Source organism: Mugil cephalus, chromosome 22, assembly GCF_022458985.1.
Source record: "Mugil cephalus isolate CIBA_MC_2020 chromosome 22, CIBA_Mcephalus_1.1, whole genome shotgun sequence".
NCBI classification, from domain to species: domain Eukaryota; kingdom Metazoa; phylum Chordata; class Actinopteri; order Mugiliformes; family Mugilidae; genus Mugil; species Mugil cephalus.
In genome coordinates, this window is record NC_061791.1 from 572,501 (window position 1) to 676,543 (window position 104,043).

Consider the following 104,043-nt stretch of genomic DNA (forward strand, 5'->3'; position numbering starts at 1 on the left):
TTTCAGAGGCCGTACAGCGCCACCATGTGTCGACTCTGAGTCCGTTGACCTCTGGTCCAGAAATGTGTTTTCCAGCCGCGTCAACGTATGAATAAATATATAGTGAGAGCGCAGGAGTCTCTTAAATCCTCACATTTTCTAATGCTCTTCACCCTTAATACCCTCAGAGAGAGAGGGGGAGGGGGAGGGAGGGAGGGAGAGTGAGGGGGGGTGATCTGTCTGGGGATTTGGACAGCTGTCAATTAAAATCCCTCGACACAATCCACCCCCCCTCCCCCCATCACACCAACATCCCTCTGCTCAACGGCACTTCATCACTGGTGCTGTCCTCCCCTTTACCTCCCCCCTCCCTCCCCCGCCTCCCCCCTCCCCGCCTCACACCCAGGAGTCTGACATGCATGTGTTTGCAGGCCGAGGCTGTTGTTGTTATTATTCCTCTCCGGCTCTAATCCCCCCCCCCCCCACCCCCCCCACATCCTCCTGCAGCCTTTGTTGAGTTATTGTAGATTTGACTCGGTGGTTAATATCCTGTGTAGCTGCTGTGAACAAGCACAGATTTGCTTTTTGTATCTGGTGATCTGGGCTCTGGGGGCTTTTCAACGCATGCAGACGCCCCGAGGTGGGTCGGGTGGAGGAGGGGGGGGGGGAGGTAGGTCCTCCCAGGCCTCTCGCAGCCAGGATGGAGGTGGGAGGATGGAGGAGGGAGGATGGAGGAGGGAGGAGGGAGGATGGAGGTGGGAGGATGGAGGATGGAGGATGGAGGAGGGAGGAGCGATGGGATAACCCGGCTCCACGTTAGAGCTGGAGGTGTGATTCGTGCCCAGCGGAGGCTGATGATTGGTCCTCGCCGTTAGTTTCCAGTTCAACGCTCATTAAGAGCAAACACACACACACACACAAACAAACACACACACACACACACACACACACACACACACACACACACACTATATGTACTTCAGTACTTTTGAGGACATTCACATGACTGCTAAGAAAACCTCACGTCACATACACATGGTTTTCAATCCTTTAACATCTAAAAGACTTTTTATTTTTTTCTTATGTTCTCTATAAAAAGCTGATAAATCGTCCCGTGGGTAGAAATGGTTTTGGTCATTTGTTTTTTTCCAGAATGCCTGGAAGTTATTTACAAGTTAGTCCGTGTTGTAAGTGTAAGAAGCAGCGTCTCTGCTTTCACAAACCATTGGAAGTTTTCACAGACTGGGCCTGATTCTAACCATGATTCATCACGTTAGGGAACAAATCTGCATTTTTATCAAACTACTTTTAAACACACACTTTAAACTTTAAACTAGAACAAACGCTTAATAATAAAAAGTGTGATTTCATGTAAATTTTACACAATAATTTAAAAGGTGTTTTTAGCGGAGCAGCATTAGTTTTCATTCATTCCTCGTACTTTGGTTCTGATGTTTCTTTAGATGATTGAACAGATTAGTTGTGTTACGCTGAGGGACGGACACACAACTCTACTGCACTGTCTGATTACAACTTGTTCTTGTTTCACGTCACTCACCCTGAATCCAAAAGCTCCTCCCCCGACGTGATGACCAGCTCCCCTGGTGGCCGGAGGCTTAATGACGCCTCGACCTCACGCTCGCCCCCTGGTGGTTGGCTGAGTGCTGGTTGAGAAACGGATTGATAACATGCAGCATTTTAAATGTAAGTATTTCAACATCAGGTTAATTTAACTGTAGTAGCTAAAATCATGATCACGATTAAAATTAGATTAAATTGCAGCACAAACTGTGATAGAGCTTCACTGATCCAAACAAACCAGATCAGAGTCCAGATGCGAACACATGATGAGTCCTGGTCCCATTAAAGAGCTGAACTCATCCATTCATCCACTGGTAGAAACTGAATAAACGTCTGTTCATCAGTGACGAGACTTTAAAAAGATTCTGGAGCTGAGGAACCAAACTAAAGGAGGATGTTCATGTGTTAAGCTGATGACCTTTGAACTCCTCTTCCTCTTTACATGATGTTAAACCGTTAGCATTTAGCTGCTGCTAACTGCTAGCTCCGCTGTTCAAGTAGATCCTGAGAACTAGATGAAGGGTTGATTTTCATATTAAATAAGTTTTGAATCAGGAAAGAAAAGAATCGTCGCTGTGTGCTTGTGTTTTTATTTCATTACATTTCTTTGTTTTCATGTGAGGTTCCTGAATCGAATTGATTCAGATTCATTTAGAGAAATTAATTTGCTTCGTTTTAAATGAGATTTTAATCAAACTAAGCAACAGAATCTAAAGTGTGGTTGTAGTTTTTATTTCATCCTGCAGAGGGCACTAACACGTCCTGTAGCATCAACACCACAAAAACCTGTAGATTAGCGCTGAGCATCGCTAACGCTTCAGTGAATCCTGATTTGGTTTGTAGCATCTCCTGCATCTGGTTTCTCATCTTTCATTGTCTTTGTTTATCTCTTCTCTTTTTAAATCCAACCAGATTTCTGGACACGTATATTTAAAAACCTGATGGAAGGAGTTTTATATCCATGTAAATGTCATCAAGCCAGAAACAGACAAACAACGTTTTCTGATTCAAAGTCTTTCACAGTCGGAGCTAAAGTCAAATCACCGTCTGCCTCTAGAATAGAACGACATGAAGAAGCTCTCGTTCCAAAAACGTCCTCAGTGTCCAGCTTTAAAAAACAGAGAGGACGTCACAAACACTGGGGGGGGGGGGGGGGGGGGGGATTAGACGGAGGCCCATTTTACACCGACACCAACTCAACGCTGACGACCAGCTCAACAAACCAGGAAGTGTTCAGATTAATTATTATTATTTTTATTTTGGTTTCAGGAGCAGAACTCGTTTCAGTTCCAGTCCTGAATCTGAACGTGGACGTGGACGTGGACTCAGAGCGGTCGGGTTGCGGTTGAACTTTGCCTCCCTCCTACACATCAGCATCTGTTCAGACAAATCTCACCAATCACCGCTTCACTGATGTCAAACAACAACGAAAAAACAGCCGTCCTCTCCTCCGCTCCTCATCCAAATACATAGATGGCGTTTTAAATCCCCGCCCCGGCTATATTTCACAGCCCTGATTTACAAATCCATTTAGCAGCATCTGCAGCCGTTCCTGCACATAATCTGAGTGCATGTTTTTTAAGCTGCGGGAGGAAACTGTTACTTTAAATGAGTGGCACGCATGACGTGGTGTCCCTGATGTTCCTGCTTGCACATGTCCTCTCTGTGTGTTATTATGCAGGCATCTGCTGTCAAGACTTCTTAAACTCATCGCCGCCGTTCCTCCCGCTCTCCCCTCCACGCCACTCGCTGCATGCAGCCGCCCTGAGCGCACACACAAACACACACACACACACACACATAAAACAAACACACACATGTGGGAGTGCGTGAGGAGGCGACCACGGCGAGGACACGCGGATCTGGTCGCTGACGCCGCCTCAGGTGTTGCAGAGTCTGACTCAGGCCTACTGTCAGCCCAGCGGCGCCTTCGTCTCCTCACAAATCTGACGTTTCACTGCTACTGTACCGACGCTAACGCACACCGCTACACACCCAGGAACAGAAACCACTTCTTAAACAGACCAGTTAGCAGGGACGGCGTCATTAAGGTTTTATCTGATACTGGTGCTTTAGAAACAAATGAAACATAGAAAGTTCGTCCAAAAAACTGAGCCTTTAGATTTTTAAGGCATTTTATGACGTGTCGTGGGGTCTGCTAATGCTAATGCTAATGCTATGTGTGGTCAGGTGTTGAGTCTAATTCCAGGTGTTTCCTCCTTGTTGCATCTTTAGAGGTGAAGTGACAAACGTTTGGTCTCAGACGTGTTGAAGCTTCACTTCCATCCATGTAAAAAGTCAGTAGCACCAGAATGAAGCGTTCAGATCTAAGTCACATGGCGCCGTCGCAGCCCCGTTAGTTACAGCTTCTTCTTTGAGCTGCTACTACCTGGTTCTGGTGTCCAGCTTTAGTTTCTAATCACTGAGACATGTTGATCTACGTGTGTTTTCATAGAACCACTGACTCATAGTTTGTTCTAAAATATGCATCATCTCCTCAAATCAGTCCAGTTTAACCAGGTCCTCTACAGTCATCAGCCAGATGAGTCACCACCTTCCTGACTCAACATTATTTATACCAGAGTGACTTCACCACTGTACCTAATAAACTGGACACGGAGGGTAATTTAGTGTCGTTTATCAATACAAACACAAAAGAAGCGACAAACCTTCAGCTGAGAGCTCTGCTTCCACACTACAGGAACAAGAATTCACCAAAACCAAATACCAATGAACCATTTTAGCATGTTAAAATGCTAAACCAACATATTGCTACCTAGCTGTATACCAACACTTTTTAAAGAAACTTCTGCTTGTGTGCAGCTCTTCTCTTTAAATCTAATCAGAATCGGAGTTTCTGTCGTGTTGTGGGTCTCAGGTTTCTAACCAGAGGATTCAGGACTTGTTGTGTATTTAACAACATGATGCAAAGAGTTTATGAATCTCGTAAAAACGCAGCCCTACTGAGAAACTAGTGAGTTTTCTGTGTTTTAGAGTTCAGAGTTGACTCTTTGAGGACGTCCTCCTCGCTACAGTCACGCTTCTTGTTCTTTCCTCTCCAGTCTGAAGTGCAGCAGACACGCTGTTGTGTGTTGTTTTGCAGCTCTTCACAAAGGCCTGTTGTTATCAGCTGCAGCAGCAGCAGCTCTGAACGGTGTCTCTGTAATTAGAGAGCTAATTTGTGAGCTGCCGTCGTTATGGATGCTGGTTGTTAGTGGTTACCTGTTGTTATGGTTACCGTTTCCCTCTGTAACTGGCAACAAGACCTGAAGTACCACAGAGTGAGACTCATCTCTCCGTCTCCCACTCGCACATCAGGACTTCCAGCAGGTCACTGTCAACCGGTCGACACGTTTAAATACGAGGAAGAAGCTTTAAAAGAACAACCTGAGCTGTCAGCGAGTCACTCTGACTGCAGTGATCTAATTAATCTGAGCTCATTAATGCCATCATGTAATAACCACCCGTACAGGCACCACACAGCGTCCCCTTTCACCGCCCTCCGGCCTCCGAGTCCAGACTGAAATGAGTCAACAGCCACAGGAAGCGTGGCTCAGACCGTTCATGTTCCTGGGAGGATGAATCCTGCTCGCTGGCTTTTAGCTGTTCTTTCTGCAGCAACGTCAGGTTAATGGAACATCGTTCATGTTCACTGGAGAATGAGCTGTGCCGTCTCCAAATTAAATGCTTTTTAAGACCTCAAATATAATCTAAGACCCAAAAATACCATAACTGTTTCTTTGGAATACACTTATTGTTTCCTACAGTGGAAATGAAAACTTAACGCTTCCCATTTTGCCTTAACTCTGACGTCCTCGTTGGATTTAAATGAACTGAGCCCACAGGACCTCCTCTGGCTTTTGGTTTACTGGAGGAGAAAGGAATCTGTTGTAGCCGAGTGAGAAGCGTCGTCTGACTCTGAACTTGTAACGTTGTGCTGCAAACACTACAGGGATTAGCCTGGTCCCGCTATGGCTTTTCTCCTTTCATGTGCGACTCAATGGCCCCATGGTTCCTAAAGAGAAAGTCAACAATTTGCCTCATAATTCACTTTCAACTGGAGCCAAACATATAAATAGGGAATAAGTCCCCTACAGTAAAAAACTAATTTACCAGATACACACTATTAGATGGTTGATGCTTGGCCACTGGACTTTCCCATCGGCACCTGCTAAAAGATGAATACCTACAGCAAATTTACGGTAAATGTAAGACCTTAATTTCTCAGATTTAAATTTAAGATATTTTAAGGACCCGTGATTTGACGATTGAAAGTAGAAGTGATGCTGTGGAAAGCACGCAGAGGCTGAAGTGTGGTTACAGTAAATGATTTTCCAGTCAGCTTTCAGGCCTGACGATGGATTCAGGAAATATATTTAAAACCTCGACGCAAGGATTTTATATAAAATAACAGATTGATTTGAGCCCAACTGAAAATGTTCGTCCTAATCCAAGATTATTGAGCAGTATCATCGAACTTAAACACATATCAAGACTTTTTAAAGAGACGTGGTTGATAGTTTGCCATTTATCAGCCTTTCACGTCTCTTTCTCCTGAATGAACCACAGAAGATAAAATATCTGCATCAAACACAGGATCCGACTGAAGCGTTTGGACGTGGATGTAATAAATATTCCGACGTTTCCCGTCCTCTGACGTCTGCACCTCTCAGCATCGAGCCGTCGCTCCACGTTTCCAGAGCCGCCGTCATCCGCGTGACAAATATTCTAAAGTGTATTGTAAAAACACGCTAATGGCGGTATCCAGTGCGTGAAATCGCAGCATTGCCAGTGGCCAGTCACACACCGAGATGGATGATGGCGAGTTATTATTCATGGCTGCTGTAGTCTGAGGACAGTGCATTAATCCAGGGGCGGGGAGATGCACATAGTTCTTATCATGATGAGGCTGGAGCATTAGATAAGGAAAAGGATAAATATAGTGCTCGTGCTTTGTTTTCCTAATCCACCCACAGGGCTAAGAAACTAACCTTTTAAATAGGTCACCTTCTCTGCTTTTAGAAACAAACACACCGCCTGGCTCCACACTGCCTGTGTGTGCGCTCGCTGCAGAGCCAGTTCAAGTTGTGGATGTTCAGTCTGTACATTTTGAACCGTCCGTGGTTTAACAGGCTCAGTGATGGATCTGGAGCCAGGAGGACGTCCAGGGTCCAGATCCAGCTCCAGCTCCAGCTGAGGCCAGATGTGTTTCATAAATGAATGAATGTGATGCTACGGGGCAGCAAGGTCCTGGTTCCAGTCTTCACTGAGAGGACGGATGGAGGAAGGACGTCCTTCACACCTGGACACATGTTGTTGGACAACTGATTATGACGGTTTATTTCCAGGCTGTGTAAAAACACATTAATACAAATTCCTTCCTCTGTTCGGTAAATGAGCAGTGATGCTGAGGAAAGCATGAAGACCCTGAAGTGTTCTGGTTTCAGGCTGGACAGGACAGTAACTCCAGACTTCTTTCACACGATTCATTCATGGAATCTTTCAAGCTGTGAAGCCAAATCTGAGTCAAGTGTCCAGTTAGTTTTGAGAAAAGCTTCATATTCTCTAACGTCTGCGTCATGTTTCTTCGTATTTAAAGTATTTTCTCTTCCCAGCGTCCGGCCTGAGCTTTGTCTGAGATAATTATTATTACTGATTATCAGTCAGAATCACATGCGTGTCCTCACATTAAACACCTTTATTTGTTAATTCTTCCTTAGATATATTTAAATTAAAGTTAATTAAAAGCCCCCGTTTAGCTCCAGTAAACTTCTAATGTAGAAACGACGAAACACAAACCAGCGTTTAATAACTGCTGCTGTTTGTACACGACGTAAACGTTTGAGGATTTAGGATTTTTTCTGTTAAGTCTGAGGTTTGAGTTGTTTGTTGCCTGTTTATTACTTTAAATAAAAAAGCACAAAACAAAAGAAATGATTCAAGTGTTTAAATGAAAAGGAGCAGACGAGCTGAGAGGCAGTTTGGTCCAAACAGGAAGTGAGTTCTGTTAGAAAAATAAAAACCATTTGTGATTTCATAACTAATGTGGAGCCGAGAGGAGAGAGTGTGTGAAGAAAGACTCTGTCCATTTCCTTTAAAGGCAGCGGGACGGGGGCGCGTTAGAGAGCAGAGTGTGTCCCGGGGCCGAGCCTGCAGCCACGGAGGACGAAGCCGACTCGGACACAAAGACACCAAAGAGCTCCTGCATGAAAGCCACGTCCACGGATGTCTTCATGTGGAAAGACGTCCTTTATGCTCCGACTGGACGGAGATGGATGGACGTGCATTAAGGGTTTTAAAAGCAGCTACAGGAGATGCTAAGCTAAGCTACACGTTGGCTTCAGTCAAAGGCTCGAACGTCTCAGCTAAAGGTCAAATTTGGACAATGACAAGAAAAATAAAGAAATATTTTTATTCTTGTTAAAATATGGTCTTTATTCTAGTCTATATATATATACATAAATATATATATAAATATATAAAAATTATATAAAAATATATAAATACACATACTGTATATATTTAATTTATCCTTTCTTATTAGAGGAAGTGACTCTAGCAACAAACAAAATGGCCAGTGCGCGCACCACCACCACAGAGCGCGTCACCGGCCCCAGATAAAGAGAGAGAGGGATGACAGCTTGTCTTCCATCCACATTTTCAGAGGCAGCTAAACGGTTGAGCATCACTTTAGAGGAGAGGAGTAATCACTCCATCCTGCTGTCTCATCCGGGTCCTCTCCTCCTTTTAATACTGACTTCATCCCGAGCAGCAGCAGCTTGAAGCCTTAAAAACAAGAAGAAGAGGAGGAGGAGGAGGAGGAGGAAGAGGAGCTGGGTCCAGCGCTCCGTCTCCACCTGCTGCAGTTTACAGTTTGATTTTCATGTTTTCTCTGGTTCTTTCTCGGTCCTCGGGCACCAGGAGGATGTTTGCGCTCCGACTCAACAAGTCGCTCTTCTTCTTCCCGCATTAACTGTTGATGGCTGCGGAATGGAGATAGCCTTGGTGAGCTTTGAGAACGGCGGCGCTAAAGGGAGCGCAGGAGGTGGAGGTGGAGGGAACAATGCCGAGGAGAGCTGCCGGAACGCGCTGGACGTCCCTCAGCCGGGCTTGGTCCGCGGTGGACTGGGAGAGGACTGCGCTAAGGAGCTGAACACCCGGGGGAGTCCTCAGCCTCAGCCTCAGCCTCAGCAGCAGAGCTCCTGGAAGATCAACGACATGAACAACACGTTCAGCTGCAGCGAGAACGCCATGGATGCGCTTTTACGCGCGGACCACAGTCCACACCTGTTCGACGAGGACATGCTGGACATGGACATGGACACGGAGAGCAACGAGAGGGTGCTCATCAACATAGCCGGACTCCGGTACGAGACCCAGCTGGGCACCCTCAACCAGTTCCCGGACACTCTGCTGGGAGACCCCGCCAAGAGGATTAAATACTTCGACCCGCTCCGGAACGAGTACTTCTTCGACCGCAACAGACCGAGTTTCGACGGGATCCTGTACTTCTATCAGTCCGGGGGGAAGATCCGGAGACCCGTCAACGTGTCCATCGACGTGTTCGCAGATGAGATCAGGTTCTATCAGCTGGGGGAGGAGGCCATGGAGAGGTTCCGAGAGGACGAGGGCTTCATAAAGGAGGAGGAGAAGCCGCTGCCCCAGAACGAGTTCCAGAAGCAGGTCTGGCTCATATTCGAGTACCCGGAGAGCTCGAGCCCTGCGCGGGGCATCGCCATCGTGTCCGTGATCGTCATCACCATCTCCATCATCACCTTCTGCCTGGAGACGCTGCCGGAGTTCAGGGACGAGCGGGAGCTGCCGGTGACCAGCCGGCTGGACAACAGCACCGCGCCCCGGCCCTCCCTCACCTTCACCGACCCCTTCTTCATCATCGAGACCACCTGCGTCATCTGGTTCACCTTCGAGCTCATCGTGCGCTTCTTCGCGTGCCCCAGCAAGTCGGAGTTCTCCAAGACCATCATGAACATCATCGACATCATGTCCATCATGCCTTACTTCATCACAGTGGGCACGGAGCTGGCGGAGCAGCAGGGCCAGGAGCACCAGAACGGCCAGCAGGCCATGTCCCTGGCCATCCTCCGGGTCATCCGCCTGGTCCGGGTCTTCCGCATCTTCAAGCTCTCCAGACACTCCAAGGGGCTGCAGATCCTGGGGCAGACCCTGAAGGCCAGCATGAGGGAGCTGGGACTGCTCATCTTCTTCCTCTTCATCGGAGTCATCCTCTTCTCCAGCGCCGTCTTCTTCGCGGAGGCGGACGAGCCGGAGTCTCACTTCTCCAGCATCCCGGACGCCTTCTGGTGGGCCGTGGTCACCATGACCACCGTGGGCTACGGGGACATGAGGCCGGTGACGGTCGGGGGGAAGATCGTGGGCTCGCTGTGCGCCATCGCCGGCGTCCTCACCATCGCGCTGCCGGTGCCGGTCATCGTCTCCAACTTCAACTACTTCTACCACCGGGAGACGGACCAGGACCAGTCCTCCCTGAAGGACGAGCCCAACAGCGGCCGCGACAGTCCCGAGCCCAAGCGCAAGGGCAGCAAGTCGTCGAACAAGTCGCAGGAGGCGGAGAACAACGAGGCGGGCGGTTCGGCGGAGAAGGCGAACATGAAGGCGAACAGCAGCATGGACTTCAAGAGATCCCTTTACGCGTTCTGCCTGGACACGCGGGAGACGGACCTGTAGCCCGGCCCGGGCCAGGCCGCGCTCCAAAGCCCCCAGCTGCGCAGAATAAACCCCCGTTAATGGGCTCTTAAGTCTTTGCACATGGCAGTTGGAGGATCAACACATAGCAATCCTGAAAAGTTTTAAGAGCGACGGGGTTTGATTTATAAAAAGCACATTTAATCCCCTCATCTGGAGCAGAGAGGAGCATGTGATGCAACACGGAGGCCCTTTAACGAAGCACCTGAAACACCACGAAGAAGCTTCTGCTGCAGATAATCACGGAGGAGGAGTAATTAGTGGACGGGGAGGATTAACAGCAGCATCAGACTGTTGTACATAAAGAAGGAAGGAGTTCAAGTAGAGCCACAAAAGAAAAAAGCCAAAATCTGTCCTCCTGTCATGATGTTTACGCTGAACACCTGTACATATCTCCACAGGCCTGCTCTCTGCGGATCTGCTCTTAGTGTAGATTATTTACAGAAAATACATATATATATAAATGAAATCATATCTAGAGAGAAATCTATTTTTGAGCTGCAGACACCTGTTTTATCTCCACTCAGGTTCTGTCCAGAGGTGATTCATAGACAGGAGTAACTCTCAGAGGACCTCAGCCTTGTTTCTGATCCTTCTAAAGAACAGTTAGATTTTTTTAAACTTATTTATTTTAAAACAATAAAGGAAAAAGGACAAAACATGGGAGTACGTCAACGTGAGGGAACGACAGCCAAGAACAGAAGAGAAGTCAGATGATCCGGAGAGACGGAGCAGCGTCCACATCAGGTCAGTCTGTGTTCAGACGTTTCAAACCAGATTCTGTCTTTTCATTCTGGATTTTGTGCTGACAAAATCCAGAATGTTTTATTTGAAACCAAACCAACGTCCCTCTCTCTTATGATTTATTTTAGATTTTTATGGTTGAAATAAAATAATAAATAATATTTCTGCATATTTCTGAGATATTCACAAGTATTAACATGATTAATCTGCAAACAACTGCTCAGAAAAACATGGATATTGAGATTTTATTTATTTATTTTTAAATGTGGCAAAAAGTAGGAAATTCTCCAACTGAAGAGAGTTTATCTTAAACATATATACAGTGATTCATTGATAATCTGTTTAGTTGCAGATGAAGCTTTTTAACATTTTCTTTAGATATTTATTGGCATTAAAGTGCTTCCATACGTCCATACTCCAGGATAAACTGTTCTCTTTGGAGGTTTGTTACTGTTTGAACTTGAAACTTGAAATATTTTGCTTCTGGTTTAATTGGAACTTGTTTTATCGTGTAGATGTGGAACATAAATCTCAGTAAAAGGTCGTGAATGAGCCGATGGACTAAATGACGCCACTTGCCGCTTACGTAACACGAACCAAAATATGTGAGCGAGCGACGGAGTGAAGACGAGTAAAAGGCAGAGTCGTCGCTCGGTTTGGCCCAAGCGAACGCTTCACTCTGTGGAATTCATTTCTATTTATTTCAGTTTGGGTAGAAGCTGCAGACAGATGGAGTCTACAGGCTGTCACACTGACAGTTATCTGGGAGCAGCTTCCTCCACTTTTGTCCTCAGAGACCCTGAAGCGCTTAGAGGTGGACGGGGGCGTCTTAAAGGACCAAACGAGCACAGAGGGTTTAGTCAAACACACCGTTGTGGCCTTTGTCTCTAGCTGCGTCCGTTACACAAAATAAACGGTTGTGAAATATTGACGCGTGTTTCCGTTGAAAGGTATTAATTTCTAGGGGAAACTGAGACGATAGTTCATGTTTCTTTAGCTCCACCTTTAGAAGAATCTCCACATTCACTCAGCACAAAGACGAGGCGACGTTTATACTGAACCTGACGCTGATCTGATCCAACAGGACCCTAGAACGATCCGTTGTTTCAGAACCAAGAACGGGTTGTTCAGTCAGAATCAGTTCCCAGCAGAGACACTTTCTTTCAGATTGTTTTTGGTGTAAAGTCTCAGGGATCCTCTCAGAATCCTGTAGCAGAAAATAGAGACTGAGTTAGAAATGAGTTTGTTTAAACAGTTAAATGTTCAAGACAAAAGGTCAAAGCGCCGTCTCAGACCTGAGGTTTAAATAACATAGAAGGTGAAGACAATTAGTCCCATACACCAACCAAATATATCAGAGACAGTATGAATGTGGAGGTAGAACAGCTCCTCTGAAGTGAGGCCAAAGCTCCACCCCCTCCATGTTAGTGGGCGGGGCTTGGGCCAAACTCAAACACTAAAATAGTCAAATCATTTGTTTTTTCAAGGATGGTTTCTGTCATTTCAGGTCGTTAATATGATGTCGATGAATGACAAGTGTCATTTTTTTCTATAAGTTTCGTTTTAGTTTGTGGCGTCCATATTTATATACGTCTCTGGTGGAGACGTGCCGTCCATATTTGAAGTAGAGACGGAACAGTGTCCAGGAACTAGACTAGTGACGACTGGGTTTTAATTGAGCCGTTGAACTGTAGCTGGTAATAATAATAATATCTCCTCTAGTAAATCCAGTTTATCTCCGTCCTCCAGGTGAATCACCACATTTCTGACATTTCTACATCAGCTCAACATTACTGAGATTAGAACGCATTCACAGGTGTACCTAATGAAGTGGACAGGGAGTCTATGTCATGGTTCAGATTTGTAACCCCTCTAATCGTGTCTGAGAGTCTTCTGCTGATTTGTGTGAGTGATCCAGGTCGTCTCTGCCTGAATCCGGTTAGATTACGTAACGTTTTTCTTTTGCTTGCTGCTGTACACAGACTCCACTACCGTGACCACAGTTACAAAAAAAAAACATTCAGCATCATCTCTGTTCTGTTGAGCTTGTGTCAATGAGCAGGAAGCTGCAGGACAAAAATCTGTCCTGCAGATCCATGTGGCCTCACCTACGCCAGCAGAGCAGCATCTGGACGCAGTCGACCAAAAGCCAATGTACATGTTAGCCCGCATCTTTTATTATATTCATGTGATTTCACTGGGTAATTACAGCCTCCGTCACGTCTCCGGAGTGCTCCTGGTTACACGTTTAAGACAGACCTTTATTCGTCAGCCCAAAAAGTTAAAATAGAAACAGTCCCGTGAGTGACCTGCATCGAGGTTTAACATCTGGAACCACAACGGAGAAGATTTCCCAACTCATTCTTCTTTTACAAAAACCTTTTTAATAACACTATCTCACCCTTGAGTAAAAAGTGAAAGGGTGGCAGATGGAAAAGATTATGTATGTTAATAGTGGCTGAAGGCAATGTGAGCCGAAGCCAAATGTTCACAATCTCAACCCACAAATAAGAACAAACTGTGAATGTGAGACCAGACCCGACATCTCATTAAGAACTAAAACATTTACTGAAATATTCTGTGACAATTCCATCATTTAAGCTCAAATACGTGGAAAAATATTACCCAGGTTCATAAACCTTAAAGTTATACTTTAGCCTGAGGCTCAGATTATTCTTTTAAAGTTTGTTCAGATTTTAACAAACACAAAAAAAGTCAAAGATGATTAAAGTTTCGCTAAATAACGAAGAAAAACAAACGACGAGATGAGCTGTGCTAATAGTTTCCCTTTGTTTCCAGTGTTTGTGCTAAGCTAGGCTAAAAACACATCACGACAACAGTTGAGAAATGATGCATTAAAGGAACGTTCGGTGAATAAATGAACCACATAAAGAACAAAGGTCTCCTGAACGTTCTTGTCCACATCCCAACCCGGTCCCTGCTGTCTGGCTTTTATCAGACTAAACTGCTCAGCGGCTGCTGTTATCTGCTGGACGCATCAATTAGCTAGATATAAACGGGGCTATCCACGAAGCACTGGGACGCCGTCCAATCGTCATAAATTCTGGCAGAGCCGCCGTGTAATCTGACGACGAGCTGCAGATCCCAATTAGGGGAATCCGTCTGCTGCTGGCAACCGAGCCAACGCTGGACAGGAGGAGGCTTTAACTCGTTTCATTTGTTTCCAGTCTTCATGCTAAGCTAGGCTAAGTGTGGGACAGTACAGAGAACACTAACAGCTCTGTTTGGAAGATTTCAACCAACAGCAACACGTTTATTACTGTGTGGTTTGTTTGGTGAAACATTTAAAAGTTGGATTTTTTTATTAATTTTTTTTTTTTCAGTTGATCAATTTACAGTGGTTCCAAATTGTTTCTTCCTTGTTGCGCTAAGCTAGGCTAAGTGCATGTTGGAATTCATTGTAACATTATCTAAATATTACAGCAGTAGCCATCTAAACTAATGCCTCAAAAGCGCCCTCTATTGGTGACACCAGGCTACAAAGTCAGTGTTGTGACGTTTGGGTGGATGGAGAGGTCAGTAAAACCTAGGACAAGAGGAGCTTGTCATCTGTTTCAGTTATAGCTATGTTCACACTAACAGTTATTACAGCTAAATGCTACTATTAGCTACACGAAGCATCAATGTTACAGATGCTACATATCAACGTTGAGTTTAATTCAACTTCTATGATGATTCAATGACGGTGATAAATTAGCATTAGCCTGAAGGTTGTTGTCATAACCGGCAACAGGTATTTGTGTTAGATTTCCAAGCAGTTTTCTACCAAACATAAGCTTCACCGGGTCAACGTGTCGGTGTTGACCCGGTCTGTCACAGGAAGATGATTCGTAATCAAAGCTCAGATGGTTGTAGGTGATTTTTCCAGAGATTTTGAAGAACTAAAACCAATCAGAGGCCTGGAAGAGGCTACAGGTTTCCTTAGGGTACAGGTGAGAGGTTACCCTGACTGTAACCTCCTGAGACCAGAACTTTTGTTTACTGAACATTTTTAATCTAACGTATCTAGAATTAGTTGAACCCAAGGAATATAAAAACTAAGCATCGCCTTTGAAAAAGAAGTAGTTTTTCAGAAAAAAATAAAGTCCTCATATGTGGACACAGGGATTATTTCAGTGTATAACAATAACGTCACCGATGTGTCACAATTCTAAAACTACTTATTTCAATCCCTAAACATGAGTGAGCAAAACCAGAGCTGCAAACAATGAAGTCCCAATGTCCTCAAATGAGTCCCTGCTAATCAGTGACGCTGTAGCTCGTTGCTATTGATATAATTTGTTAAATGTGTGCGTCATGTCAAACTAGAACATGTAATAAACATAAATAAAGACACAACTGTAAAATTTGGAGGACGGAGGGTCTCAGGAGGATAGAGAGTTTTCCTTCGTGGTTTTCACTGACCTCTAACTCCTCTGCGCTGGAATGACGTCAGGATCTGAGTCTTTAAAACTTTAAGCGCTGCCCTTAAAGAACTTCTAAAATGTCCTCATCACAGCCGTCACGATGACTGACGCCTCATTTCAGAGAGGCGCTAGAAGACGAATTCATAACGAATACGAATGACACGTCTCCAACGCTCATATAAATAAACAGACATAAGTCGCGGAGCATTTACGTGGATTCATTATCAGGTTTCTATTTATGTCTTGGTCGAGGCATTTAATCCGTTGGGGTGTCTGATGCTTTGCGTGACAAGGGAGCAACACAAGAAATATTGCCGGGCGCTGCAGCACGACTAATTAAACCGCTGCTGCTGCTCTCAGCCATCAGCCACGATTAGCGCCATTAAAACGTCGCTGTCAGAAGGAAACATGCGACGCTGGAGCTCGACTGGAGACGACCACGGAGGCTTCTGGCTCCGATTCACCGCTCCAATATGAAATGATCATCGTTAGCCTCCATCCTCACTCGGCTCTGCACTGGAAGCACGAGAGACAATGCAGCGAGGAGGTTACGCAACACAACACACACTGATATATAAATATATTTATATAGATAAACACAGACTGGCAGTCCTCAGCTGTGACCTCCAGAGCTGCTTGAAAAAACTAGGAGAGCTGTTAGAGAGCAAAGATGAGGCTGAGCTCATCCCGGCCAAAAAGGAGCAACGATGGACTCCAGAGGAAACGAAGCTCTACATGTTCAGGACGTTCGTCCAGAGAGTTCGAAGCTTAGAGTTCGAAGAGATGCAGCTGAGAAAGTAAAAATGTAACATTTGTAAATGTAAGAAGAAGGAACAGTTCTGGTGAGAAGGTGGTTACCAGACTCTGATCTGATCCCAACCAGGAGACCAGGGGAACTTTCCTCCTCCGATAAATAGATTCTCCAGAGAATCCTGTGAGTGACGATGATCCGAGGAACCACACGTCATCATCTAGAGTCAAGAAACTTTCTGGAAATGTTCTGGATCCTCACGTCTTAAAGTCATGATTCCTGCTGTGTCTCTTCTGGCTCTAATAATAATAATGATAATAATTACTACGGTAGTTGATTAATGTGCTGTAAACCAGTGCTTCACAGCCGCTTTTGATCATTCTCTACTTTGAACAGGGGTGAATAAAAATAAAAATCCTGACAAATTACACATGTTTAAATTTATTGAACTAAGCCAAAGTAATACTTCACAACAAATCAAAAGTCAATAACACCAAAAAAGTAGATCACTTGAATCAATAAAGTCAAAAGAAACACTGCAATAAAGCAACAGCAGCCAAAGTACATCCATTCATGAGGCAGGTGAGTCAGTGAATGTTTCCTGCATTAGTGGATTCAATGAGTCTGTTTTCACCGCACTTTTTTTATTTTTTCCAAAACAGGGCGACAAGCTTCACCCTGAAACTCTTAAATCACACTCAGTGTTGAGTTGGGATCCGAGAAGCATCTCACAGAGACAGATGTGGTAAAAGGTTGGAGAATGTGGACTGGTCTCTGACCAATGAGCCGGTCATGTCCAGGCTTTAAGAAAAGTCAATGAAAGAAAACAAAACATGCTCTGAAAAACTTCTGTCAAGGAAAAACCTAAACTAAAAATCACTCCAGGAGGAAAAACTCAAAACACCGAAGCCAAAACCAAAGGAAAAACTATTACTATGAAAACTTACGAACAAAAACGCACTCTCAGGAGGAAACGGGACAAAAACCAAATAACGATCGTGACCAAGGCTCGAGGACAAAGACGAACACTCACACAAAGGACCAGGGAGACGCAGACTGTTTGAACTGATGGAGGTGATGGGGAACAGGTGGAAGTAATCGGGAATCAGGGAAGATCAGACCAGTGACACATGAGGAAAGACAAGTGACCTGAAACAGGAGAGATACCCTTCAAAATAAAACAGGAAGTGACGAGACAAAACATGGAGACAGGACAAAAACCCAACATGACGTCATCGCGGTGACACAACCCAGACGTCCCTGAGCCTGGATCCAGAGACGTGTCATGTCTCCATTCCCACCAGTGGACGCACCGGTGTAGATCAACGCAACCTCGACATGAAACACCTGAACGTCTCATTAAGAGTCAAACTCCACCAAGAACCTGGAAACAGAGTTACTTATTATCTAGTCTGTGAGTAAAGATAAACGCTGCTTTAATACATGAGAAGCAACTGTGTAGAAATGTCACAATATTATTTAGTCAAATACTCAACATGTAGAAATCTTGTGTTTTCCTCAGACATCAGCTGCCGTGTCCGTCCTCTCCATCGTATTAATCTCTGCTGCAGACGCTTTAAGCCTCTGGTTGCATAAGAACCAATCTCTGCTTGGTTCACTCTCAGGTAGAGGAAAGACTGAATTCACCTGAAACTGAATCCAAGCTTCTGCCTCAGGTGTAACGGTCTCAAATATCGTGTAGGAACGTTTATCTGGTTCCGTTAGGAACTGATTCAGCTCCTGCAACGATCTGCTGGACCAATCAGATCCTTCACAACTCATGAACTTTGATATTACTAACAATTATCTTCAAACACTCCAGAAATAATGGACTTTTTCCATCATAGAAATTGATCAAGAGAATTTTCAAAAACTTCTTGTGGTTAAAATCCTTTAGAGGGAACTGATCCACTATCCACTCGGTAACGATGAGTCCAGATAAGAGCTCTAAGCCATGGGACTATATGTTTTTATGCTCCTGATCTCGGACAGAATCACGTTTAAACACGAGTCTACAAACTATATGTCATGGAAATAAAAATACAGAGATTTACAGACTCCTGATCTTCACTGTCCTCAAGCATCAGCGTAAAAACAACCTTTAAACTACTGAACCAGCAGCGACTCATCTAAAAACAGACTGAATCCACCACCGCTCTGCAGAAAGAAAAAAAAAATGTCAGATCAAGATGGCAACGTGAAGTAGGTTATTTAAAACCTGGGCTGCACCCGGTCATTAGCCGGAGCCGTGAGCGTAGAAGAGAGCACACGAGTAAATAGAAAATGATTGCCTCATTGGCGTGTGATAATTAAGGGTTTTCAGCCGAGCTGCTCAGCTGGCTCGGGGTCTGTGACATGGAAATGTAAGACTCAGATGAGCTTACGTAACCTAATTGTTTAGCCTCGGAGAAGAACTTCCAAATGGAAAGCATGGCGAGGGCCTGAATTAATCAAATATATGTAAACTCTAGCGAGAACGCTAATTAATCCCTCTCGGTGCTCACGCCCTCCGCTGCCAGCGCCTTCCTGGCTAAATTCTTCATCAAACCAACCGGAGGGGGGGGGGGGGGGGGGGGGGGGTATAATTGCAACAATTCACAAAAACACATCCACGATAACGTCACCTCTACTTTCATAGCACACGCCAACTCATCCAACAAATCTCTGCTCTGATGAATGTAGAAAACGCAGATAATCGTGTTGGTAATTATCCTCAGAGGAAGCCAGAAATAGAAATAATTTACATTTAGTTAAAGCTGTCGAGGAAAGATGAAGCAACGCTGCACAGGTTGTTAAGGTTCCCTTAACCTTTACGCTCTCCTCGCACATTTTTATTTATGTGTTTGGTGATTATTTTGACTGTGTTGCAACTTGGAGCAGGAATTTTTGCTGGAACTTTTCATTTTAAGCCTTTTTTTTTGACTGTTTTGACTCGTCTCATTTACATCCTCGTGATGTGTTCTGCAGCCTCTGGGCACCTTTGTGGCAAAAATAATAAGCATTTAAATGGCAGCCTGGTTATATGATTATATGAAGTATTAATAGTTTAAAAAATACACACAAACGAGTTATTTTCCATAACATAAACAGTAGGATGGATTTCTACCAGTCCCATTGACTTCCATTGAAACTACATTTTTTAATCTTTTTGTCATTCCAGTATCAAACCATGTATTCTGTAACGTCAGCACTTCATTTAGAAGACAAATATTCCATTTGACGTTTTCACTGCATCATTTTCCTGTTGTAGGTTGATGCATGAATTCTTGTAAATTTGTCATTTAGATTATGGAGCCGTGTGACAACCAGGGCTACGCAGGCATGTGTGCAGAAGAAAAGATATTGATGCATGATGATTTTATGGCACTTTGTGTGTGTGTGTGTGTGTGTGTGTGTGTGTGTGTGTGTGTGTCCAGAGGGAGTAAATTTGACACAAGGTTAAAAAAGCTTGACCTTATTGCGCCTGCTGCATTTTATCTTTCAGAAACAGAAATCCAAGAAAGAAAACGTTTAAAGCTTCAAATACATTTGATATATTTAACGGATGAACGTTTCATTATGTAGCACAACCAGCTAATAAAAAGACTTGATTGCACATAAGCAGCAGACCTGGTCCTATCAGTGCAGATTATATTTTAGTTGGTTGTGTTTCTGCAAGCGACAAGAAAAAAAAAAAGAAAAAAAAAAAAGAATGAAATAAGCAGAAAAGAAGCAAACAGCAGCATCAGAGGAAGGTTATCTAACCGGACCAACGCTTCCACATGAGAGGCTGCCGCCATCACTTCTGCATCATCTGCTTTAAGTGCAGCAGCGTAACTGCACCTACACCAACGCCGATCAAACCTCCACACCTCCAGCGTTTGTCCAGTGGCGCGTTGTCGTTGGAAAACAGAGGCTAGTGTTGTGTTTAATGCAGTTACGTAAGAGACAGAGAGAGAGAGAAACTCCTACATCCACAAAATGTCACAGATGAATTCATGAGGCTCATTTCTGGCTGCTTTTAACCTTCAGCTGTTTTCCTGTGATTCGTTTCCTTAAGATGAGAACGGTTAAAATAGCTGTAGCTTGGTTTGGTTCAGGAGCTTCACTTAGTGGCGTCTGGAGAGACAAAGACTTCTTGTACTTTTTTATGTCTTTGTTTTTTTCCGTCAAGGTCATGTTTTCTGTTATGCTCGTTTCTCTTCTTCTCTCATTTCTGACATTGTCTTTGTGATCACTTGCTTCCCTCTGATGTGTCTCATTGTTCATCCTCTAGTCGTGTCTTCGTCTTTCACTTTCCTTCTCAAAGTCTTCCAGTGTTTCAGTCTTTAGTCTAAAGGATCTGTTCATATATAAACTGGACGTCTTTGTCTCTGTAGACGACCAGTTGGCCGCTAGTTGACGTCCAAGGCTCTGGTTGCCATGGTAACCCTCTTGTACATATTCTCCAGTGAAACAAACACAACATATAAACCTTGATTAGTTATGTTTGGAGCAGAATCGACTCCGTCTCCATGATGAAGCACGGAGGTAACAGCATCATGTTGTGGAGCTGCTTTAGTGAAGGTGGAGGGCGGAGCTAGCTCTTCTTCCACTGGAAACAAAAATACTGCTAGTGTTGTTACGAGAGGAAAACTGCACTGCATTAGGAAAGTTTGCTCTGGAGGCGGCCATCTTGTTTTGACCGTTATTATGTGACGACGTTCAGACGTCTCCTCTGAGGTGAAAAGTTTTTTGGAGAATTTGGCTTCAGCAACTGTTTGATGCCACAATGTTCTGCAGTTAGCTGAGATAATGTAGCTAATGCTATTAGCAGGGCAACTGAGCTAGCCTGAGCTTGGAGAATTAGACACAAATATATTAAAGAAACTATAACAAATTTGAAAGAATATACAAAGAATATGTAGAGGAAAATAGAAATATAGAGACGTTCTGTACGTACAGTGTGGATGGTTAAAATTGCTAAAGCTGCGTTAAATGCTAACGTCATCTGGACTGTTGTAACTTAAACCAACTTTAAAGGAAAAGCTAGGGCTAAATAGTTAGCTACGGTAAAGATTGATGTTCCTTGGACTACTGTTGTAGCTCAAGCTAAAGTCAAGCTAGCTGCTGTAGCACCAGGCAGTTGTTCTCTAGTGGACGTCCCGACTCTTCTTCTTCTTCTTCGTCTTACTCCAGCTGCTATCATCATGGTGGAGCTGGAGGCAGGAACCAACATGGTGGACGATGTTTTTGAGTCGCATGTCAATCAACTGGATCAGTCGCTCCCATTGGTCCAGATCAGAATGTTAAGTCGCTAAAATCAAGTCAATACTGAATGAAAAGAGTTTTATCAGAAACTTAAAGCAGACGGAGAGGATGAGACGGCGTTTTAATAAAACACTGTGGTTCTAGGGAAACTATTCTGGCAGGAGAACAATGTTCCGAGAGGAACTTGGCGTCGGTTTCAGTGATAAACAGTCGATGCTTTTCTGTTTCACTTTGACCTAAAACACTGAAACGTTTTTCATGTGTTTAAACCCACGTGCATCATTTTAAAATAGTTCATAAACAAAGCTGCCTCCTAGAAATATGTTAACACACAACAAGATGGTTAATTAATATTCACGACTGCTGAGGACTCATCAACTCTGAATGGTTCTGGTTTCAGCTTTATTTACTACAGCAGCAGTAAAGAGTCACTGTGTTTGTCCTGTTAATGAACTCAGAGACACAGATAGAAGTCAGATAATATAGAAACAGACTGTTTAAGATTCTTTATGAAGATGAAGCTAGAGTCAGTGCAGTAACCAGTGCCATTCAATACTTTCTGTACAAATGTCAATGGATATTTATTCTATTTTATCTTATTATTGGTCTTTTACACAGCCCACTCTTTATTCTTGTTATCTTGTTATTCTGTGGGACAAATAAAGGTTTTCTGTTCTAATTCTAATTCTAATTAGATTAATATAAAATAACAATGATAATAATAATAATAATAATAATAATAATAATAACTGGTTTAAGAAAAAAACAGGAGCAGTGTGATGTTGAGAACTCCTCACCAAGCAGTGGACAAACCCAACGCTGGTAATTTGATTTTGTTTATTTGCACATTTAAGATAGAAAACATTAAAAATGGCAAGTAAATAAATAAATAAATAAGTAAATAAATAAATAAATGTATCAGCAGCTTCGTATTCTGCAGGACGTTGCTGTAGTTTGAGGCTCAGATCAGATTCATGCTCTGAGTTTACGTCCGATGACCGATGATTCTAGATGGATGCGTTCCTGTTATGATGACCTGGATCCACGGCCGTCAGTAATGGACGGTAATGGACCCCCCCTTCCTGAATTTGCTGCTATTTTTAGGAGCTTAAAGAGGGAAAATCCTGTTTCATTATCCACAGACGAGGTGGCACAACTGCGTCACATAACGTCTTAGTTGTTGGTGGTTTTGGGCCGACGGGGGCACGTTCGCCTCCATGTGCCACATCAGTCATGCATGAACACACAGATTTAATTACTCAGTGATAATATTCACCATGTCTAACCCCAGATATAAATAGACGACGTGCTGTTTGTAGTAATCAGAGCGGAGCTGCTGTTGGTGTTGCAGCGCACCAACAGAAAGCGATGATCACATGATTCCGGGCAACCAATCAGGGCAGAGCTCGCTTTGGCTAATGCTAACGACGCGGCCTTTGATAAAAAACCCCGGGGCCAAACCGCTGTGGACGCTGGTCACAGATGTGTCAGAGCGTTTTAGGTTTTATTTCCTCCTGGTGTCAAACAAACAGTTATGTGAACAATGAAGTTAATAAAGTTAATTAAAAAAAACTCAACAGTGATAATAAACAATCAGGTTGCACGCCTAGCATTAGCATTAGCATTCCTAGCGTCCCATCTGTGTAAACACAGAATATTATGAATCCTGGAACCGACTAATTCTTTCTTACAGCTGCATGAGAACCACAGTGCTACAGCCACATCAGCTGTTCATGCTATGTTAGCTTAGCTTAGCTAGAAACTTAGTATTAGGACTCCTAGCATCACATTAGCAGCTAGCTACTGATCCCATCTGTGTTAACACAGAGAATATTATAAATGCATGAACCGACTCTTTTATTATCTTTTATTCTGAAATCACTACGATAAACAATCTTACATCCACATCAGCTGTTCATGCTACGCGAGCTTAGCTTAGCATATCAGAACTATTGTTTGTCCCAGCTATTAGCTAAGAGATAAGACGGTTGTAATCGCAGTGAGTGATTCATTTATTGTATTGGAACAAATCTCATTAATCTACACTGGTGCACTTTTAACTACGTGGTTTTGTTGTTGATCTCGTTAATGGTCAAATAAAACATCAAATAATAATGATAATCATTTTTCAGAGGTTTCAGACCAGATTTTGTGAAGTGCCTTGAGAGATTTTTATATAAATGTCTCCTGTTATTTCTTGCTGTGCTCTGTAAACCTCATCATGTCGACTATCTTCAGCTTTTCTGATGGAATTAGTTCACGGGTGTGTTGATCTGCAGCAGCTGAACGTCGCTCTGCAGCTCTTCTCCTTCACACTTCCCTCTCAGAGAGGATGAAGTGTGAAGTCGTGGGCCGAGTCGACGCCGCTCGCTGTTCCTTCATTCATGTCAGGCCGTTAAATAACCCGAGAACGAGCCAGCGTTACTGAACAGGAACGTTTGAGAAACCAACCCAACGCCGATGCTGAACTAAGACAGACATTATTTTTATTAATATAACATTATACTTATTAATTATTAATACTCTGGTTTAAAGTCAAACAAGCAGAAACGAAGCAGCACTGTAGTCAATCGGAGAAGCTACATTATGAAATTATGTCACATGCTAATATTTAATTTTAACGTAACTGAGCATCACTGTGGTTTTGTTAGCATTCTAGCAGCTGCTCTCTAGTCGACGTCTCCATGGTGAAGCATGGAGGTAACAGCATCATGTTGTGAAGCTGCTTTAGTGAAGATGGAGGGAATCATGAATATGTCTAGTGTGTGGGGGGAGCTAGCTCTTCTTCTTCTTCTTCTTCTTCTTCTTCCTCCAAGCTGCTATCATCATGTTAGACCATGTTGGCAGGAACCAAAATGGTGGACGCCAGTGTTTTTTTTTTTTTAAATCAAAGTTAACGTCAGTAGAGGCTCCACAGGTCGATGACTCGTTCTTTATTTTCTCTGTGGAACGCGCGGTTCAAGCTTTGCCGTAAATTTGTCGCTGAGCCTTAAACCTGTTGACGCAAAACGAACGCAGGAGACCAGGATGTTACTCACGGTTTATGGGCCACAACAAACCGTCCACGATGATTTCAACCCAGAGGAGATATTAAGACGATGGGATTTAGAGTTTTACCCTCATTCTGTGAACTGATGCTGCGCCACCGAAAACACATCCAGCCCCATTTGGATTATCATCACCTTCATCATCATCATCATCGTCATCGTCATCATCACTATTATGCTGCTGTGATGTCGGGGGGGGGGGGGACACTTTCCTCAGTCTTATCTCAGTCTCTGTTCATTTCGTTAAATCGTAAAGACTGAAACCGTCCCAGTGGTTTTTATGTGACACCAGAACAAAGCTTTTAAAGGCGGCTGCTCTCCTCGGGGCGGTGGTGGTGGGGGGGTCATTTATTTGATTATTGTGAAGACGTGAGAAGACATGATGTATTTAAGTGAAACCACTGCTCGTACCGGCGGAGGCGAGTCTGGTTTCAGGTGTTTTCTCTCTGTGAATACATCTACATGCGTAATGGACCCTGACAGCTTCCTGCCACCATCAGATTTCCCATAATTCCTGGCTGGATTTTACGGAGGCTGGGTGTGAAAGCAGATTTGGATACGGTCAATTTATGCATCCAGATTTGAGATTCCTCTGTCTGTGTTTTTTTTTTTTTTTGGCTCAGGTTAATTCCTGCAGCGCTGGCGTCCGTCCTGCTGGGATTTACAGCGTCTGATATTAATACATAAAGCCGAAGGCGGAGAGATCCGCCGGACATCTTCACGGCTGGAGGTCAGCGAGGGTCTGCAGGGAAATAAAAAATAAACCTGACAGCCACACCTCCGGCCTCACGACACGTTTATCACACAAATAATCTTCACGTTAAAGCTGCAGACGTTCGTTTTATTCATGAACCGTCGCTGATACAAGACACTGATTCATTCCAGTGCACAAACACATTACTGGTCACTAATTTAAATAAATACTGAAATAAACGAGATACGTCCTGGAGCCGTAAGCAGCAAAGTTCACACAAATTAACAAACAACTAAAATGCAAAATATTGATATGAATAAATGTATAAATTGACTCGACATTTAATATGTTTAGAATATGTAAATAAATACAACAACTAAATAATAATAATAATAAAGATTTATGAAATGTTGAATTTAAATTAGAATTTAAGAATGCAATGAATATTACATTTAATTAAATATGGAATATATTTTTTATATTTGTTTGCATTTTTTCAAAATATTTTCCTTTGTTTTAGCAAAAGTCAGAATAACATGAGAGTCATGAAGTCAATGCATGTACGGAGCCACAAAGGCAACAAAATTAAACGTGTGCATAAATACATAAATATATATATATAAGTATATAATTGATTGTAGAGTAATTAGTGAATTAAATGCCTTCTAATCTTTTAGTAAAACAAATTATCGCTCGCTAACCTAAAAGAATAAAAATATTTGCTTTACTTTTTATGAGTCAGATTTTATTTGAGAAGCATCATTTCATACAAATGCAGTTTGAGCTGGAGGACGAGGCCGAGGTCAGGAAGCTCAAACTCAGCTGTTTCATCTTTATTATGGGACGCAGTTACCGTGGCAACCAGGGATGACTGCACATTAGTGACACAAACATGATAAAAAATAAATAAATAAATAAATAAAAACCTCTGTGGGTTTCTGAGGCAACAGCAGAGTAAAGAATAAAATAAATGAGAGTCGACCCCTCAGGTCGATGAGAGGCTGCACATCCACGGCCGTGAATGAGTGCGTCCACTCGGGCTAATGTTCCCGGAGAGTGACGGCAGACATGCAGGACTCGTCCTCATCTCCGCTCAGCGTGCATACATGCAAACATCCACGGAAACCAGAGCTCTGTGCATTTAATCTGCTTTGCATCGTCAAACACACTCGGGCTTAAAATAGTCCAGAGGGGAATCAGAGCGCTGGAGCGAGAGGAGACGGAGAGAGAGAGCACAAATGTCACTGTTTTCATCTTAATGGAAAATGTGCAGAGGTCAAGCTTCGTGTGAGTGAAGGGGAACGGGAAGATTTTTAATTCAGGATTCATAGAATCAAAAAGAAAAAAAAAAGAAATCATCCTCAGGTTCCAGTGAATCTGAGAGAACATTAAAAAAGATTCTGGGTATTTTCCAGTTTGGTGGAGGAAAGTAACAACACAACAGAGCAGCTTCTCCTCAAACTCTGAACCATCAGACGCTCCCACCAGAAAACCTGCAGCGCCCCCCAGTGGACATGTGGAGAGTAACAAGCACTCTCAGTCTGTTAATACGTTTGTTCTCTGAGACACAGTTTAAAATCATTTAACTCCTGGAAATTTTTTTTTTTTTTTTTAAGGTTCACACATAACTAAAAATTTTTTTATTTATTTGGATGATAAAGATTTTGAACAATTAATTCACATATTTCCTTTTATTTTTAGACACATTTTAATATCAGCACTTCTTGGTTTCCATTATTCTTAGACACTTTTATTTCAAAATATTGTGAACATTTAGTAGGTTTTAATGTTACAATAAAAATAAGTCTGGACAAAACTTATGTTAATTAGAAAATTCAGTAAAAGTTGGAACTAATTTAGGAAAATTGACTCCAAACACCAGGTGGCGCTGAAGAATAAACTGAGAAGTATTTCTGTGTCCTCATCTGAAAATGTACACTGAAAGAAAAAAAAAAAAAAACTCATAAGATTTACTTAGAAAAATATGTTGTACATATTTGCATGCAAATAATTTAAGTAAAATTTAATGCTGCAATATCAACACTCACTTGCAGGTATCACGTAAATTTTACGTACCATAAAACATAACAGTTGTGAAGATATTAAGTAACATTTACTTAATTACATCTAAGTTTTAAGTTATATTTATTTAAACAAATTAAATAAAGTCTACTTGTTTTTCATAGGCAGAAACATCATGTTACTCAAAAATTATCTACATTTTATATATTTGCTGTTATGAAGTAATTTAGTAGATTTAAAATAACTGTGACGAAAAAAGTCGTTATTAAAATTAGTGCAGACTGAAAATATAGACAATTTATCACGAGTATCGATACTAAAACGGACACATTTGGAATCGAAAGTATCGGTCGGCGCGTCACGAAGTCGCTGTGGGCTTCACGCTGCGCGGCACAGCCATGCTACTAGCCATGCTACTAGCCATGCTACTAGCCGTGCTAACTAGCTTCATGTCATAAAAGAAAAGAAAGACGGTCAGCGAAGTCTCTTTGTATTCGCAAGCTGGTGCTTATTTATCATCACACATTTAAAACAGATCAGTAATAACTTACCTGCAGAATGACGTCGTTCCTGCTGTACCTTTCTCTGTGATCCAGCATGTAACGTACGGAGAGCCAGTCCTACTGTGCGCATGCGTCGTGCATGCGTTTCAAAACGCCACTTTCAGAGTAAAGTTTGTAGTTCTAGGTTTATGTACATACAACTATTAAACATTTAAATAGTATGAGGAAACCTAAGTAAAACTTCCCCCATAATTCACGTATTACGTTAAAAAAAATTTTAATTTTACTTAAGAAACTCTAGTTCTTACTGAATCTTAAAAATACAAGGTAGAAATCATGACAGTTAATCTAACAGAGTTTACGTCACCACAAAGTCACTTTTAGCAGAGTATTAGCATGAAAGAGTCCGTAAGATCGAGACAGGCTATAAAACTAGTTATTTACTAGTTATCTTTTGTCTTTTTAAAAAAGAATGAAACTCTGAAATAGAAGAAGGTTTTGATTCTTGTTATTTTATCTATATCTGTATATTTTGAGACATGTTCCATCTTTTAAATATTGATAAAATAGATATTTCTGGTTCCTTCTTTGTGATGAAAACTGATTTTAAATCTCTGGTGACGTGAAGTCGCTGCTTCTATAAACTTCAACCTCTGCAGCTCATTTAACATTTTAATTATTTTTATACCCAGTGATTTCAGCCGGAAAAAAAACAAGTGAATCTAGTAATTCTTTTAAATAATGTTTGAATATAATTAACTGCATTTAACACAGTTCCAGACAGACGTTCGTCTTTAGGCCCAAAAACCAATGAAGCTAAAGTTTTCTAAGATGTGTTTGAGACAAAGACAAAGACAATTACAATAACCGAACGTCTGCCTGAAACCGTTGTAAACTGCTGTAAAACAGAATGTCTATGACTCAGAGTAGAGTAGTTGTTAGAAATCAAATCTAACGCCTCCAGAAGCCGTGAGTCGTCGTCTTAACGTCTGTCCGCTAACATCAGGACTGATGTTCGTTGGGTTTGTTGAAGCCGCTGAAGCTGAATTTCTCCCGCTGAATGAGACTGGATCCAGTTACAGCAGCTCCTCCGGTTTCTCCTTTTAAAGGATGAACATAGAGGAGTTATCTCCTCCTGAACATATTATAGATGTAACTGGAAGGTTTTTATTGTCCCTGAAGAGCAGTTCAGGTGCATCAGACAAGACCCAAACCAGACGACACAGAAAGACACAAATGCACAAAAGAAACAGTTCAATGCACAGAACAAGAGGTCAGGTTGTGCAAGAGCATAGTTTATAAAACACATTCAGAAAGAAAACATTAATAGGGTTTGAGATGCATAAATAAAAATACAAAGATAAAGAAACTAAAGAGTCGACCAGTCTGTATGTGATGGTTTACAGACGCACAATGACCTGGAGCTCCTGCACCCTGAGAGGACTGGTTGTTGGCTTTAGCCTCTGTGGTGCGTTCAGGTGCAACTTTCTGGTCCAGACACAGAGGAAGTCGTTGTTGTAGTCGGTTCATTGCGTCTGTACCGTCACATGTTCAACATCTGGATTCTGCACATAGTTTTACTCGTCACTGTGAGTAAACGTCAGCTCTTAAAATCCTCAGAGACGTGATTTGAGATGTGTTCACGGACCCCTCAGTCGCCCCCACGCTGCTCTGACGTCTTAACTCTGAATTTGGGTTGAGTGGGATGAGATTAAACGTCACTTTAGCCTTTTTTATTTAAACCTTTAAACCTTGCTACAGATGTTCAGCTCCGATACGAGGGCCGTGTTGGTTCAGCAGCTGTCCCGGTGTCCCGGCGGCGGCGGGCGTTCACACCTCACGGCCTCCTCGCTTCGTGGAGGGAAAGCGAAGGAGGAAAGTTCTGCAGCTGGATTTGGCTGATGCATATGCTGCGGTGGATTACACTGATCCAACTTAATGCTTAAGACCGTGCAATCATTCATAACTACAGGAGCTGCTGAGGGCAGAGCCACAGATGCTCCCAGCACCATCTGCTGCTGCCGGGGGGATTAACTTGGAGGAAGATGGTGCAAGGAGGGGGTGGTGGGAGACGTCGACACCCTGAACAGAATCACTCTCACTTCACACTCTGGGAAATCTGTATTTAGTGACCTGGAAACGTCCAATTACACCTCAAAGTTTATCTTCAGAGGGTTCAAATGTTCTTAAAACTCCTCGTTTCTATTTTATTACAATCAGAGTCAGTTTTAAAGAAAAAAAACAGCTCATTACCAGATTTCCCAGGATGCATTGCTGGAGACATAAAAGCCCGATCATGAAAACAGTCATGTGATTCTAGCTAGAAGGAGCTACTGTTAGCTTGGAGGCTAAGAAATGTGGCCGTTCCTAAACATTCATCTGGTTCTTCTGGAGAACCACTGGTGTTCTTGGGCTCCTTGTCTTCCTCCATGACCCAGTTTCTCTTCACATTCAGCTCATGGACTCATGTCCTGACATTTTCTTTCAGAGTTCACTGGTAGAATTCACAGTTCATTGGTCCATCAATGATGAGCAGATGCAGCAGAACAGGCCCAAACCAGGACATTAGCGCCCCCATGTGTCCTGGAGGGATGAGGTTCTGATGCTGGAATGCAGTGTTGGTTCATCTCCAAACATTTAAACCAAACTATTCTACTCTGGTCTCATCTGTCCACTAAACATTGTCCCACATGTTCTTTGTGGACAGAGAGCAGTGTCTTTGGTTGTTGAGTGGATTCATCAACATGAACATCAGCCAATGTGAGAGAGGCCTTTAGCTGCTTAGAAGTTCCCCTGGGTTCCTCTGGTTCCTCTCCCACTATGATGGAGTGGTGTTTGTTGGTGGATCACTCCTGTGGAGGGGAACAGTCGTCTTCAATCTGTCTGACTCTCTGTGGATTATTTGTGGCTTCCAGACTCTTTACAGATGGTTGTGGAACCTTTTCCAGCCTGATGAGCAACAACAACTCTTTTTCTGAGCTCCTCACAAAGCTCCTTTGATCTGTTGTCATCACACACTCCAACACAAGAGAATAGAAACTAAACCAGGACCCGAGTCTCGTCACATTGATGGAGACACTTCTGAACTCATAGGTTCATGAGGTTTTATCTAGAGGAGCTCCTCTCTGATCTGGAACACTGGCTCATACTTCATGTGTTTGGATTCTCTTCGTCTACTTTCAGGATTTGCATCAAGATTTGTTGATGTTTTGAGTCTTTTTTTTTTCTTTTTTTAAAGTATCTTCTGCCAAGATACTTATTAGATGTTGCCATAAAAATACTGAAGGAACCATAAAAGTTTTATTTTTAAGCTGAACCTGCAGACAAACTAAATTAAACTGATGTAAGTTTGGATGAAACTCTGACTCTGGTTTTGTGTTTGCCTCCACAGAGTTGAAGCCCCGCCCTCCAACCATCAGGAGTCAATCCCTCATCAGGAAACAACAAAATCAGCATCTACAACCCTTTTTCTGAACTCTGTGCCTTCAACTAAGACTCACCAGTGAAGCTTTTCTTCTAGTTTTTCTTTGGATCAGGACTCTGGGAGGAAGCTGCTTGATGAAGGGGGGCTGGGGGTCGTGCTGCCGTCTCTCTGGAAGAAAAAACAAAAAGAAAGAACAAAAAAAAAAACAAAGAAAAATACAACAACTAATCTGATCATGTTAGCGTCCTAACGTGTTCCTTTTTTAATTTCTACAAATCGTGTCAGTGATTTACTTCGTCTCAGAAGAAATCCCTTCGCTGTGCAATATCAGTCACATTTCTGTGGAGTCGTCGCGTGGACTTTGGATGAACTTTTTGGTTTATTTTTGTAACGATGTTTTCCTGATTTCTATTTTTCTAAAGCGGTGTAGGACAGAGGAGGAGACGAACTCTTTTTAACGGAGACGAGATGTTTGCTTGTTGGTGAAGAAGTTTAGTTTTCCTCCAATAAACCCCCTCCCTGCGTGGACCAGGGCCAAAGCCATAGCCTATCTCAGATAACACACAGCGAGATGCATTCAGGGTCTCTCAGTCTGGGACGGCCACCACAGCCTCGTCGCGCCGGCTTGTCTCAGCTGTTGGATTTATCGAGCGACGCTGCGTTCAGGGGCTTGAATCCCGAGTATTTAATATTCTCTACCTTAGTGTGGCCTGTTCTTCTCGCTGTTCTTTTTGTACTTCCTCCTACATATCAGTCGAGCAACTATAGGTGGCATGATTACGTACGTGTGTGAGAAAAAAAAAACGAGTGAGTGTGTGTTTTTTTCCTGAATGACGAGTAAAATACTGTAAATTCTCAAATAAACGACAAAATGATGATGAAGAAATGAAGAAGATTAGCATCTTGAACAAACCAAAACAACTAAGTTTCTTCAGCCATTCTTATGATTTGATTTGTTTTTTACCTCCATTAGAAACTGACGAACCCCATAAATAGTTCAGAGTTTTGGTTTAACTCTAACATTTCAGTATCAAAAGGACATTTTTAGTCATTTTGACCATAAAAAGGTGATAAAATGTCCTGAGAGTATAAGTGCTTTAACCCATTTTGTCAGAATACCTGAACCTTTCAATACCTGTCAGTTTAGTAAAGTAAAAACCTTCTGGGAGAGACACAAGTGAATTTACCGTAATGACACCATAATGGCCGTAAAAGAGAAACGTCTCAGCTTTCAGAAACTGTTGGAATTGTTGTGACGTAACTATGGTAATCCACAGTGGTCCTGCACAAACATGCTGCTAGCAACACAATTGGTTTGAAAGTGGTTCAGAAAGTGTTGTCATGTGACTGTAGAAAAACAGGAGAACAGAACAGTAGAAACTCTTAGTTTAGTCTTAGTTAGCCCCAATGCTAATGTTGCTAGCAGTAGATCGTTACCCTGGAACCAGACAAACTTCTGTAGTGGAAAGTTTATCTGGAGTCTCTCTGTTGGGAAACCAATTAGATTTTCAGAATCATACATGTCATCTGAGTTAGCTAGACAATTGTTCACCAACCAATCAGAGAAATTTAAACTATCGGTTGAAACATGACATCCAAATCATTATTTATCAAATAAAGTCTTTTATCGTCCATTTTAACCTTTCAACCAGCTCTGAAATCATCCATCTGAAAGACTGGTGCAGCTTACCCCGCTAATCGTTTCATATTGTGCCTTGTTAGCCACCTGCTAATGTTAGCTTCACAAACTAGTTAGAAAAGAGGAAATGCAAGTGTTGATGTTCATTCGTGGCTCATAGAAACTAAATGAGATGTGGCTGACTAAATTAAAACCTTCTGGAATTAATCTGTTTTCACAAAACAGTTATTTTAGTAACCCCTCCCACCCATTTCACACGATTACAGGAAATGTTGAGTTCAAAGGCAACTAAGATATAAAAAAGAAACTAGTTTAGTCGTCTCTGTTTGAGAGTTTACAGTTCACTTCCTGTTTCTATTGTTTCCACCTCGTTCTCTGCAGTTGTGACTCGTGTTCTGTGTTTCCTTGAAGCTGCTATCCCGGTACTGTGTAGATCGGAGACATCCGGCCTTATCCCCGAAGTCCTGCCAACGCTCAGCTTTCCATCACACACTCGGTTTATCATGAACTCCATTAAACACACCAGCAGAGCTCTGCATTCAGTCACATACAGTCAGACCCTGTGATTTTCCTTACACAATATGGCCAAAATAATGTGGACACCCAATATCCTCCCTGGTTTGTTCTCCTACTTTAAAATGATTAACGGCTCCTTCAGCTTAACTGAGGAAACCTGAACCACTGACTAAACTTATATTCAACCTGATTAATGATCAGAGATGAACCGTTTCCATGGACTCTGAATAAAATGATGTGATAGGATCAGAACATGTGTTCACATCCAAACATCAGCCACCAGAGAAAAAAACAGCTGGGAACTGAACAGAGGAGGAGGAGGAGGAAGAAGAAGAAGTACATCTTCATGGTCTCTGTCCTCATTGATTTTAGCTTTGGTTCATCTTTGTTTTTCTACCTCCACTTTTTTGTCGCTCCTGGAAACTCCTCAACCTGATGTCCATTTATTTATTTATTAGCAGAGCTTCTGCTCCGGGTTCATTCTGATTATTAGTGGATACTAGAGTCCATGGAAACACATACCTCATCATGTCCTTCTTTCATTTATCTGACTAGAGACACACAAAAAGTTTCCTCCTGATAAAACCCTCAGAAACATCAGCTAATTCAAGAGTTCCTCAAATTTTTAAATCTTTCTTGAAAAAAAAAAAAAGAATAAATAAATAAATCATGTGTTTGTAGGCGATTCTACAAAGTGTAAGTTCTTTTTTGATGCATGTTTTTGATTGAATTCAGCCTGACGTTCATGTCCACCCAGTCGTGGAGTCGTTGGTTTCCCTCCGTCCCAGAACAATGCTGCCAAAACTGGTCTGAAAAGCCAAAAGTTTCTCTGTGTAAAGTGGTTTAAGTGTTTCACATGTGAAACCTCGTCCTGTTAATGTTACACTGTGTTTTTAACAAATGAATCCTGTTTGTTAAACTGTTGATAATATTATGCAGAAGAGTTGAAATAAACTAAATCAGACTCATCTTCCTGTCGACTGCAGCTTGTTTGTTTCAGGATTAATGGACGAGAAGAAAACCTTGAAAGAAACACAAGAACTTTCTGTGTAAATGCATTAATTTCTTTTCGTCTGTAGAATCAACGACGTTGAATGGAATCAACTAAATTGTAAAGCAGTTAATGAATTGAGCATCACTTATAAACGTCTGTTTTAGATTTATAAATATCGGTGTCTTTATGATCAGAAGCCAACTTATTAGGAACAGTAATAAGCAAATACACCAGGTTTTGGAAATATTCTGTTTCTAATTACATTTTGGAGGCAAATGATGCAGAATTATCAGAACACAAACAGAGTTTGAATATATGAAATCAAGATTACTTGCGATTTGATCAAAGTTCCATCTAAGATCAACTTGTCTGTGAACACCCGTTTTCTCTGTAATATAAAGCATTAGAACAATAATGACCGTGGTAAAACAGTCAAATCAAGATTTCAGACTTTTGTTCAGCAGATTTAAAGCATATGGTTTTAAATTAAACATATTTAACAAGCAACAACATTTGCACATTAGTTTCTGCAGTTTGAGGAAGATAATCTCAAGCATGTAAACTTCACTTGTAGAAACTTAATATACCAGTTCAAAAAATGGGAAGATTGAAAAGTAGTCATTAATGAATCATGATAAGAAGTGTGCCCTTTGAGTAGCAGTGGGTGGCTCTTAAAAGAGCCTTTGTGTTGTTGTGGTGGCGGTAGAGGAGTGTCTACTTGGAGCTGGTGTACTTGGTGACGGCCTTGGTGCCCTCAGACACGGCGTGCTTAGCCAGCTCCCCGGGCAGCAGCAGGCGGACGGCGGTCTGGATCTCCCTGGAGGTGATGGTGGAGCGCTTGTTGTAGTGGGCCAGACGGGAGGCCTCGCCGGCGATGCGCTCGAAGATGTCGCTGACGAACGAGTTCATGATGCTCATGGCCTTGGAGGAGATGCCGGTGTCGGGGTGGACCTGCTTCAGCACCTTGTACACGTAGATGGCGTAGCTCTCCTTCCTGCTCTTTCTCCTCTTCTTGCCGCCTTTGCCGGCGGTCTTGGTCACGGCTTTCTTGGAGCCCTTCTTGGGCGCGGACTTGGCTGGTTCGGGCATCTTTCCGGGTTCTAGTCTCCGACAAGAGTGAGACTCCGACAGAGACAGCGAGTCTATTTGAACAGACTGTATGCTAATAAGGCTGCGCGGTCGCCCGGCTGTGATTGGCTGAGCTGGTTTCAAAGATGGCGCCTTTTTTCACAACGACGGAGGAGACGAAACAAAGACCAGAGAGAAGATGGAGATTATTTAATGATGAATAATTCATGCTTTATTTGAACTACTCTGATCTTTATCATATTTTTGAGACGGTGGGCTGAGGTGACTTTAAAGATGGCACCTTTCTGACAAGGGATAAGACAGACCGGCGTACATAAAGAAGAGAATGAAAATAAAATAAAATAAAATAAAATAAAATAATTCAGGTCCCGACTAACAGCAGAAAGAACCACACACTGCTACTTCAGAGGACAAACTTCTTGTCTTATTTTTACATAAATGGAACAAAGGACAAATAAATATCTTCAATAATTAATACCTACAGATCCAATTCTCATTACAGATATGTTCTCAATCTGGGCCCTGCGATGCTCCGTAGAGTTCAACTAAACCATGCATGGGTTAATTATTATTATACATGTGACTACATCTGTGCTCATACTTATTGAGTTCAAGGGTTCACACATAACACAAAAAAATATTTTTCTTGAATAAGACATTTATATTTGTCCTATGACTTATTCATGAGGAAAAGTGAGATGGACAAACTCCCCTCAGTTATTCAGCTGTTAATATTAGTTGCATCAGTTTCTGGTTGTTACAGGAACAAAGCAAGCAAGAAACCCACAGAGTTTCCAAGTAGAGTCCACACCTCTAGTACAGCAGGATAATTATAGTTGTAATGGAGTTTAAACAATAGTTTTAACATACGTATTTGTACCAGCGATACTAGTGTGGCTATTAGCGTAATGATATCACATTACCGAAGTGATCACCTCATAATATAATAGCAATGAACACAAAACATAGTATATCGAGGAACTTGTCTTAGTGAGATGTGGGTGGCTCTTAAAAGAGCCGTTGTGTTGCTGTGTGTTGGGGACGTAGGGTTTAGCCTCCGAAGCCGTACAGGGTGCGGCCCTGCCTCTTGAGCGCGTACACCACGTCCATGGCGGTGACCGTCTTCCTCTTAGCGTGCTCGGTGTAGGTGACGGCGTCGCGGATGACGTTCTCCAGGAAAACCTTGAGGACACCGCGGGTCTCCTCGTAGATCAGGCCGGAGATTCGCTTGACTCCGCCACGGCGAGCCAGGCGGCGGATGGCGGGTTTGGTGATTCCCTGGATGTTATCACGGAGAACTTTACGGTGACGCTTAGCGCCTCCTTTTCCGAGTCCCTTTCCGCCTTTGCCTCTTCCGCTCATGTTGCTGGTTCAGTAGTTTCTCTGCTACAGAAATAAACTGATGAACGAAGACGCAGAGCGCTGCTTATATTCACACTCTGCGGACGTAGTTGAAGACAGTCGCCGCTGCTGTTTCCTGCTTGCGCCCTACGCTGCCTGACGTCAACTGGCAACTTCCCTACTAAATAAAGTACAACACAACACTTTCATTAAACTTACGCGTTTATAACTGTTCGCCAGCGATATATTTATAGTTATTACCGTAATTATTTATTCATGAGTTCATTATTTACCTGCAGCCGCACTCAAGTGTTAGTGTTACCACCACTTATCTTTCACCCAATAGACAATAAAGACAACGCAGATGTAACTTACTAAATATAAATAACTAAAAATACAGGTCACACATCTTTCAGATCGTTTCAATTTGACTTTTGAATGAAACTCGGATTTGTGTCATTTGATTGTATTTAATTGTTGATAAACAACTGACACTGACTGAGTCTTTATTTGACTTGTAAGCTTATAAACTGTCACCAGCAGTGTATTGTAACTTTTTGTATATCTTCAAACAAGTGGACAATAAAGAATCAATCATATCTGTCCTGCCCAGCTTCTATATATATATATATAAAATACAGCTTAATTAAAACTGAGAAGTTGAAAATAAAAACCCATGTAACCCACGAGTAAATAATTATGGTAATCATTTTGAAAATATATCACTGATTACCGTTTATAAATGCCTTAAGTGGTGTTTTATACTTTTATTTAGCAGGAAACAAAGGTGGAATTTGTCAGTTTACGTCCAGTGGTATAGGGTGGAAGCAGGAAACAGAGATGCTGCTTTGTGATAACTCTGATGATTAGAAACCTCAGAGGTTACATACACTACCAGTCAAAAACCTCCAGACTGGTGGTGTATGTAACCTCTGAGGTTTCTAATATATATTATTGTGATAAAGAAACTGCAGCAGGTTGTTTTATGAACTCACCACCAAACCTCCAACACCACATCCTACCAAAAAGACACCACAGATAAGGAAAAAAGGTGCTCATAACATTGCATAACAATTAATCTAATAACCAAAATGTCCCCAGGAGAAAAGTTGACTGTAACAGTAGAAAGTTGCTGTTTGCTGAATTATTTCTGTTGTGTTTCTGTGCTGCAGCTTTCAATGGTTTTAGTGTCATGTCAGTCTGTAACCACCAACAACAAGCCTTTGATGACTGATCATTCTCTAAACCTGGACCTGGGACTTCCAGTCCATACGCTGCACAGATGTTCATGTAACTTGGTTTTGATGTTCTATGTATCTCTGGCTTTTTGTCTCTGGTTTCTGCTGCCTGATGTATTTTCTCAGTTTTTCACCTTTTGTTGAGGAATAAAGTTGAAGTAAACTCACACACTGAAGGAGACTGGTGATCCTCATGTCCTCTCAAAGCACAGGAGACGATGTCTCCAGGAGAAAAGTTGACTGTAACAGTAGAAAGTTGCTGTTTGCTGATTTCCTGTTTGTTCTTGAACCAGACGTAGGAAATGTGATCAGCTGGACTGCAGCTGCTGAGACACTTGAGCTCTGCCTCAGTATCAAACTGATGGACTGATATTATTCTGGTCACCTCCACCTGCAGAGCTGCTCATGACAACACAATGTTAATGTCAGAAGAAGAAATAGTCCAACTAAAAATACATCCACAAACACAGTTAGTGTTGATCAGTACCTGTGACAGTCACAGTTGTTCCTGGTAAAACACTTCTCCATTCAAACCCTTGTGTTGTGAATTTGAAGTGATACTCAGATAAATCACTCTCTCTCAGGTCACTGATTCTCAGAGTGGAGCGTCCTCTTGTTCTTTCTAGGACTTGAACACGACCTGAATACTGAGTCTTTACTGAGGTCCTTGAAGGAAAAATAAGACTGAGGACCGCTTCCAGAACTAAGCCATAGTTTTGATTTTATTTCATTTTCATAACTGTTGTAAGTACAAGAAATGTCCACTGATGATCCTTTGGGTGAACAGATTCTTCTCTTGATGTCATTCACTCTGTTGCATGAATCACCACTGACACCTGAAACATAATATAGTTTTTAGGCCAGTTTCACAAAAAGCCCAATAGAATTTTCATATTTTCACCCAGATGTAATTAGGTTACTGAAGTTAACTCACATTCCAAGGGAAAGAAGGAATTAGTATGTCCATCGAGGGCACAGGAAAAACTGTCTGATGGATTCAGTGAGACTGAAGAAAGATGTTTTTGCTTTTCAAACTCCAGTCCATTTTTCTACCAGATGTAGAAGGGATAATTTGGCATTAAACAATTGCCTCGACAACTCAGCTTTGCCAAGTTACCATAACGAGATACCTCCACCTGGAGATCTGATTTCATGCAGGAAGAACAGAAACACAACAGACATTCAGACACTCAGCCATGTTCATGTAGCGTTTGCTAGATGTTAATCATATGAATGAAATCTTACCTGTGACAGTCAGATTGACTCCAGGTGAACCAGTATATTTCCCTCCTGGTTGGTTTGTTGTAAAGCTGAACTTGTACTGAGCTGAGTCGCTCTCTCTCAGGTCTGAGATTCTCAGAGTGCTGATGTTCGTATCATGACTGAGCGTCGCACGACCTGAATACATGGAGTCTGTGGTCAGATCATCAGGTTCTTTATCAGACCCTTTGAACCAGACTCTTTCCTCCACAGTCATAGTAACACCATCTACTCTGTATGGGTATGTGTAGGAGCAGATTATTTCCACTGATGATCCTTTTACAGCACAGATCTGAGTAGAAGTGTAAGTGACTCCATAACCATTCTGACCCTGAACCAATGGAACACAGAGAACATCAGAAACTAGAATCAGATTCATTCATTAAATACAACAATCTCTGAGAGTTTTCATTCACTATGAGTAACCCTTCTCACATCATTCAGTCATTTAACCCCCCCTGTTATGTTTAGGGTCAAATATTAAAGGATAACGGTTCATCTTGCATAATTGGAACCACCCCCTGCAGATTTATATTACATAGATACTGCTTGGGTCAATTTGACCAGGCAGTCAGAGTGGAGGTAAAAGGGTGTCACAAATGTGAGACTATTTCTTTCTTTGTAACTGTGACATAGAGTCCTGTGCAAAGGGTTTGGGCACATGTGGAAAAAATACTGTAATCTAAGAATGCTTATCCAAAAATATGAATAATATAGAAATAATAGAATTAGAAAAAATTACGTCACATCAATATCTGATGTTACTTTGCCTTCAAACCAGCATCAATCCTTATTGATGCACTTGAACAAAATCAGGGATTTTGGAGGATCATGTGGTTGCTAAGGTAATTTAGTGCAGTAGATGAAAAACACGTCAAGATTATTTCCTTTCAAAATGTGAAGATGTCCAGCAGAGCCATCAGCTCAGAACTGACTCAAGTCCACCATCTACTGTCTGGAGAAGTCTGGACACAAGTGGTCTTCATGGAAGAGTTGCAGCCAAAAATCCATCCCCATGATATGAAAACAAGACCAGCTATGCACAGAAATATAGGAACTGGGCTCAGAAACATCTGGACTGGTGAGTCAACATGTGAAATATCTGTGTGTAGCAGAAGGCAGTTTGTCGAGCAAAGGGCTGGAGAGAGCTATAGTAATGAGTGTCTGCAGGCAATAGTGAAGCATGGTGGAGGCTCCTGGAAAGTTTGGTCAGGATTAATGGTCCTCAGTGCTGAGAACAAGTCCTGGAAGTGATGGCAGTCTGGTTCAGCATCTGTGGACATTCTGGACAGAGACAAGTCTGATCCATGGACTGTCTGCTTTTCTACCTGTTGGACTTGCCAAAGCACACTTTCAGAGGTCTAGAAGAGTCTGGCCCTAATGGGTCAGGAAGGAGATCAGTATATGTCCTGTTGTACTGGTGGTTCGCTCTCTTTAAGGGTTGGGAGTTTGCTGACATCGTTGCATGCTGACGTCAATTTCCATTTGTGATCTGTTGCACTTTCTACAGCTCATTTTTGATCCTTTTATGCTTAGGGAGCAATAGAACAATACAAAAATAATTCAGTGTCAATCATAAATAGCTGGAAACATGAAATATGACGTTTTTATTTCATAACAGTTGTTGATTCATTGTCAATAATTTTTTTTCTGATCAATGAAGATTTGTATAAACTATATTCACCAATGTGTACACAGTTATTACTTTATTTTCTTTAACATGAACACAGTTTTATGAAAACTCTCTTCATCGTCGCCCTCTAAAGACACAAAGAAAGTAATGAATACTTGAAGGCTTCGCAACACAATGAACAACAGATTTTTTGTCTTAAAATGTGAGTGTACAATAACATTACCTGACACAGAAAGAAGAAAGACCAATAATCCACTTGTTGCAGCAGTTAAATTCATCTCTGCTCCTCAGATACATCAGTGTGAGTGACAAAAAACACTTCCTGGTTGAGATGTTTAAAAGTAGTTCATTCTGTGGTTATGAACAGAGTCAGAGGCCGAGGTGTTAGACCCGCCATCATATTTGCATTTTTAGCAACTTAATGCAAATGAATGGAGGCTTGAAAATATATGAAAGATGAAATTCTGATAAATATGGAAAGTACTCGTTTTAACATGCTCTCTAAGATTCAATTTATTTATTTATTTTTTAATTACATTTCTGTTCCTCCCTACAACTTGTATGATCTCTTTTAACATTATACATGAAGTTAGGGTCAGGGTTGCTGTCTTCCCTTGGACTCACTACTGTGTAACTGATGCAACTCAATGTCAATCAATGCTTTAATTCACAATTAACACTGAAAGCAAAAAGAAGTGTTTACAGTGAAGTAATTTAAAGCAACATGAAAGATGAATGACATAGAAAATCCATTTGGCTTCTGTTGGGCCTCAGACAGACAGCAGGTTCTATTGTTGGGTCAGAGTGTTGGGTTAGTTTGTCTTGACGGTGCTGTATAGTACAAATGAATCCTCCACATTTTCTTGACGTCTTGTTCTGTGAAAATAAACCATTCAGTCAGTTTCTAAATCCACATTTATCTTTAGTTGTTTAGTCTTGGAGCAGTTTCTCACCTTGTGCAACGACTAGAAATTAAATACACAGTGGTGTACACAGGTCCCCCTTCCTCTTCTGTTTGACTCTTGATCTCTCTTCTGTTGGATTGTGAACAATATCTGTCTGCCTCTGAAGCAGATGCTGCTGTACTGACGTCATCTTGTTCTGTGCAGATACGGATGTCCTAACACTGGAACCATGTTCAGCTGATAGGACAACACAACTGGAGTGGAACATAAATGTTGAATTGATCTGACACCTGAGGTACAAAAGAGTTGTAATGTGAGATGAGTATTTCTTGCCACATTCTCCTGAAAAATGTAGTTTAGACGTGATTCAACTGAAATCCAGGATTTCTTAACCTTCTCACCTGTGCTGTGTGCCAGGTCTCTCTCACATCAGCTGTTGAGTGAACACTTACTTCTTCTGGTACGAGAATAAAGAATAAACAGAGTGAATGAAACATTTGATGGTGGAGTGGTGCATTAGTGAACGTGATCACAGCCAAGAACTATCATGATCCACAGAAGAAACCGGGAACAGCGAGGACTAGACAGCCAGGACACAGCAGTGATCGTTCTCAGCTCTGTTTTATCTGTGTCTGGAGGATTTAATAGAAATATTTACTACCAGTTTTAAGTCTATCACTCAGTGTTAATATGAATGGGTTAACTGACTATAATGTATATTAGTGGCTCTTACAGCAGTGATCAGGAAGAATTAGAAACTTTCCATGGAAGAAAAACTCAACAAAGACAAACTCACATTTGACGTTGATATGATGTTTCAGATGATTGTGCCAGAACGTTCTCAGCTGTACAGTGATACTCTCCAGAGTCAGAGACTGATGAGTGAAGACAAGTGTGCATCTTCATGACAGGTTGTCTGTACCGTGTAGTTAGCTGTGTATAGCATCACTGCTACAGTTCACAGTCACTGAACTGAACTCCACTATCTCAGCAGAAGGAGTCACTGATACAGAAGGAAGCTTTGGAGGATCTGGAGGAACCCAAAAACATAAATTATAACAAAATTATTTAGAAATTACAAATAAAATCACTCAGATTTTAGGGGATCTGTAAACACTTCACATTACCAGATAATCTGCGACAAACTACGATTAATGTGCAAGTTCTCACAGGATTTCTCCTGTGATTATCAGTAAGGCTTAATCTGTGATAGACTGGATCAAAATTGTGGCAATGTGATAGTTTACACATCTCTCTATGCTGAAGATTTCTGTTTAACTGGATCATTTTGACTTTGTAAAACTGAGCTAAAACCTCTCCACAGTGAAACAGCCAAGAACTCAGGCAAGACAAACTCACATTTGACGTTGATATGAATGTTTTCAGATGATCTTGTGCCCAGAACGTTCTCAGCTGTACAGTGATACTCTCCAGAGTCAGAGGACTGGATGGAGCTGAAGACAAGCTGTGGTTCTTCACTGACCAGGGTTTGGTTCTTGTACCAGGTGTAGTTAGCTGCTGGGTTAGCATCACTGCTACAGTTCACAGTCACTGAACTGAACTCCACTATCTCAGCAGAAGGAGTCACTGATACAGAAGGAAACTTTGGAGGATCTGTAAAAGAGAATATTAAGATTATTTATCACAAATCAAAGTCTTGATTATTTCTGTTGTGTTTCTGTGCTGCAGCTTTCGATGGTTTTAGTGTCATGTCAGTCTGTAACCAACAACAACAAGCCTTTGATGACTGATCATTCTCTAAACCTGGACCTGGGACTTCCAGTCCATACGCTGCACAGATGTTCATGTAACTTGGTTTTGATGTTCTATGTATCTCTGGCTTTTTGTCTCTGGTTTCTGCTGCCTGATGTATTTTCTCAGTTTTTCACCTTTTGTTGAGGAATAAAGTTGAAGTAAACTCACACACTGAAGGAGACTGGTGATCCTCATGTCCTCTCAAAGCACAGGAGACAATGTCTCCAGGAGAAAAGTTGACTGTAACAGTAGAAAGTAGCTGTTTGCTGATTTCCTGTTTGTTCTTGAACCAGACGTAGGAAACGTGATCAGCTGGACTGCAGCTGCTGAGACATTTGAGCTCTGCCTCAGTATCAAACTGATGGACTGATATTATTCTGGTCACCTCCACCTGCAAAGCTGCACATGACAACACAACATTAATGTCAAGAAGAAGAAACAGTCCAACTACAAATACATCCACAAACACAGTTAGTGTTGATCAGTACCTGTGACAGTCACAGTTGTTCCTGGTAAAACACTTCTCCATTCAAACCCTTGTGTTGTGAATTTGAAGTGATACTCAGATGAATCACTCTCTCTCAGGTCACTGATTCTCAGAGTGGAGCGTCCTCCTGTTGTTTCTAGGACTTGAACACGACCTGAATACTGAGAGTCTTCACTGAGGTCCTCAGGCTGTGAGGGATTCTTCCACTGATGACTACGATCACGACTGAACCACAACTTTGATTTTATGTTTTTATTAGTAATGTAAGTACAAGAAATGTCCACTGATGATCCTTTGGGGGAACAGATTCTTCTCTTGATGTAATTCACTCTGTTGCAGTATTTACTACCTGGAAGACCTGACAGGTCAAGGATGAAAGTGGAGTTGTACAGATTAACAGTAAGAACAGGACATTAATATCCAATCCATGTCAACAACTATATACAGTTAAAGTGAAGTAAGTTTCTATTAAAACACCACCTGAGGAAAAACTTACAGATTAATGGAGAGTGATGATCCTCGTATCTTGTAAATGCACATGAATAACTGTTGTCATAATTGTTGACTTCAAAACGACTGAATCCTCCACCGGTCATTTGGTTTCCACTTTGGTACCAGATGTAGGAAGGATTCTTCTCTATCAGACATCTGCTTTGACAACTCAACTCTACCCCGTGATCATTACGAGATCCCACCACCTGGAGATCTGATTTCATGCAGGAAGAACAGAAACACAACAGACATTCAGACACTCAGCCATGTTCATGTAGCGTTTGCTAGATGTTGATCACATGAATGAAATCTTACCTGTGACAGTCAGATTGATTCCAGGTGAACCAGTATATTTCCCTCCTGGTTGGTTTGTTGTGAAGCTGAACTTGTACTGAGCTGAGTCGCTCTCTCTCAGGTCTGAGATTCTCAGAGTGCTGATGTTCTTATCATGACTGAGCGTCACACGACCTGAATACATGGAGTCTGTGGTCAGATCATCAGGTTCTTTATCAGACCCTTTGAACCAGACTCTTTCCTCCACAGTCATAGTAACACCATCTACTCTGTATGGGTATGTGTAGGAGCAGATTATTTCCACTGATGATCCTTTTACAGCACAGATCTGAGTAGAAGTGTAAGTGACTCCATAACCATTCTGACCCTGAACCACTGGAACACAGAGAACATCAGAAACATTATTATTATTACTAAACACAACAGTCTCAAAGATTTTTCATTCACTACAAATAACTCTTCGCACATCATTCATTAATTTAATGAACACAGAACTGCAGCTCTTGTTGGGGTGTTTCTGGTTTGCAGCAAGGATGGAGTAGAACCAGAAATAGGTAGACCAGTGTGTTTCTGGTTCTGATAGAATATAGTCAGAACACTCAGTGGATCTTAAACCAGTCTGGGGGTCCATGATGACCTCTGATGGGAACTCAGAACTGGTTCTGGTCGGATGGAGCTGGATAACACACGACACCAGGATGCATTATGGCCCTAAGACCAACTGGTTTAGGCAGACTGATCTTTGGTCCATGTTCTTCTGTAGGACCTTGGGTCCTTCCATTCATGTGGAAGTTCCTTTGACCAGTAGCTCCTACCTCAGACCATGTGCACTCTTTCACGAAGACTGGATTCCGTGATGGCCTCTACTAGCAGGATAATTCTATCACATCTTCTGGAATGGTTGGATTTCATGGTGTTGAACCAGATCTCAGTCCAGTCCAGCCTCTGTGGACTTTCTGAAGCAACAACCCACTAAAACATTGGACGTCCAGATCATGTCTATATTGCGTCAGTCGGTCCAAGACCCATTTTGGACCTCTACACGACATGCAAAAAAGTCCGCTTTTCGGAAGTCTAATCATGACCGTATTTGGACGTCAATATGCAGTTGAACAGCTATGTCACTTTTTTGGATGTCTAAGACAGGTGCAGGGAATTGACATGATGCATTATTATCATAATAATAAAAGTAATCTTTTTGTTTGTTTTCATTTTCTGACTTTTCTTTGCTAAAATAATATTAATACAACAAAATGAATAAAGGTGTATTTGGGGGAAACACAACATGTACATCCACTCTGATTGGCCAAGGTGTTTCTCTAAGTGGCCGTTTGGCCCTGCACCACCGACCTCTGCACCGACAATCTGCAGCCGTCTGAAATCAACGTTCACTGAATTGCAAGTAAGTTTGGTCAACCCATAGACTGCCTAGTTAATTTTGTGTTCATTTATGCATTTATAGTGTTCACCGTTTTAGCTTTCTTGTGTTAATCTGTTTTAAACCGTCGCTATTGCATCTGCTAACATTGGCTTTTGAACACAACAGTTTGTTTATAACGAAGCCGGCGAAAAATCCATACATAGAGTGGTTAGCAACGTTATATATAACACATACGATGTTGTGAGTAGTAGTAGTTTAGAGTCTTGTCTTTTTCTGCTTGTGCAGATGGAATCATGCTATTTGATAATCTGGCCACTGAGGAACTTATAAGGACACACACTTCAGAGCATTTAAAGCATGCACCGCTAAGGAGAGGAGATGGGGGCTTCACAGTCACTCAGGGCTGCTTTTGTTTGAAGAAACTATGCTCAGCTATGTTATTTTTACGAATAGTGTTGTTTTACAAGTGTATATGACACCTAGACTGTAGCTGTTGTCCTAAGTGTGTTGTTTTTCTTTTTTGTTATTGTTGTTAAAGGTAGGATAGACAAAGGGAATGTATGTTTTTTTTTTTTTAAAAAAAAAGATTTTTTTCCCGGTGTTCAGTTTTTTATTATTATTATTATTATTATTTTATATTTTAATTGTTCTTATATTTGTACATAGTCAAATGTTGTACAGACCCAAGAGGTGTAATTTTATTCATTGTATTTTACCACTTTTTTTTTTTTTTTTTCAAACTTAAATGAGGGTTATGCTGGTTGCTGTTTGTTGAATACTAGTAACTAGTATTTTTCAACTGAAATCAACATGACAGTTTGCAATAAAGATGGGGGAAAACAGTCGGGATTGGATTGTGATTTATTGTTAACCTGGTTTAGTCTTGTGCCCAGAAGATAGGAACCTGTTTCCTGTACCAGTTAATTTTTCTGTAGCTTCATTTGATATTGTCAGGTTAAATTTGAGTTTAACAACAGGTGTTAAACTTCTGGGCCACAATAACCTCGTACTTTATTGATAAACCGAGCGCCGTCCAGTGGATCGAGACATTGGAGGAAGTTTACAAAGTGACGGTAATTAACGGTAGATTAAGAGCCCCAAAGAGCAGATATTGAGCAAGATAGTTATCTGTTGTTTATCTTAGTACTCGCGAGTATCTGACGCAGTGCATGACTGTTGTGAAAGTGGAGACATGCGGCGACGTGTATTTGTATTACAAAAAAAAAATTGAAGGAGCAGAGGCTAGGATTTAAGAATGACAGCCGGCCACTCCTTAATGAATGTGGAGGAAACATTGGTACAGTATAAAAACAATGTCTAAAACGAGTTCGAATACGACGTAGAAAAGATGTCCACAAAGACCACATTTGGACTACAAGTAGCCCCTATAAGTACGTACTGTAGACGTCATGAAAGGATGTTCAGTAGACGTCAAAAAAAGAAGTCGTCTGGAGAAAGGTCGTCTCAGCTTGCTCGACTTGCCAAAGCACACCTTTAGAGGTCTAGAGGAGTCCAGGCCTAACGGGTCAGGAAGGAGATCACAGTCTTTTGTCCTGCTTTGTTGGTGGCACTGTCTCTTTAAGGGTTGGGGGTTTTGCTGACATTAGCATGGTGAGGTTTTGGTGGTTGGCAGGTTAACGATGTAAATTTCCATTTGTGATCTCTTCCTCTTTCTACAGGTTATCTTTGATGCTTTTATGTTTCCGAAGCAATACAAAGATACAACAATAATTCAACAAGACTGACTATTCAAGATCATTTCATTGATCTCTGCGGGGAAATTGTTTTGTCCAAGAGTAACGTCGGACATATATGTGACCAGACATAGACAAAAGAGTACAAGGATAAAAAACAGAATAAGATAAAAATAAAATAATCTTAAAAATAGTGTAAGGATGAGGTAGTAAAGTTACAAAAAATATATTGAAATTATACAGTCCAATCTACAATCACAGACATGAGATATAGACATTTTAACGTCTCAGTCCGGATCGAAAGTGTCTTAGTGTTTGTTAAATAACGTGTTTATAAAGTGTCTTTCATGTAGATGCAGATGCGCAACAGACAGTGCAATCACCCAATAATCACTCATAAGTAGCTGTACAATAACATTACCTGACACAGAAAGAAGAAAGACCAAGAATCCACTTGTTGCAGCAGTTAAATTCATCTCTGCTCCTCAGATACATCAGTGTGCGTGACAAGAAACATTTCCGGGTTGAGATGTTTAAAAATAGTTCATCCACGTACTTCTTTCTGACTCCACCTCTGCTCTGGATCCAACAACCATCTTCACAACAATGTAAGCAAAACCAAAGAAATAGTGTTCAGAAATCCAGAAAACAAGTCAACAACTACTTTCAGCAATCAGGACACTGAAAGCACCACATTGCCCACCACCTACTGTTACTCCTTTAGATCATCCAACCAGTCCTCATCTATTGCTCCATCCAGTCCAGTTCTTTTTCTGACATTGTCTTTAGTTCAGGAGTGACTTGACTTAACGAATGTGACTGTTACGTTTCCATTTATTTGGAAACAGTAACGCTGACAATCAACAAAGAAAAACTCAGAGATGATGGGAGGCAGTTAAAGAAAAGAAATGTATTTATAATACTTAAATGAAAAGGTACACAACAGATGTAGGTTTCAAACAATGTGGGGGGAGAGAGGGACCGATGGGGCTTGTGCCAAATAAAATAGACAAATTACAATCAAAATGAGCCTAGCTCAACTATCTCTGGGTGAAAAGAAAAGAAAAAGCCTGACTCTACTGGCTACAAAACATCCGAAAATAATAAAAATACAATCATGGCAGTAAGACCCCAGTCTTACCTTGGTCCCTATTCCACTCCACAAACCTACCTATCCAACAAAATAAGTCAGTCAGTCAGAGAGAGAGAGACAATGAGAGAGCAACACAACAGAAGCTTTTCAAATGTCCCTCCTTCTCTGATTGGCTGGAGTATGAGCCAATCCACAGGCTGGCAGCCAACCTTCCACCTCTCACCTGCAGGACGACAGCAGAGAGAGCAAGAGAGAGACACACAAATCTATACACATAACAGTGACATTTGTAGCCCATAGGACTCGCCCGAGCATATCCCCCAAATTCTTGATTGGATTTTGCTTGACATTCCTCTGTGGCTGTGGTTGTCTCTATTGCTGGTCCACTTTTTCCCTTCCATTTATCCTTCTATGAATATGTTTGGATACAGCCTGGATACAGCACTTCTGGAATCTTCGGCAATGACTTTTTGTGGCTTTCCCTCCTTATAGAGTGTGTCAATGACTATCCTCTGAACATTTGTCAAGTCAACAGTCTTCCCCATGATTGTGTAGCCTACTGATCCAGACTGAGAGACCATTTAAAGGCTCAGGAAACCTTTCCAGGTGTTTAGAATTAATTTGCGAATTGGGTGTGATACCATGAGTTTCCAATATTGAACGTTTTCATAATATTCTAATTTTTCGAGACCCTGAGTTTTGGGTTTTCATTACCTGTAAGCCATAAACAGGACAATTACAAGAAATAAAGGCTTGGTATATTTCACTCTATGTGCAATTAACTTTTTTACAATATTCTATTTTTTGAGGGCTATTGGTCTTTCATCTTCCTCCTCCCGCAGATCAGCTGAGATCAGCTAAAATGTTCCTGAATACCTCGTCACTGTTGATCATCCTCTGTTCTGTAATAATTTTTGCTGTTTTCTTCCATATATATGGTAGTTGATGATGAATATCACCAGCCAGACGTCTCTTTGAGTCAACCAAGTCCATACATGACACACTTGACATTAAAACCCACAGTTTTCATTTTGTCCCTGATTTCTTTTGTCCTGTAACAATCTATTAGTAGATGTTCCAGAGTTTCATCCTTGTCACAGTTGGTCATTGGACATTTTTTAGTTGTGACATCACAGCTCCACTGGACTACAGCTGTAACTGGGAGTCTATCAAGTGAGATCAACCAGACGGTGTCTTTGAGGTTATTGGATGAGTTTATCATTTATGTTTTTAATTATTATTATGTTCAGCCTGGGTTACATATTTATAGTCAATAAATTTTTGTTTTTGTCGCTGATTATTTTATAAATGTCCTTGGAGGTGGAACCTGTCCGCTTAATGGTCAGATAATTAACTTCTGTCATAAAGTCTCCAAAGAGGAGTTCAAAATAAGGAACATTAGTTCTGGCCCTGCCTCTTAATTTGTTCCAGTGGGATATTTTTACCTTTGTCCAATCAACATTTCTACTTCGGGCTTCAACAACACTTTTCATAAAAGGGATTTTTAGTTTAATATCACAATCAGGTTCTCCTAGACCACCAGTGTTCTTACTCTTATACATTATGTATCTCTTAGTCACTGCTCTGTTTGTTCCCCAAATTAGTTTAGTACAAAGTTTATTTAGGTTCATTATGACTTTTGGTGGAGGAGGAAACACCATACATAAGAAGAGGATGTGGGTTTTAACAATATTAACTTGATCAATTATTATAAATTAAATCTGATGAATTGACACATATTTCATTCAATAATTTTCCTTCACGGCTCACTCTAAACAGTGTATCAGCAATCCTGTCTTCAGCACTTGTGACTGTAATCACCACATAATATTATGTTTAAAATCTCTTTTAAATAATTGCTTCTTTTTTTTTTTGTTCTTTCAGGCGCTGTGTAAACATTAATAATATTTAACTTCTGGCTGGAGTAGAAAAAGTCTATAAGTACCAGTCTTCCAGGTATGATATCCCTGCGTTTTATAATATTTACTGCACTGCTGTTAAAAAACACAGCAACGCCATCAGAGCTGGTCTCACCGATGGAGACTCCACAATGTCCTTTTTGCCACATTTGACGACATCGTCGGAGTCGTTGTAAGTTTTGAGACCCAGCTCTTGAACACACAATATATAGGTGAGTGTTCATGACGAAGTCCACTCTTTTTGTCTCAGTCTGCTGGACTGTAAACCTCTCACATTCCATGAAGCAACTTTTAATAGACACATAGTTGTAGAGAGATAAGGGGTGACTCACTGAGGACTGGGCTTGTCGTCTTTTCTCTTTTCTCTGCCGCAGGCGGCTGATGGAGCTCGACGCTTTCCTTTAATAAGGTACTCAAAAAGTAAAGTCGTTCCTTGTCTTGACCTTTTGTCGACTGGGTTAATGTAGTGTGGAGAGGGGAGCGCGTACCTTGTGTTCTCTACTCCAGAAATGTTCTGGTTCTCAAGCGCTGACATAAACTCCCTAAACCTCTCTGGAAGATTAGTCTTCAGGAAACTTTTCTCTTCTTTTAAATGTTCAGTGTTTGTTGCTGTTATTTGGCTGAAGCCTTTAACTGGAGTGGATTCCATGGATTCTGTTTAGATGATCTCCTACTATGATAAATAAAATGGCATAAACAATAAGCAGTAGCTACCTAATCTTACTAAACTAGTGCAATTTACAGTCCATAATACTGTACTGTACTCTAGATTTTACAGTACAGTACTTTATTATGACCAGTTTTACTAGTGACTAGTAACACTGGTCATAACAAAATATTAAAAACTATTAAATAAATAAATGAAATAAATCCTATTATGTCAGATATTTGAGTTTTTGGCAATGTAATTCAGATGAATGGGGCCTTGAAAATATTTGAAAAAGTTAAAATAAATCATAAAATAATCTTCTTTTTTTTTTTTCCTGGGCTTTGTTTTATCTCTTGTCAGAAAGGTAACATCTTGAAAACCAGCTCAGCCACTCACAGGTCACACAGCCTCGGCTGCAGAAAGGCAGCTTGACTTTTAGAGTTGCTTGAAGAGGTTTGACGACTTTCAAGTAGCTTAAGTAGCTTAAGTAGCTTCTCCAGTTCATAAGCAAATGAATGGAGCCTCAATAAGGCAGTAAAGATCAGATGAATTAAAACATCAAGAGTCTCAGAGAAATGTAATAAAACCAAACATAGTCTGTTTAATGCTACACTGGTTGTGGTCAAATGATCCTGTGTAAAGCAGGAATCTAATTTATGTTTATGTCTAGACACAAACACACGCGTCTCAAAAAAAATACGATAAAGCATGAATTATTCATCATTAAATAATCTCCATCTTCTCTCTGGTCTTTGTTTCGTCTCCTCCGTCGTTGTGAAAAAAAAGGCGCCATCTTTGAAACCAGCTCAGCCAATCACAGTTGGGCGACCGCGCAGCGTCATTAGCATACAGTCTGTTCAAATAGACTCGCTGTCTCTGTCGAGTCTCACTCTTGTCGGAGACTAGAACCCGGAAAGATGCCCGAACCAGCCAAGTCCGCGCCCAAGAAGGCTCCAAGAAAGCCGTGACCAAGACCGCCGGCAAAGGCGGCAAGAAGAGGAGAAAGAGCAGGAAGGAGAGCTACGCCATCTACGTGTACAAGGTGCTGAAGCAGGTCCACCCCGACACCGGCTATCTCCTCCAAGGCCATGAGCATCATGAACTCGTTCGTCAGCGACATCTTCGAGCGCATCGCCGGCGAGGCCTCCCGTCTGGCCCACTACAACAAGCGCTCCACCATCACCTCCAGGGAGATCCAGACCGCCGTCCGCCTGCTGCTGCCCGGGGAGCTGGCTAAGCACGCCGTGTCTGAGGGCACCAAGGCCGTCACCAAGTACACCAGCTCCAAGTAGACACTCCTCTACCGCCACCACAACAACACAAAGGCTCTTTTAAGAGCCACCCACTGCTACTCAAAGGGCACACTTCTTATGTTAAATAATACAATAATGCCGGATAATTGCCAGTCTTTAATCCCTCTTGATGTTATGAAATTTAACTCTGCACAATGAGCCAAAGTTTCCCTGTAAGTGAAGGAGTGGCAATCCATGCTGTGCACGTTAAAGCCATATAATAATGATGCATGAAATGTTGTGTATATCACAGACAATATACAAGAAAACGGGTGTTGAGGTGAAAAAAAAAATGAAATGAATTCACAAACTCAGAATTCAGTACACCAGGACAAGGAAACAAGGGCTTATTACTGTGGGCGTGTGATACGTGTTCTGTGGAGAAAGTGGTGAATGTGGTTTGATGTGTGAAGGGCTCACCAGTATTTCAGTCATTTACAGCTGAGGAGAACTTTTTTTTTCTCCTGGGTGGTAATCAAGTAAAATCTTATGGAAATCTGTATGAAATGAGATGAATAGTAAAATTAGAAACGTTGCGCCATCACCCCGCATGAAGAAAGAATTAACACATCACTGGCCAAATAAACACAGTCACATATAGGTCAGGATGAGTGTCTTTGAGAGTAGTGGGTGGCTCTTAAAAGAGCCTTTGGTTTTGGTGGTCGCCAGGTTCATGTTTACTTCTTGGCGGGTTTCTCGGTCTTCTTGGGCAGCAGCACCGCCTGGATGTTGGGCAGGACACCACCCTGAGCGATGGTGACTCCTCCGAGCAGCTTGTTGAGCTCCTCGTCGTTGCGGACGGCCAGCTGCAGGTGGCGGGGGATGATCCTGGTCTTCTTGTTGTCTCTGGCGGCGTTTCCAGCCAGCTCCAGGATCTCAGCGGTCAGATACTCGAGCACCGCCGCCAGGTAGACGGGAGCTCCGGCCCCGACGCGCTGAGCATAGTTACCCTTCCTCAGCAGCCTGTGGACACGGCCGACGGGGAACTGGAGCCCGGCCCTGGAGGAGCGAGTCTTGGCCTTAGCTCTGGCTTTACCGCCGGTCTTTCCACGTCCAGACATTTTCTGCTTTAATTATTATTCTGCTCGTAGACACGAATAAACCCCAAACCTGACGCGTCCTCCTTTTATTTCCCTGAATCTGCTCGATGATTGGTCAAACGGGACTGTAGTAGGATCGACCAATGGGCACTGGCTATATGATGACGTTTTACGTATTACGACATTTCCGTTGCACAACGGCTTCAAATTCAAAAAAGGAAAGAAGATGGCGACAATAAACAAAGTTCACTGACATTAATGTTATAAAGTCGCTGTGTTTCTTCTTAACTGTATTTGAAACCTTTTACTTCTAGACTGAATTATTTATGTATGAAAATTAGCTTTGTGTTCATATTTTTATATCTATGGGCTTATATGTAGGTAAATATGACAGACCTCCTTATCACATGTTATATCAATCATGTTGTTAAAGCTGAAAAAAGCTGTTTAAAAAGCGCTAAGCATGCAAATAATTTACAATAAAGCTACATTAAAAGAGGCAGATTAAGTAAAACTTTAAAAAATTATTTTAATTAAATAAATATATATATGAAATTAAAAAAAAGAAAAAAAGAACCATTTGAATTTGTTGGGAAGAATTAATTTTCAGTTCTGGAAATGTAATTAATCTTTAGTCACATTATTGACTCTGATACTTTGCTGTTGGTATTCAAGGTTTTTAATGAAAACTATCATGAAGGAGACAATACAACTCTTCATTATTAGTTATTATCTATTAAACCTCTAATATGTCAAAATTCAATCCCTATAGGTCATGTTCACATTTACTCTGTTTGCCCCTTATCCACTTTATTCACACAGCCATGTTTCCTTCCTCTATGGACACTTTGGAAAGTTTCAAACATTTATAGCAGTTTTTGTACAAATCATGTATCTTTTATTTAGTTTGTTTCTTGTTTTTCATGTCATGCTGCTCATTTACGTTAAATTGCAAATAAAGTTTTCTGAATCTGAATAGTCAGAGTGTGAACCATACTTTTAATTACGTTATCAAAGTTTAAAGGCTTAAATACAGTAGAAAAAACATTAAACTGAGAGAGATATTTTGTTAGTTTACTTCTTTTAATTTTTTATGGATAAATATGATCTTAGACTTAACTATGTTTACTTTATATATTTCAGTTATTTGAATGTTCTCTTTGTAAGAAGCTGCACCTACATGTGAGCTGTGAAGTTAAAGCTCTAACATCAATACATCATTTGTGGCTGACATATATTTCATAAATCTGTTAACACTAAGTCGCATGGAGTTATACCATGTCCACTTTAAATATGAGCAGAAACATGCAAGTATAAAAATATATTTATTTACATTTAACAAACAGGAAATGTGCAGAGAATGATCAAATACAACGGATGAGCCACAATTTAAAAAACAGAATTCAGAAAAGCTTAACACTGATTGAAACACAAATTTGTCAAGTTTGTGGTATTAACAAAATGAATAACTTCAGTCACTAAAATAGAACTGGTTGTAATGTTGGTCGATACATGTTGTTACAAACTCTTAAGAACAAATTACGAGAAAAAAAAACAGCTGGTCTATATCCCTTGAAACAAATGTGAACACAATATAAAATTCAGAGTCACATCAACATGGACAGAAAAATAAATGATATTTCTGATAATATTTACAAATTCATCAAATCATAGAACCACTTAATTCAATTTAGCTGGTGGCAACACAACCAATGTGGAGGCAAACATGAACAACAACAAAGCAGAACGGAAGGTTAATGCTCATTTTCTGTTACCAGGATCTCTTACTGTTGTGTTGTGTTATTGTGAAGGAGGCTAATGGCTAGCCAGAGTTTGCTAACGAAATTGTGTGGATTGTTTTACATCCTACTAAACCCCACAAAACCAGCACCAAGATGTTAATGAACAAAAAAATGTTTATACATGAAGTTAATCATTGCCTCAAACAATTTATCATAAAGTCATGAAATGACACCAGAAAAACGTTTAGGATAACTAACCTGGAAGTCAACTTCCATGACAACACATTTCTTGTGTTGTGGAGTCTCTCCCTTGGGAACTCTTTGGTGGTGGACAGAAGAGAAACCAACTGATGCAGAATTATTATTATTAAAAAAAAAAAATCACAAACTTTTACAGATAGATTTCCAGGTAGAACAGAAAGTGAGACAGGATTGTTGATCTTTACTTCTTGGCTGCAGCCTTCTTGGTCTTTACAGCTTTGGGTTTGGCGGCCTTCTTAGCGGCCTTCTTGGGTGTAGCCGTCTTCTTCACCTCCTTTGCTGCTGGTTTTTGATCAGCTGCTGGTTTCTGGTCTGCTGCTGGTTTCTTGTCTACTGCTGGTTTCTTTGCCTTTGCCTTCTTCGGGGTTGTTTTAGCTGCTTTAGGTTTCTTGACAGCTGATGGTTTCTTAGCAGCAGCACCTTTCTTGGCTGCAGGTTTCTCAGCTTTGACAGCTGCTTTCTTCGCCTTCTTCGGCTTGTCGGTGACCTTCGCTGCCTTGAAGGACCCGGAGACCCCGGTTCCTTTAGTCTGGACCAGAGCTCCTTTCCCCACCAGGCTCATCACAGAGCGCTTGATCGCGGACCGCTTGTGCTCCACATCGTAGCCCTGAGCGGCCATCGCCTTCTTCAGAGCACTGTAGGAGAGGCCTTTACGGTCCTGAGAGCCGGCGACTGCTTTCAGGATGATCTCGTCGGTTCTGGGTCCGGACTTCTCCTTCGGTTTGGCCGCTTTCTTCTTCGGGGCTTTGGCCGGAGCGACGGGTGCAGCTGGGGCGACTTCTGCCATCGTTGCTGTCAGATAGATTGAGTCTGATGAGAGAGATGGGGATTTCCGAGCAAAAACAGGAACTTAAACACACCATGAGAACCGTATAGACTCAACTGGACCTCCGCCTCAGCGCTGCTCCAGGAACTCAGAGACTCTTGTGTTTTCTTTTCCACAAAAACGGCTTCAAACTCACATATGGAGGAAACTTCAGGATTCAAATCAACTTCAGATGAAAGCGGAGAACTTTCTCTTCCCTCGGAAGCCGCAGAAACTTCAAGACGTGTCTGGATTTGCTTTGGGAAGCGATTAAACGTCACCTTTGTGCCGCTGAAAGAGCAGCTGCTCCGGGTCTTTTCCCTATGATTTCTCATGTAAATGTTTAAAAAATCACCAAAAACAAACGAAAATCTGATTAACAGCGAGTAGACATGTTAGTTCACTGGTGAAAACTAAAAAGTGACACGTCCTGCCCAGAACGGTCATTCCAGCAGAGCCTATTCTCTTCTCTGCAAACACAGTTCAACAGCAGCTCATTGAACTCAACAAAGGCCAGAACGAACTCTCTCTGATTTTAGTTTAATCTCTAAATTATACAAAAACTGACACGTTAAAGGTCAAATGAAGACAATGAAGACAGAGAAAGTAAAAGTAAAAAAAAAAAAAAAAGAAGAAAAAAAACAATGTCTCATACATTTATAAATAATAAACACAAAGAGGTATTTCACCTTGTCTAAACATGCTGCTATACATGCAATATTCATACTGGTCACTTTAAATATCCTTAATTGCACTACTACCTCTCATCTCATCTTATTTTATTCTTAAATTCTATTTTTTATTTTAACTTGTTATTCTATTTTATATTTCCTATTCTATATTTATATTATTTATATATCTCAGGTCTGTACATTTATACCAAGAGCTGCTGAACAGAATTTCGTTGTGCCTTGCACAATGACAATAAAGATTCTTGATTCTTGATGCTTGATATATTTAAAACTTTTAAACATAAAAAGCTTAAAGAGTATTAAAATGGATAAAATGCAGAGAAGACATCGACAATACACCAATAATAAAGACAGTTGAATATTTATTTTATTCAGGGGGTCAAACATGTGACCTGTGGGTCAGGTGCTAATTTATCCCATAGCATTAATTTGCAAGTGCAAAATTTGAAATCCAGGTTGGTCACAGACTATTCTGTAAAAGGAGCGTCCATTTCATGTAAATATTTCCATAATGTTCTTGTTCTAAAATGTTCCAAAGCAGAGGTCTGTTCTTTTTCCTGAGATCTGCCGAAATATTATTGAACAGTGTCAGACATGTTCAATAAGTATTAAAAGGTCCACACAGAAATGTCCCATCAGTGTTATTCTGTGACATTATTACATCGGTTCACACGGGAGCCGATTGTAACTGAAAGCGTCATCCTGCAGGAATCATTATTTTAAATGCATCACAAACACATGAAAGACACAGCTCTCTGTATGTGGGGCCTCAGTCTGTTGGGCTGTGCTAGTCAAAAGGAACACAAAAAAATTAAATTAAATTGTACACATTTGAGTCCAACACTAGTCGAAAGTTGGGACACACTGTCATTAAATTGAATGAGAAGATGTGTCCAGACATTAGTGAATATATTTAGTTTAATATAATATTTTGTCTAATATCTACATGTAGATGAAATAATTTAGTGGGTTATTTTTTTTTACTTTCCTTCACAAATGTGTATTTCAATTTCCTTAAATACACAACAACATGAATCCAACATATTTTAGTGGGATATGGGGTATCTTAATATTGAATACAAAATTATGATAATACTCTATATTTATGAATAACACTAGTTTAATATAGAACACATATAGTAGGTAGGGGGTCCATAATTAATCTCTTCATCAGTTTGGGTCCTTGGCCTGAAAAAATGTTGAAGACATGTCTCACATGTCTGTGAAGGTTCTCAGTCATCCAAGTGGTAATCCAAAAAGCGTTGAATAAGGTCAACTAGACTTTCTTCTTCGGTTCTGATAAACCAGTGGAAAATTGAGGTTTAAATGGGAAAACTTGCTTTGCAAAATAAGGTACGCAAAAATACTGTTACAGCTAATTAAACTCCACACACATGGGACAGAGCTGCTGAAGCAGCATGACCATATAACATGGTAAAAGCAACAAGTATATCGCTGGCTATGTACACACACACCTTCACATCCAAGTTGACAATAGCCATATTCACCTTGTTCCTTTCAATCAGACACAACTAAAATACTGGTATCCACAGTCCAAACTCTTGTGAACACGTACTTCAATATACATGCTATTAATTTACCCCAGTAAAAAATTCCAACATTCATATAAAAACCACGAATAAAGAAAGGAAAGTGTGCCCTTTGAGTAGCAGTGGGTGGCTCTTAAAAGAGCCTTTGTGTTGTTGTGGTGGCGGTAGAGGAGTCTCTACTTGGAGCTGGTGTACTTGGTGACGGCCTTGGTGCCCTCAGACACGGCGTGCTTAGCCAGCTCCCCGGGCAGCAGCAGGCGGACGGCGGTCTGGATCTCCCTGGAGGTGATGGTGGAGCGCTTGTTGTAGTGGGCCAGACGGGAGGCCTCGCCGGCGATGCGCTCGAAGATGTCGCTGACGAACGAGTTCATGATGCTCATGGCCTTGGAGGAGATACCGGTGTCGGGGTGGACCTGCTTCAGCACCTTGTACACGTAGATGGCGTAGCTCTCCTTCCTGCTCTTTCTCCTCTTCTTGCCGCCTTTGCCGGCGGTCTTGGTCACGGCTTTCTTGGAGCCCTTCTTGGGCGCGGACTTGGCTGGTTCGGGCATCTTTCCGGGTTCTAGTCTCCGACAAGAGTGAGACTCCGACAGAGACAGCGAGTCTATTTGAACAGACTGTATGCTAATGACGCTGCGCGGTCGCCCAACTGTGATTGGCTGAGCTGGTTTCAAAGATGGCGCCTTTTTTTTTCACAACGACGGAGGAGACGAAACAAAGACCAGAGAGAAGATGGAGATTATTTAATGATGAATAATTCATGCTTTATCGTATTTTTTTGAGACGCGTGTGTTTGTGTCTAGACATAAACATAAATTAGATTCCTGCTTTACACAGGATCATTTGACCACAACCAGTGTAGCATTAAACAGACTATGTTTGGTTTTATTACATTTCTCTGAGACTCTTGATGTTTTAATTCATCTGATCTTTACTGCCTTATTGAGGCTCCATTCATTTGCTTATGAACTGAAGAAGCTCAATTGAGCATGAGCATGAATTTGACAAGAACTCAAATATCTAACAGGGAGTGTTTAGGGATTAGGTACTGCTTATTATATATGCATGTTTAATGCTCATTTTATCTGTATCACCTAATTTATCATCTTGTGTATATATTATTAAATGATGAATATTTCATGTTTTCTTTTAACTCTTCTGATTTGTATCACATTCTTGAGATGCCTTGTGTCGAGAATCTCCAAAATAAAATACAGAGTTTTATTCATAGTAATAAATATAATCTGCTACTTTGAGGTTTATTATCAAAAGTCAAATCTTGTTAATGTCATCATACTGACATCAGAACCATCATGAAGCCGCATCTCTCTGTATATTTTAATCTGAACAAATCAATGCCTAAAGGGTTTTTCTACAAACATCTGCAAAATACAGGAACCAAAACCTTCATGGTCATTTATGGCATCAATGTCATGTTTCCATCATCTGTGTAGAAACTCTCCTTTGAAACTATTGTACTTTTCTCTGAACTTTTAATTCTATTAAAAATAGTCGGAGACTCTGTGTTTAGACTAATTAGTCATTAACTAGAGAGTTAACATGTTAATACTTTGAGTGGAAACAGTCTTGTTAAATGGACGTTCGTGAAGTTTTATGAATTACTGGTTCTGTTCTTCATTATTTATTTATTTTTTTTTTTTTTACATATGTGGATCATGTAAAGAGGAAGGAAGACAGGGTTAACACATTTATTTCTGGATCAAACCAAAGGACAAACTGTCTTTAAGCCCTGGACCAGGGCTTTAACTCAGACTCTGTTTTACTGATGAATGTGAGTAGCAGCGATGAATTTAACTACAGCAACGAGTGGATTCTTTGTCTTCATTCTCTCTGTGTCAGGTACTGTACGTCTACATTAATATTTCTAGAAACACCTCATTAAAATCATCACATCTGTGCTTCATCAGCTCTGATGAAATAACTCCTATGCAACTGCATTTTGTTATAAACTAAACTAGCAGTCAATGAGTAGAGCTTAAAGATGAACCAGTCAGGTGTTTGTCAAGTGTGGTCCTAGTTTTAATAAAACCTCAGAGAGAAGAGACAAAACAGAGACTGAGTTCTGGGTCCAAGCACAGTTCAGACTAACTTGGGGCCACGTGTCACATTTTATGAATTTCAGAGACATTTAAATCTGACATTTAAATATGGTTCTAGTTTCTGATGTTCTCTGTGTTCCAGTGGTTCAGGGTCAGAATGGTTATGGAATAACTTACACTTCTACTCAGATCTGCGCTGTAAAAGGATCATCAGTGGAAATAATCTGCTCCTACACATACCCATACAGAGTAGATGGTGTTACTACGACTGTGGAGGAAAGAGTCTGGTTCAAAGGGTCTGATAAAGAACCTGATGATCTGACCACAGACTCCATGTATTCAGGTCGTGTGACGCTCAGTCATGATAAGAACATCAGCACTCTGAGAATCTCAGACCTGAGAGAGAGCGACTCAGCTCAGTACAAGTTCAGCTTCACAACAAACCAACCAGGAGGGAAATATACTGGTTCACCTGGAGTCAATCTGACTGTCACAGGTAAGATTTCATTCATATGATCAACATCTAGCAAACGCTACATGAACATGGCTGAGTGTCTGAATGTCTGTTGTGTTTCTGTTCTTCCTGCATGAAATCAGATCTCCAGGTGAAGGTATCTCGTAATGATCACGGGGTAGAGTTGAGTTGTCAAAGCAGATGTCTGATAGAGAAGAATCCTTCCTACATCTGGTACAAAAGTGGAAACCAAATGACCGGTGGAGGATTCAGTCGTTTTGAAGACAACAACTATGACAACAGTTATTCATGTGCATTTACAAGATATGAGGATCATCACTCTCCATTAATCTGTAAGTTTTTCCTCAGGTGGTGTTTTAATAGAAACTTACTTCACTTTAACTGTATATAGTTGTTAACATTGATTGGATATTAATGTCCTGTTCTTACTGTTAATCTGTACAACTCCACTTTCATGCTTGACCTGTCAGGTCTTCCAGGTAGTAAATACTGCAACAGAGTGAATTACATCAAGAGAAGAATCTGTTCCCCCAAAGGATCATCAGTGAACATTTCTTGTATTTACGCTACTAATAAAAACCCAGAGTCAAAGTTGTGGTTCAGTCGTGATCGTAGTCATCAGTGGAAGAATCCCTCACAGCCTGAGGACCTCAGTAAAGACTCTCAGTATTCAGGTCGTGTTCAAGTCCTAGAAACAACAGGAGGACGCTCCACTCTGAGAATCAGTGACCTGAGAGAGAGGGATTCATCTGAGTATCACTTCAAATTCACAACACAAGGGTTTGAATGGAGAAGTGTTTTACCAGGAATAACTGTGACTGTCACAGGTACTGATCAACACTAACTGTGTTTGTGGATGTATTTGTAGTTGGACTATTTCTTCTTCTTGACATTAACATTGTGTTGTCATGTGCAGCTCTGCAGGTGGAGGTGACCAGAATAATATCAGTCCATCAGTTTGATACTGAGGCAGAGCTCAAGTGTCTCAGCAGCTGCAGTCCAGCTGATCACGTTTCCTACGTCTGGTTCAAGAACAAACAGGAAATCAGCAAACAGCAACTTTCTACTGTTGCAGTCAACTTTTCTCCTGGAGACATCGTCTCCTGTGCTTTGAGAGGACATGAGGATCACCAGTCTCCTTCACTGTGTGAGTTTACTTCAACTTCATTCCTCAACAAAATGTTTTAAAAGAATTTAAAAAAAAAAGAAAAAAGAAAAAAAAGATCCAAGAATTCATCATGAAGATGCCCCCTCTGGTGAAAAACTGAGAAAATACATCAGGCAGCAGAAACCAGAGACAAAAAGCCATAGACACATAGAACATCAAAACCAAGTTACATGAACATCTGTGCAGCGTATGGACTGGAAGTCCCAGGTCCAGGTTTAGAGAATGATCAGTCATCAAAGGCTTGTTGTTGTTGGTTACAGACTGACATGACACTAAAACCATTGAAAGCTGCAGCACAGAAACACAATAGAGATAATCAAGACTTTGATTTATGATAAATAATCTTAATATTCTCTTTTACAGATCCTCCAAAGCTTCCTTCTGCATCAGTGACTCCTTCTGCTGAGATAGTGGAGTTCAGTTCAGTGACTGTGACCTGTAGCAGTGATGCTAACCCAGCAGCTAACTACAGCTGGTACAAGGACAAAACTCTGGTCAGTGAAGAACCACAGCTTGTCTTCAGCTCCATCCAGTCCTCTGACTCTGGAGAGTATCACTGTACAGCTGAGAACGTTCTGGGCACAAGATCATCTGAAAACATTCATATCAACGTCAAATGTGAGTTTGTCTTTGTTGAGTTTTTTCTTCCATGGGAAAGTTTCAACTTCTTCCTGATCACTGCTGTAAGAGCCACTAATATAAATTATAGTCAGTGAAACCCATTCATTGTTAACACTGAGTGATAGGACTCTATTAACTGGTAGTAAATATTTCCTATTAATCCTCCAGACACAGATAAAACAGCAGCTGTAGGAACGATCACTGCTGTTGTCCTGGCTGTCTCAGTCCTCGCTGTCTCAGTCCTCGCTGTCTTCCTGTGGATCAGGTGATCAGTTCTGTGGCTGTGATCACGTTCACTAATGCACCACTCCACCATCAAATGCTTCCATTCACTCTGTATATTTCTTTATTCTCGTATCCAGAAGAAGTAAGTGCTTCACTCAACAGTCTGACGGTGGAGAGAGACCTGGCAACACAGCACAGGTGAGAAGGTTCAAGAAATCCTGGATTTCAGTCTGAACTCATGTCTTAACCTACATGTTATCAGGAGATGGTGGCAAGAAATACTCATCATCACATTCACAACTCTTCTTTGACCTCCTGTCAGATCAATTCAACATTTAGTTCCACTCCAGTTGTGTTTGTCCTTTCAGCTGAACATGGTTCCAGTGTTGGACATCCCGTCCTCTGCAGCAGAACCACAGGATGACGTCCACTACAGCAGCATCTGCTTCCGGAGGGAGACAGATGTTGTTCATTCCAACAGAAGGAGAGATCAGAGTCAAACAGAGGAGGAAGAGGAGGACACTGTGTACACAACTGTGAGATTTAACTCTTCTAGTCGTTGCACAAGGTGAGAAACTGCTCCAAGGCTAAACAACTAAAGATAAATGTGGGTTTAGAAACTGACTGAATGGTTTATTTTCACTTCACAGAACAAGACGCCAAGAAAATGTGGAGGATCCATTTCTACTGTACAGCATCGTCAAGAAAAACTAAAGCTAAAAAATGTTCATTGGAATTCCAACATTAGATCATGTTCTGAGACTGATCTGAACAACACTCTGACCCAACAATAGAACCTGCTGTCCGTCTGAGGCCCAACAGAAGCCAAATGGATTTTCTATGTCATTCATCCTTCATGTTGCTTTCAATAATTATTTTACTTTAACCACTTCTTTTTTGCTTTTCAGTATTAATTGTAAATTAAATTCATGTGATTGACATTGAGTTGCATCAGTTACACAGTAGTGAGTCCAAGGGAAGACAGCAACCCTGACCCTAACTTCATGTATAATGATAGAAGAGATCATACAAGTTGTGGGGAAGGAACAGAAATGTAATCAAACAAAATAAATCTTGAAGCATCTCAGACAGCATGTTATGAGGAGTGACTCTAAATTTGTCAGTTTCATCTTTCATGCATTTTCGAGCCTCCATTCATTTGCATCAAGTTGCTAAAAACTCAAATATCTGACGTGACAGATGTTTTTGTTAGTTAATATTTTGTGATGACCAGAGTTCCTAGAGTCGTCTGTAAAACTCACTGTATCAGCATTGTGTCTCCTCTGTCAGCAGAAGTTGCCTCACTACAGTAGCTAGGAGAACATTTGCTGAACAGCTCGTTTGTTGAAGTTCACTGACGTGGAACGCTGCTGCTCCTGGTTTGAACACATGAACTCATGAATGAAATCAGACCGACACTGACCACTGAATAATCCACATGGTCCAACGTTACAAGCTATGCAGCAGTAACTCCAGCAGAACTAGTAGCACTGACTAAAGACAAAGACAAAACTGCATTTATACTGACAGTCTGTCTGCTTTTTCCACAATACAAGTCTTCACATCACATCACTGGAAGAATAGAGGTATGATAACATCACCTGGAAAACCTACTAACCACAAAGACTTCATTTTAGACTTACTGGCAGCAACACAACTGCATAAAAAAGTGTCAAATATATAGCACACACAAAACCAACTGATCCTGTCTCAACAGGAAACCACGAAGCAGATATAGAAGACAAATATGCCCCCTAGGAGTCAGCAGACCTTCTATAGCTAAAGCACAGACACCACACAGAGACCATCAAGTGGCCTGAAGGCAAACCACTCCTCCCAAACAGTTCATTTAAATATGCTGCTTTATTGAGCCATGGACCTTGTCATATTTCAACAGGAGGGATGGTAGCTATGATTCTGAAACTACTCTAAAAATGTTTCTGCTACCTGTGCTATATGTGCTAATCATAATCCACAAGATAATATGAGAAGTGACCACAGTTTTTCAAAATCACAATTCTCATTCTAACGGATTTATATGGACTTTATAGCATTAAATACATGTGATGGAAAGAAATACTCAGATACACCAGCTATGTAGGAGATGATGATGTTGTTCTCCTCCTCCCTGTCCTTTCTGGGATGTCTTTTCTTCTTGAGCCTTTCACAAATGTCCAGTCGAGATTCCCACCAGTTTCTCAGACCTGAAGAAGCAACTCGGATGAGCGGAGAAACGTTTTGAAGAAGTTCAACAAGACCAGATGCCTTTCTTAAATGCTGTTTGGATACACCATGACCTGGAAGACTGAGAATCTTCACAGACATCGATATTTGAGTTCAGTATTTCTGTGATGATAACAATATTGTGTGAAATCTTAGAGTTGTAAAGGAAGCAGCATCTCTCTATATATTTTAATCTTAACACTTCAGTGCATGAAGATTTTATCTACCAACGTCTGCAGGAAAAAGGAACAAAACCTTCATGGTCATTTATAGTGTCAGTGTGAAGTTTCCGTTCTGTGTTGTCACCAGCTCTCTGCTTTGAAACTATTGGAATTTTCTCTGAACTTTTCTTTCTATTAAAAACCATCTGAGACTCTGTGTTTGGACTAATTAGTCATTAAATAGAGAGTTAACATGTTAATACTTTGTTTGAACCAACACTGTTGTTAAATGAACGTTCTTTCATTCTTTCTACTTTGTGTTAAGTTCCGTTTCTGCGATGACTTTGTTCACGCGGATCATGTAAAGAGGAAGACAGGGTTAACACACTTATTTCTGGATTAAACTAGTGAACAAACTGTCTTTAAGACCTGGAACAGGAAATGTGTGTTGTCTTTAACTCAGACTCTGTTTTACTGATGAATGTGAGGAACAGCGATGAATTTAACTGCAGCAACGAGTGGATTCTTTGTCTTCATTCTCTCTGTGTCAGGTACTGTACGTCTACATTAATATTTTCTAGAAACACCTCATTAAAATCATCACATCTGTGCTTCATTGTAGTAGAAACCCTGCACACATTCACTTCTGTCTTCACGTCTTTAGAGGAAGACTGTGAGAGTTGGAACAAAGCTGTGTTCATGTTATATGAAATGAAGTCATTTATACTTTTACTCAACTGCAGCTTAGAATGAAATAACTTTTACTTGACATCTTATTCAAGGACATTTGTTATGAAGTAAACTAGCCAACACTAGATGAGTAGAGCTTAAAGATGAATTAACTGAGAGGAAATGAATCAACAAGTGTTTTTAAATCTGTTTTCATGGAAAAGTGTCACATGTGTCAATGAAACCTCAGAGACTTTTGTCCTGTTCTGGTTCACTCTGAATAATCTCAGTTTCTTTCAGATTAGAGTTGATTAGAGAACTTTAAGATGATGATAAATAACAGAGTCAGAGAGTTTCTCTCTCTGTAATCAGTCTATTTTATATCTGTAATCTCAGTATTGCTGTTAAAATACTTTTTAATGGTCACAGTGGTTTGACACTAGTCATGAGTTTCTATTGAGACTCTTTTACAACCACACTTCTACACTCTAAGAAATGAAATGTTGATTTTACTTAACTAAGTTATGTCAACTGGTCCCACAAAACTGTGTTGTTTAATCGGGAAAAGCAAATCACTATTAATTTGAAGAACACATATTAAGTAAATCTAACTTAATATTCTCACTTTCAAGCTACATGACATTATTATATTGCATAAACACAACAATATTATGTTGGATTTACTGACACCACATTAAGTTAACTTGATATCATTGAGTTCAAGGTTTATGTTGATGCAACAGCCTAGCTGTACTGGCTAAACCAAAAATTTAAATACAATTCAAGTTGCTTATTTTAACTTGAGCCTTTATTGTACTTGAAACATTAGGAAACCGTGGGATTATTTCACATAATGTGTATAATTCTGTATGTGTACAGTTAGATGACCGACTAACTCTTATTTTGACAAAAAACGGAAGTGTGAGAATCGCAGCGCGCGATTTTAGCGCCCCACCTTCACACCCCGGAGGACAGGTCAACATGGAGGAGAATAGAACGCAAATGGACATAAATGATAACGTAAGAAGGAAGAAAAATAAGAAGTATGATGCTACGTTTAAGCTCGGAGTTGTGAAATACAACTGTCATCACAATAATGGCCTGGTGCAGGTCTGTGTAAAAATAAATAAAGGCCTGCAGCGAATAGCCGCCTGTTTTTTTTTTAAACGCCTGGGGTATGCAAGTTTTACACTTCACAGTGGCACAAATATGTCAATGGCACACACCAAACTCATTTATTTGGAGAAAAAAAAAATGTCAGGGAAAAAAAAACACTTTTTCCTCCCCAATATAACTTTAAAAGATGTTTAACACAAAGCAGCATCTCCGTTAAAAACACATTAGCCACATTAGATGTTTTAAGCTAACGTTAGCAGTGACCGTTTTCCAAACTCTATCAAAAAATACGACCGAGGGGAAAAAAACTGAAAACACTTACTGTCAGGTTCACACTGTATTATCAAGGAAACGTTTGTTCTTACCAATCTTTTCGGGGAAGTCGACTTCATGGCATGACATTGCAGGCCAGTGTGGTTGCTTTGCTCCGTAGTTACTGCGCATGTCTGAGGACGTGTCTGCGCGTGCGTGTATGATTTAAGTGAGATGGTTGTGTTCGTTTTGATCTTCGGTGTTTTGTAACCTTGAAATCATTCATTATTATGTTATTCCAATGAGACCTTGTTCATTTTTATGTAAAAACTTAATAGTTTTAGTAGTTTTAACACAACAAAGTTATGCAATATGAACAACATCACTACTTAATTTCTTAGAGTGTAGTTGGGTTCATCTAAACTCTGATCTATGTCTGAACACTTTCAATAAACTACATCATAAATGAACAAACCACTGATCTTCATGTTCCTCATCTCCAGATAATAGACTGATGTGTTTAATGAATGAATCTGATTCTAGTTTCTGATGTTCTCTGTGTTCCAGTGGTTCAGGGTCAGAATGGTCATGGAGTGACTTACACTTCTACTCAGATCTGTGCTGTAAAAGGATCATCAGTGGAAATAATCTGCTCCTACACATACCCATACAGAGTGGATGGTGTTACTACGACTGTGGAGGAAAGAGTCTGGTTCAAAGGGTCTGATAAAGAACCTGATGATCTGACCACAGACTCCATGTATTCAGGTCGTGTGACGCTCAGTCATGATAAGAACATCAGCACTCTGAGAATCTCAGACCTGAGAGAGAGCGACTCAGCTCAGTACAAGTTCAGCTTCACAACAAACCAACCAGGAGGGAAATATACTGGTTCACCTGGAGTCACTCTGACTGTCACAGGTAAGATTTCATTCATATGATCAACATCTAGCAAACGCTACATGAACATGGCTGAGTGTCTGAATGTCTGTGGTTTCTGTTCTTCCTGCATGAAATCAGATCTCCAGGTGGGATCTCGTAATGATCACGGGTAGAGTTGAGTTGTCAAAGCAGATGTCTGATAGAGAAGATCCTTCCTACATGTACAAAGTGGAAACCAATGACCGTGGAGGTTCAGTCGTTTTGAAGACAACAACTATGACAACAGTTATCATGTCATTACAAGATATGAGGACACACTCCCATTAATCTGTAAGTTTTCCTCGTAGGGTTTAATAGACTTACTTCACTTAACTGTATATATGTTACATGATTGGATATTAATGTCCTGTTCTTACTGTAATCTGTACAACTCCACTTTCATCCTTGACCTTCAGGTCTCCAGGTATAAATACTGCACAAGTGAATTACACAAGAGAAGAATCTGTTCCCAAGGGATATCAGTGAACATTTCTGTATTCGCTTATAAACCCAGAGTCAAGTTGTGGTTCAGTCGTGATCGAGTCATCAGTGGAAGAACCCTCACAGCCTGAGACCTCAGTAAAGCTCTCATATTCAGGTCGTGTCAAGTCCTAGAAACAACAGGGACTCCACTCTGAGAATCAGTGACCTGAGGAAGAGTGGATTCATCGAGTATCACTTCAAATTCACAACACAAGGTTTGAATGGAGAAGTGTTTTACCAGAACACTGTGACTGTCAAGTACTGATCAACACTACTATTTTTGGATGTATTTAGTAGTTGACTATTTCTTGCTTCTGACATTAACGTTGTGTTGTCATGGCACTCTGCAGGTTGGAGGTGACCAGAATAATAATCAGTCCATCAGTTTGATTACTGAGGCAGAGCTCAAGTGTCTCAGCAGTTGCAGTCCAGCTAGATCACGTTTCCTACGTCTGGTTCAAGAACAAACAGGAAATCACAAACAGCAACTTCTACTGTACAAGTCAACTTTTCTCCTGGAGACAATCGTCCCGTGCTTTGAGAGGAACATGGGATCACAGTCTCCTTCAGTGTGTGAGTTTACTTTAACTTTATTTCCTCAACAAAATGTGTTTAGAAAATTTACATCAGGCAGCAGAAACCAGAGACAAAAAGCCAAGGCACATAGAACATCAAAACCAAGTATCATGAAACGTCTGTGCACGTTGACAGAAGTCCCGAGGTCCAGGTTTAGAGAATGATCAGTCATCAAAGGCTTTTTGATTGTTGGTTACTAGACTGACATGACACTAAAACCTTTGAAAAGCTGCAGCTCAGAAAACCAACAGAGATAAATCAAGACTTAAATTATGATAAATAACCTTAATATTCTCTTTTACAGATCCTCCAAAGTTCCTTCGTATCAGTGACTCCTTCCCTGCTGAGATAGTGATTCAGTGACTGAACTTTCATCACTAAATGGAGAGGTTTTTAGCTCAGTTTTACAAGTCAAAGTTCCTGTATCGTAGACTCAGTTATCTAACAGATGGTTCAGTCACTATGAGAGTAGTGTTACAAGTAAAATACAGTACATCAGATATAGAGAGTTCACGTTGCCACAATTTTGATCCAGTCTATCACAGATTAAGCCTCACTGATAATCACAGGAGAAATCCTGTGAGAACTTGCACATTAATCGTAGTTTGTCGCAGATTATCTGGTAATGTGAAGTGTTTACAGATCCCCTAAAATCTGAGTGATTATATTTGTAATTTCTAAATAATTCTGTTATAATTTATGTTTTGGGTTCCTCCAGATCCTCCAAAGCTTCCTTCTGTATCAGCGACTCCTTCTGCTGAGATAGTGGAGTTCAGTTCAGTGACTGTGAACTGTAGCAGTGATGCTAACCAGCAGCTAACTACACCTGGTACAAGAACCAAACCCTGGTCAGTGAAGAACCACAGCTTGTCTTCAGCTCCATCCAGTCCTCTGACTCTGGAGAGTATCACTGTACAGCTGAGAACGTTCTGGCACAAGATCATCTGAAAACATTCATATCAACGTCAAATGTGAGTTTGTCTTGCCTGAGTTCTTGGCTCTTTCACTATGGAGAGGTTTTAGCTCAGTTTTACAAAGTCAAAATGAGCCAGTTAAACAGAAATCTTCAGCATATAGAGATGTGTAAACTATCACGTTGCCACAATTTTGATCCAGTCTATCACAGATTAAGCCTCACTGATAATCACAGGAGAAATCCTGTGAGAACTTGCACATTAATCGTAGTTTGTCGCAGATTATCTGGTAATGTGAAGTGTTTACAGATCCCCTAAAATCTGAGTGATTATATTTGTAATTTCTAAATAATTCTGTTATAATTTATGTTTTTGGGTTCCTCCAGATCCTCCAAAGCTTCCTTCTGTATCAGCGACTCCTTCTGCTGAGATAGTGGAGTTCAGTTCAGTGACTGTGAACTGTAGCAGTGATGCTAACCCAGCAGCTAACTACACCTGGTACAAGAACCAAACCCTGGTCAGTGAAGAACCACAGCTTGTCTTCAGCTCCATCCAGTCCTCTGACTCTGGAGAGTATCACTGTACAGCTGAGAACGTTCTGGGCACAAGATCATCTGAAAACATTCATATCAACGTCAAATGTGAGTTTGTCTTGCCTGAGTTCTTGGCTCTTTCACTATGGAGAGGTTTTAGCTCAGTTTTACAAAGTCAAAATGAGCCAGTTAAACAGAAATCTTCAGCATATAGAGATGTGTAAACTATCACGTTGCCACAATTTTGATCCAGTCTATCACAGATTAAGCCTCACTGATAATCACAGGAGAAATCCTGTGAGAACTTGCACATTAATCGTAGTTTGTCTCAGATTATCTGGTAATGTGAAGTGTTTACAGATCCCCTAAAATCTGAGTGATTATATTTGTAATTTCTAAATAATTTTGTTATAATTTATGTTTTTGGGTTCCTCCAGATCCTCCAAAGCTTCCTTCTGTATCAGTGACTCCTTCTGCTGAGATAGTGGAGTTCAGTTCAGTGACTGTGAACTGTAGCAGTGATGCTAACCCAGCAGCTAACTACACCTGGTACAAGAACCAAACCCTGGTCAGTGAAGAACCACAGCTTGTCTTCAGCTCCATCCAGTCCTCTGACTCTGGAGAGTATCACTGTACAGCTGAGAACGTTCTGGGCACAAGATCATCTGAAAACATTCATATCAACGTCAAATGTGAGTTTGTCTTTGTTGAGTTTTTTCTTCCATGGGAAAGTTTCTACTTCTTCCTGATCACTGATCAAACCCATTCACTATCAACACTGAGTGATAGGACTCTATTAACTGGTAGTAAATATTTCCTATTAATCCTCCAGACACAGATAAAACTGCAGCTGTAGGAACGATCACTGCTGTTGTCCTGGCTGTCTCAGTCCTCGCTGTCTCAGTCCTCGCTGTCTTCCTGTGGATCAGGTGATCAGTTCTGTGGCTGTGATCATGTTCACTAATGCACCACTCCACCATCAAATGCTTCCATTCACTCTGTATATTTCTTTATTCTCGTATCCAGAAGAAGTAAGTGCTTCACTCAACAGTCTGACGGTGGAGAGAGACCTGGCAACACAGCACAGGTGAGAAGGTTCAAGAAATCCTGGATTTCAGTCTGAACTCACGTCTTAACCTACATGTTATCAGGAGATGGTGGCAAGAAATACTCATCATCACATTCACAACTCTTCTTTGACCTCCTGTCAGATCAATTCAACATTTAGTTCCACTCCAGTTGTGTTTGTCCTTTCAGCTGAACATGGTTCCAGTGTTGGACATCCCGTCCTCTGCAGCAGAACCACAGGATGACGTCAACTACAGCAGCATCTGCTTCCAGAGGCAGACAGATGTTGTTCACTCCAACAGAAGGAGAGATCAGAGTCAAACAGAGGAGGAAGAGGAGGACACTGTGTACACAACTGTGAGATTTAACTCTTCTAGTCGTTGCACAAGGTGAGAAACTGCTCCAAGGCTAAACAACTAAAGATAAATGTGGGTTTAGAAACTGACTGAATGGTTCATTTTCACTTCACAGAACAAGACGCCAAGAAAATGTGGAGGATCCGTTTCTACTGTACAGCACCGTCAAGAAAAACTAAAGCTAAAAAATGTTCATTGGAATTCCAACATTAGATCATGTTCTGAGACTGATCTGAACAACACTCTGACCCAACAATAGAACCTGCTGTCCGTCTGAGGCCCAACAGAAGCCAAATGGATTTTCTATGTCATTCATCCTTCATGTTGCTTTCAATAATTATTTTACTTTAACCACTTCTTTTTTGCTTTTCAGTATTAATTGTAAATTAAATTCATGTGATTGACATTGAGTTGCATCAGTTACACAGTAGTGAGTCCAAGGGAAGACAGCAACCCTGACCCTAACTTCATGTATAATGATAGAAGAGATCATACAAGTTGTGGGGAAGGAACAGAAATGTAATCAAACAAAATAAATCTTGAAGCATCTCAGACAGCATGTTATGAGGAGTGACTCTAGATTTGTCAGTTTCATCTTTCATGCATTTTCGAGCCTCCATTCATTTGCATCAAGTTGCTAAAAACTCAAATATCTGACGTGACAGATGTTTTTGTTAGTTAATATTTTGAGATGACCAGAGTTCCTAGAGTCGTCTGTAAAACTCACCGTATCAGCATTGTGTCTCCTCTGTCAGCAGAAGTTGCCTCACTACAGTAGCTAGGAGAACATTTGCTGAACAGCTCGTTTGTTGAAGTTCACTGACGTGGATCTCTGCTGCTCCTGGTTTGAAGACATGAACTCATGAATGAAATCAGACCGACACTGACCACTGAAAGAATCCACATGATCCAACGTTACAAGCTATGCAGCAGTAACACCAGCAGAACTAGTAGCACTGACTAAAGACAAAGACAAAACTGCATTTATACTGACAGTCTGTCTGCTTTTTCCACAATACAAGTCTTCACATCACATCACTGGAAAAATAGAGGTATGATAACATCACCTGGAAAACCTACTAACCACAAAGACTTCATTTTAGACTTACTGGCAGCAACACAACTGCATAAAAAAGTGTCAAATATATAGCAAACACAAAACCAACTGATCCTGTCTCAACAGGAAACCACGAAGCAGATGTAGAAGACAAATATGCCCCCTAGTGGTCAGCAGACCTTCTATAGCTAAAGCACAGACACCACACAGAGGCCATCAAGTGGCCTGAAGGCAAACCACTCCTCCCAAACAGTTCATTTAAATATGCTGCTTTATTGAGCCATGGACCTTGTCATATTTCAACAGGAGGGATGGTAGCTATGATTCTGAAACTACTCTAAAAATGTTTCTGCTACCTGTGCTATATGTGCTAATCATAATCCACAAGATAATATGAGAAGTGACCACAGTTTTTCAAAATCACAATTCTCATTCTAACGGATTTATATGGACTTTATAGCATTAAATACATGTGATGGAAAGAAATACTCAGATACACCAGCTATGTAGGAGATGATGATGTTGTTCTCCTCCTCCCTGTCCTTTCTGGGATGTCTTTTCTTCTTGAGCCTTTCACAAATGTCCAGTCGAGATTCCCACCAGTCTCTCAGAACTGAAGAAGCAACTCGGATGAGCGGAGAAACGTTTTGAAGAAGTTCAACAAGACCAGATGCCTTTCTTAAATGCTGTTTGGATACACCATGACCTGGAAGACTGAGAATCTTCACAGACATCGATATTTGAGTTCAGTATTTCTGTGATGATAACAATATTGTGTGAAATCTTAGAGTTGTAAAGGAAGCAGCACCTCTCTATATATTTTAATCTTAACACTTCAGTGCATGAAGATTTTATCTACAAACGTTTGCAGGACAAAGGAACAAAACCTTCATGGTCATTTATAGTGTCAGTGTGAAGTTTCAGTTCTGTGTTGTCACCAGCTCTCTGCTTTGAAACTATTGGAATTTTCTCTGAACTTTTCTTTCTATTAAAAACCATCTGAGACTCTGTGTTTGGACTAACTAGTCATTAAATAGAGAGTTAACATGTTAATACTTTGTTTGAACCAACACTGTTGTTAAATGAACGTTCTTTGATTCTTTCTACTTTGTGTTAAGTTCCGTTTCTGCGATGACTTTGTTCACGTGGATCATGTAAAGAGGAAGACAGGGTTAACACATTTATTTCTGGATTAAACTAATGAACAAACTATCTTTAAGACCTGGAACAGGAAATGTGTGTTGTCTTTAACTCAGACTCTGTTTTACTGATGAATGTGAGGAACAGCGATGAATTTAACTGCAGCAACGAGTGGATTCTTTGTCTTCATTCTCTCTGTGTCAGGTACTGTACGTCTACATTAATATTTTCTAGAAACACCTCATTAAAATCATCACATCTGTGCTTCATTGTAGTAGAAACCCTGCACACATTCACTTCTGTCTTCACGTCTTTAGAGGAAGACTGAGAGTTGGAACAAAGCTGTGTTCATGTTAAATGAAATGAAGTCATTTATACTTTTACTCAACTGCAGCTTAGAATGAAATAACTTTTACTTGACATCTTATTCAAGGACATTTGTTATGAAGTAAACTAGCCAACACTAGATGAGTAGAGCTTAAAGATGAATTAACTGAGAGGAAATGAATCAACAAGTGTTTTTAAATCTGTTTTCATGGAAAAGTGTCACATGTGTCAATGAAACCTCAGAGACTTTTGTCCTGCTCTGGTTCACTCTGAATAATCTCAGTTTCTTTCAGATTAGAGTTGATTAGAGAACTTTAAGATGATGATAAATAACAGAGTCAGAGAGTTTCTCTCTCTGTAATCAGTCTATTTTATATCTGTAATCTCAGTATTGCTGTTAAAATACTTTTTAATGGTCACAGTGGTTTGACACTAGTCATGAGTTTCTATTGAGACTCTTCTACAACCGCACTTCTACACTCTAAGAAATGAAATGTTGATTTTACTTAACTAAGTTATGTCAACTGGTCCCACAAAACTGTGTTGTTTAATCGGGAAAAGCAAATCACTATTAATTTGAAGAACACATATTAAGTAAATCTAACTTAATATTCTCACTTTCAAGCTACATGACATTATTATATTGCATAAACACAACAATATTATGTTGGATTTACTGACACCACATTAAGTTAACTTGATATCATTGAGTTCAAGGTTTATGTTGATGCAACAGCCTAGCTGTACTGGCTAAACCAAAAATTTAAATACAATTCAAGTTGCTTATTTTCACTTGAGCCTTTATTGTACTTTAAACATTAGGAAACCGTGGGATTATTTCACATAATGTGTATAATTCTGTATGTGTACAGTAGATGACCGACTAACTCTTATTTTGACAAAAAACAGAAGTGTGAGAATCGCAGCGCGCGATTTTAGCGCCCCACCTTCACACCCCGGAGGACAGGTCAACATGGAGGAGAATAGAACGCAAATGGACATAAATGATAATGTAAGAAGGAAGAAAAATAAGAAGTATGATGCTACGTTTAAGCTCGGAGTTGTGAAATACAACTGTCATCACAATAATGGCCTGGTGCAGGTCTGTGTAAAAATAAATAAAGGCCTGCAGCGAATAGCCGCCTGTTTTTTTTTTAAACGCCTGGGGTATGCAAGTTTTACACTTCACAGTGGCACAAATATGTCAATGGCACACACCAAACTCATTTATTTGGAGAAAAAAAAATGTCAGGGAAAAAAAAACACTTTTTCCTCCCCAATATAACTTTAAAAGATGTTTAACACAAAGCAGCATCTCCGTTAAAAACACACTAGCCACATTAGATGTTTTAAGCTAACGTTAGCAGTGACCGTTTTCCAAACTCTATCAAAAAATACGACCGAGGGGAAAAAAACTGAAAACACTTACTGTCAGGTTCACACTGTATTATCAAGGAAACGTTTGTTCTTACCAATCTTTTCGGGGAAGTCGGCTTCATGGCATGACATTGCAGGCCAGTGTGGTTGCTTTGCTCCGTAGTTACTGCGCATGTCTGAGGACGTGTCTGCGCGTGCGTGTATGATTTAAGTGAGATGGTTGTGTTCGTTTTGATCTTCGGTGTTTTGTAACCTTGAAATCATTCATTATTATGTTATTCCAATGAGACCTTGTTCATTTTTTATGTAAAAACGTAATAGTTTTAGTAGTTTTAACACAACAAAGTTATGCAATATGAACAACATCACTACTTAATTTCTTAGAGTGTAGTTGGGTTCATCTAAACTCTGATCTATGTCTGAACACTTTCAATAAACTACATCATAAATGAACAAACCACTGATCTTCATGTTCCTCATCTCCAGATAATAGACTGATGTGTTTAATGAATGAATCTGATTCTAGTTTCTGATGTTCTCTGTGTTCCAGTGGTTCAGGGTCAGAATGGTCATGGAGTGACTTACACTTCTACTCAGATCTGTGCTGTAAAAGGATCATCAGTGGAAATAATCTGCTCCTACACATACCCATACAGAGTAGATGGTGTTACTACGACTGTGGAGGAAAGAGTCTGGTTAAAAGGGTCTGATAAAGAACCTGATGATCTGACCACAGACTCCATGTATTCAGGTCGTGTGACGCTCAGTCATGATAAGAACATCAGCACTCTGAGAATCTCAGACCTGAGAGAGAGTGACTCAGCTCAGTACAAGTTCAGCTTCACAACAAACCAACCAGGAGGGAAATATACTGGTTCACCTGGAGTCAATCTGACTGTCACAGGTAAGATTTCATTCATGTGATCAACATCTAGCAAACGCTACATGAACATGGCTGAGTGTCTGAATGTCTGTTGTGTTTCTGTTCTTCCTGCATGAAATCAGATCTCCAGGTGAAGGTATCTCGTAATGATCACGGGGTAGAGTTGAGTTGTCAAAGCAGATGTCTGATAGAGAAGAATCCTTCCTACATCTGGTACAAAAGTGGAAACCAAATGACCGGTGGAGGATTCAGTCGTTTTGAAGTCAACAATTATAACAACAGTTATTCATGTGCATTTACAAGATATGAGGATCATCACTCTCCATTAATCTGTAAGTTTTTCCTCAGGTGGTGTTTTAATAGAAACTTACTTCACTTTAACTGTATATAATTGTTAACATGGATTGGATATTAATGTCCTGTTCTTACTGTTAATCTGTACAACTCCACTTTCATCCTTGACCTGTCAGGTCTTCCAGGTAGTAAATACTGCAACAGAGTGAATTACATCAAGAGAAGAATCTGTTCCCCCAAAGGATCATCAGTGAACATTTCTTGTATTTACGCTACTAATAAAAACCCAGAGTCAAAGTTGTGGTTCAGTCGTGATCGTAGTCATCAGTGGAAGAATCCCTCACAGCCTGAGGACCTCAGTGAAGACCCTCAGTATTCAGGTCGTGTTCAAGTCCTAGAAACAACAGGAGGAAGCTCCACTCTGAGAATCAGTGACCTGAGAGAGAGTGATTCATCTGAGTATCACTTCAAATTCACAACACAAGGGTTTGAATGGAGAAGTGTTTTACCAGGAACAACTGTGACTGTCACAGGTACTGATCAACACTAACTGTGTTTGTGGATGTATTTGTAGTTGGACTATTTCTTCTTCTGACATTAACATTGTGTTGTCATGTGCAGCTCTGCAGGTGGAGGTGACCAGAATAATATCAGTCCATCAGTTTGATACTGAGGCAGAGCTCAAGTGTCTCAGCAGCTGCAGTCCAGCTGATCACGTTTCCTACGTCTGGTTCAAGAACAAACAGGAAATCAGCAAACAGCAACTTTCTACTGTTGCAGTCAACTTTTCTCCTGGAGACATCGTCTCCTGTGCTTTGAGAGGACATGAGGATCACCAGTCTCCTTCAGTGTGTGAGTTTACTTTAACTTTATTCCTCAACAAAATGTCTTAAAAGAATGAAAAAAAAAAGAAAAAAGAAAAAAAGATCCAAGAATTCATCATGAAGATGCCCCCTCTGGTGAAAAACTGAGAAAATACATCAGGCAGCAGAAACCAGAGACAAAAAGCCACAGACACATAGAACATCAAAACCAAGCCACGTGAACATCTGTGCAGCGTATGGACTAGAAGTCCCAGGTCCAGGTTTAGAGAATGATCAGTCATCAAAGGCTTGTTGTTGTTGGTTACAGACTGACATGACACTAAAACCTTTGAAAGCTGCAGCTCAGAAACACAACAGATAGATAATCAAGACTTTGATTTATGATAAATAATGTTAATATTCTCTTTTACAGATCGTCCAAAGCTTCCTTCCGTATCAGTGACTCCTTCTGCTGAGATAATGGAGTTCAGTTCAGTGACTGTGACCTGTAGCAGTGATGCTAACCCAGCAGCTAACTACACCTGGTACAAGGACAAAACTCTGGTCGGTGAAGAACCACAGCTTGTCTTCAGCTCCATCCAGTCCTCTGACTCTGGAGAGTATCACTGTACAGCTGAGAACGTTCTGGGCACAAGATCATCTGAAAACATTCATATCAACGTCAAATGTGAGTTTGTCTTTGTTGAGTTTTTTCTTCCATGGGAAAGTTTCAACTTCTTCCTGATCACTGATCAAACCCATTCACTATCAACACTGAGTGATAGGACTCTATTAACTGGTAGTAAATATTTCCTATTAATCCTCCAGACACAGATAAAACAGCAGCTGTAGGAACGATCACTGCTGTTGTCCTCGCTGTCTCAGTCCTCGCTGTCTTCCTGTGGATCAGGTTATCAGTTCTGTGGCTGTGATCACGTTCACTAATGCACCACTTCACCATCAAATGCTTCCATTCACTCTGTATACAGTGGGGGAAATAAGTATTTGATCCCCTGCTGAATTTGTAAGTTTGCCCACTTCCATAGAAATAATCAGACTCTGGTTTTTATGGTTGTTTACTGGTTATGGGTATAGACAGAATATCAATCGAAAATGCATAAAAAACACACAATCTAAAAGTTATAAATTGTTATTTATTTTATTAAGGGAAATAAGTATTTGATCCCCAACAATTCACTTAGAATTCAGGCTCCTACAGATTGGCTGGTGCGCATGTGGCACACAGCTATGCTCAGTCAACTAATTACCAATACTCCTGATCTTAACTCGTCATGTATATAAAGCACACCTGCTCTAAGAATCAGTTTCTTACATTCCAACTTCTACAGCACCATGGGCAAGACCAAAGAGCTGTCAAAAGATGTCAGGGACAAGATTGTAGACCTGCACAAGGCTGGTATAGGTTACAAAACCATCAGCAAAAGGCTTGGTGAGAAGGTGACAACTATTGGTGCCATTATTCGCAAGTGGAAGACCCATAAAAGGACCATCAACTGTCCTCGGTCTGGAGCTCCCCGCAAAATCTCGCCTCATGGAGTGAGGATGATGATGAGAAAGGTGAGGGAGCAGCCTAAAACAACACGGCAGGAGCTTGTTAATGATGTGGAAGCAGTTGGGACCTCCGTCACCAAGAAAACAGTTGGCAACACACTGCGCCATTATGGATTGAACTCTTGCAGTGCCCGCAAGGTCCCCCTGCTCAAGAAGGCACATGTACAGGCCCGCCTTAAGTTTGCCAGTGAACATCTAAATGACTCAGAGAAGGCTTGGGAGAAAGTGCTGTGGTCTGACGAAACCAAAGTTGAGCTATTTGGCATTAACTCGACCCGCCGTGTTTGGAGGATGAAAAAACGTGAGTATGACCCAAAGAACACCATACCCACGGTTAAGCATGGAGGTGGAAACATCATGTTTTGGGGCTGTTTTTCAGCAAAGGGTACAGGGCAACTTCACCGCATTATGGGGCCAATGAATGCAGCCATGTACTGTAACATCTTGGACAAAAACCTTCTTTCCTCAGCAAGAACACTGAAGATGCCTCGTGGGTGGGTTTTCCAACATGACAATGACCCAAAACATACTGCCAGGACAACAAAGGAGTGGCTCAAGAAGAAGCATATTAAGGTCATGGAGTGGCCTAGTCAGTCTCCAGACCTTAACCCGATCGAAAACCTGTGGAGGGAGCTGAAGCTCCGAGTTTCCAAGAGGCAGCCAAGAAACTTGAAGGATTTAGAGACTGTCTGTAAAGATGAATGGGCCAAAATCCCTCCTGCGCTGTGTGCAAACCTGGTGACCAACTACAAGAAACGTCTCATCGCTGTGCTTGCCAACAAAGGTTTCTCTACAAAGTACTGACTTGTGTTGTGCTTGGGGATCAAATACTTATTTCCCTTAATAAAATACATAACAATTTATAACTTTTAGATTGTGTGTTTTTTATGCATTTTCGACTGATATTCTGTCTATACCCATAACCAGTAAACAACCATAAAAACCAGAGTCTGATCATTTCTATGGAAGTGGGCAAACTTACAAATTCAGCAGGGGATCAAATACTTATTTCCCCCACTGTATTTCTTTATTCTCGTATCCAGAAGAAGTAAGTGCTTCACTCAACAGTCTGACGGTGGAGAGAGACCTGGCAACACAGCACAGGTGAGAAGGTTCAAGAAATCCTGGATTTCAGTCTGAACTCACGTCTTAACCTACATGTTATCAGGAGATGGTGGCAAGAAATACTCATCATCACATTCACAACTCTTCTTTGACCTCCTGTCAGATCAATTCAACATTTAGTTCCACTCCAGTTGTGTTTGTCCTTTCAGCTGAACATGGTTCCAGTGTTGGACATCCCGTCCTCTGCAGCAGAACCACAGGATGACGTCCAGTACAGCAGCATCTGCTTCCAGAGGGAGACAGATGTTGTTCACTCCAACAGAAGGAGAGATCAGAGTCAAACAGAGGAGGAAGAGGAGGACACTCTGTACATAACTATGAGATCTAACTCTTCTAATCGTTGCACAAGGTGAGAAACTGCTACAAGACTAAACAACTAAAGATAAATGTGGGTTTAGAAACTGACTGAATGGTTTATTTTCACTTCACAGAACAAGACGCCAAGAAAATGTGGAGGATCTGTTTCTACTGTATGTTCACTCCAACAGAAGGAGAGATCAGAGTCAAACAGAGGAGGAAGAGAAGGACACTGAATACACAACTATGAGATTTAACTCTTCTAGTCATTGCACGGGGTGAGAAACTGCTCCAAGACTAAACAACTAAAGATTAATGTGGGTTTAGAAACTGACTGGATGGTTTATTTTCACTTCACAGAACAAGACGCCAAGAAAATGTGGAGGATCCGTTTGCACTGTACAGCACCGTCAAGAAAAACTAAAAGAACTACTTTCAAGATCTGTCTTGTATAAATATTCTTATGTAAATGAAACATCTCAGATTTCAGGTTGATAGAAAGTTGACTAAATGTTGTATAATTGTGGTTTTACAGTTTGAAATGTTTGTGTTGATGCTTCTTGGTTAAATCACTTTTTCTCTTTGCTTTCATTTCAAGTTTACAAATAATTTACTCGCATTAAAATTCATTCAGCTTCAGTTCATTTTCACACAAATTTCTGCTTTAATCAAACACATATTTGTAATCTGTATTTTAGTTATGTTCATATTGTCCACTGGTTGAATTATTTACATCTTGCTGTTGACTGTTAATGAACTTAAAAGCAAAATAATATTGTTGTCATGTGCTTTTATTTTCCAGTGAATGATGTCTTCAAATTCACGAACTGTTGCCGCCAGGATTTGTCATTTATCAGTGGTTAAATAAAATTAAATTTCTCAAACTCAAGTTTGATTCAATTTTGAATTAAAATGAATTGACTTAGTTGAGAAATCATAGAATAATTCAAACAATCAGTGAGAGTCTTTGCTTCATCAACAGGAAACAGCAGATGTATTCAGCTACGTTTAGTTCGTAGACTTTGTCCTTTAAGGAATGAACCCGTTAGAGCAGGGGCGTCAAACTCATTTAAGTTTAGGGTCCACATCCAGCCCAATTTAATTTCAAATGGGACCAGTAAGATAATAATAATAATAACCTATAAGTAACAATAACAACTACAGATTTTTCAATTTCTTTTAGTGCAAACACGAACAATTAAAATAGAAGAATGTAATTCCTCACCTGTACACTTGTAAAACTTTATTCCATGTCCACCTGTTGAGTGTGAGCCTCATCTTCACTATAAATGAGACGGATGTCTTCACCATTGCAGAGATGGTGCTGCATCGACTGCCATCACAACTGGGGTTCAAATTTGGCAATTTTATTAAGTCGCACCATTTACCCATTGCAGGGCTTGTTGTATGAAAGCTTAGTGTTTGTATTTGATATATTGAGTTTATGAGTATATAAGTGTGTGTGTGTGCATGTTTTTATTATAACTACACACAGCAACTGCCAGCATTGTAAAATGCATTGTTATTTAGTGTCATTTATAATGGAAGTCAATGCAACAAAAACAGCCCAAGAGGGATTTTTTATAGAAAATCTGATGCTGCACAAAAACAAAATACGCATAAAAGTCAATAATGTTACTGAGTCTGCTCATGATCGATTAGTCATGTCTGTTGAATCCAGCAGAGGGGGCTCTCGGTCATGATACATGCTCACTAGTGATGGGCAGAGAGAAACTGAAATATTGGTACCTCAGATACCAGGTCTTTATGCTCTAAACCCGATTCTCAAATAGAAAATATCAGTTCTTTTGATTATTCAGTCTTTTGCAATAATGAATAATCATTAAGAGGAGCAAAGTGGAAAGTAACTACAATACTGAATTGCGAAACACAAACCTTGTGAAACCACAACACAGAATATGAGGCATTAATGAGGACTGTCACAGTTATGATGGTTTAGCTTTTCATTTGTATTAGTGGTCCGGTTTTCACATATTTTGTATGACCGTGTCCTCTGTCGTATTAGCTCGGTCATATAGTACATGAGGCGCCTACAACAGGACACCGAGTTCACTTTTAACTATAAACATGAAGTCACGTCGGTATCGCCGATATCAGCCTCACTGCTACGGTCTCGAACCTCACTCATAGCTCAGTACGATGAAAAAAAATATTCATTCAACATGAAATACATTGATGTTATTTTCGTGTTTTCTGTCGCTTATGTTCGGAGCTCAGCTCTCAGTGTGAAGTGTGTGGCTCTTAAAAGAGCCGTTGTGTTTATATGAACCGGACCGAGGTGAGTCTAAGCCCGTTCCCCGCGGATGCGGCGGGCCAGCTGGATGTCTTTGGGCATGATGGTGACCCTCTTGGCGTGGATGGCGCACAGGTTGGTGTCCTCGAAGAGCCCGACCAGGTAAGCCTCGCTGGCCTCCTGCAGAGCCATGACGGCGGAGCTCTGGAAGCGCAGGTCGGTCTTGAAGTCCTGGGCGATTTCACGGACCAGGCGCTGGAAGGGCAGTTTGCGGATCAGCAGCTCAGTGGATTTCTGGTAGCGGCGGATCTCCCTCAGAGCCACGGTACCGGGCCTGTAACGGTGAGGCTTCTTCACGCCGCCGGTGGCCGGGGCGCTCTTACGGGCAGCCTTGGTGGCCAGCTGCTTCCTGGGAGCCTTTCCTCCGGTGGATTTGCGGGCGGTCTGCTTGGTTCTTGCCATGGTTTGAAATTTCGTTCGACGAGAAAAACGAATATGAGAAACGTGCCGCAGCCCACGTCCTTTATAGGACGCGGCGGAGCGACTAGGCCGCTGATTGGTCCAATCTGTGCACGTGACATAACAACTCACCCTCCGCGCGAAGACGTTTGAAAATTCAAAACCGACTAATCAGGAGAGACTCAAAGTAACCGCTGCTGCCCCACACATGGAAATACTAAAACCAAAGGATTCATAATAATTATACCTGAAATACACAGATAACAAAACGAATAAATATAGTATGTGTACATTTACATATATTTTGTTTTTTATAATTCATTTTAATTTCATTTTATCTTTTTATTACTTCTGTGACCATGTGATTTCCGTCTAATTAACTATAAACAGTTCTAACGCAAAAGATAAATGCAGGTGTGTTTACGTTTTATTTAATATAGTAGCAGAACTACAACTTAGCCCCAATTTGGCTGAATTATTACCTCAGCATGATATATATATATGCATAAATAAAATAAATGATATAGCAAGAATCTATTTTTACTGGCATTCAAATCGAACATACACATTTATATCAACCTAATTGTGGTTTTAATATGAAAACAACATAGATAATCTCACAGTGGCATTAATACATTTCTCTTTTCATTTCAGTTGTGCCAGAATAGTCCACTACTGCAGTTGTATCCATTAGATTTAAGATGTTTCATTTCCATTATTTACACAGGATATATTAACATGTTACTTCAGAAACCAGTTCTATTTCTGAACGAGAAACCACCACAACGTCTGGTCTTTAAGGACAATTTTCTCATGGGAGGATTGTTATGTTAGACTGTTCAAGGCTGTTTATTCATCCATAAGGGAAATTACTTGGCACACAGCCAAGAAAAATATAAATATAAAAATCTAGTAAATTAAAACTGCCTTTTTAGTAAACCAAATTGAGCATGTTCATTTGTTTTAGGAACAGAACATTCAGTATACACAATTTGAGAGTAACAGACAATTTGAGCAAGTATAGAATTAGGCTTCAATTATGAGTGGCAATTATGCTAAATAGGTAATGTTATACAACATTCCGCCATTTTAGTTTAAAAAAAAAAGTGTATGAAAACATAAACTAACGTGTCAAAATTGAGCAGCTTGACAAGCATAGGACTCTTAATATGAGAGGAGTAAACATAGTATATTGAGGAACTTGTCTTAGTGAGATGTGGGTGGCTCTTAAAAGAGCCGTTGTGTTGCTGTGTGTTGGGGACGTAGGGTTTAACCTCCGAAGCCGTACAGGGTGCGGCCCTGCCTCTTGAGCGCGTACACCACGTCCATGGCGGTGACCGTCTTCCTCTTAGCGTGCTCGGTGTAGGTGACGGCGTCGCGGATGACGTTCTCCAGGAAGACCTTGAGGACCCCGCGGGTCTCCTCGTAGATCAGACCGGAGATTCGCTTGACTCCGCCACGGCGAGCCAGGCGGCGGATGGCGGGTTTGGTGATTCCCTGGATGTTATCGCGGAGAACTTTACGGTGACGCTTAGCGCCTCCTTTTCCGAGTCCTTTGCCGCCTTTGCCTCTTCCACTCATGTTGCTGGTTCAGTAGTTTCTCTGCTACAGAAATAAACTGATGAACGAAGACGCAGAGCGCTGCTTATATTCACACTCTGCGGACGTAGTTGAAGACAGTCACCGCTGCTGTTTCCTGTTGACGAAGCAAAGACAATGAGGCCGCGGTCACTGGAGCAGAACCACCGTAAAAGCTTTGATTGTTCTGTTATTTATCGCCTTATTCTCTTTATTTGAATTTAAATCTGGATTCATTTCAAGTTTGTGTCATTTAATTTAGTCACTTGACCCCTGATAACTTAGCAACAGTGACTATAGAGCCTCTAAAACGTGGTGACAATTCACTGAAACAAAACCACTCTGAAGTGTTTGTATTGGGATTTATTCAATTCATTCCAATTCAATTGTATTTATGCAGCGACAGCAACAATACAAATTGTCTCAAGATGTTTAACAAAAACGGGCCTGAAACCTCCAGATCAAGCCTGAAGGCAATAGTGGCTCATTATGTTAATTTTAAATTAAATCCGGATTTTTTTCAGGTCTATGTCTTTTAATTTAGTTATTTGTCATCTCATTAACCACCAACAGTGACTGTAGAGACTCTAAAATGTGGTGAGGGTCATGATTTGTCTGAATATATTAAGTTTACCCATTAATCCAAACTAAAGTTCACACAGGATTTCCAGATTTTGGTGGATTTTCATGTAAACATCTATAAATAATTCAATTCTCCATGTTAGAGTCACGTCCTGACGACTATAGTTACAGGTTTAAATGTGTGATGATATCGATCTGAAGTGGAACATTCAAATAAAATATACCATTTTAGTCCATTAAGTCCAACATCTTTTCCTTTTCCTGGGATTCTTTGCTCTTATCAGTCAGTAAAGTGAAATAGTTGTTTGAACAGAGTTGATATGACCTAAGGTCTCAGGACATTGTTTTATTGAAGGTCAGGACAGAGCGGTTTACAAAGACTATTAATTAATGTTTGCTACTTCACCTGTTTGTAATCTGCATCCTCAAGCTACAGGTCATAGATCCTCTCACACCTGTAAATGTTATAGGTAACTTAGTCGTGAAATTGCACTTGAGTTTGTCCTGTAATTTTAAATACTCTAAGGACACTTGGTCAGGTCTCTCTTGAAAGAAATTTTATGTTTCAGTACTAACCTGGTGAGTTTATTCTTTAACAGGAGCGTAAAATACATTTCTAAAATTATGTTTAAATATTTGTGAAAGTAAAACGATAAAAATTACTTCCATGTAGACAAGTAAATGTCAAAAGAACCAATACGTGGATATTGGCCCTGGTATTACCTCACATTACTGACATTCAGTTAAACTACTTAATTAGCATATAAAATATTATGTATTTTAGTCTCAGGCTGTAGATAACATTATATATCAGTATCAGGATGAGTGTCTTTGAGAGTCGTGGGTGGCTCTTAAAAGAGCCTTTGGTTTTGGTGGTAGCCAGGTTCATGTTTACTTCTTGGCGGGTTTCTCGGTCTTCTTGGGCAGCAGCACCGCCTGGATGTTGGGCAGGACACCACCCTGAGCGATGGTGACTCCTCCGAGCAGCTTGTTGAGCTCCTCGTCGTTGCGGACGGCCAGCTGCAGGTGGCGGGGGATGATCCTGGTCTTCTTGTTGTCTCTGGCGGCGTTTCCAGCCAGCTCCAGGATCTCAGCGGTCAGATACTCGAGCACCGCCGCCAGGTAGACGGGAGCTCCGGCTCCGACACGCTCCGCATAGTTACCCTTCCTGAGCAGCCTGTGGACACGGCCGACGGGGAACTGGAGCCCGGCCCTGGAGGAGCGGGTCTTGGCCTTAGCTCTGGCTTTACCGCCGGTCTTTCCACGTCCAGACATATTCAAAGAGTTTTCAAATCTTCCTTCTAAAGAAAAGAAGTGATACCCGATTTGTCGGGTGACTCTTTGTTTATATAGACACCAGCGGCTCCGAGCTGGCCGCTCATTGGTCAACAAGAGCTTGAGTTTGATGGACCAATCAAAAGCGAACGCGTGAAGCCGCCAGATAGATGACGTAATTTCCGCTCCGCCGTTCGTTTGGTCAACAAAATAAAACATCACAGGATGTGACATGTTAACAGAGATTAATCACGTTATTTATTTATTTTACAGAATACAGAATTATATTTGTTGTTGTTGTTTTATATACTGAGGATATGTTATTAACTGTTCTTACTAATCAAAAAAAGAAAAGACTGCAAAGGCACTTTTTTTTTTTCTTTTTGATCTGTAAAAACTGTAAATGTTTCGTCTGTTTCGATATCGTCTGTCTGTGTCTTTTTTGGTTTCTCTATATCTGGTTCTATGTAGGGGTCTGTTGTATAACTGCCGTTTTAAAGTCTTCTGTGTTTGTGTTGTGTACCTGCGTTGGGACTAATTTAGCATTTGTACTAAGTCCAGCACATTTACACTGATGCCTAACGCACCAATGTTGATTAATGTCCATTGTCCCAATTCAATAAACTGGTAAATAAAAAAATAAAATCTTCTTTGATCATTTTTGATCTGTCACTTCACCCGTTGCAAATAAAGAACCAGAGGAAAGAACTATTTTGAGATCTCCTTTGTGTCTTGAAAATGTGGTTAGCTATAGTGGGGGAAAAAAAATAAAAATAAAATAAATTATATATATATATTAAAAATTCAAATATTAGAAACACCCTTTGTGTATATAAACTTCTAAAAATATATACATATATTGCCACTGATTTAATACAGCTCTAGCTTTTAATCAATCTTTAATCAAAATCTAAAGTGTTAATGCACACTGGGCTACAGTAGTGAAAGTCGAGTTCAGTAAAGTTCAGTTTCCAAGAGTTAAATAGATTTCAGCAGAGTCTATGAAGTCTGGCTATAGAATATAGTACAAATCATTAGACATCAGTAGAGTCCAATAGAGTTCTGTAGAGCTCAGAGTCTCTGGCACCAGACAGTACAACTCAGTAGACTATAATAGATTACAACAGATTTTAAAAGAGTTTAATGGAGTCCAGTAAAGCTCAGTAGAGTGATCTGACAAGTCTAACAGCGGAGAGTTCGGTTCGAGTTCAGTAGGTTTTTTTTTTTTTTTTTTTTTGAGTTCTTAGAGTATAATGGAGTTCAGTTCACAGACTGTTATTGTTTATTTCAGCAGAGTTACTACAGTGATCTGACAGTAGAATACAGTAGAGTATAACATAGTTCAGTAGAATAAAGTAGATTCTGTTCAATAGAGTTTAGTACAGTTCAGTAGAACTTTGTAGAGCTCTGTCATAGATCATTAGAGTATAGTGGAGTTCGGTTCACAGACTATGGCAGGCATGTCAAACATACGGCCCGCGGGCCGGACCCGGCCCGTTGGATGATTTAACCCGGCCCGGCATAAATTTCTGAGTATGTCAAAAAAAGAAGCGAGTCTCTAGCTCATTTCTATTAAAAGTTGCGATTTTTTAAAATAAATACAAACCAAATGCTCCCTCCGGCCGCTAGAGGGCAGTAAATGTGTAAAAGCGCTCACGTCAAGCATGCGGCACTGACACGAGTTAGTCACAGGAAATAAACATTCGCAACGTGATGTGTCCAAGTAAAAATAAACCGGCAGTCTTGCTTCACCATTCACCACTACTAAACAAGTTATCGGTCAACACACCCTTCCCAAAATGGCACTGTCAAAAAAAAGAAGAGTGGACACGGAGTGCAGAGTTTTCCAGGAGAAATGGACCGAGAAGTATTTATTCACAGAAGTGAATGCAAAACCAGTGTGCTTGGTATGTAATCAGCAAGTTGCAGTGTTCAAAGAGTTTAATATTCGGCGCCACTCATCATAAAGACAAGTATGTCATATTAAAGACAATTAATATTGTGCAGTATATTCTCAGCTTCAGTAGGCCCAGCCTAGTAGTTTGATCTGATGTAGTCTAATCCTATTGCCCATGCACTGCTATAACTTTTTTATTTATTTTATTTTATTTTGTATTTCTTTTTTCATTTATTTCAAAGCAGTATGACAATTAAGGCGAAAATATTTTTTTATAGCTCCCACTTGAGTTTGTTTAGTGTGGTGAGTTGGTTCAGGTGTAAAACTGCATTCACTCAACTGTTAAAATAAACCAGTTGTTAACACATTCACGGCCAAACATGAAAATCTTTTTTTTCCCCATTGTTTTTGAATAAATGTGTTGTGCTTAGAAAAGATCCCTTGTCATCCGTGATTATAATATGTAGGGTAGGCTACAAATGTAGGCTGAATGATAAAGCATAGTACTGAAAAACAAAGCTAAATATTTGGAGTTGACATTCTTTTACTGATCCGGCCCCAGAGCCAAACTGAGTTTGACATGCCTGTTCTATGGTGTAGTCCGGTAGAGTTACTAGAGGGACCTGATGGGTCTCACAGTAGATTCAGTAGAGTTCAGTAGAGTTTGATAGAGTTCAGTAGGGCTCAGTAAGATATAATAGAGTTCAGGGGTTTATTTGAGTAGAGTTACTACAGGGATCTAGAAGTAGTAGAATACATTAGAGTATAACATATTTCAGTAGAGTTCAGTAGAGTATAATAGAGTTCAGTTACAGACTGTATATGGTTTAGTCCAGTAGAGTTACTAGATGGACCTGATGGGTCTGACAGTAGATTCAGTGGCGTTCAACAGAGCATAATAGAGTTCAGTAAAGTATAGTTGGGTAGAGTACAGTAATTTAAAGTAGAGTTCAGTAGAGTATAGTAAAGTTCAGTAGAATAAAGTGTAGTTGCGTAGAATAAAGTAGAGTTCAGCAGAGTGAAGTACAGTAAAGTAGTGTACAGTAGATGAAAGTAAAATAAAGTAGAGTTCAGTAGAGTAAAGTAGAGCTCGGTGGAGTGATGGAGGCTCCGGATCCTCGCTGATTGGCGAAGAGATGTCGGCCATCTTGGATTGTAGCGGGGAAGAAAGATTGATGCGGTGAGCTTCTTTTTTTAATGGTTTAATTTATTTTCGCACAAATTACCGAACAGAACTCCCTTTAAATGAAACTCTGGCCGTGTGTTGTTTATTACAGAAGGAGGTTTTAAACGGAAGTGGTGGAAATGCGGCCTTGGAGCCACCAGGCCGGTTTCGCTGCTTTTTGTTATTGTTTTGGGGGCTAACTAACGGAGGCGCAGCAGGCCCAAATAGAACAAAAACACACTAGTCTATCCGACTTCCTTCTCCCCGGGGTCCTACAACCGCATAACGGCATCTAACCCGTCGTCACCGGGGGGCTAGATACTGTTATATCGGTTTAAACATTCCCGGTTATGGCGTTCTTACATTGATGTTAGCGCGTTAGCTCCTAGGCTAACAACCCCATGTATTCCAATGGAGGTAGCTGTTAGCTAACGTGTGCTACTCGGTTAGCCTCGACACACTTTACTGCTAACAAGGTAATGCCTGCAAATAACAGTTAATTGAATGTAACTTGCGAACGGGGCATAATTGAGGGCACGCCGCTGCATTCATAAAGTCTGGAAAGTATGCGGTAGCTTTATTTTAAAATAAGGTTTATCTGACAGATTTGCGAAGCTAATGTTAGCCTGCAATGCTAACTTTAGCCTTTTGCGACACTGCTGCACATTTAACGTCGCTGAGGAATGAACATGTTTGGTTTAAGATAAGATTAGATTCAACTTTACTGTCGTTACACATGTACAAAGCAACGAAACGCAGTTTAGCATCTAACCAGGAGCGCAGTAAGTAGAGGTATGCGTGCAGAGCAAATAGTATTATACTGTGTGATATGTATTTTATGGGCTTATGGACAATATTTACACATGAAAAAAACTATACACAGGTGAGACCATATAAACAGGTGACTGAGCAAAACATACATAATGATTGACTGAGCTTCTATGAACATATACAGGTGGATTTGTGCGTTAAATTGAACTACAGCCGTATTCACACAGGACTAGATTTATCTGGTACCTCTGGTAATAATAGTGCAAATAGGGCTTATAACATACTAACATAACATCATTGCAATAAAGTAAAAAGCAAGTGATAAATTAATTGAACCAAAATGCAGATGAAATGAGCATTAATGGAAATTATCACAGCAAATCAGCGGAAAGATGAACCTGTGTGTCCTTTTATATTAATACATGAAAGTGTCTGTTTAGCATCTTGATGAACGTCACATCTGAGGTGTTATAGCTGCTAACAGGGTTTTTATTGTTGCTCAGTCTGGTCATATTTAACCACTGATTATTACAGAAATCCAAAGCTGCAGCTCCACTTCCTCTTTACAGAAATCTCCAGCATGTTTTAGCCAACACTGATATCGAAATGGTTGATATTGTTATAGTTTCTATTATAGAATAGAATACAGTGTTTTTATTCTCATTGTACAGGTATGAAATTAAGGTGAGCTGAGGTCTCCCCTGGGTGCTGTAGAGATAAAAAGATGAACAAAATGCAAAAAACTATATTTAATTGTCTAGTTTATTTAATTAACCAGAGCTAAGTGATGTTACTTCATACTGTAGTAATTTATCTGCACTGCACTGACATCAGGATCTGACTCCGAGTATATTTCCTACAAAGTGAGTTGAATAAGATGCTTCATGTAAATCAAAAATTGTCTGTGTACGGAAATAAATCAAGTTGCAACGTAAAGACATTATTTTTCTTTATTATTTCATTTTATTTCCTCCGTATTTTTCTAACTTTCTGTTTGACATCGTGACGTTTGCACCTGGAAGCGTTAGTTCAGATTTGTAATGAAGCTGCAGGTGTGACTGTTCCATCTCGCCTGGTTTCTCAGGTGACCCGCGGCATGTTTGGTGCTAACCGGAAGAAGTTTATGGAGGGGGGGATAGAGAGTGACTACGCGGACGACTCCAGCCTCTACTACAGCCAACAGTCCATGTTCCCTCCTCACCGCGCTGACAAAGACGTGAGTTATTCGCCTCCATAGACCTCATTTCCCATCATTTCCCATCACTTTATAAACTTGTTACTAGTTTATTCGTCTTTTGACAAATCCTCTTTTTATTCTTCTTGCATCAGCTCGTTAGAAATCTCACTGCACAAGTTTCACGTGACAAGTTCCCAGCTTGTTCCTGTTTAATATTTCAGAAGATAAAGTGAAGTGTGCGTTTGTGTTTCAGATGTTGGCGTCTTCCTCTGCTTCCTCGACGGGTCAGCTGTCACAGCTCGGAGCCAGTTTATATGGCCCCCAGAGTAAGACCAACCCAGCCACACATTTCCCCCCGAGAATCACTGAGCGGACTTTTAACACTCAAGATCACTTCATTTATCCACACAGAAATGATTTAGTCCAAGAGTCACGACATAAGAAAGAACAACAAGACACACACATAAGAATAAAATAAAATGAGAATGAGGTAGAAGTAAAGAAAAATACAAAAATGCACAGTCCAGTTTACATGAGATACATGAGACATTAATTTATATACAGACTTTTTAGCTAAAGTGTCTCTAGCTTTTTGAACCAATCAGAGCTCTTGACTCTGTGTGTTTGAGTAAATGCTGCATGATGCAACATGTCATTTTCTTCTGGTTTCATGCTAAAAGTCATTATAAGATTCAACCAACACATTTTTAAAAAAACTTCTTCTTTTTTAACTGTGTTCTAACTTTGATTCCTCCAGAACTAAACCACGTAGAGAGATTCTGACTGTAGAGATAGAAACTTGACCAAACCATGAATGAGCTGCAACATGTTCATCAGCAGGATTCAGTTACTTTGACTGTGTCATAAATAGGTTGGAAGGATGAGAGGTTAATTAGATGTGTCTGGTTTAAACAAACAGAAACGAGCTGATGGGAGGCAGCGCTGCCATGCTAGCCGTTAGCATCACCATTAGCATCACCATTAGCATCACCATTAGCACCATAGCCCATCATGGTGTTGTTACTTCTGTCTCCTCAGGTGCGTTGGGGTTCCCCATGCGTGGCATGAACAGCAGTGCGGCGCCTCCGTTAAGTCGAAGTGGTCTGAACCAGTCCAGCAGCCAGCTCTCCAGTCACACCAGTACCCCCAACACTGGAACCATGCACACACCCCCGTCACCGAGCAGGTGCACACACACACACACACACACACACGTCCTGGACGTCATCACAGAATCCTGAATGTACTGAGTGTTGTGTCTCTTCCAGGGTCATCCTGCCCATGAGCAGGAGCGTACTGAACCACAACCAGCAGGTGGGGGGTCCGACGGGGCAGACGAGTGGGATGGGAGTCGGAGGAGAGAGGGGGGGAGGCGGCGGAGGGAGGAGCGGCAGCATGGGGAGTCCGAGCCGGTCGTCACCCAGCATCATCGGGATGCCCAAACCTCAGCAAGCACGGCAGGCCTTCACCATCAACAGGTAGGCAGCACAGCTGGGCCACCTGGGCCACCCGGGCCACCTGGTCCACCCTCATTCCACTTTATACAAAATAAAATCAGCGATACAGTTTTTAATTTCACCTTTCTAACCAGTGTTATTTACCGTAGCAACAGGAAAACTCTTGTCGTGTGTTTGGGGCTGAACCAACGCTCAGGGACAAGAAAGTAGGAAATAATAAAGTAAAACAAAAAATAAAGTAAAATAATCGAGGGTTTCCTTTTAGTTTTTCCATCAATTATAAATAAATTAAATAAAAAGTACTTGTACACATGAAATTAGTTGCTTGAGTACAATGTATTTATTTAAATGATATAAGTTAGTACCTGTTGACAAAGTGAACGTGTTTATTCATAAGTTTTATATAAGAAACCAGATCTTCCAGACGTCGTTCAGGGTTTATTTATTTATTTCTACCTCAGATGTTCATCAAACAGTAAAACTCTGACCACGTTCACACACATCACGATGCCAGTTTAACATCATTCATCACCTTCAGAGCTTTGGAACGAACTAAATCCACCACTGAGATCTGTGTCTCACACTTTTAAAAAGTATTAAATATCTGTTTTCTACATGAACCTCATTCATCCTTTGATTCCTGTTGATGATCCACTTTATTTCCGTTGCTTCTCTGTGTTTTTGTTCAGCCTGTGTGTGATATTTGTCCTGCACGGATTCTCTGTGTTCCCGCCTTAAACAGATTTGTAAATTAATTTGTGCTAAAACCAATAAACTGAACTAAAGTCAAAGAGAAATGAACTGATTCCTGTTCCTGCTCTGGAGCCTGAACTCGTTCACTGTTTACTAGAAGCGTCACCGTGCGGCTGCTTCTTCTTTCTCTTTTCATTTCACTTCTAGTTTTTAGTGTTAATGACGTTGTGTGTGTGTTTGTGTGTCAGTATGTCGGGCTTCGGCGTGAACAGGAATCCAGGCTTCAACATGAACAACTCTCTCTCCAACAACATCTTCAACGGCACAGGTGACGTCTGCGACATCACTTCACGGTAACGAGTTTAAATCCGGTCGCGTGGTTAACGGTGTCTTTCTGCTGCAGACGGCAGCGAGAATGTGACGGGGTTGGACCTGTCAGATTTCCCGGCGTTAGCTGACAGGAGTCGGAGGGACGGAGGTTCGAATCCCACCCCGTTGCTCAACCCGCTGGCCGGTCGGGCTCCGTACGGTAAAAACTCCAACACAACACACATTAAAACCTTTATTCTTTGCTTTGTGAATCTGTTTATTCAACACGTTGTTAGTGTCCAGCTGTTCACATTTAATCCAGTTCAACTCATTTAAATATGTTTAAGTTTTCAGACAGATTTCGCTGTAATTCTGGTTTTTCTTTTTTCTTCCGTGAAACGAGAGATTTCACAGCGTCACAAAATAACATAACACCCACTGTTCTTTCAAACTAATGCAAAAAAAGAGGATAAATTCTCATTTATGTGTTCATTTCTCTACACTTTACCCTCTAATTTCCTCCTAAAGTCTCTAAAGTCTCGTCTCTATCTGGTCTATGAGGAACCGTTGTAAAGCTCTTTATCTGCTGCAGAATCAGTCAGGTCCAAATATGGTCGTATCCTGTTTGTTAGTGACCAATGGTGGAAGTAGGAAGGTTGATCTGAAGCTAAACTCTCATGTTTCACACTGGAATGATCTGATATTTTCATATTATAGATGTTGATGTGATGATATGATGCGTTTAGAAGGATCTGAGTAGATCTGGTTCTGGTTCATGGTGGTTTCCAATAAAAATATCCATGATTTTATAATGTAAACCTTTAAAATGAGCCAGAAATCTCCTCTTCAGTCGCTCTGACACAAACCAAACCTTCCACATTTATTCCTAACGACGTCCTGCAGGTATTTACAGACGGATTCATCATGAATCATTCAGAGCCTCATTTATGGAACATTTTACTGCTAAAAACATGGTGAAAATAGATTTATCTGTGATTTATGGAGAGATATAAAGAGAAATACAAAATACCTGGAAATGTAATAAAGAGGCTGGAACCTCACTTCATCCATTATTCACATTTCTGTTCTGGAAACATATGCAAATTAGTGCATATTTAAGTCCTCATTTGCATATTTAATTATAAATCACAGAATATTGTGTTTCTGTTAATAATCAGCTGGAGAAGTTTCATGGTGATTTCTCTTAGTTAAATATTTGACTCTATTCACCTGCAGCGTCTCTCCTCGTGTCTTAAATGTTTTACGTTAACGTAATTGATCCACTTTTATTCATTTTTATTTTTTTTCCAGTTGGCATGGTAACCAAACCGTCCAGTGAGCAGTCGCAGGACTTCTCCATCCACAACGAAGATTTCCCAGCTCTCCCTGGTCCGAACTACCAAACGAAAGACCCCACCAGCACCAACGAAGACAGCAAAACGGTTCGACATTTTATTCTAACCTGCAGACGATCACATCATTGGTCGGAGGACGATGGAGCAGAATACGCCAGCGCTTTCTGATATTCTGTGATACTTACATGTGTGCATATGATCACAAAAAGTACAATTAGACTACAAATATTTTTATGCACAATAGTAGAATTTATTGACGTAGAGACTAAATAAAACGGCTGAAGGTTCAGCAGCTGGAGATGTGCAGACATGTAGAATATTCTACATCTCTGCATAAAAATGAGCGAAAACAGCAGCAGCTTTTCACACGAGTCCTGAAAGTAGACGAAGAGAAACACATTTTTATCCAGTATTTATGTCCTGACTCTTTAAACTTCTTCCTAACGAGTCCAGTTGTTTTCTCGTTCAGAACCTGAACTCGACAGGGAAGTCGTCCTCCAGCTCAGACGGTCCAAAGTTTCCCGGTGATAAAAGCTCGGCGCCGAGCAACAACAACCAGCAGAAGAAAGGGATTCAGGTGCTTCCTGACGGTGAGGCCTCCTCCGAAGGTTGTACAGCAGCACCGATGCATTATGGGTAAATTCATTGAAATCTGTTGCCTCAGGCCGTGTGACCAACATCCCCGGTGGCATGGTAACGGACCAGTTCGGCATGATCGGCCTCCTGACGTTCATCCGGGCGGCGGAGACGGACCCGGGCATGGTCCACCTGGCTCTGGGCTCCGACCTCACAACGCTGGGCCTCAACCTCAACTCGCCAGAGTACGACAACACGAACACGCCTGTTACAGCTGATACACGAGTTATATACACGACCTACAACCGTTTACATTTAGAGTCATACGTTTAACTTCTAATTAGTATTAAGCTCATAATTTAATCAGTTTGAAGTCAAATAAATAGTAAAATGAATCTCCTGCAGACGTCAGATGTTTTTATCCAGTTATTTATTGTAGTTGTTAATGTTTGTCGCCTGCTTTAAGTGTGAATGTGTGTTTCTTTTCTCTAACAGGAATCTTTATCCTAAGTTTGCGTCTCCCTGGGCGTCGGCTCCGTGTCGGCCGCAGGACATTGGTCAGTTTAAAGAACAATTTATCGTATTTTGTTGTGTTAAGTCCCGCCCACTAACTCAGAGGGGGCGGGGCTTATATGGCCTATACCGCTTTGGGCTTCACTTTAACGGAGCGCGTTCATTTTAACTGTTTCTGATGATAAATGTCTTCCATCCTCCCGCAGACTTCCACGTCCCGTCAGAATATTTAACCAACATCCACATAAGGGACAAGGTATGAGCCTCTAAAGCTGAGTCCCTGTTTTAACCTCAGTGTGAGTTCATTCCTGTGAACTTACCCTTCGTGTTTTCTCATGTGCAGCTAGCAGCGATCAAGTTGTCTCGATACGGTGAAGACCTGCTGTTTTACCTCTACTACATGAACGGAGGAGACCTGCTACAACTCCTGGCTGCAGTAGAACTGTAAGGACGACACTCAGTGAATTAAATGTTTCTTTATTTAGATTTCAAATTGTTGAAGTCTCAGGAAGACGTCCCAGCCTAAAACCAAGCCTCTGCTCCTACGTATGACGTCTTCGTGCTACATATAATTAAATGCGTGTTTAAAAGTGTGCGTCCGTTGTTGTGTGTCCAGGTTTAACCGGGACTGGAGGTACCACAAAGAGGAGCGGGTTTGGATCACTCGGGCCCCGGGGATGGAGCCCACGCTGAAGACCAACGCCTACGAGAGAGGGACCTACTACTTCTTCGACTGCCTCAACTGGAGGAAAGTGGCCAAGGTGAATATTTATTTTATTTATTTATTTCTCCAACCAGTTAATCAAACACAATCAGGAAACACATCAACGTCTGTAAATAAAGATTCAAACTTTTATCGGGTCATACTGTTCATTAGGAAAGATGTTCTTTTAGTTAGCATACATATTAGTTAGCAGGTAGCATACATAGGGCTGGTTTACAGGTTTTACTAAAAAAGATGAACTTCTGTCGTCGTGTCGGCATAAGTTGTTTTTGAGAAAAGAACTTATCTATGGTGATGCTATTAGTAATGCTAATGCTGCTAAAGACAATCCTAATGTAAACTTTAAAGGAGACGCTATTAATGATGCTAATAGTGCTAAAGGCAATGCTTTTAGTAATGCTAATGGTGCTAAAGGCAATGCTTTTAGTAATGCTAATGGTGACTTTAAAGGCGGTGCTATTAGTGATGCTAATGGTGGTGAAGAATAGGAGTTTATGGTCTGACGTTGTCGTATGGGGCTCGAAAGGGCACATGATCACACAATGCATTGTGGGTCACAAGCGCCATTTGCAGAAGGTCTCGGTATGTTCGGAATATCGATGGCATTAATGCTAACATGCTAAAAGGATAAAAACAAAACATAAGTGCAGCGTCACGCCTTTTAATTTGTCTGTTCTTTGAAGAAGCCGCGCGGTGAGATGCTACAACTTCCCCACGTAGCCGATCATCAGTCTGGTTCATTCTGTAACTACTTCACCCAAACACTAGATGGCGCCGCATCTTTTTTTATTTCTACTTCCTGATTCACCTTCAGTAACAGAGACTGAGACACGACTCGTACAAATTTAGTTTAGTTCTAGAAATGGTTGGTTCAACATGTTTGTGGTTTTCTAACTGGTTCCTCCTGGATCTGATGGTTCTAGTCTGGTTTTAGCTCCAACGTGTTCACACAGTTTGACAGAATGAAACAATAAGTGTAAAGTGTCACATGTGAGGTTGAGCTGAAAGAATGAAACCAAACCAGGAACAAGGTGAAACAGAGTCAGACTCTGGGACACTAGACTCTGGGACACTAGACTCTGGGACACTAGACTCTGGACCTCTAGACTCTAGACTCTAGGACACTAGACTCTGGACCACTAGACTCTGGGACCAGTAGACTCTAGACTCTGGACCACTAGACTCTGGGACCACTAGACTCTGGGACCAGAAGACTCTAGACTCTGGGACCACTAGACTCTGGGACCAGAAGACTCTAGACTCTGGACCACTAGACTCTGGGACCACTAGACTCTGGGACCACTAGACTCTGGACCACTAGACTCTAGGACCTCTAGACTAGACTCTGGACCACTAGACTCTAGACTCAGAGGGTTGAACTTTATTAAATTTAAAATAACTGCTCGTGTCTCTGGCTGTTTTCAGGAGTTCCATCTGGAGTATGACAAACTAGAAGAGCGGCCTCACGTTCCCTCCACCTTCAACTACAATCCTGCCCAGCAGGCCTTCTGATTGGCTCTCCCTCCACCTGCCTACCTGCCATTGGCCCTCCTGGCTGGTCAATCATCACCTATCTATGCCCCCCCATCCCATCCCATCCCATCCCATCCCATCCCATCCCATCCCATCCCATCCCACCTCCACACACTCTCAATGAATCTGGCCTGTAAGGACTCAGCTCTCTGAACAGACTTCATCATTTTAACTTCCTTTCTGTTGGTCCTTTTCCTCACTCTGTTTGTTTTTAATCCTCCTCCTCCATGTTTGGTTTGTCTTTGGAGCCAGACACCACGGTGAATAACTGTCCATCTGAGCCAGTGATTCACGTTTATACCCATATTTTTCTCTAGAGAAGCTTTTAAGAAGATTTTAAAACCCAGGATTCAATCAGCTGTCAGGATGGATAATTATTCCACACTGTGTCGCCCTCTTCGACCCTTCGGCAGGAATATTCATCATCTTCATCGTTTCACCAGCGCCACACAGTGGACAGTCAGGGGAGGACATGCAATGTACATTGTAGCACTATTTCATAATAAAAGAAGAGAAAAGATTTATTTTTATTTTTTTGTTCATGTTTGAAGCTGCAGGTTTGATTTTTTTTTTTTTTTTTTTATCCTGAAGCATTAGTTAATGTTTCTTTATTTATTGTCAACACATCACGAGACCCAAACCAACAATCTCATTTTTAATAACGATAAAGTGAAGACGTAAAATCACGGGACTGCGTTCAGCGGCGGATTAATCCTCATTCAGTTCTATAGTTTGGTAAAAACATTCAACGTAGTCTAAATTTTCAGATTCATGTAAAATGAGAATATTTAGGACGATAAAAGACGGGGACAGATTTAAATTGTTCCTGTCGGCGTCATTCTGAGAAAATAACATAGTTTTGTTGGTTTGGTTTTAGATTTATTGAAGATAAATAAGACGGCATTAAAACTCAGCGGTAGTTGGACGTTAACACAAGTTTTCTCAGTTTCTCATCTGTTTTTATTTTATCTCGCTTCTGTTTTTTTTAATATTTGATTTAAACTTTTCCTTCACCTCCCCTCTCTCTTCTCGTTTATTCTATATTTTCTGTCCGGTAACAGTCAGACCAATCAGATTTTTGTTTTTTTCCCTCTCTTTGCTGAGACGCCACACATGAAGCTACGTGCTAGTTAGCTTAGCTTAGCATGAAGAGCGTCCAGCCTGGCTCTGCTCCAGCTCCTGTGAAGCTCCTGATTAAAAACGCTGCATCTTTAGTTTAATCAAGGCGGAGCCAGACTGGCCGTGTCCCCTCATTCCAGACTTTATGCTAAGCTAAGCTAACAGTTCACTTTTAATTTCAGGCAGAAATGAAGCTTTTAAATTAACGCCCCTTTTCGTTGAAGCTCCTTTCACTCCACCAAAACTCAAAATCAACCAAAAATGTCTTTAATTTTTTATTTTTTTTTTTTAAATTTCCTCCAGGAGGCACCAATGTACAGCTGTGTATGTGTATGTATATATTTTTAAATTAAATATATATGCATACACATGAACAGGAGGCAGTATTTTTAAGAAAAAGGATAAAAACAAAAAAGATCCGAGGAGCCCCTCCCTCCTCCGCTGGCCGCCAGGTAAACGATGCAATACTCCACCTCCGTTACCACGGAAACCGCCCCGGAGACGGTTGGCATGGAGACCATGCCAGACTCCACTGATGGAAGACGCAGTCGCCATGGCAGCAGCAGCTGTGTTGCCAAGGACACGCCCACACACCATGTGACCTGTCTGAGAGGATCTGATTGGACGAGGAGGAGGACTGAGGCACTTGGCCGTTGGCTGTTTTATTAAATATGGCAGCTAGTGTTTTAATAGGAAAAATAAGAAAATAAATATTCTGGTAATGAAACTGAAACACGAGTCCCGACTTTTATTATCGACACTGAGACTGAGAAGCTTCTGATTGGACGACAAGATTAAACCCAATTTTTTAATGTATTCATATTAAAAATATATTAATATATTTTTTTAAATAGTTTGGTTTGAACATTTACACCATTTAATTGACAATTTTATAAACATGTACACACATATATATATATATATAAATCGTACATTTAATTTATACTCTCCATCAGTTAAATGTGTCAAAATCTTCTTCCCCTCGAATAATAAACTAAACAACCACTTGTTCGTTGTCAAATTTAAACAGCAGCTTTGAAATATGTGTGGTCTGCCCCCTGGTGGATTCATCCAGGCTCTGCACTCAGTAGCTTTTGGCAGCCATTTCTAAAATGGCCGCCTCCATTGACTTTGTACGTGGCTTCTTTTCAGATTAATGTTTTTGTTACTGATACTTAAATATGAATATTTACTTCATAGAATCGACCTATAACATTTTTTAGATGTTTAGGATTTTTCTATTCAATCCAATGCTCCAGAGCTTCTCTTATTGTCTTTTGTCATCATCATGATGAACCTGTAGATATATAAAATATTTATTTACCAGTATAGAGAAGAACACCAGAGACTCAGACGTTAGGTTTTCTGTCTATATTTATCTGAACAAGGACTCAAACTGATTTTTAAGGAAAAGGTGAAAATAAAAATGAACTCTGCTTTGTTTAAGTACTTTATCCACAAGATGGCGCCATGTGGCAACGAATCAGCAGAAAGTGAGTTTGATTAAACTCATGTCTCTGTGGATCCGTCTATAAATAAAGAAACGGTTCTTCATAAACTACACAGTGGATTCATCAACATGAACATCAGCCAATGTGAGAGAGGCCTTTAGCTGCTTAGAAGTTCCCCTGGGTTCCTCTGGTTCCTCTGGTTCCTCTCCCACTATGATGGAGTGATGTTTGTTGGTGGACCACTCCTGTGGAGGGGAACAGTCGTCTTCAATCTGTCTGACTCTCTGTGGATTATTTGTGGCTTCCAGACTCTTTACAGATGGTTGTGGAACCTTTTCCAGCCTGATGAGCAACAACAACTCTTTTTCTGAGCTCCTCACAAAGCTCCTTTAATCTGTTGTCATCACACACTTCAACACAAACATGAGACAAATCCCTGATTTATAGAAACTAAACCAGGACCCGAGTCTCATCATGTTTTTATGCAGAAACGTAGAAATGTGTGATCGATTAAGACCGTCCCTGCAGAGCTGAGTGTGACGACAGAAACCTGCTGAACAACCACGATGAGTTTTTATAACCTGGACATAAACGAGCACCGAGGCGACGACAATAAAGACCTAATGGAGCGATAAAAACTCTGCACATTTAAACTGTCTGTAGCTGCTGAATAAACAACTGTGAAGTGAAGAGAGGAGGTAAACAGGTTTATTTGATGTGCACTAATTATAAGACGCATCATTTTCTTTGTATATTCTCGTATTTGTGTGGTTGTTATGTAACTTCAGGCTGAAGAGAAGGTGAAGCAGAGAGTGAGTGGGCGAACGTGGGAAATTAAAACTTCACTTTAGTTCGTTAATGAGCTCATCTCATCATCACCGAAGCAAAGGAATCAAATGTTAACAGAGAACGACGTCGTGACTCCTGCAATAACCAGCTTCATTTCTCCTATTAGAGCTGAATGTTTGGTCGTCTTTTGACATTTCTCTTGACTTCATTTAGAAGAAAGGTAATTGTTGTAAAGGTTGTGAATAAGCAGCAAAGAGCTGTTTTAATAAATAGAAAGTACAAATTACTGAGACATGTGTGATTGAGGCGTGAAATCCAGTTAAAAGTCTAAATTAAAGCCAGTTTTTAGTCTGGTTCTGGTTCTTTCTGGTCTCTGGAGTCCAGGTGTGAACACTGATCTGGTGTCAGTCCACATGTGGAGCTGGTCCGGGACCATGTGACTTCCTTGCTTTGGTTAGTGTGGAGCCACTTTAATGAGTCCTGGTCCCGTTAAAGACCAGCTACCGACCGGGAGAGGAGATGAACTCATTCATTCATCCACTGGTAGAAATGAACCTGAATAAATCCGGTTTTTATTGAGGTAACTTGTGTGAACTCCAAGGAAGAGGAAGGGGAGTTAATTAAGATTTTTATGGATTCTATAATGTGCACAATGGTAGAATTTAATAATGTACAGTAACACAGGAACTTAAAGAGGGACATATGTTATAGTGTCAATAGTCAGAATCCAACAATAAGTAATTAACATATCAATAAACAACATAAAGATATAATTAATAAATGT

At 40.9% G+C, this 104,043-nt stretch overlaps 13 protein-coding genes, 2 long non-coding RNA genes and 1 pseudogene across 16 annotated transcripts; 7 read left to right on the forward strand and 9 right to left on the reverse strand.

Moving 5' to 3' along the window:
- The first annotated feature begins 8,182 nt into the window (after positions 1-8,182).
- LOC125000020 (potassium voltage-gated channel subfamily A member 1) lies at positions 8,183-34,249 on the forward strand. The gene is made up of 2 exons (XM_047575342.1): positions 8,183-11,031; positions 31,093-34,249. Exon 1 carries the CDS (start codon positions 8,551-8,553, stop codon positions 10,264-10,266), a length of 1,716 nt encoding a protein of 571 aa, XP_047431298.1. The 5' UTR covers positions 8,183-8,550; the 3' UTR covers positions 10,267-11,031; positions 31,093-34,249.
- On the reverse strand, positions 33,920-35,488 carry LOC125000025 (histone H2B). Its single transcript, XM_047575348.1, has one exon. It carries the CDS (start codon positions 35,361-35,363, stop codon positions 34,989-34,991), a length of 375 nt encoding a protein of 124 aa, XP_047431304.1. The 5' UTR covers positions 35,364-35,488; the 3' UTR covers positions 33,920-34,988.
- Positions 35,489-35,632: 144 nt separating this feature from the next.
- Positions 35,633-36,768, reverse strand: LOC125000029 (histone H4). The gene has a single exon (XM_047575352.1). It carries the CDS (start codon positions 36,723-36,725, stop codon positions 36,414-36,416), a length of 312 nt encoding a protein of 103 aa, XP_047431308.1. The 5' UTR covers positions 36,726-36,768; the 3' UTR covers positions 35,633-36,413.
- A 5,920-nt stretch (positions 36,769-42,688) lies between these two features.
- LOC125000031 lies at positions 42,689-43,847 on the reverse strand. The gene is made up of 3 exons (XR_007111262.1): positions 43,664-43,847; positions 43,100-43,354; positions 42,689-42,770 (listed from the first exon to the last, which is right to left on the reverse strand). It is a non-coding gene; the product is annotated as an uncharacterized LOC125000031 (long non-coding RNA).
- Positions 43,848-52,421: 8,574 nt separating this feature from the next.
- Positions 52,422-52,937, forward strand: LOC125000027 (annotated as a pseudogene).
- A 400-nt stretch (positions 52,938-53,337) lies between these two features.
- On the reverse strand, positions 53,338-54,232 carry LOC125000024 (histone H2A-like). Its single transcript, XM_047575347.1, has one exon. It carries the CDS (start codon positions 53,855-53,857, stop codon positions 53,474-53,476), a length of 384 nt encoding a protein of 127 aa, XP_047431303.1. The 5' UTR covers positions 53,858-54,232; the 3' UTR covers positions 53,338-53,473.
- Positions 54,233-55,142: 910 nt separating this feature from the next.
- LOC125000021 (histone H1-like) lies at positions 55,143-56,670 on the reverse strand. The gene has a single exon (XM_047575343.1). It carries the CDS (start codon positions 56,624-56,626, stop codon positions 56,021-56,023), a length of 606 nt encoding a protein of 201 aa, XP_047431299.1. The 5' UTR covers positions 56,627-56,670; the 3' UTR covers positions 55,143-56,020.
- A 1,847-nt stretch (positions 56,671-58,517) lies between these two features.
- Positions 58,518-59,771, reverse strand: LOC125000026 (histone H2B). Its single transcript, XM_047575349.1, has one exon. It carries the CDS (start codon positions 59,435-59,437, stop codon positions 59,063-59,065), a length of 375 nt encoding a protein of 124 aa, XP_047431305.1. The 5' UTR covers positions 59,438-59,771; the 3' UTR covers positions 58,518-59,062.
- Positions 59,772-61,159: 1,388 nt separating this feature from the next.
- On the forward strand, positions 61,160-62,995 carry LOC125000403. The gene is made up of 5 exons (XM_047575951.1): positions 61,160-61,442; positions 61,544-61,753; positions 61,892-62,248; positions 62,338-62,566; positions 62,953-62,995. The coding sequence occupies exons 1-5, from the start codon at positions 61,280-61,282 to the stop codon at positions 62,993-62,995; spliced, it is 1,002 nt and encodes a 333-aa protein (XP_047431907.1). The 5' UTR covers positions 61,160-61,279.
- Positions 62,996-63,029: 34 nt separating this feature from the next.
- LOC125000030 lies at positions 63,030-64,517 on the forward strand. 2 transcript variants are annotated; one of them, XR_007111261.1, is made up of 4 exons: positions 63,030-63,207; positions 63,379-63,633; positions 63,804-64,003; positions 64,086-64,517. It is a non-coding gene; the product is annotated as an uncharacterized LOC125000030 (long non-coding RNA). The 2 variants fall into 2 exon arrangements; XR_007111260.1 differs by lacking the exon at positions 63,030-63,207 and having other exon boundaries at positions 63,233-63,475; positions 63,573-63,633.
- A 1,738-nt stretch (positions 64,518-66,255) lies between these two features.
- Positions 66,256-73,254, forward strand: LOC125000404 (junctional adhesion molecule A-like). The gene is made up of 9 exons (XM_047575952.1): positions 66,256-66,370; positions 68,424-68,777; positions 70,760-70,807; positions 71,137-71,391; positions 71,721-71,975; positions 72,116-72,212; positions 72,310-72,370; positions 72,541-72,740; positions 72,823-73,254. The coding sequence occupies exons 1-9, from the start codon at positions 66,316-66,318 to the stop codon at positions 72,884-72,886; spliced, it is 1,389 nt and encodes a 462-aa protein (XP_047431908.1). The 5' UTR covers positions 66,256-66,315; the 3' UTR covers positions 72,887-73,254.
- Positions 73,255-77,890: 4,636 nt separating this feature from the next.
- LOC125000405 (carcinoembryonic antigen-related cell adhesion molecule 1-like) lies at positions 77,891-79,528 on the forward strand. Its single transcript, XM_047575953.1, has 5 exons — positions 77,891-77,907; positions 78,107-78,318; positions 78,407-78,637; positions 79,022-79,276; positions 79,417-79,528. The coding sequence occupies exons 1-5, from the start codon at positions 77,891-77,893 to the stop codon at positions 79,518-79,520; spliced, it is 819 nt and encodes a 272-aa protein (XP_047431909.1). The 3' UTR covers positions 79,521-79,528.
- A 1,780-nt stretch (positions 79,529-81,308) lies between these two features.
- LOC125000022 (histone H3) lies at positions 81,309-84,313 on the reverse strand. The gene has a single exon (XM_047575344.1). The coding sequence runs from the start codon at positions 84,296-84,298 to the stop codon at positions 83,888-83,890; it is 411 nt and encodes a 136-aa protein (XP_047431300.1). The 5' UTR covers positions 84,299-84,313; the 3' UTR covers positions 81,309-83,887.
- Positions 84,314-84,791: 478 nt separating this feature from the next.
- Positions 84,792-87,000, reverse strand: LOC125000028 (histone H4). Its single transcript, XM_047575351.1, has 2 exons — positions 86,862-87,000; positions 84,792-85,991 (listed from the first exon to the last, which is right to left on the reverse strand). Exon 2 carries the CDS (start codon positions 85,874-85,876, stop codon positions 85,565-85,567), a length of 312 nt encoding a protein of 103 aa, XP_047431307.1. The 5' UTR covers positions 85,877-85,991; positions 86,862-87,000; the 3' UTR covers positions 84,792-85,564.
- Positions 86,219-87,772, reverse strand: LOC125000023 (histone H2A-like). Its single transcript, XM_047575346.1, has one exon. The coding sequence runs from the start codon at positions 87,728-87,730 to the stop codon at positions 87,347-87,349; it is 384 nt and encodes a 127-aa protein (XP_047431302.1). The 5' UTR covers positions 87,731-87,772; the 3' UTR covers positions 86,219-87,346.
- A 2,925-nt stretch (positions 87,773-90,697) lies between these two features.
- On the forward strand, positions 90,698-101,752 carry LOC125000204 (CCR4-NOT transcription complex subunit 2-like). The gene is made up of 15 exons (XM_047575602.1): positions 90,698-90,807; positions 92,648-92,779; positions 92,994-93,066; positions 93,779-93,926; positions 94,009-94,218; positions 95,139-95,218; positions 95,294-95,419; positions 96,511-96,641; positions 97,024-97,144; positions 97,219-97,375; positions 97,626-97,687; positions 97,850-97,899; positions 97,987-98,087; positions 98,260-98,404; positions 99,793-101,752. The coding sequence occupies exons 2-15, from the start codon at positions 92,660-92,662 to the stop codon at positions 99,877-99,879; spliced, it is 1,611 nt and encodes a 536-aa protein (XP_047431558.1). The 5' UTR covers positions 90,698-90,807; positions 92,648-92,659; the 3' UTR covers positions 99,880-101,752.
- The last annotated feature ends 2,291 nt before the right edge of the window (positions 101,753-104,043 follow it).

Bases quoted from the DNA above. Each gene is read 5' to 3' on its own strand.
- LOC125000029 (XM_047575352.1), bottom strand. From the start codon at position 36,725: ATGAGCGGAAGAGGCAAAGGCGGAAAGGGACTCGGAAAAGGAGGCGCT.
- LOC125000025 (XM_047575348.1), bottom strand. From the start codon at position 35,363: ATGCCCGAACCAGCCAAGTCCGCGCCCAAGAAGGGCTCCAAGAAAGCC.
- LOC125000020 (XM_047575342.1), top strand. From the start codon at position 8,551: ATGGAGATAGCCTTGGTGAGCTTTGAGAACGGCGGCGCTAAAGGGAGC.
- LOC125000403 (XM_047575951.1), top strand. From the start codon at position 61,280: ATGTATTCAGGTCGTGTGACGCTCAGTCATGATAAGAACATCAGCACT. The intron at 62,249-62,337 runs GTACTGATCAAC...TGTCATGTGCAG, and splicing joins AATAACTGTGACTGTCACAG to CTCTGCAGGTGGAGGTGACC. The intron at 62,567-62,952 runs GTGTGAGTTTAC...TCTCTTTTACAG, and splicing joins GATCACCAGTCTCCTTCACT to ATCCTCCAAAGCTTCCTTCT.
- LOC125000204 (XM_047575602.1), top strand. From the start codon at position 92,660: ATGTTTGGTGCTAACCGGAAGAAGTTTATGGAGGGGGGGATAGAGAGT. The intron at 94,219-95,138 runs GTAGGCAGCACA...TTTGTGTGTCAG, and splicing joins CAGGCCTTCACCATCAACAG to TATGTCGGGCTTCGGCGTGA. The intron at 95,219-95,293 runs GTGACGTCTGCG...TTTCTGCTGCAG, and splicing joins CAACATCTTCAACGGCACAG to ACGGCAGCGAGAATGTGACG.
- LOC125000022 (XM_047575344.1), bottom strand. From the start codon at position 84,298: ATGGCAAGAACCAAGCAGACCGCCCGCAAATCCACCGGAGGAAAGGCT.
- LOC125000028 (XM_047575351.1), bottom strand. From the start codon at position 85,876: ATGAGTGGAAGAGGCAAAGGCGGCAAAGGACTCGGAAAAGGAGGCGCT.
- LOC125000026 (XM_047575349.1), bottom strand. From the start codon at position 59,437: ATGCCCGAACCAGCCAAGTCCGCGCCCAAGAAGGGCTCCAAGAAAGCC.
- LOC125000404 (XM_047575952.1), top strand. From the start codon at position 66,316: ATGAATTTAACTGCAGCAACGAGTGGATTCTTTGTCTTCATTCTCTCT. The intron at 68,778-70,759 runs GTAAGATTTCAT...TGTACAGCTGAG, and splicing joins AGTCACTCTGACTGTCACAG to AACGTTCTGGCACAAGATCA. The intron at 72,213-72,309 runs GTGATCAGTTCT...TCTCGTATCCAG, and splicing joins GCTGTCTTCCTGTGGATCAG to AAGAAGTAAGTGCTTCACTC.
- LOC125000021 (XM_047575343.1), bottom strand. From the start codon at position 56,626: ATGGCAGAAGTCGCCCCAGCTGCACCCGTCGCTCCGGCCAAAGCCCCG.
- LOC125000405 (XM_047575953.1), top strand. The intron at 78,319-78,406 runs GTACTGATCAAC...TGTCATGTGCAG, and splicing joins AACAACTGTGACTGTCACAG to CTCTGCAGGTGGAGGTGACC. The intron at 78,638-79,021 runs GTGAGTTTACTT...TCTCTTTTACAG, and splicing joins TCACCAGTCTCCTTCAGTGT to ATCGTCCAAAGCTTCCTTCC.
- LOC125000023 (XM_047575346.1), bottom strand. From the start codon at position 87,730: ATGTCTGGACGTGGAAAGACCGGCGGTAAAGCCAGAGCTAAGGCCAAG.
- LOC125000024 (XM_047575347.1), bottom strand. From the start codon at position 53,857: ATGTCTGGACGTGGAAAGACCGGCGGTAAAGCCAGAGCTAAGGCCAAG.